Here is a 144179-nt window from a genome sequence, read left to right on the forward strand (position 1 = left end):
AATAGATAGGTAGATAGATAAATAAAATAGAGTCAGAAAACTTTAGGCTGGTGTGTGTGACATCAGTGGCATGGAAATTATTTATTTGGGATGGAATTGAAGATTACTTTGCAAGGCACAGTGTGATTATGGGGAGCCAGCATGAGTAATCCTGTGTTTTAAATCTGAGTGAATTTATTTGAGGATATTACTAAGAAAAGGGCAGCAAGGTGAGCTTAGTGGTTAGAGTAACATCTTTACAGTGCCAGCGATCGGGACAGGGGTTCGAATCCCACCTGTCTGTAAGGAGTGTGTACGTTCTCCTCGTGCCTGCATGGGTTTTCTCTGAGAACTCCGGTTTCCTCCCATCATTTGAAATGTACCAGGGATGTAGGTGAATTGGGTGTAATTGGGTGGCACGGACTCATGGGCTGAAATGACCTGAAATGTGCAGGTCTAAATTTAAATTTTAAAAATGTAAATGTAAAATTGATTAAGGCAGGGCATTAGATATGGTTTAGTGGACTTTAACAAGGCTTTTGAGAAGGTCTCACATAGTAGGCTATTGCAGAAACTTACCACACACGGAATCCCAAAGTGTTTGGATCCAAAATTAGCTTGGTGTAGGGGGCAGGGGCAGTAATGAAGGTCTGTTTTTTGACTGGAAGTCTGTATCCAGTGATGTGTAACGGGGATTGGGGCTGAGGCCTCTTTGTTTGTCAGAGATGCAAATTGAGGACGAGAATGATTGTTGTCTGGCAAATAAAGTCGCTGATGGCACGAATATTGGCTGTGCTACTGGTGGTGAAGACGGTTGCCTAAGGATACAGCAGAACATAGATCAGCTGAGAACTTGGGCAGAACAGTGGCAAATGGAATTTAATCCAGACAAAGGTGAGATAATATGAATCATCTATTACTGGCTGGAAAAACACTGTAACACCAGGGAGCTTCAAAGTGTTGATTTGCAGGCTGCATGTTCACAGTGTTCTGTAAATGGACGATAGGGTAGTGAAGAAGCTTTCTGATCTTTAGAGCCAGATGTATTGACATCATCTTGCTGCTGTACAAAATAGGTGAAGCCTCATTTGGACAATTCTGGTCACCCCACAATTGAAAGGAGATGATAGTGCATGAAAATGTGCAGAAGAGATTCACCAAGAAACAGGAATGGGAGGGGGGAAGGGTTCATTACAAGGAGAGACTGGATAGGCTTGGGCTTTTATTCTTGGAACACAGAAGGTAATAGTACTTCATAGAGATATTTAAAATGATCAAAGGGCATAGTTTAAGTGATTGGTCAAAGTATTTTTTCCTCAGGTAGGGAAGTCTAATGCAAGAGCCTATACATTTATGGAGAGAGGGGGACCTGAGGTACACATTTTTCACAAAGAGGGTGGTGGGTATATATGGAATGAGCTGCCAGAGGAAGGGACAATTATAACGTTTAAATGATATTTGGACCAAAACATAAATCAGAAAGGTTTAGAGAGAAATTGGCTGAATGCAGATGAATGAGACTGTCCTGGGTGGTTAATTTGGTTAGCATAGACATTGGGTCAAAGGGCCTGTTTCCATGATGTCTCTCTCCAGACCCATGGTTATTAATGGAATTAAGGTATATGGGCAGTACAAGAAAGTGGCACTTCTTCACCATCCCTTCTCACATTTGTGAAGGGGGTGGTGGAGTTGGGGCAATGGGAGAATTGTTTCAACATAGTGGGAAGATGGTGGCCATCTTAGACTCACAGTGCAACTCCAACTTACTTGCAATCCAGGTGCACGTCTGTCAGAGGGCATGGCCGCACTGATGTATTGATATATGTAATGGATTCCAGCACCCGGTGTGCTCCAGGACCTCCTGCCCCTGCCCACCATGGCATGATGTTTGTCCTTACATTTCCAGCCAAGACACAGATGGCTCGGATCAGACTAAGCTGCCTTCAAGCAGTAGTCCATGTGTCTCTGAGATGGTCATGTGAGGAGGAGGTAGTGACTGATGGCCCAGACATTTCTTTCGTTCATTTAATTTACTCTCTGATGTGATGGATTATATCATATTTTAAAATGTATATAGATATATTTTTGAAGGAGATAGATTGTGGGGGATTAATGTAGGTCACGAACACAAACACTTCACAAAACAGATCTCATTTAAAATGCAAGAGCTTTGCTCAAATCAGACACTTTGGGCCCAGTGCCTTTGTCAGGACAATGAAAACTGCTTTGCTAGAGGTTTTCATAAGGAGGTGCAAATAGAAGAACCAGAGCACAAGACTTCACAAGTAGATGTTAATTGGACCTGCTGTGGAGTAATGGATTATTGTTTTGGAGGCAACAGATGAACGGGCTCAGACGTTGTGTCCAGTGCCGCAATCTGTCTGGTTGCAGCTTGCTGTTTTAAGAAGATCATGTGGTTTTGCAAGCAGAGAAAGAGAGGAGACCTGACAGGCTTTCTCTGAGAGAGAGAGAGAGAGAGAGAGAGAGAGAGAGAGAGAACAGTTTCTGCAGCCATGGCAAGCTGACAGCTTGTTGAAACCCCATTTTGAAGATTGGTTGTCAGTTCTGAGTTCAGCTTGTTCAAAGCCCTTGTGGTCCATACAAGAGGAGATGGCTGGCTGTACAATGTTTCATCTGAGATAAGGGAAACAGAAAAGGAACTCTGTGGTGACATGCAGAAGAAGACATTATCATTTGGAAAACACCAATGGAGTAAGTTGCTTTGGCAAGACACTGAAGTGGCTGATCAGAGGGAATCAGCTTGTGTGAGTACAAGGAGCAACAAATCTCTCTCTGAACCCAACAAGAACCTTCCTGAACGATAACCATTAACCTTTAAGCACTGGAGCTTGGTGAAAATTCATAAATGCCTGATACCAGTGAACTTGGAGGCGTGAGAAATGAGATTGGACAGTGAATAAAAGAACTTTTCTGAACTTATACACATTATATACACATGCACTTAAAATTAGAAGGGGTTTAAGTTAGGTTACGTTATCGTAATAAGTTCAAGTTTGATCCTGTTTTTATGTTTAAAGAAAGTTAAAAATTATTCTTTAAGTAACCATTTGTCTTGGTGAATGTCTATTGCTGCTGGGTTTTGGAGTCCTCTGGGCCCGTCACATTGATTAATGACCTTCCTTCCCACAGACTACCCAAGGGATGCATTTGTGTCAGCAAGCATGGTGACCAGTACCAGAGGAAAGCAGCCTCAAGGTGGTGCACAAGTCCCAGAATGGGGACTGATGCATTGCACTTCAAGAGCGTCCTCAAGAGCTGCCCAATCACATTGATGGAGGAGCTGTAACTCCTCACACAGAGAACATCTTTGGGGCGCAGTGCTGACCAAAGATCTTCCCCTGGGGTAGAGATTTATTTAATAGGACCTGCTCCAGTTATGCATATGGGGAACAGACCTCCCCTAGAGCAGGTGATTCATCTGCTCTGGACACTAATGTGCATCACCTGAGGAAAGACACATCAAAGCTTTTTTTGATGTTGGGGAACAAAGAGAGTTAAGGGGACAATGGTGAAAAAAACTGGGTGCAAAATATTAAGTCGCGTTTTGAAATACCCAGCCACAAAAATTTCAAACATCCTTCCCCAGCAGGAAGTCATGGATGAATATTCATTGCCTCAGCAGGGGGGAGCATCAGTTTCATCACACAATCTGTCGCCACTTGGTTTAATGCTCACTAAGATAAGTGTTACTTTTTATTAGAACAGAAATCATCTGAAATATTACTTGTAAAGCAACATGGATGTTCTCCATTGGGCCAGCACTTTAAAAGCAATGCTTGAGATGGCATAGCCATTACACTAAAAATGATCCCGGTCTCACGCATCCTCAACCTCATCACCTGCTTTAAGCCTCCACACCATCCATCCATCTCATCCCACTGGTGTCCAGGTCACCCACAGATATCTACACAGCCCAACCAGAAGCAGCACCTTGGTGTTTGTCCAAACAAAGGAATGCCAGCTGCTGTACGCAATGACAGCAGGGAATCTGTGAATCTGCCAGTGATCATTAGATTGTTCTCACCAAATGAACTATTTACTGTCTCGTGATCAAGATATCTCTGTGCTACCAAAGGTTGAATTTTCAATTTAGCAGTAGTCTGGGATGGTGAAGATTAGAGTATGTGATTAGAGGTTAGTGTAGTGGGTAGAACAATGATATTACAGCTCCAAAAACCAGGGTTTAAATCCGACGCTGTTTGGATCATTAAAAAAATGTAAAAAAAAAACACACGGCGGTGTTAAAGAAGAAAGCCTATGGGTGCTGGGGTCGAGTGCAATACACAAAGATGCTGGAGAAATTCATCAGGTCACGCAGCATTCTACAGGAAGTAAACAGCAGCCAACATTTCAGACCTGGGCCCTTCATAAAGGTGGCAGATGGATGCTGTGGGGCGTGCTGGGCTCCTCCAGCTCGTTTTTGTATTGCGCAGAATAATGGAGAGAGTAGTCTCGAGAAGGAGGCTAGGGTTTGGGGTGGATTTTCACTCTGTGTCTTCATGGGGACCCTCTGCTTCACCTACACACTTAGGTCTCTGGAGCCGGATTTTAACAAGTAACTTTCAGACTCAAAGATACGAGACAAGGAGGGGAAAATAACATCAAGATGAGCTCCAAATATTAACAGCTTGTCATCTTCTTCTGAATTTACAAATAACACAATTTAAAGCCCATAGGCTCGGGACTGTGACAGACTCTAGCTCATGGATATGATTATACTGCTCTTTCTTCACCTCGTTTCTAAATAATTCCATATGATATATATATATATATATATATATATATATATGTATCTTCTTTGGCTTGGCTTCGCGGACGAAGATTTATGGAGGGGTAAGTTCCACGTCAGCTGCAGGCTCGTTTCTGGCTGACAAGTCCGATGCGGGACAGGCAGACACGGTTGCAGCGGTTGCAGGGGAAAATTGGTTGGTTGGGGTTGGGTGTTGGGTTTTTCCTCCTTTGTCTTTTGTCAATGAGGTGGGCTCTGCGGTCTTCTTCAAAGGAGGTTGCTGCCCGCCGAACTGTGAGGCGCCAAGATGCACGGTTTGAGGCGATATCATCCCACTGGCGGTGGTCAATGTGGCAGGCACCAAGAGATTTCTTTAGGCAATCCTTGTACCTCTTCTTTGGTGCACCTCTGTCGCAGTGTCCAGTGGAGAGCTCGCCATATAACACGACCTTGGGAAGACGATGGTCCTCCGTTCAGGAGACGTGACCTACCCAGCACAGTTGGATCTTCAGCAGCGTAGATTCGATGCTGTCGGCCTCTGCCATCTTGAGTTCTTCAATGTTAGGGATGAAGTCGCTCCAATGAATGTTGAGGATGGAGCAGAGACAACGCTGGTGGAAGCATTCTAGGAGCCGTAGGTGATGCCGGTAGAGGACCCATGATTCGGAGCCGAACAGGAGTGTGGGTATGACAACGGCTCTGTATACGCTAATCTTTGTGAGGTTTTTCAGTTGGTTGTTTTTCCAGACTCTTTTGTGTAGTCTTCCAAAGGCGCTATTTGCCTTGGCGAGTCTGTTGTCTATCTCGTTGTCGATCCTTGCATCCGATGAAATGGTGCAGCCGAGATAGGTAAACTGGTTGACCGTTTTGAGTTTTGTGTGCCAGATGGAGATGCTGGTAGTCATGGTGGGGAGCTGGCTGATGGAGGACCTCAGTTTTCTTCAGGCTGACTTCCAGGCCAAACATTTTGGCAGTTTCCGCAAAACAGGACGTCAAGCTCTGAAGAGCTGGCTCTGAATGGGCAACTAAAGCGGCATCGTCTGCAAAGAGTAGTTCACGGACAAGTTGCTCTTGTGTCTTTGTGTGAGCTTGCAGGTGCCTCAGCTTGAAGAGACTGCCATCCGTGTGGTACCGGATGTAAACAGCGTCTTCATTGTTGAGGTCTTTCATGGCTTGTTTCAGCATCATGCTGAAGAAGATTGAAAAGAGGGTTGGTGCGAGAACGCAGCCTTGCTTCACGCCATTGTTAATGGAGAAGGGTTCAGAGAGCTCATTGCTGTATCTGATCCGACCTTGTTGGTTTTCATGCAGTTGGATAACCATGTTGAGGAACTTTGGGGGGGATCCGAGGCACTCTAGTATTTGCCAAAGTCCTTTCCTGCTCACGGTGTCAAAGGCTTTGGTGAGGTCAACAATATATGTGTATGTGTTTATTTAAATTTAAAGATATAGCATGTTAACAGGCTCTTCTAGACCTCAAGCCCCATGCAGCTCAATTACACCCATGGCCAATTAACGTACTAACCCTGTATTTCTTTGGAAAGTGGGAGGAAAGTGGAGAACCTGGAGGAAACCCGCACAGATGCAGGGAGAACATTCAAACTCCTTACAGACAGCAACAGATTTGAACCTGTGTCACTGGTGCTGTAATAGTGTTGTGCAAACTGCTACACCAGTAGTTCTCAACCTTCGTCTTTCCACTCACGTCCCAATTTAAGTATCCTCTATGCAATCGATGCTTTGCAATTAGTAAGGGATTGCTTAACGTGGTCTGTGGGTGAAAAGAAAAAGGTTGAAAACCACTGTTTTAATCATCCCTAAATGGCTCGTTATGTGCACTGTTTCAACGCTCCAAAGGAAATGGGCCAATGACAATTTTTTTCAAACAAAATACTTCAGTAACAATTGGGTCTAGAGCAATCATTCTCAACCTCTCCTTTCCACCCACACACCACTTTAAACAATCTCTTACTAATCACAGAGCACTGATGGCATGGGGATTACTTAAAGTGGTATGTGAGTTGGAAGGGAAGGTTGAGAACCACTGTGCTACGCTTTCCAATGTTGTATTGCAGCCATTCCATCAAATGACACACTGTCCCATTTACAAGAGAACAGGGGAGAAAACATATTAATTCTGATAAATTTCCTAATGTAAAAAAAAGAGTTAATTTAGAGTGTGTGATGGAACAGTGTACGGGAGATTCATTCTGTCTAACCCTGGGAGTGTGTGATGATGACCGTGTGCAGGGCATTGAGGAAAGCAGAGGAACAGAGGGGAAAAAAAAAAGTGGATTCTTAATGCACAGTTCTATTAATGGTTATTTTCATTTGCCAGCTTACCACAGGAATATTTGTTATTAATGCAGATAATCATGTTTATTTAAACTATGCAGAGGTTGAAATGTCGAAATATGAGGTGGTCATTCAGACCTTCGAATTTCCACAGACAAGGGATCAAAACTGCACACACAAGAGCAGTGGCAATCATCAAGGATCCACACCATCCAGCACATGCTCTGTTCTCATTGTGACCATCAGGAAAGAGGTAGAGATACCTCAAGACTCATACAACCAGGTTCAGGAACAGCTGCTACCCCTGCACCATCAGACTCCTCAATGACCAATTCAATCAGGGACTTATTTAAGGACTCTTACTTGTGCATGTTATTGATTTTTCTCTCTCTTTATTGCACAGTCAGATTGTTTACCTTTATTTGTTTACATATACGTTGAGTACAGTTTTATGCACTACCGATAAGTGCTAATTCTTCTTCACCCACAGGAAAAAGAATCTATGTGATGTCATAGAACCATAGAACACTACAGCTTAGAAACAGGCACCTTTGGCCCTTCTAGTCTGTACCAAACCATTGTTTTTGCCTAGTCCCACTGACCTGCATTCACCACATAGCCCTCCATACCTCTCCCATCCATGTACCTGTCCAAATTCTCCTTAAATGTTAAAAATGAGCCCACATTCACCAATTCAGTTGGCAGCTCAATCCATACTCCCATCTCATGTTCCCCCTTAATCTTTTCCCTTTTCACCTTTAAACCATGTCCTCTGGTTTATTTCTCACCTAAACTCAGTGGAAAAAAAGCCTATCTACATTTTAAATTTTAAATACCTCTATCAATACTTCCCTCATTCTTCTATACTCCAGGGAATAAAGTCCCAATCTGTTTAGGTTATACTCCCTGTAACTCAATCCCTGAAGTCCTGGCAATATTCTAGTAAATCTTCTCTGCATTCTTTCTATATTATTGATATCTTTCCTGTAATTAGGTGACCAAAACTGCACACAATACTCCAAATATGGCCTCACCAATATCTTATACAACTTTACCGTAACATCCCAACTCCTGCACTCAATGCTTTGATTTATGTAGGCCAATATGCCAAAAGTTCACTTTACAACCCTATCCACCTGTGACACCACTTTCAGGGCATTATGTATCTGAGTTCTACTGCACTCCTCAGTGCCCGACCATTTACTGTGCATGTTATTGCTTGGTTTGTCCTTCCAAAATGCAACTCCTCACACTTGTCTGCATTAAATTCTATCTGCCATTTTCAGCCCATTTTTCCAGCTGGACCAGATCCCTCATGCATGTACTCTGATAGTAAATCTGAATTCTGAACTCCAGGTCTGGTCTCACCAAGAACCCTTGCAACAGGACATCCTGATCCCTCTCCTCTGCTCCCTTCCAAGCCACTTGCTGAGTCTGAGATTGTTTACAACAACCGATGGACAATGACACTCAGGTCTCATTGCACCTACCCTATCAGAATTCAGGTCATAATCTTGTCTCCCTGCTTTTGGATCTGAATTGGATCACTTATCCACCATAAACTTCATCTGCTGCACAATTGCCCACTCTCCTAATCTTTTGGAATCGTATCAGGATCTCCTGCCAGTTCACATTCTTCTCTTCCTTTGTAATACAACCTAGAAATGGTGTACTGAGTTCCTTGACTTGGAATATTGAAATATATTGTAATTTGCAGGAAATCAAGCTCTGATCCATCCTGCACCCCATTTGTTACATCACCTCATGTTTCTGGAGAGTAGCTTTAAGATAGTGATGAGATGGTGTAATGACACTGCCTTCTACTGCTTCTAAAACAAAGGGATTTTTCAATAAACTTGCAAAATTCAAACAAAAAGTACCATTTCTCAACTTCCATACAATATGCAGAGTCTGTGTTTATCACCACCCTCCCCCCTTACCCTTACCCGATTGAAAAATAAACAGTCAATTAAATTGTACAGATACAAATTCTGGTGGTGTCATAGACCCCTACACAACTCCAGGAGAAAAACAACAACCAGGATGGCGAAATAAAAAAGGCTAAAGAAAAAAATTAAAAGGAAAAAACACGTTGCCTGCAACATGTCCCATTTTCTTGGTCACTTCTGTTTCCTTACTGGGACGGATTGCTACCGTACCCTTATTTTGAAGGGGGGGAAGAACTAATCAATTTGTGCACCAATATATTTCAAGTAAGGTTTCCAAACTCTAATGAATGTGTTGTGTTTCTTCCTTACATTATTTAGTACAACACTGATTATCTGAAATGATCAGGACGGGGCCCATTTTGGATAAATGGTCTTTTTTTTTGAAGAACCAGTCATTTTTTAAAAAAACAGCCCAGTAGCAACAGCAAATCACTTGTAACCTAACAGTGTTTAAACAACAACAAACAACAAGGAAAGGATTTTTAAGCATTAAAATAATCTTTAATTCTCACCAAAAAAAATGCTGGCCACCGCCGATCACTGGCACTGGCTCCACTGAGGTCCTGCTCATGCCAGAAGCCCGAGGGTCCCACTCCTGCTGGGAGCCGGAGGTCCGCTGCCACCAGGAGCCTGAGGCCTGCTGCTGCCGGCGACAGGGGCCCAAGGGCCGCTGCTGCCTGGGCTGGAAGCCTGAGGTCCCCGGTCAGTTCGGATCTGAAATAAATTTGGATAAATGAGGATTTCGGAGAACCCAATTTAGGATAATTCGAGTTATACTGTACGTGATTTTCCCCGGAGAATCTAACTCTGCATTTCCATATTCCATCATGTGGTATGTATTTGGGAGCTGTACACTTCCTCACTTCCGCCAAGGTGACCTTCATGAATTAAATTTAGTATTTAAGTACAGTCTAAACTGTACTTCCCCAATATCTCTCAGAAGGTACAACTCCGGATCCTGTAGAAAATCCACTTTTGTAATTTGTTTCCAAATGTGCCCCAGATCTTCCCAGAAGGGTGTCACCTTAGTACATGGCCAGGTGGAGCAGACAAAGGTTCCAACGTCCACACCACACCTAAAGCACATTTCTGAAATTTCTGGCTTTGACTTGTGTAATTTTTGTCGTGTGAAGTACAACTGGTCCAAGAAATTGCACTGCACCAACCTGTATCTGACATTGATTACTCCAGTCACACTGTCCAGACACAGGTCTTGCCACCACTCTTTATTGATTGTTGTGCCCAAGTCCGACTCCTATCTCTCCCTCATTCTGTGTAAGCCCAGCTTCTGGCCCTCACTTTGGAATATGTAATACATCTTAAATGTACATACATTTCCCTTTCGAATTAGAATCTCCATGTTGCTACATTTAGGTCATAGATGGTCCTAAGTTTCTAATTAAGTTTTTATTGAGAACTTATCCAGTGGTTTTGGTTCGAAGTGGTGACCATTTTTTTTCACCCACATTTTCTGCTCGACTCACTGAGATCCTCCAGGAGATTGTTCTTAGCTTCAGCTTCTAGCATCTGCTGTCTACAGCCTCTTCTCTTCCCTTGGACAGAGAATTCCACAGATTTACAACTGTTTAGGCATTTTGATACAGCAGTGAATCTGTGGAATTCTCTGCACAAATGAAGTGGAAGAGACTGACTCGGCGAGGTTGGCATAGCGGTTAGTGCACCCCATTACAGCGTCAGCGATCGGGACTGGGGTTCCAATCCCGAGCTGTCTGTAACCAGTTTGTACATTCTCCATGTGTTTGGGTGGGTTTTCCCCCGGGGCTCCGGTTTTCTTCCATCATTCAAAATGCACCGGGGGTGGGGGGTTGTGGGTGGCACAGGCTTGTGGGCTAAAGTGGCCTGCTACTGTACTGCATGTCTAAATTAAATAGTAGAGGAATTAAGGGTTATGGGGAGAAGGTGGGTGAGTGGAGGTGAGTCCAGAGTCTGATCCATCATGAAATTATTGAATAATGCAGCAGGCTCGACATGCCTGAAGATCTACTCCTGCTTCTAATGCCCATGCTCTTATGTGAAGTCAGAAAAAACTGCTTATTTCATCTCTGTTTCCTGCAGCAACTCGGGCCCATTCAAAGCATTTAATTATCTTTTATCCCTTACATTTAATTTTACCCATTCCTTCTTTTGTCAGTCCTTCTCAAGTGTTTTGAAAGTTCAAATACATCACATCCTCTGGTTCTCCATTATCTTCCCTGCCAGTAACATACTTGAAAAAAAACTCCACTAGATTTATTAAACACAAATTCCTTTCATAAGTTCATAAGACTGGGAAAGATTGATGAATGGTACCCTGTAACCTTGGGTCTCTTGTTAATGAAATTGAGTAAATTATTCCAGAATATTTATACAAATTTATTTTATGCATATATGTGATTATCACATGTTGTGTGAGCAATGTATTGAATGTGCATGTGTGTCCATCAAGGTCTGTTTCATTGAGTAATATGTGTACTGTCAAACGACAATCAACATGATAACCCCACACTGACTTCCCCATTCATGTTTCTGAAGATTCTAATACATCCACTATGATTTTTTTTTTCTCTTATTTTACCAAGAATGACAATTGAGTCATTAATATGCAAGTTCCTGTTTATTCCCTTCCTCTTTTTTTGAAATATTGGGGATCTTTGAATCCTCTGGCTTGTTAGAAATGCTCCAATGCCTTAAGATTTTTGGAAGACGGTGTACTCTGGGATATAAATTGATAGATTTTTGAATATATTACTCTGTAGCCGACTGCTACAAAGAAGCACACACACTCGCAGTGTGGGAGGTTAAGCTCTGAGATCTATTGAGACTGGAAAGGCTCCTTTTAAACAGTTGGAGTTCCCGCCGTTTGTTTGCTTGGCTGACATCAGTCGAATGAATAACAATAGCAGGCGGGAACATTCTTGCATGTGAATACCCTTCTTCCCCAGCCTGTTATTGGTCTGTTAGCTGGGCAGCTTGGCCAGCATCCTTTTAGGGCTTTTCAACCACACCAGTTCGCTGTGTTTAGGGACGTGTTATTGTGTGTAATGCTGGCTCAATCTCTGCGGTGGTGGGCCGCCACAACTCCTCATTTTTCCCAGTACTAGTTATTTACTAACATTGATTTCTTCAGATGTATCTTCTCTCCTAACCCTTGAATCCTTTGAGAAGTCATTTGTATCTTTTCTTCTTTGTAGCCAATTTTATTTTCTCCTCACCACAGTGACAAACATTACTCTTCAGTAACTGCAGTGATTATCTTTCTATGTAGTTGCCTGAAGAGCTTGGAATGTCCTTGTTTCTGACTCATTCATCGAAAATGATACATGACAAAATTGAAGAGAATTTTCCAAGGTTTATTAGATCTTATGGGTTTGATATACAATTAAAATATACTTAATACCATACCATACCAAAGAATAGGTACAAGGACTGCCTAAAGAAAACTCTTGGTGCCTGCCACATTGACCACCGCCAGTGGGCTGATATCACCTCAAACCGTGCATTTTGGCGCCTCACAGTTCGGCGGGCAGCAACCTCCTTTGAAGAAGACCGCAGAGCCCACCTCACTGACAAAAGACAAAGGAGGAAAAACCCAACACCCAACCCCAACCAACCAATTTTCCCTTGCAACCGCTGCAACCGTGTCTGCCTGTCCCACATCGGACATGTCAGCCACAAACGAGCCTGCAGCTGACGTGGACTTTACCCCTCGATAAATCTTCATCCGCGAAGCCAAGACAAAGAATACCATACCTGAGATGACACTTAATATGTTATTTGACAAGATGCTTGAAATGGTCAAGGAAGTCTCAGGTCTATTCCAAGATCTTCTCAGAACTCTGTCTTATCTCGCCACCTGGCCTGGCCTCATAGGCTGTAATCACGGAAACACTCAAAAGAATGCAAAATGAACAGACTGGCAGTCCAAGAATACAAGCAAATTTAAGTCATTTTTACCCTTTCATTAACCTCATATTTATGGAAACTTTGTCAATAAGTTTTTTTTAATGTTCATTGCAAGTATACTTTCATACTCTGTCTTCAGTCCTCCGCTGAATTCCAGTGTACTCCCAACTCCCAGTGTTGTTTCGGTTCCTGGCAATTTTATATGTCACCTCTTCAGATCCTACACTTCTGCAATAATCTTTGAAAGCAATGGTTTAGTCACCATTCTGATTTATTTTTGTGCCAGGCAGAAATGAATAATCCTATATTCTTTAAACAATATCCATTGCCTATCCAACATCAATCTATCAGCAAAGTTCAGGAATTCCTGTTTCTTCTGCTTCACTTCTCCATTTCAACAAGAATTCTATTATTTGCTCTATCCTAAGGCACAACACAACGGGTCCTCACACATTGCACGACACCCAGCCTTGGGTAGCCTGTCGTCGAATTCGTTCACATACGGGGCCAAGTCACTGTGCGATGAACTTTAAAATGTTGATTGGAATTGAGGTGCCAATTACTCCAGTAAAATTACATCATTTTTCATACAAGGAGCGATGGATTGGTGATAACAGTTCATCATAGTCAATTTCACTGCTTGCTTGTAGATGGATTTCAAGTTTATTCATTTTTATATGGAAGGCCGTCAGAAATTAATAATGATGTTATTACGACACAAACTTCATTTTTTCTTTATCCAGAAGCTGGAAAAAAATGGTGGTCTATTATTTGTTGAAAGTATTAATGATAATGTTAATGTTGTAGAGAAAGAATTCTTTTTGAAAGGGCTGGTCATTTTTTTTTTAACTTTAGTAAATTATATTGATTAGAAAGAAATGAGCCAGGAAAGGAGTAAATGGAATTCAATCCTGCCTGAATTATGTAAATTGTTCTGTTCACTGGTTGTTCTCATAGATTTAATGCTCACACATTAAAGGGATCTTGTTTAAAGATTTTATCCAGAAAAAGTCTGACTACGAATACAATCATAGGAAACAAAATAGTTAATACTTTGCCAAATGCAAATTAAAAAATGACATTGCATTTGGCGGACACTTAGAATGCAGTTAGCACAACACTCTTCCAGCACCAGTGACCCGAGTTCAAATCCAGCGCTGTCTGTGAGGAGTGTGCAGTTTCCTCACATGGCTGCATGGGTTTATTCTGGGTGCTCCCATTTCCTCCCACATTTCAAAATCTATGGGGGTTTATAGGTTAATTGGTGTGTTTAAGCAGTACAGGCTCTTGGGCCGGAAGAGGAGGTTACCATGGTGTATGTCTAAAAGTAAATATCATGCCTAGGTTAATATCATGCCCAGTGCCCCCATTGCGCTAAACTCTGCCTTTCCAGACTGGGACTGTAGAGTCACCTTCATGTCCACAGATGAACTACGCAAATACGTGTCTTTTTCGAACCGAAGGAAGACCAATACATTACATAATATATAACATAAGCATTCCCTTCTTTTCACTAATTAATGACGTGAATTGACACGGAATTTTCAAGCATGAGTTGAGTGTGGATCATGTCGGGTCATGTTTAGTGAGCACATAATATCCCTGAAAAAAATTGTTCTGTTTCCAGAAGCTTTTGGTTTTTGGAATAACGGATAAAAAGATAAGTAACTGTACTGAGCTCTTCCACCAGCTTGTCTTTCACTATTGAAACAATCTACGTGTTGATAATAATGAGTTTATTACACATTGTGCAATGAATATATTCACCAAAATTTTTACCGGCTGCAGCCGAATGGATTTTTTGTAAAAATTAACTGCAAAAAAACTGCAAATATTGAAATTAATAACAAAAGGAATTATTTCCATGCATACAGAAGATTGTATACAAAATATATACCTGTATCTGCTTTTAGACAATAGATATAGGAGTAGGCTATTCAGCCCTTCAGTCCAGCACCACCATTCACTTTGATCATGGCTGATCATCCACAATCAATTCCCTGTTCCTACCTTCTCCCCATATCCCCCAACGCTTTAAGAGCTCTAACTAACCTTTTCTTGAAAGCATCCAGAGAATTGGCTTCCATTACCATCTAAGGCAGAATATTCCACAGATCCACAACTCCCTGGGTGAAAAGGTTTTTCCTCAACTCCATTCTAAATGACCTACCCCTTATTCTTAAAATGTGGCCTCTGGTTCTGGACTCCCCCAGCATCGGGAACATGTTTCCAATCCCTTAATAATCTCATATGTTTCAATCAGATCCCCTCTCAACCTTCTAATTTCCAGTGCATACAAGCCCAGTCGCTCCAATCTTTCAACACACCACAGTTCCACCATCCCAGGAATTAACCTCATCAACTTAAGCTGCACTCCCTCAATAGCAAGAATGTCCTTCCTCAAATTTGGAGACCAAAACTGCAGCCAATGCTCCTGGTGTGGTCTCATAGGGCCCAGTACATCTGCAGAAGGACGTCTTTGCTCCTATATTTAACTCCCCTTGTTATGGTCCAATGTGCCATTAGTTTTCTTCACTGCCAGCTGCATCTGCATGCAGTGACTGATGAACAAGGACAAGGACCTAGATCTTGTTGTACTTCCCCTTTTCTTAACTTGACACCATTCAGATTGTAAGAGCCATAGGCTCAGTATTTACCAGTTGCAGGCATTGGGATGTCCGCTGGAGTGTGTAGGCCTCTTTTTCTGTTTCACATGTGCTAGGGCTGGTACCATTATGGAGCTGGAGTGTGGCGGAACACACACAGTTGGCTCATCCCAGAGGTGACGGTGGCCACTGGGGGGAGCAGCAAATCGGCCAGAGCACATATGTCATGGAGCATAATGATCCATGAGCATGCTTAAAATGAGGATCTTCCGCCAGCCAGGCAGTTTGGAAACCAGGAGCCAAGGGTGAGTTAGGGGTCAACAGTTATGCTGATGGTATAGCTATAACTTCGCAACAAAACAGGAAATAATAAGTTACTTTATATAGACCGCTAAAGAGAACGTTATAGGGCCATTATAATGGAAAGTTGCTTGTTAAGGTAAACCCGTATTCGACAGGCATTAGACCTTTTGTGTTTAAAATTAAAGATAGTTTGAGAAAATTCAACTGGATCATTACTGATTTATATTTATACAAGAAACATGTTGCAGAAAACCCCTAACTTAGCTTACAACCAACTCTATATGGAAAAGGAATGAAATTGCTAAACAGATAGTAACCTGCCTTCCTGTTCTTCCCACCAAAGTGGATAACCTCACATTAAACTTCATCTGCCCGCTCACACAACCTGTCCAAGTCACCCTTCATTCTCATAACATCCTTCTCACATTTCACACGACCACCCAGCTTCGTGTCAACTGCAAATTTACTAATGTTTTTTTTAATCCCTTCACCTAAATCATTAATGTGTATTCTAAATAGCTGCAGTCCCAGCACCGAGCCTTTCGGTACCCCACTAGTTACTCCCTGCCATTCTGAAAGGGACGCGTTAATCCCTACTCTTTGTTTCCTGTCTGCTAACCATTTTTCTATCCAGGCCAGTACCCTGCCCCCACTACTCACATGGCATTCTGCATATATTCATCTGCATATGCATTCCAAATAAGATGCATAAAACATGAACAAACATTTGCAATGTACATACTGAGTATGCACTTTAAAACATAACACACGTATGTTAATGGGCACATGTGTTTCTGTATGTATGTAAAAATGTATGTATCAGTGCAAATCAGTGCATTTATATAAACACCTTACAACAATAAATAAAAATATTGTACAACAAGTCAAAGTAAGGTCTACATTTCATTGATTATTCGGGAATCTGATGGCACCGGGAAAAAACTGTCCTTGTGTCACTGAGTGCCCATCTTTAGGCTCCTGTATCTTTTCCCCGATGGTAGCAGAGTGAAGAGAGCATGGCCTGGGTGGTGGGGGTCCTTGACAATAGAGGCTGGTTTCTTAGGACAACACCTCTTGTAGATGTCTAGCGCCCGTGATGTCACAGGCTGAGCTGCGTTTGAGTGCAAACCAAAAATGTGCTGGTCACACAGCATCCAATGGAAGTACAGGGTAACTAACAATTTCGAGCCTGAGCCCTTCGTCAGGTCTAAGAAAAAAGACACGTATGCCAGCACTTGAATAAAATGGTGGGGGGAGTGGGGTGGAGGGAAAGAGAGGAAGCAGGAATGGGCAGGTGGAGGTTCACAGGCTAACAGGTAAGAGGTGAGAATGTAGAAGAGGATAAAGCTGAGAAGGGGAGAGAGCAGAGGGTAGCTCGGATAGGGATGGGGAGCTGGAGGAAAGGAGACAGAGGGACGGGGAGAGAGAGAGAGAGAGAGAGAGACGGGGAATGGGATTAACAGAAATTAAAGAAGTTCATGTTAATGCTGTCCAGTTGGAATATAAGATGATTTTCTTCTTATTTGCAGGTGGCCTCAGTTTGGCAGTACTTATGAGCATTGGCCGACTTGCTGCTCCCCCCAGCTGCCACCGTAGACTCTGGGCCGAGCCAACCGCATAGGTGCTACCACGCTTCAGCTCCATAATGGTACTAATCCTAGCGCATGTGCAGAGAGAAGAAGAGGCCTAAGCACCCCAGCGGACAGAGTCAGAGCGACATTGACATGTGGAATTAAAACTGATTGGCAACTGGAAGATCCTTCCCGTTGCACTGGACAGAGTGAAATTGCTCAACAAAATGATCTTCCAGTCTGCTCACAGCAGCGGAAGCCACAATGGGAGTATTGGATGCAGTAGATGACCCCAGCAGATTCACAGGTAAAGTGCTGCTTCACTTAATACGACGATTTGGGCCTCACTGAGTTTCTCCAGCACTTTGGTGTAAAAAGTGAATTAAATTATTTTCAGCTTCTATCCAAGTGGAGTTTGATGCAAAGTGGAGTCAATTTGCTGATGAACTGTCTGATGCTGTTCAGAAACAATGGAACTATTCACCACTTGTTCTTGGCAGACAGACCTGCAAGAAGAGTGGTCAGCAAGGAGGCAGATTGAGATATGTACCTGGCCTCCTGTTGTATTTCACTGTTCATCAGACTGCAGACATAATCTAATTAAATCAAAATCGATATGTCTGATCTGAAGTAATAATCAGATGGAAGGTTTTAAATTTTAAAAATTTTAAATATAGACACACAGCACAGTAGATTCAAGATTCAAGATTCAATTTATTGTCATGTAATAAAACAGTGTTATATTACACAGAATTGCTTTTTCCTGCTGTAAGGCAGACAGATACACCATTGGCAAAAATTTCCTGAAGCACCTCTTAAAGTCAGAGAGAGAGAAGCAAAAGAGGATCCCCTCAGAATCACTGAGTGTCCGTGAATTCACCTCCAGCGTTCCCACAGCCCGCACAACCACACAGACTCCAGTCTAAACCATTGGTGACCCGAGCTCCAGATCTGAACCTCCAACACGATCAGGAATCCTTCAGCACCTTTAGCACCTGATACCTGGTACCCTTTGGGATTCACTAGAGGTGTCCTATACTGACGACTGGCCCTGCCTCCTGGCCCCTTCTCCCCGGGGGCTCGTAAATAACCCTGGTGTCCTGCCTAAACCCTGAACCTTCTGAAGTCTGTTCATAAAGATAATAAAAGTGTTAGTTCTCACACTAGTCGAGTGTGGGCTTTTATCTACACTACACCCTTCAGCCAGTTTCAAGTCAATCTCCAGCAGTCTGCATCCTCTGTGGTTTCCTTGCCTTGAGTTACCAGCAGTCCACCACATGCATGGGTCTTTCAGCCTCAAAGCCCCTCACTGATCCGCCGCTATGGTCACCATCCTGTGAGTCATCTCCTATACTCCTTCTCAGAGAGGTGGTTTCTCCATTTTCTGGTGCCCTGTGCCAGCTTTCCACTCCCCTGGAGTCTGCAGAGCCCCTGGTCATGGGATTTTAAAATATAACTACCATCAGCTCCTTAAATGGGCCATTCAAAGCCTGTGTGGAGCTGATGGCAGTTGACTGGGCGGTTGGACCTCACGGGAGCACTGTATCTATGCTCCTCACTCCCCAAGGGTCCACACCAGTGGAAGCTCTGCCATTACAGTGGCTCTGGTAGCGCTGCCATTTTCAAATCTTTTGGCCCACGAGTCTGTGCTGCCCAATTACACCCAATTAACCTACAACCCCCAGTACATGTTGAATGGTGGAGATCCCAGGGAAAACCCATGCAGACACGGGGAGAACCTACCAACTCCAACTCCTTACAGACAGTTCTGATCACTGGTGCTGTAACAGCATTGAGCTAACTGTGTATTGAAAAGTGATTTTTAAAAAAATATCGTGTAGTGAAACTCCATGGAGTTACACAGCAGAGATCAAGCCATTTGGTCCAACTCATTCATGCCGACCAAGTTAGTATTCTGGGCCAGTCCCATTTGCGTTTGGTCTAAAACTGTCCAAGCCCTAACTATCTTTATATCAATATGAATGTCATCTGAATGGGATAATTGTTCCAACTTCTATAGCTCAATCCAGATACGGACAACTGTCTGAGTGACTATACGCCACACAGGTCCTTCTAAAGTCTCATCCCATGCATGTTAAAATCATGCCCTCTAATTCTAAAATCATCTGCCCCAGGGGAAGAAAAAAACAGTGAGCATTTACTATGTCCGTGTCATTCGTGAGGTCACCCCCTCAGCCTCCAATGCTACATGGATTAATGATCTCACAGCTAATACGTCCCCAAGAAAGTAGAGCAGAAATTCTGTTTAAGTCTGCAGATGGGAGAATCTGGAGCCAATGTCCTGATGAAGGGTCCCAGCCGAGAACGGTGACTGCTCTTCTTCTCCCACTGACTCACTGAGTTCCTCCGACAGATTATGTTTCGTATGAAGCTAGTGTTCAAAATTTTAATAATGCCAATCACAATGACATGGAGCATAGATTGGCTGCAGTAAGAATAGAATTTGATTGTAGCTGTGGCAGACGTTTCAGGACAAGAAAGAAAATTTTTATCATAGCGAAATTCTTTGCTAGTTGGCAGCAATACAGGATCAAAATTTGCAATATATTGCTTTTTAAATAGGTTAATATAGAAAGTGAGGTAGTGCCTGTGGCTTATTATCCATTCAGACATCAGATGGCGGAGGGGGAAGAAGCTGTTTCAGTCCCGACGGGCATTTGCCTTAAGGCTCCTGTACCTCCTTCCTGATGGTAGCAGTGAGAAGAGGGCATGGCCTTACAGAGTCTATTCTCATGAGAAAGAAAGACTGAAGGAGAACAATGAACTATCAGGGGCTAACTGAAGAAGAAGGAAATGGTGCTGAAGAATTAATTGGCAAATAATCAAGTTTCAAGGTTCCTTTTATTGTCATATAATAATATATTGAACATGGAACATACCTACCAAAAGGCAGAAGAGTCGCCATTAGTATCACCCGGCGTCACTTGCAGAAAGGACAGCAAGTAAGAGATGAAGCAAAGAAAGTCCCTTTAGTCATTGAGTGTCCATGGATTCGCTTCCAACTTTCCTGCAGATTCTGCAGCCGCGCAGACTCCAGTTCGATTCATCAGCCACCCCAGCTCTGGATCCAAGCCTCCCCTGCAACGAGGAGATCTTCAGTGCCCAAGGCCTTCCGGGAGAACTCGGTGCCCTCTTGAACCCCAGCGCCAATACCTGGTTCCTCTGTGTGGGTCCCTAGTCACTGAGCCCCTTGCTGGTCACTGCCCTGCAGGATTATCTCCCAGGCTTCTATTTCTCAGTGGGGGTGCACTCTTCCCATTCCTGGTGCCCTGCCCTGATCTGCTGATCACCTGGAGTCCGCAACCCCTTGAGGCCACTGCTGAGTACAGGCGCGGTTGCAGGATTTCCCTTACAAATGCCGGCGACTCCTTTAACAGGACATTTAAAGCATGTGCGGAGCTGCTGGCAATGGGAACGGGCAGTTGAAACCTTCGGAGGAGCGCTGAGCCTCTGCTCTCCATTCTCCTGGGTTCGCACCAGCAAAGACAGCAACTCTGGCATCGCTACAACAGCAATATAATCTCATTTCATATGTACACCATTGATTAAAAATGCATTAGAAAGCAATGCAGTTGCCTATCTGAATATCAACATAGATTAATTGATTAAACAGATAAAGAAATGGAAGACCTCGTATTTTCCCTCCTGAAATACGATTCCATTTTAAATACATGATTCAATTGGAAATAGCTTCCCACTTGAAATCTCATTGCAACAGAACAGGGTTGTAATGGTGGAAGGTGTGTGGAATATAATTCAGGTTTATGTTTATTTTAAAGAAAAAAAACACCAAAAATTACAAACAGCCGATGCAGATACAAATGAGAAGAGAAAAGAGCTGACAATCTTATTGAGGCAAGAAGATGAACACAGTGTTGGACGGACTCAGCAGGTCAGGTTGCATCCATCGAAGGCAATACATGGTCAACATTTCAGGCTGGAACCTTTGTCAGGGAATTTGTTGCCTTCCAAGTATGCTGCCTGACACTCTGAGCTCCTCTTTTTCTTACTGTGTGGGTCCAGTTTTCCAGCATCTGCTGTCTCTCCTGTTCACCAGGAGCCAAGTGAAATGCACAGCAGTGTCTGATCAAAGGAGAATTTGAAATTAGAATTGTTTATGACCAGTAGGGCTTTAATTTAAAAGGTAGGATGTTCAAGTCGGAATAGTTCTGACATTCTGACTGTTGCAAACTGCTGTGTGTATATATTTATCTCTCTGGGCCCACCCATAGCCAAGTGTACCTGCGGCCCCTCCCGCAGGCTCCTGAATAAAGGAGACTGTCCCTCAGTCCCTCTGATGTGCCTTCATTCGATGGCAAATAAAGGCCCATAAGTGTTATTCAACTTCAGACTTTAGAGTCATTGATAATGCATATCTGGCTCAAACTTCTTGTGGCACGGTTGGCCTAGCAGATTAGCACGATGCCTTTACAGTGCCAGCAATCGGGACTGGGGTTTGAACCCCCATGCTGCTTGTAAGGGGTTTATATGTTCTCCCCTTGTCTGCATGGGTTTTCCCTGGGGGGCTCCAGTTTCCTCTCACTGTTCGAAACGTACGGGGGTTGTAGGTCGATTGGGCAGCACAGCCTTGAGGGCCAAAAATTACCATGCCGTATGTCTAAATTTACATTAAAAAAAATAAAATAAATATTTTATAACCAGCAGTAAATCAATTAGTAGCCTGTTGTAAACATGGGTACACAGAGACAGATGCAGGCCCTCCACTCTTGGGGCCACGTTCTGGTTCTGCTATAACTCAGGTGTAATGGAGCTTTGTGACGCCATGGGACTGGTTATGTGACTCCTTCTGCTCGAAACAGATGGGGCTTGCTTTGATGATAAAATAAGATTGCAAAATAATTTTTCAAAACAAAATTGATTCTGCTGCTAAACGAAGATTGAGCATATGGCAGAGCACAAAGATGAACATTGCAATGAAAGCAAGAACTTAATATCATTTCATTTTGATTTCTTTTTTAATTTGGAGATGCAGCTCAATAACTGGGTCTTCCGGCCCATGACCCCCTGCTGCTCAAATACACCCATTTAACCAATTAACCTACTAGCCCCATAAATCTTTATAACTTGGGAGAAAACCGGAACAGCCAGAGGAAACCCATCCCAACACAGGGATAAAGTACAGACTCCTTACAGACAGCAATGGATTCAAACCCAGGTCACCATTGACCCCATCCTTGACTACATTTATAGCATGTGGGTTATACAGCCAAGAATAATATTTCTTTTGACATCTATAATCATGCAAAAGAAGTGGTGACCAAGGATAATATTTCTTCTGACATCCATAATTATGCAAAAGAAGTGGTGACTAGCTACTTTTTTGAACTGTTGTAGCCCTTTCCAGCAACACATGAGATATTAAGTGTGAGGTGATGCATTTTGGAAGGTTAAATCAGAAGGCTGAGTACAGGATTAATTGTTGGATACATGATAGTGCAAAGGAACAGAAGGTCCAGGTCCATACATCTCCCAAGGTTGCCACACAGGTTGATAAAATAGTTAAGAAGGCCTATGGGATGCTGGGCTTCATTAGTCGGTGGATTGAATTCAAGAGTAAAGAGTTCATGTTCCAACTCCACAAATCTCTGGTGAGATGGTCACCCCATTATAGGAAGGATGCGAAAGCTATGGAGAGGGTGCAGAGGAGAGATACAGGATTAGGATGTTGCCTAGATTGGAAAATAAGTCTTATGAGGCAATGTTAGTAGAGCTGGGACTTTTCCCTTTGGAACACAGAAGAATGAGAGGAGACTTAAAAGAAGTCTACAGGATTCTGAGAGGGTGAACAGCCAGTGCCTTTTTCCAAGGGCAGGAATAGCTAACATCAAAGGACATCTGTATAAAGTTTAGGGGAGACATCACAGGTATGTGTTTTTTAAATAAACACAGAGAGTTGTGGGTGCCTGAAATATTTTGCCAGGGTTAGTGGTGAAGGCTGAAACATTAGGGACATTTGAGAGACTCTTAGACAGGCACGTGGATGAATGAAAAATAAAGGGTATGAGGTAGGAAGGGTTTAGTATTTTTTGGTAAGAATATATAGGTTGGCACAACATTGAGGGCCAAAGGGCCTGTACTGTGCTGTAGTGTTCTATGTTCTCTATCCTTGCCAAATAAGGCACAGGACAATCCCAAGAGATTCTATAGGTGCGTTCGGAGCTAAAGAGTAATTTGGGAGAGATTCAAACCCCTTAAGAATCAGTGTGGTCATCTGCTTGTAGAAGCAAGAAATAAGGACAAGGTCATAAATGAATATTTTTCATCAGTATTTACCATGAAAAAGGTGGTGGGAACAAAGGAAATCAGGGAAGAGAACAGAGCCTAGAGTCTTGAAGTCTTGAGGTGCCTAAAGGTGGGTCTGAAAATGTTTCTTCTCAAACCTGGTGGGAAATGAGGGAAGAATTCACTGACATTCGCCTGACAGACATTCTTTGACTTACTTAATCACTGAAGAGGTGCCAGAAAATCCAAGAGTAGATAATCTGATACCTTCATTTAGCCAGGCTTCAAGGACAAATCATTAGATATGTTTACCTCTTGGACGTAAAGCTGGTTGCTCTCTCCAATTCAGGGCCATTGATGCAGACCAGGGACTAAGATCTTTTCCTCTTCGGGAAGTCTATGGTCCTGCTGACACAGCCTTGTGGAACCCTGGATCAGAGCTCTGTGCAACTTGGAGGAGGGAATTTGTAGTTGGTGATGTTCGCGTGCACACCCTGTCCTTTTCTTACAACATTTTCCATGAAGATGCCAGATGGTAAATCAACCATGAGGGCCATTAATGGAAGGAATGAATATTAAGGGGAATACTAATTAACTGAGCTTCATTGAATTGGATGGTGTCCAGTTTCTTGACTTTTCTTCAAGATGCACTCGTCCATACAGATGAATATTCTGTTATATCCTTGACAAATGCCATTTAGATAGCAATTAATATCTTGGGATTCAGGCACCCTGGATATTGAATGTCTGACCTTTTCTTGCACTGAAGTATTGCCAGTTTTGTGCCGCTAGGATTCCGTCAGTGGTGTTTCCAGCATGGTGATGCATGCCAAATCCATTCTATTGGAGATGGTCATTGCCTGGCACTTCAAGATTCAAAGTTCCTTTACTGTCAGGCCCACAAAATGCACAGACTCTGTTTTTCTTTGTTGTATTTGTAAATATACACAAAGAGGAATCACAAGTTGTGGTGATATATTTCCTCCATTCTATATATTTATACTGAATATGTGGAGCTGGCCCACACACTGATGACTCATACCCTATGATTCCTCCCCCCATGGTCCTGGGCCATAAAGGTCGAGCCACCTCTCCCTTCCTGCCATTCCTATACCTGGATCCGGGCCAGCAAAGTTCTTTTGTTTATTAAAGCCTATTGTTCCCTCAGCCTAGTCTTGGTGGTTACTGATAGTGCCCTACACTAGTCCTACACCCTAAGATGAGAGGGGGAAGCAAAGGGAGTCCCATGAGAGACATCAAGTGTCTATATATCACTCCACCTCCTCCAATGCTGCTGCCTCCTGCGCCCCTGTAACCTGCATAGCCATGCGGCCTCCTGTACATTCCAGTGCTGATTCTGAGCTCCAGGCATCCGCGTCTCTCCCCTCAGCCCCTGGTTCCGAACACTTGATCCAATCAGGAAGCTGTCGGCACCTGAGCCCCTTAGGGAGCCCTGTTGGCCATCGGCACCAACACGGATCCTGGTCCTGTTACTCAGTTCTTTGTGAAGTCTTTACAAAATACTGATTCAGTTGCACCCACAGCATTGAGACCAGATCTGGGCACAGCATTCTTGGAATGATGGGGTCGTGTCTGTGACGTTGCAGAAGAGATTCTCTAAAACTATTCTAAGAAAGAGGGACAGCAGATATAGTGACACCACAGAAATTGGGATTTTTCTCCTTGTTGAGAAATTTAAATTACAAAGGCTGTAAATAGACTACTTGTAAACTAAACTTTCCCATTGGCAGAAAGGTCAAGGAATATAAAATAAAGTTAAGTTGTGAATGATCCTGAGGAGTTTTCTTTTAACCCAGTGAGTGGTTGAGGTCTGTATTACAATGCTGACAGGAGTATCGGAGATTGATTCATGTCCATAAAAGGAGCAGGCTAGGACTCTAAAATTAGAAAAAGTTGCAGATCATATGGAGAGGGAAGATGAATCATAGCAATCTAGATAACTTGGGCATAGAAGCAATGAGAACATGACAGACTGAAAAGACTCCTTCCATGTTATGAACAGCCAGTGAATCTGGGTACTATTTGTGACACATTTTCCATCTATTGGCCATTTCTAAACATTGTTTAGGTCTTGTTGTCTATCAACCCAGCAGGGTGGCACCGTTAGTGTAGAAGTGAGTGCCAGTGACCCAGGTTGGATTCTGTCGATAAGGAGTTTGTATGTTCTCCCAGTGACTGTGTAGGTTTCCTTCCAAACTCCAAAAGGTACATGGGGGGGGGGGTGGGGGGTAATTGGTCACATGGGTGTATCTAGGCAGTGCCAGCTTGTGGGCCAGAAGGTCCAGTTACAGCACTCAGTGCTGCATCTCTCTGAGGAAAATCTGACGAGCTGTGATGGGAAACATCGTGCAAATATCTGACCACGGACCTTGTGATCGAGAAAAAGATCAATTATAAAGTCGACTTAGCCTTCAATATGGCCTTGAGCAACTCCTAAGGTTACATCCTGGACTGATGGCCAAACTTCATTTTTTTGATGCCACATATGACTCCAACCATTTTTCCTTTAATGCTCCTTAGGAAGAGCGACACCTTAATTTTGATCTCAGTGCTCTCCAGCCGGATGGCATTAACATCAACATCTCCAGTTTCTGCTTGCCCACTCCCCGTTCTTCCCTCTATCTCCTTTCCTCCAGCTCTCCATCCCTTCCCACTCCATTGACAGGGCCACCCCCCTTCCCTTGTTTGCAAATGTGCCCTCCCTGCCTCATCCACCTATTAACTCCTGCCTGTGAGACCGTGCTCCTCCTTTGCCCCACCATTTAGTTCAGGCACCTGGCCATATTTTGTCATACTGGATGAAGGACTCAAGCTCGAAACGTTGGTTATGTATCTTTATCTTTGCTATATAGAGTACACTATGACCCGTTGAATGCCTCCAGCATTGTGCTTTACATTTTTCCTTTGGTTCTCACAGACTTCAGTTTCGCTGATTCCCTGATGCCACAGAGAAACACACAAAATGCTGGAGGAACTCAACAGGGCTGGTAGCATCCAAAAAGGCAGTAAGTCATTAAACAAGAACATCCACAGATGGTGGGGTCAAGTCCAATTCACAAATATGGCGGAGAAGCCCAGCAGGTCACACAACATCCATAAGAAGTAAAGAGTAACTATGGGACTGGGCCCCTTGTCACAGCATTTCTCTACCACGTTTATATATCAAATAGTTGTTCTTTCATTTTGAATTCCAGTCGAAGGGTTTTCATTTCCTAATGCTGACTTTGCCTTTCCAAAGACGCTGCCTGACCTGCTGAGTTTGTGTTCATCCAGTTTTCTGCAGTCTCTTTTGATGCTGAACTTGGACACATGCTGAAATCAAGGGTAGCTACTCTCACCTCTGAATTTCAGCTCTTTAGTCCATGTTTAGGCCAAGTTGTGATGAGATCTATAGCCAAATGTTCTCAGCAAAAATTGCATTGAGCATTGATGAGCAAGCAAATTTAACTTTGCATATTTGTTGTCATTTGTACATGAATGACAATACACTATATATACTGGTATCTACTTACATAGAACATAAAACATAACACTAGAGCACAGTACTGGCCCTTCAGCCCACGATATTGTGTCAACCTATGTAAACAAAATAAATCTAATCCCTCCCAACCTCAACCCTGTTCATTTTCTATTTGTTGGGTCAGCATCAGTATCAAAACTGTATTGGAACAGGTTATGCAACAGAGCAGCCATATCTGGAGAGCTGATCTTCAGGAGCCAGATGGGATGTTGTCCGATTGCTACAGTTGCTAAAGATGGAGTTAATGGAACTGGTTGGACTTTGATGTTTCATGTGGAAGAGACCACAAAAGAAGGTTCAGTTGTATCAACCCACTTGACATTGCATGAAGATGCTTCTGAATTGCTTCAGTTATTGGCTCCACCAATCTTGAAGTGATGGCAATTTCATACTTCAATATTTCCTTAAGTCAAAGAAGGAGGCCATCTAGGCATTGAGAGCTGGTCTTTGGAACCTTCCTGTCCTTTGGCTAATGAGAACATAGATTATTATAGCATGGTGGAGGCCCTTCAGCCCTTGAAGTTGTGTAAACTTGGATAAGTGTTCTCCACAATAATCTAATTGTTCCCAACCTCACACCCATAACCCTTTGTTTTACTTACATCCATGTGCCTGTCTAAGAGTCTTTTGAATGTCCCTATTGTACTATCATCCCTGGAAATGCATTCCAGGCACCCACCACTCTCTGCGTGAAAAAAAAAACTACCTCTTACATCCCCCCTAAACTTTCTTCCATTCACCTTTCAGATTTATTGTCAGAGAACATACATGACATCATATACAACCCTGAGATTCCTTTTTCCTGCAGGCACAGCAGAATTACCACTAATTGGTAGTGCAATAAACTGTACACAAAGAACTGTAAACAGATAATGAATGTAAACAAACTAACTATCCAATGCAGAGAGCACAAAAAGATAATCAATAAAGTGCAAAATTAAGAGTCTTTAAATAAGCCTCTGATTGAGTTTGTTGTTGAGGGGTCTGATGGTGGAGGGGTAGCAGCTGTTCTTGAACCTGGTGGTGTGAGTCTTGTGGAATTTATATCTCTTTTCTGATGGTAGCAGTGAGAACAGAGCATGTTCTGAGAGGTAATGGTCTTTGGTGATCACTGTTGCTCTCCGACGGCAGTGTTCCCTGCAGATGTACTCAATAGTGGGGATGGTTTTGCCTGTGATGTCCCAGGATGTGTCAACTACCTTTTGCAGGGCTTTATGGTCAGAGGTATTGGTATCCCCATACATGCAGCTGGTCAGTACACTTTCCATCACACCTCTGCAGACATATGCCAGGGTTTCAGGTGTCATACCAAATCTCCACAAATTCCTGAGGAAGTAGAGGTGCTGACGTGCTTTCACAATACCATTGGTGTGTTGGGTCCAGAAAAGAATCTCCACAATAGTGACTCCCAAGAACTTAAATTTTCTCACCCTCTCCACCTCTGATCCCCCAATGATCACTGGATTGTAAACCTATGGCTTTCCTTTCCTGAAGTCAACAAACAGCTCCTTAGTTTAAACAGATATATTCTGGTATTTGTTATTGTCACTGAAGTAAAAGACTGGCTGTCCACTCTACCTCAACCCCTCATAATTTTGTACACCTCTTAATTCATCTCTAATCCTTCCTTCAAAATGTTTGGCCTGGAAGTCAGCCTGAAGAAAACTGAGGTCCTCCATCAGCCAGATCCCCACCATGACTACCAGCCACCCCCACATCTCCATCGGGCACACAAAAATCAAAACGGTCAACCAGTTTACCTATCTCGGCTGCACCATTTCATCGGATGCAAGGATCAACAATGAGATAGACAATAGACTCGCCAAGGCAAATAGCGCTTTTGGAAGACTACACAAAAGAGTCTGGAAAAACAACCAACTGAAAAACCTCACAAAGATTAGCATATACAGAGCCGTTGTCATACCCACACTCCTGTTCGGCTCTGAATCATGGGTCCTCTACCGGCATCACCTACGGCTCCTAGAATGCTTCCACCAGCGTTGTCTCTGCTCCACCCTCAACACTCACTGGAGCGACTTCATCTCCAGCATCGAAGTATTCGAGATGGCAGAGGCCGACAGCATCGAATCCACGTTGCTGAAGATCCAACTGCGCTGGGTAGGTCAAGTCTCCAGAATGGAGGACCATCTCCTTCCCAAGATCGTGTTATATGGCGAGCTCTCCACTGGCCACCGAGACAGAGGTGCTCCAAAGAAGAGGTACAAGGACTGTCTAAAGAAATCTATTGGTGCCTGCCACATTGACCACCGCCAGTGGGCTGATATTGCCTCCAACCGTGCATCTTGGCGCCTCACAGTTCGGCGGGCAGCAACCTCCTTTGAAGAAGACTGCAGAGCCCACCTCACTGACAAAAGACAAAGGAGGAAAAACCCAACACCCAACCCCAACCCACCAATTTCCCCTTGCAACCGCTGCAACACTGTCTGCCTGTCCCGCATCGGACTTGTCAGCCACAAACGAGCCTGCAGCTGACGTGGACATTACCCCTCCATAAATCTTTGTCCGCGAAGCCAAGCCAAAGAAAAGAATCCTTCCTTCAGTTGTTCATCACCATTCATGGTGGAAAGTGTCACGACCGCACATATTTCATCAGATCAGTTTGTTGAGAAATATCACATGGCTCTGTTCGCTGCATGCTCAACACCCATGTGCAACCCAGGCTGCAATGCAGCACTGCTTCTACTGGCTATCATCCCCAATGATGCCCATGTTAGACTTACCCCAACACTTTGGATATGTCCCATTTAGTTTAACATTGCCAAGCAACACAGGGATGGAAATTCTTAATGTAAACAAAAATCCTCAAATATCACTCCTCCCAACCTTGTCACAGGGAGACACCTCGATAGTAGAAAGATTGTTTTGATTTAGGTCAAATAAGTTTGTTTCCTTAGTTGCTTTCTCACCACCCATCGTGGATCCAGTTTGGCAGCTAATTATGTTTTGAACTTGGCAGTTCAGACAACTGTGTGAGAAAGTCTGCCTTTGAAGAAGGAAATTAAAGTTTATCGCCCCATGTGTGTGTTGGCGGGTGATCAAACAGCGCCTGTCCTTTATCTACCATCATTACTGCTTCATGTAGTGAACTTCAACTTTGTTTCACTCACTCTTGCTATTTCCTCACAGCAATAAATTCATCTTTGTTGCCAGTGCAGTGTTTCAAGAATCTTCTCTGTGATGTTGTTCGGCAAGGCAAGTAACAAGGATGGAGCATCAGGCCAAACATTTTTTTTCATCTTCCCAGTGCTTTCCCCAACCAGCCTTCGCATTGTGTGAGCACTGATTCATTGGCTGAGGAAGGATAGGAGATGGTGACCAACCTGACCATGAGACCACACAATGTCGTCACACCTGACTTGCCAGGGGGAGAGCCTCAAAAAACATTAAATGGATCATTTGCAGATTATTGTTTATTTTAAGGTATGAAGTTTAGAACTAACACAACAATTAGACTAGGAGGGATGAAGGGGCCCATTTTGTGCTGTAATATTCTACGGTTCTAATGCAGTGGCTTTCAACCTTTATCTTTCCACTCACACACCACTTTAAGTATTCCCTATGCCATAGGTGCTCTGTGATTAGTAAGTGATTGCTTAAGGTAGGATGTGGGTGGAAAGAAAAAAATTTGAAAACCACTGTTTTAATCGTACCTTATTGACTCGCTATGTGCACGGTTTCATAGCGCCAGAGGAAATGGGCCAATAGCAATTTTTCCCAAGCAAAATATTTCAGTAACAATTGGGTCTAGAGCAGTGATTCTCAACCTTCCCTTCTCACTTACATGCCACCTTATGCAACCCCTTACTAATCACAGATGGCACAGGGATTACTTAAAGTGGTATGTGAGTGGGAAGAAAAAAGTTGAGCACCACTGTTCTAATGTAATGTCCTATGGATTAGAAGTTTTATTTTTTCAAATACAAAGTTCAAATTAATTGTCAAAGTACATATCTGTACATGACATCACACGGAACTCTAAGATTCTTTTTCCTGCAGGCGAGGCAGAACTTGTACATATTGGTAGTGTAAACTGTACTCAAGAAAAATATACATATACAAAAGAGAGAGACATAAATAGAGAAAGAAATGTAAACAAACTGACTGTGCAACACAAAGCAAAACATAACGTGCAAATTAAGGGTCCTTAAAATAGTCCCTGATTGAGTTTGTTGTTGAGGGGTCTGATGGTGGAGGGGGAGCAGCTGTTCCTGAACCATGTGGTGCGGGTCCTGTTTCCTAATGGCCTCAGCAAGAACAGAGGACATCCTGGGCAGTGTGGATCCTTGATAATTGCTGCTACTCTGTGAGGAGCAGGCATTTAAAACCTAAATTATGTTATTTTTGGTTAAATTAACTTGTTGTTCTGGATATCGCGAATGAAGTATTGAAATTTACCATGATATTGAAGTTGAAATTTTCAGGGTAATTGAAATCCCAATATCTCAAAACATTTGTAAGTGGAATGCGCAATTATTATCGATCATATTCATTAAGTCCAGAGGAAATATAGAGTCAGACCAGGAGACAAGCTGGCTGGAGGGGAGAAAGGAGGTTGCAGAAGAAGACAGGAAGTTGTTAATTTGTTGTTCTGGGATTGTCTTCGTCAATTGCTTGCGTGACGAACAGCAATGAAAGTGTATTAATGAATGTGTTGGAGAAGCTCAGCAGTTCACACAGCATCCCCTGCCCAGTTTCTGCAGCATATTTGTGTATTGCACTCAAACCCCTGCAAATGCAGACTTCCTTGTTTCAATGTATGAATGAGTTCAGGACTTGACAAGTAATTAACACTGAAAAACTTCATAAAGACATCAACCACTTTCACAACAGGTATGTATGTCAATCCAAATTTGTGTGAGATGGTGAATTTTGATGCAATGGACCAGGAGGAAGCCGCCTCCTTGGAGATACCTAAATGGAGTCAGAAACCAAAAGAAAATCATGAAAATAGCATATGGATACATCTCAGCATTGTATGGAAAGTGCTCTGTTCAAGATTACAGGAGATGGTGAATGGAGGGACTCTATGCCCATGTCCAGTTGCTTAGGAATGGCAGCCAACACACAGAAGGACCAATCTCATCCTAGAAGCACTCTCTTTTCCCTCCTCCAACTCAGGGAGAGGGTTTAACAGTTGTAAAGCTTGCTCCAATAGGCTTGAGGGCAGTTTCTTCCCCGCAGCCATCAGGCTCCTGAATGAACCCCATACCATTGCTATCATACTGCCCTTGTTTGATGCTCATTGATCTTCCTTTTCATTTGTAATCCTACACTCTGTAAATTGTGTTCTTTATACAGGTGTATGAATGTTAGAACTAGCCTCTCAGTCTGATTGCAGAACAACCTTTTTCACTGTGCTAGGCGTTTAGTAACAAATAAACTTAAAACATTAAAAAATGTAACATGTAGATTCACAAAGTTAAAAAAGCAGAGAAAAAAGGCACTTAGCCTCTGTGTTGCTCCCTCACTTCCTTCATCGAAAGCAATGACCACTTACGCTGCCACAGAGCATTGGCTGCTTCAAAGTATCGCTAAACACATCTACGTGACGGCAGCAACATCGGTCCATCACTTTATGCAACATGAAAATATCTGGCCCAGGGTCAAACTTGTCACTCCAGCACACTGTCTGATCACATGCTCTCACCCATGGTGGATGTGTGCGCGTGCATGTGCGTCTGCATGGGTATGTGTGTGGGTGCGTCTGCGTGGGTGCGTGTGTGTGCATGTGTGGGCATGGATGTGTGTGTACATCTCTGTGTCTGTGTGTGCGTCTACGTTCGTATGTGTGCGCGCGTGTGTCTGTGCGTGGGTGGGTGTGTGCGTGCATGCCTGTGTGTATAAATGCTTAAGCTTAACATTGGCCAAACCCCCATATAGAGTAAAACCCCTAGTATGCAGCACCTATCAGGATTGGTAGGTGCCAGATGAGTGTATTTGCTGATTGCTTGAAATTATGTGTTGCATACTTGGTGAACTAACTGTTAGAGGGGCCAATTTTAAACTTCCTTTTTTTTTAACCTGTTTGGCTGTGATTTTTGTTTTGCCGGTTACTTGAGAATGCCAGTTCATTGAATTCTGTATAATGGGGATTGTGCTGTACAAAATCATGAGTGGAATAGATTAAATGAAAGAGTAGGGGGAAATTCGTAACCAGAGGGCTAAGGTTGAAGGTAAGAGTGGAGAGATTTAACAAGAACCTGAGTGGCTACTTTATTTCAGCAGGGGGTTGTGGGAGAATGGAATGGACTGCTGGGGGAGGTGGTTGAGGCAAGTACTTTTGCAAAGTTTAAGAAGCACATGGATGAAACATGGATAGGTTGGGTTTAGAGGGATATGGGCTAAATGCAGGCAGCTGGGACTAATGTGGGTGGTACATTTTGATTGGCGTTGGCAGGTTAGGGCAAAGGGCCTGTTTCTAAGACTCTAATTATAACCCTGGCAGGACTGCCAGAGCTGATACAGCAGCATTACTGCCACTGGTGCAGACCTGGGAGAGCAGAGGGCAGAGGCACAATGTGGCTCCAAATGGACAACCGCCTTGTTCTAATGCCGCCAGCTCGGTACAGACTTTAAACAGTCTGTTAAAGGAGCCAAAGTGACTGAAAGCAAGATCCTGTAGCCACAGAGGTCTGTGCCCAAGATGGTGGTACCTGTGCTTGGCCGTGGCCATGAGGAGATATGGACTCCATGTTCACAGTGGTCCAGAAATGGATAGAATACCCTGCGATTGAGAAGGAGAAGCATGGCAGATGACTCAATAGGATGGTGACCACTGCAGCGGCCAGCAAAGACTCAGTGGCTGAAGGACCCACAGAGGCAGTGGACGACTTGCGGCTAGGGAACTAGCATTGGCTGCAGGCTCCAGCAAACTGGCTCATCAGAACCAGGTATCAGAGCCAGGATTTGAGAAGGTGCTGAGGGCAAGAAGTGCTCGCAAAGGCGCTTGGAGATTTGGATCTGGAGCCCGAGGAATCGAACAGGAGTCTGTGTGGTTGCAGAGGCCACAGGATGGCTGGAGGCGAATCCACGGACACTCGGCAACACTGAGGGAACTCTCTTTTGCTTATCTCTTGTACTGGAAGGCTGACTAAAATGGCAACGCTGACTTCTGCCTGACAGAAGGCAATTTAGTGCAATATTACGTTTTTATGGCCCCGATCAGCGGCCCCGGCCCCGGTCCGGGCGAAGGGTAGACGGCGGCGGCCTCGATCCGGGCAGGAGCAAGGGGGAGACGGCGGCCCCGGCCTCGGTCGAGTGGGGCAGGGGGAGGCCCCGATCTGGGCAGAGAGTGGGAGGCGGCGGCCCCAGTCCAGGCACAGGGTGAGCTGCGGCGGCCTCGGCCCCGGTCCGGGCAGTATGGACCGACCTAGGAGGGGAGGCAGGCCCCTCCAGCCCGGGTAAGAAACCTGCATAGGAGAAGGCCACTCCGATATAAAACCTACGACCCAAGGACCTCGCTGCCACGTCCCAGCTTGCTTGGCCACGGCACACGAACCATGGGTGTAAAGGGTGGGGCCAGTACTGCGCGCACTGCACTCCACCTAAAAGCTCCTTTGCGCAGGCCCGAGGACAGGTCCACGTCCTCCCCCTCCACGTCCTCCCCCTCCATGTCCTCCCCCTCCACGTCCTCCCCCTCCACGTCCTCCCCCTCCACGTCCTTCCCCTCCACGTCCTCTCCCTCCACGCCTTCCCCCTCAAAAGATGCTCACAAACTCAAGCTAGCATGCTGGAACATCAGAACCATGCTAGACAAGGCTGACAGCCACCGACCTGAACGTCGGTCTGCCCTCATTGCACATGAACTCCTCAGACTTGACATCGACATAGCCGCTCTCAGTGAAGTCCGCCTGGCAGATGTAGGCAGCCTCCAAGAACGCGGCGCGGGCTACACACTCTACTGGTCTGGCAAGCCTTCGGATGAACGACGCCTATCTGGTGTAGGCTTCATGGTCAAGAGCTTCATTGCCTCCAAACTCGAAAACCTTCCGACAGGCCTCTCGGACCGAATCATGTCCATGCGACTCCCCCTTCAGAACAAGCGTCACATCACCCTCATCAGTGTCTATGCTCCAACCCTCCAGGCGGAACCAGCAGAAAAGGACAAGTTCTACACCGACCTGCGCAACCTCATCCAACGCACCCCTACAGCCGACAAGGTTGTCATCCTGGGTGACTTCAACGCTCGTGTCGGCAAAGACTCAGAAACCTGGCCAGGAATCCTGGGCAAGCATGGCGTCGGCAAGTGCAACGACAATGGGCGCCTCCTGTTGGAGCTCTGCGCAGAACAGCGGCTTGTCATTACAAACACCCTTTTTCAGCAGAGGGACAGCCTTAAGACCACCTGGATGCATCCCCGATCCAAACACTGGCACCTCCTGGACTACATCCTGGTGCGAGAAAGTGACAAACGAGATGTGCTCCACACCAGGGTCATGCCTAGCGCGGAATGCCACACTGACCACCGGCTGGTTCGCTGCAAGCTCAACCTTCACTTCAAACCAAAGCCCAGGAACAATAAAGCCCCCAGAAAGAGGTTCAATGTTGGAAACCTGCAGTCAGACGAAGCGAGAAGAAACTTCCAGGCAAACCTCAAAGCAAAGCTCGACGATGCAATCCGCCTCACGGACCCGTCCCCTGAAACCCTCTGGGATCAGTTGAAGACTACCATACTGCAATCCACTGAAGAGGTACTGGGCTTCTCCTCCAGGAAAAACAAGGACTGGTTTGACGAAAACAGCCAGGAAATCCAGGAGCTGCTGGCAAAGAAGCGAGCTGCCCACCAGGCTCACCTTACAAAGCCGTCCTGTCCAGAGAAGAAACAAGCCTTCTGTCGCGCATGCAGCCATCTTCAGCGCAAACTCCGGGAGATCCAAAATGAGTGGTGGACTAGCCTCGCCAAACGAACCCAGCTCAGCGCGGACATTGGCGACTTCAGGGGTTTCTACGAGGCTCTAAAGGCTGTGTACGGCCCCTCACCCCAAGTCCAAAGCCCGCTGCGCAGCTCAGACGGCAAAGTCCTCCTCAGCGACAAGATCTCCATCCTCAACCGATGGTCAGAACACTTCCAATCTCTTTTCAGTGCCAACCGCTCAGTCCAAGATTCCGCCCTGCTCCAGCTCCCTCAACAGCCCCTAAGGCTAGAGCTGGATGAGGTTCCCACCCTGGATGAGACATATAAGGCAATCGAACAACTGAAAAGTGGCAAAGCAGCAGGTATGGATGGAATCCCCCCAGAAGTCTGGAAGGCTGGCGGCAAAACTCTGCATGCCAAACTGCATGAGTTTTTCAAGCTTTGTTGGGACCAAGGTAAACTGCCTCAGGATCTTCGTGATGCCACCATCATCACCCTGTACAAAAACAAAGGCGAGAAATCAGACTGCTCAAACTACAGGGGAATCACGTTGCTCTCCATTGCAGGCAAAATCTTCGCTAGGATTCTACTAAATAGAATAATACCTAGTGTCGCCGAGAATATTCTCCCAGAATCACAGTGCGGCTTTCGCGCAAACAGAGGAACTACTGACATGGTCTTTGCCCTCAGACAGCTCCAAGAAAAATGCAGAGAACAAAACAAAGGACTCTACATTACCTTTGTTGACCTCACCAAAGCCTTCGACACCGTGAGCAGGAAAGGGCTTTGGCAAATACTAGAGCGCATCGGATGTCCCCCAAAGTTCCTCAACATGATTATCCAACTGCACGAAAACCAACAAGGTCAGGTCAGATACAGCAATGAGCTCTCTGAACCCTTCTCCATTAACAATGGCGTGAAGCAAGGCTGTGTTCTGGCACCAACCCTCTTTTCAATCTTCTTCAGCATGATGCTGAACCAAGCCATGAAAGACCCCAACAATGAAGACGCTGTTTACATCCGGTACCGCACGGATGGCAGTCTCTTCAATCTGAGGCGCCTGCAAGCTCACACCAAGACACAAGAGAAACTTGTCCGTGAACTACTCTTTGCAGACGATGCCGCTTTAGTTGCCCATTCAGAGCCAGCTCTTCAGCGCTTGACGTCCTGCTTTGCGGAAACTGCCAAAATGTTTGGCCTGGAAGTCAGCCTGAAGAAAACTGAGGTCCTCCATCAGCCAGCTCCCCACCATGATTACCAGCCCCCCCACATCTCCATCGGGCACACAAAACTCAAAACGGTCAACCAGTTTACCTATCTCGGCTGCACCATTTCATCAGATGCAAGGATCGACAATGAGATAGACAACAGACTCGCCAAGGCAAATAGCGCCTTTGGAAGACTACACAAAAGAGTCTGGAAAAACAACCAACTGAAAAACCTCACAAAGATAAGCGTATACAGAGCCGTTGTCATACCCACACTCCTGTTCGGCTCCGAATCATGAGTCCTCTACCGGCACCACCTACGGCTCCTAGAACGCTTCCACCAGCGTTGTCTCCGCTCCATCCTCAACATCCATTGGAGCGCTTACATCCCTAACGTCGAAGTACTCGAGATGGCAGAGGTCGACAGCATCGAGTCCACGCTGCTGAAGATCCAGCTGCGCTGGATGGGTCACGTCTCCAGAATGGAGGACCATCGCCTTCCCAAGATCGTGTTATATGGCGAGCTCTCCACTGGCCACCGTGACAGAGGTGCACCAAAGAAAAGGTACAAGGACTGCCTAAAGAAATCTCTTGGTGCCTGCCACATTGACCACCGCCAGTGGGCTGATATCGCCTCAAACCGTGCATCTTGGCGCCTCACAGTTTGGCGGGCAGCAACCTCCTTTGAAGAAGACCGCAGAGCCTACCTCACTGACAAAAGGCAAAGGAGGAAAAACCCAACACCCAACCCCAACCCACCAATTTTCCCCTGCAACCGCTGCAATCGTGTCTGCCTGTCCCGCATCGGACTTGTCAGCCACAAACGAGCCTGCAGCTGACGTGGACTTTTTACCCCTTCCATAAATCTTCGTCCGCGAAGCCAAGCCAAAGAAGACGTTTTTATACTGTTATATGACAATGAAGGTATCTTGAATCATAACTCTGATAACAGATACGAGGCCTCAAACTGAGCAGCACCGTGGCTATGGGCCACGTGCCCTTTTATCACTGGCATCTTATGGCCAGAGTTTCTCCAAAATGCTCAGAAAATAATAATAATATGAATCAATGCAATTTTACAAAGAAAAATTGCATTAAACAAAAACAAAATGATTTTTCAGAAGGTAACTGCAGACAAAATGGAGGTAATGATTTGAAATTTCAGAAGGTGTCCAGTCAGAAGCCACTGGAAAGACTGCTTCACAAATGAATACCCACGGGTTGAGTAAACTGTATCCAAGTCATGTGTCGACAATTTCTGGTCCCAGAGATTCCATTTTGAGGGATGGGAACCATGTAGCAATTAAAACATTGTGCCACCTTGTGTGCCCTCTGAGACTCGGTGACTTCCATCACAGACAGAGTTAGGCCTCTTTTATCCCTGTTACCACCTGCGCCTGAACCTCATGTGGCTTCCTGTTTCTCTGTTGCATCTACACGCCTACATCTCAGGGTTGATTAAATAGAATTTTAAAATTTAGAGTTAAAGCAAGACAACAAGTCCTTCTGGCACCCTGTGCCAAGCCTGTGCCACTCAATTATACCTGTTGTGATCGAGTATACAGAAATGTTTTTGGGAGATAAACTGGGAAAGTGCAAATACTTTAAAACAGATCTTATTTGAAATACTGGAGACATAGTTTTGAAGAGTGCTCAGAGAGGTCACTGATGGGTTCTTGTTTACCTATAAGCAACAGATGAAAGAGCAGGCTAGTGCCCTATTGTCTACAGAAGTCTTGCTGTTGTGAGAGGTTCATGTGGTTTTGAAAGCAGAGAGAGTCAAACAGTCTGTCTCAGTCTCAGAGTGTGTGTGAGAGAGAGAGAGACCAGTGTCAGCCAACTGAAATAGGAAAGGCTGGAAAGAAGATCCAGTGTTCAAGATGGCCTAGTCAGCCCTTTGTGGTTCATGCAAGAGGAGAGGACTGACTGTCTAATGTTTCACTTGGAATAATCTGAAAGAAAGAGGTTATCATCTGGAGAACCCTGAAGGGGCAATTTTTGTCAGTAAGACACTGAGGAAGTACTTCAGTTGTGGATGTCCTGGAACAACACATCTCTCTCTGAAAACCTACAAGAACCTTCCTGAGCAGTAATCATTTACCTTTTGAACACCAAACCTTGGTGAACTTAATACATGTTAAATTCTGTGCACAGTATAAGAATTGCCTGCAACCAGTGAACTTGGAGGAATGAGAAGTGAGAATGAACTGTGAACCAAAGAACTTTTCTGAACTTACACACACATGCTTAGAATTAGAAGGGGGTTAAGTTAGGTTTAAGTAAGTTAATAATAGATAAGTTAAAGTTTGTTTCTATTTTAATGTTTAAAGATAATTAAAAGTGACTTTTGTTTAAGTAACCATTTTCTTGGTGAATATCTATTGCTGCTTGGTTTTGGGGTCCTCTGTCCTCTTAACACCTTACCCTACCAACCCTGAAAGTCTTTGCAATGTCCGAGCAAATCTGATCGCCTGGATGAAACCCATACAGTCACAGGGAGAATGTGCAAACTCTTTACTGTCAACAGCAGGTTTGAACCCAGGTTGAGGGAGCTATCATGGCATTACTCTAATCTACACAAATAGTGCCTCCCTGAATAAAATTGTTTCATTTTCATCTTTTATAGAATTCAACTCGTGCTACAATATACCTCAGCAATCCGTTGTGGGAGTTGACAGTTCCTGCATGACAGCTTCTGCCTTCTCTTCTGTTAGGGGCACTGGGCAAAGTGGTGGTAGACAAAAGTTAAAGAATTTCTTGTATGCCACATTCTAAATGTAGCATTACGTGGCAATAATGGAACCTTTACCTTCACCAGTGAGTTGCAGATTTCATTCAATTTTTTTCCAATAAACTTCCCTTTCCTTAAGTTCAATGTTCACTGTACATATAGAACCAGATGAACCAACGTTTCTCCAGAACAGGGCTTTGAGTAAAGTCAATGAGAGGGCATCTGCCATAGACCTGTTGCTGCTGTAGGCAAACTGGAATGGATTCATGTTGCTGGTCAGACAGGAGCTGTAATGCTACAACACCAGCCTCTCAAAACAATTCATCACCGTGAATGCATTGAGGAACAGAAGGATCTTTTTATTTTAAATTTTATTGAATTGTTTGCAACATTGAAGGAAAAATAATGAATAAAACATTAATCAAATATCTATAGCCAAGATGCAAAAAAAATTATATTTTTCTCCCCATCCCTTCCCTCCCAATAGTAAGGAAAGAAAAGAAACTCCTATCATTTAATATATAATCATATTAGCATAGACAATCATTAATTGCTCTTAAAAATTACTAATTAAGAGGAGTGGACAAGATGGTTGTAGAGCTCGTTGAAAGAACCAAAGACTTGTTGATCCAAACCAAGGCTATTATTAGCAAAAGACCGGAGCTCTTCACAGGTGGCCGACCAGTCCAGAATGATCCGACCTGGCTAGGGACACAACCCTTTAAGGCCCAGACAGTAGGCATGGCTTAGCTCTCAGCCAATCGCTGTAAGCACAGTCTAGATACAGTAACTATATACACTATGTACATTGGTGATAGATCTGTACTATCACAATGGTAGACAGAAAATTATCCATAAAATCCATATTTGGTTTCCAAATACTATTAAAAAATTCAACTCGATTTCTTAAACTATGCTTAATTTATCCAAAGGTATACAATTCCGCATCGCTCTCTACCATCTATTTAATAACACTTCTCTGTCATCTTTCCATGATATCGCTAGACATTTCTTTGCAGTTGCAATTGGAATACTTACAAATTTTTCTTGGCATTTGTTCAATTTCAATTTAATATCCTTTTCATAAATATCTCCAAGTAAAAATAGTCTTGGATTCTTTTGCATCTTTATCTTCATAATTTGCCCTAATAATAAACTCACTTCAATCCAAAACCTTTCCACTTTTTCACAAGGCCACACTGAATGCAAAAAAAGTTCCCATTTCTTTCGCACATCGAAAACACATTTGAATAATTAGGATCGAGTCCATTTAACTTACGTGGAGTATAATACAATTGATGAATAAAATTATATCTAACATATACTGTATCTGTAACACTTGCAACCAAATCTCCTCCTGAATTTCTATATTTAAATCTTTCTCCCACTGGATTTTTGATTTATATAAATCTTTTTGTCTTTACAGTTTCTTGTAATTTTACGTACATGTTAATAATAATTTTTTTATCAACAGATGTATCTGTTATTATATCTTCAAAGTGGCTTTGTTTAGGGAGGTTCATATCTGCTCCCAGTCTCTTTTTCAAACCTAAGAGAAAATCTTTTATTTTCTGTATACCTTTAGAGGAACAGAAGGATCTTGATGTTTTTGTTCTTGGATCCCTGAAGAGAACAGGACAGAGAAATAATGAGTTGAAGAAGTCATGATAATGAGCATGTTTGTTGTAATACACGTTGCACAATGTACACGTACAGAAACTCTGATTTGTTTATTTTAAAAAATACACCTGCTCTACACAAAGCCAAAGGATGCATCTAGTACATCAGTACTGCTGTCTTTATCGACAGCAGTTTGGCATTCAATGCCATCATCCCCTCAAAACTGATCAGCAAATTCCAAGATCCAGCGCTCAATCGCCGTGTAATTGGATCCTGGATTTCTTCATCTCCAGATCCCAATTAGTGAGGACAGGGTCGGCGTCAGAACAAGTCTAATCAGGGAGTGGAATGTGGGGGGGGAGGTTAGGGTAACTGAAGGGGAGCCCAATCTGATGTTCGAAAACATGCTCAGTTGGTGGGGGGTGGTGGTACCTACCTGCCATGAGTGTCCTCCGTGTGCCGCTGTCACATTTACCCTTCCCTCCGAAGTTACAGATGTGGAGGCTAGTGACGCTAGTGCTGTGGGTGTGGCATATCTTATTTGGGGGGGAAATGGCCGCAAATGCCCCCTCCCCCACCTTGATGCCGGCCGCGAGTTAGGATTATTAAGAATCTCCATCAGTACTGGAGCACCACAGGTCTGCATACTTTTCCCTTGCCCTACTCGCGTTACCCCTGTGACTGTGTGGCTCATTACGGCAACACGCCATTTACAAATTAGCTGACAATATGATGGTGGAGGGCAGTATAAAAAAGGGGGAGTTTACATATAGGAGGGAGATTGAAAACTTGGCTGAATAATATACAAACATCCTATCATGCAATGTGACTAATGATTTTAGGAAGGGAAAACCAGAGGTGTAAAATCCCGTTATCACAGGCGGATCAGAGGTGGAGACAGTGAGCAAATTTGAGTTCTGAGGAATCCCTCTGTTGGATGAATTTTCCTGGACCCAACACACCAATGTTAGTGTGAATAAGCACATCAGCATCTCTACTTCCTCAGGAATTTGTGAAGGTTCGGTATGATGTTGGAAATCTTCTACTGATGTGTAGTGAAAAATGTACAGACTGGCCGCATCATGGCTTAGTATAGGAACACCAATACCTCTTAATGGAAAGCTCTGCAAAAGGTAGTGGACGCAACCCAGTACATAACAGGCGAACCCCTTCCCACTTACAAGAACAGCGACAGGGAATGAAGCCATCAGAGGGCAGCAGCAATCATCGAAGACCCACACCACCCAGCACATGCTCTGTTCTTGTTGATGCCATCAGGAAAGAGGTACAGGGGCCACAAGACTCGCACCACCAGGTTCAGGAATAGCTGTGACCCTTCCACTACTGAACTCCTAAACAGTAAGCTCAATCAGAACCTCAAATAAGGACTCTTAATTTGTAGATTGTTTATTATTGAATATTTTTTCTGTATTACACAGTCAGTTTGTTCACATTTCTCTCTTTTATTTAAGTTTCTTTTTCTTGAGGACAGTTTACAGTTACCAATAAGTAGAAATTCTGCCAGGCCCACAGGAAAAAGAACCTCAGCATTGTATGAGATGTCATGTTGCTTCTCTTACAGTAAATCTGAATGTTGAACTTCCACAGGTTCTACTATTCACGTGGCTTTTCCTCGCCTTATTGCTATTTCACCATGTAACACCTCATGTGTTTCAGTGTTAAATCCCATCTTCATTGCTCTACCCATTTTACAAAGGCAACATCATCATTCTGAAGCAAAGGTTTTCCTCTTCACTTTCAGCCACACCATCAATCTTCATGTCATCTGCAAACTTAGCAATTATACCCCGTGTTCAAATCTAAATTGTTAATATATAAAGCAAACCTCAGGGGATCCTTTTGGTACACCACTGGCTATGAGGATTGGTCTTTGCTGTTTCCCACCGAGATTATTTCTGATCCAATTTTCTCTGGATCCCTTGGGCTTTTACAATCAGGACCAATCTCCCATGTGGGTCCTTGTTTCCTTTTTGAATATTTTATTTTTGATGTTTACTGCCTCAACAAACCATAAACAATCAACTTCATATGCAAATAGATACATAGAGCATGTGTTAATCCCAGCCCCTCACTTCCCTCTCTAGCTCCCTCCCTTATACAATTGATGAAGCAATCAATAAATGTATTAATACAGAATCAATTAACTACCCTTTCCCATAAAAAATACCACACACACACACACACACACACACACACACACACACACACACACACACACACACACACACACACACACACACACACACACACACACACACACACACAATGTTTGCACAATCTTATTTGCAAGTAGGGGAATCAATCAAACTGGGTGCCAATAGAACTCAAATAAGGCTTTCATATTTTAACAAGTGTGTCCTAATATTTCTTTATATTTGCAAATGATCTTCTCTGGGGGAATGCAACTCTGCATTTCCATATTCCATCTTGAGAAGGTTAACTGGGAGTCGAACTTCCTAGCTACAGCTCAAGTGACCTTCACCAAAGAAATTTGGTGTTTTTGTGGTTCCGTGTTAAAGGCCTTGCTGAAGTCCATGTGTACTTCATGAACTACACTACCTTCAGCAACACGCTTAGTGATCACTGAACATTTCCTTCAAATTTATCAGACAGGATCATACCTTAAAAAAACTATCCTGGTTTTCCTTCATTAATCTCTGCCTCTCCAAATGCAATACAACCTTGTACCTGAAGACTTTTATTACAATAATTGTTCTCACACTGATGTTGGACACAGGGATCTATAAATATGTAACTTATCCCTGCTACCTTAATGAATAGAGGGACCCATTCACTGCCCTGCAGACTACAACATCTCACTTGGGACTGGCAAAGATAGGGATGGTTCCTTTCAGGTGATTCAGCAATCTGCACCCTTGCCTCATGTCAAACCCCTTCATTAAAAAAATAGTTTAGTCTAACACTACAATAACAGACCCTTTCAGCCCATGAGCCCATGCTGCCCAATTACACCTACTGACCTACAATCCCCATGATGTTTTGAATGATGGGAGGAAACTGGAGCACCCGAGGAAACCCACGTAGACATGGGGAGAACGTATAAACTCCTTACAGACACCGCGAGATTCAAACCCTGGTTGCTGGCATTGTAGCAGTGTTGCACTAACGATGCCACCCTGACATTTGCATTCACTCCCCCTGCCTCCAAACACCCATCCACAAACCCCTCCTTCAATCACACCTTAAGCTCTATTTAGCCAAGAACACGGAGTTGTCAGTCCTGCAATTCCATCAACCTCAACCCTGTGGGAGCAACATTATTATTTTCCCATATGTTCATCAAATCCTAGTTCACTTGTTTTATCAGAAAACCCATTGCATCAAAATGCAAGCAATGCAGCCTTAGATTCCTGATTACTGTCTGATTGTTTTGCTTACAATATATATTTGGCTGTTCTTTACCATATACTGGCTTTCCTACTCTGCATCCCATTCCCCTGCTAAATTAATTTAAATCCTTCTGGAAGGCATGAGTACCATTTCTCCCTTTCCCGTCAAAACCTCTGCCAAATTCCTTGGAGTTCACTTAACTAGTGGACACACAACATCTCCTCCCTTGTCAGGAAGGTGCATCAGCGACTGAATTTCTTGAGAAGACAGCAACGAGCATGGCTACTGGCCACCATAATGTTAACCTTCTATAGAAGCTCTATCGAGATTGTCTTGGCCAGCTGCATCACAGTGCGGTGGGTTTGCTGTAGAGAAATGGATCGGAGGTTAATCCACAGGACAGAAAGAAAAGCAGAGAGGATCACTGGAGTTTCTCTCTCCCCATCAGCACAATCTACTGAGATCATTGTTTGAAAATCATTGTGCAAAATCATTGAGGTCCCTTTCCACCCTGCAAACAGAATCTTTCAGCTGCTCCCATTAGGGAAGAGATCTGCTCACACTAACCATCCAAAACTCTCACTTGTACGAAGCAATATATATATATATTTTTAAAATGGATAAAATACTTGTCCTGCATTTGTAATGTTTGTCTGTATGTGTGCTATGTCTGGTTGTGTGTCTGCATGTTTTGCATAGAGGACCGGAAATGCTGTTTCATTGGGTTGTACTTGAACAATCAGAAGACAATAAACTTGAATTAAATTGAAATTGTTGAACCCACTCCAGATTAGATGCAGCCTGACTCGCTTGTAAAAAAAATCACACCAAACACAGCCAGAGATCCTGATATCCAAAACCCACTCTCCTGCACCATCTCTTCAACCACACATTCGGTTGACTTCTCTTCCTAGTCCTATGGACTCCAGTCTGTGACATTGAAAAGAATCTGGTTATTATAATTCAGAAGTCCTGCTTCTTAATCTGTGAACTTACTTCCTAAATTTAAGATCGAGAACTTCATCCTTTTTGAACGGACGCGATTCGTTCCAATGTGGACCAGGACATCTGAAAGCTCCGCATCATTCCACGATATCCCTGACCACAGGCTCACTCTTGAGTCTCCCATGGAGTACCAACAATGTCATGATCCTGGCTGCTATCCCCAGAAGTACATTCACTCCCATTGATTCCCAACAAATGTTCTGGCCATTTTTAAAAAATATTTTTATTGATATTTCATAATTTAAAAAATGAACAATTATGAAGCGCACTACAAGTTCAGAAAAAAAGTTACAATAATGATCAAATGTACAAGTTCCAAAGCACACACAATATACTAAAATAGTACAGAACAAAAAAAAAGAAAAAAAAATTCAAAACCCTTCCCCTAAGCAAAGTTTTCGCTGCATCTAATGAAAGGACACATTGAGGGTCATGAGTTGGGGGGTAAATATAAAATGTTCAATAAATGACGTATATTAAAATAAGCATGATGATTTTTAATAAAAACCAGTCTGATCTTCAGGAATAATTAATGGTAATATATTCTCTAGTCTGTGGGCCAGCACTTTAGCCAAGATCCTCATATCGACATTCAGTAAAGAAATTGGTCCATAAGAAAAACATTCAAGTGAATCTTTCCCCCTTTTCACCATAAGAGAGATGCAAGATTCATTAAAATATATCCAAAGATTGCCCTGCTTAAATGAATCTTTAAGCACAGAACTTAAGTTTGGCACAAGCAATTCAGAAAGAGATTTTGAAAATTTCACAGGGTACCCATCAGGTCCTTGAGATTTACCTGACTCTAATGAGGAAATCACAAAGAGTTATACGATTATTTTGAGAAAGCATGGGAATATTTTAGTGGTCCAAAAATATCCATCATTTTAGATTATTTATCATAATTAGATTCATAAGTGTACAATCTCAAATAATATTCTTTAAATGTATCATTTATTTTAGAATGATCTGTGATAACAGTTCTGTCATCCATTTGAATTGTATCAATTTGTCTCTTAACAGCAATTCCTTACCAGATTTTTTGCCGTGAATGTAACATTGACTTTACTCTTCAGAAGCTGTTGTTCAAAGGGATAAGTAGAAAGAAGATCAAATTTAGTCTTACATTCAACTCTCATTTTATATAATTTGGGGTTTTTATTTTGAGCACATTGTAAATCAAATGGATTGATTAATTATCTAATTAATAATTTAACTAATAAAGATAGATTAGCTATTAATTAATTAGTTAGTTAATTGAGTAATTAATTAATCTTTCTTTATTAGTCTTCTTCTTTATACTAGCTGTATAAGAATTAATTTGCCCTCTAAGATTTTTTTTTAGTGTCCCATACAGTCAAGCTAGAACTTGTTGAAGAAGAATTTGTATTAAAGAAGAACTTAATTTGCTCTTACATAAATTTCAAAAAATCATTACCTGAAAGTAAAGTAGAATTAAAACGCCAATATCTTTTTGTAGAAGGAAAATCAGGAAAAATCATATACAAAGTGGTAGGAGCATGGTCAGATATCACCGTACCCTGATATTTACATGATTTGGTCAATGACATCAATTGATTAACTATTTTTAAAAAAAAATCAATCTGAGAGTAAGAGAAGTGGACATTAGAATGAAGGAGCACTCCCCTCCCTTCTACTGGGGGTTGATAAAAACACCAAATATCTGAAATACTGAATTACAGAAGCATATTTACTCCAAGTAGCAAATTTAGAAGATGAATGGTCAAGAAGAGGATATGTTTGATATGTGCAAACACTCTCTTAGGTTTAATTAGGCTGTTTAAACCTTTAACTCGAATAAGATTAACCATAACATTTTATTAATGTTATGAACAAAGTCAGACATAGACTGTCACCAACCTCCAAGCGGGCACCTTGAATTCGTGTGATAGCACAACTTGCACAAAACTTCAAGTCATAACAAGCTTGGAAACCCAACTCATTACGATTACCCTCACTCCCAAACACCCCAGCTCCGAAAGTTGCCCAAATAAGACAGCAACAGGGCTAAAAAATACATATTAAACCCCTTGTGCATCTGCTGAATATTTTAAATAGAGTCTGTTATTTAAAAAATAAATATTAATAATTTTTTCAGACAATGAAAAAACTCTGCAAAAGAATACAACCAAAAGTGAAAAAAGAGTTTTCAGTAACGATGCACAATGCATGTGCATGCATATTAAATTCACATCTCCCTTTTCCACAGTCAGCAATAAAAAAAAGCCTCAGCATTAAATTCACAAATACTTCAAAACAACAAACATTCAAATAATACCAATAGCGAGAAAAAAATAAATATAGAGACCAACAGAGCTTTGTAGACTCAGTAAAGCAAGTATCCAAAACCTATACATTTAGATTAAGATTTCCTGCACGTAAAATGGAGTATGCACATGACCATTATTTGAATGTTAACCCTATTAAACTAAGCACAAAACATTACTTGTGCTCTTAATAAATGAGTAACAAAGGTAGGAAATTAAAATCAGCATTAATAAGGTAGAATTCATATATTCCATTTAAATCTTTCATGTCCACCCAAAAAACAATTAAACTAAAATAGAAAAAATAAACACAGACTTACCAAATCATCTACCAGTCCAAAACAATGCCCCATCCATTAACAAAGAAGAAGAATACAACTAAACATCACCCGATGAAAACACTTCAGCTATCGAAAAATTTTAGGCACGAACCAATAGTTCATATGAGACTTGAAGTTGAAGGAGACTCATTCAAGCCTCTTCCACTGATTTCAAAAATTCCTTGTGACCATCGTCTAAAGTAATCCGAAGGTGAGCTAGATATAACAAAGCGGGCGTGTATTTCTTACACAGTTCAGCCATGGCATCTTTATATTCTCTTCTCATATTCATGAAGTCAGGACAAAAGTCTTCCACGAGTCTAAATTGTTGTACCTGATAATATAGATTTCTCCTCCGATGAGCCTCTCAAATTACACAATCTTTTATTTGATAATAATGAAACTGGAGTATTAGTGAACACAGGTGGTGTCCCGAAGTTGGCTTAGGAGCCAAGGAAAAATGTGCTCTGTCAAACTCATGCTTAGTCGAGAAAAACTCCCTTGCAAGCACTTCCAAGATTAGATCTGAAAAGAAGTCAGTCAGCTGGCCCGTTTCTGTAACTTCATCTATGCTCAAGATTTATATATTTTGGCATCTGCTTCTGCTCTACAAATCCACTACTACTTTCAAACGAAATTTGAAATTGTTGGCAGACAGTTCAGAACAAAGAGTTTCTAATTTGTCTACACGATCATTAACTGTGTCAAAATCTTCCTCCTCAGATCCCAGGGTTTCATCAATTGCTGATATCAACTGAGAAACATTTTCGAGGGCAGATTTCATTTCCCATTGACTCTCACTTACCGTTGTGATTATTTCCTGTGTGTTTGTTCAGAAATGGAGGCTGCTGTTTCTTCCCCTTTTTTGTTACCATTTGGCCTTTTTTTTGCAGTTCTAATACTCCTTGAGAACATTTCCAAATAATCAGCAATATTAATTAATAAAGGGGAAAGATATAAAGCACTTTGGTTGAAGCTTTAACGGTGCATGAATGGAAAAAGTTTAATATGAACAGGAGTGCCTAACTGCTGCCCCTATTTCACACCGTAGCCACCCAGAAGTTTCCATTTTTTTAAAGGGTTTTTCCTGACTACCTTTTCTCTTGCTGATGGCTACCTATCCTCACTCTGGCTGCATTCTCTTGAGAAAGTGGGTATTGTAAGGTAAAACATCATGAGATGGGAATGTGTAGGGAGTTACCCTGTACAGGGCAGTAACAAGAAGGGGAGGTGTCCTTGTACTCCTGTTAGGTAAAACATCATGAGATGGGAATGTACAGGGCTGTAACAAGATGTGAATGCATCCTTGTACTTACAAGATAAGAGAGACATTGATGGATTGAGAGGCAGGAAGCTAGCAGGGAAAGGATAGCAACAGTTTTAGTCATTGGACAAGTAATGATATGATGATGTTCTAAGCATGTATCCAAGGGTATAAAAAATCACCATTTTGCTGATAACGGCAGAATGCATTCTCCGACTAACATGGTTGGTCGCAAGTGTTACAATCCGGTAATAAAGAACAAAGAACCCTGATTTCGACTCAGCCTGGTGTTTGTCTCACTCATTCATGAACAAAGCAGACCTAACAGTATCCATCTCTGCTACTCAAGCCGTACGGATGCACCCTCATGCCTCAGGCTGGCAGTCAAGTGCTCAAACTCATCAGACTAGTGGCACTTCCTTCAGATGTGATGACAAAAGTTTCTTGTCCTACGCAGATGTTCAACTTCTTCTTCTTCTTTGGCTTGGCTTCGCGGACGAAGATTTATGGAGGGGGTAAAAGTCCACGTCAGCTGCAGGCTCGTTTGTGGCTGACAAGTCCGATGCGGGACAGGCAGACACGGTTGCAGCGGCTGCAGGGGAAAATTGGTGGGTTGGGGTTGGGTGTTGGGTTTTTCCTTCTTTGCCTTTTGTCAGTGAGGTGGGCTCTACGGTCTTCTTCAAAGGAGGTTGCTGCCCGCCAAATTGTGAGGTGCCAAGATGCACGGTTGGAGGCGATATCAGCCCACTGGCGGTGGTCAATGTGGCAGGCACCAAGAGATTTTTTTAGGCAGTCCTTGTACCTTTTCTTTGGTGCACCTCTGTCACGGTGGCCAGTGGAGAGCTCGCCATATAACACGATCTTGGGAAGGCGATGGTCCTCCATTCTGGAGACGTGACCCAGATGTTCAACTTACAGATGCACCAAACCTCTTACTTGCTGTAGACACACAGGTACATATGATACACCAACTACAATAGTATAGATTTCAGGATATTAGATTTACATACATGGCATCACAAGCAATGCTGAGATCCATTTTCCTATGGGCGAGGCAGAATGGACACTTATTGGTAGTGAAAAAAAACTGCACTTAATATACACATGTAAACAAACAGAACTGTAAATAGATAATGAATGTAAACAAACTGTGCAATGGAAAGAGAAAAATAAAATCAATAAAATGCAGAAGTAAGAATCCTTAAATGAGTCCCTGATGGAGTTTGTTGTTGAGGAGTCTGATGATGGAGGGGGAGCAGCTGTTCCTGAACCTGGTGGTGCGAGTCTTGTGGCACCAGCACCTCTTTCCTGATGGCAGCAGCAAGAACAGAGCGTGTGATGTGGATCCTGGATGATTGCTGCTGCTCTCCAATGGCAGCATTCCCCATAGATGTTCTTGATGGTGGGGCACGTTCTGCCTGTGACACCTTAAATTACCATGATTGTCAAGATAGAAAAATAAATAATAAATATCAAAAGGTTAGATGAGTGAGTATTCACTGTCGCAGTTAATGCAAGAACAAAGTGGTGTTTCAATAGTGCAGAAAACATCTCTTGGTGATCCTGCAGTAATTTATGATTAAGGTCAGGGTAGAACAGGGAGGTTCATGAGCATGACAGCTGTTGGAAATAAACTGTTCTTGAACCTAGAGGCGCCGGTCCTCAGCCTTCTGTATATTCTGCCTGAAGGTACCAGTGAAAAGAGGTTGAGGCCAGGGTGATGTGGATTGACTTCTTGAGGCAACGTCTCATTAGATGTCTTCAATGGATGGGAGGTTGATGCCTGTGATGGACTTGGCTAGTATTTTGCGTACCTGTTCACTCGGGTTTCCAAACGAGGCCACAATGCAACCAGTCAGTGCATTACCGCAATCCACCTGTTGAGGTTTGATAGAGTATTTGATGACACAGCATGTAGTACTGTTCAGGGGATCCGTGTTCTAACCTGAAAACAAATGCTTTGAATGCAGAATGTCATGAACTCTGTTACTATATGGGTTTCTGCTGGATGCCTTGGTTTGCTCCCAGATTCCATTGATCACCATATCATAAAACATAGAACACTACAGCAGAGTACAGGCCATTCAGTCCTTGATGTTGTGCTGACCCATATATTCCTTAAATAAAAATGACTAAATCCTTCCAACCCCTTGCATCCACGCACCTGTCTAAGAATCTCTCAAATGCCCTCTAATATTTCAGCCTCCACCACCATCCGCAGCAAGGCATTCCAATTACCCACAACTCTCTGTGCATAAAACTTACCCCTCATGTCTCTTTTAAACATCCCTCCCTTCTCTTTGTATTTATGTTCTCTGGTGTTTGCTGATCCTGCCCTGGGAAACAGGTTCTGGCTGTCCTCCCTATCTATGCCTCTCATAATCCTGTAGACCTCTATTAAGTCTATTCTCATCCTTCTATGATCCAAAGAGTAAAGTCCCAGCTCTGCTAACCTTGCCTCATAAGACTTATTTTCTAATCCATGTTACATCCTGGTAAATCTCCTCTGAACCCTCTCCATAACTTGCACATCCTTCCTATAATGAGGTGACCAGAATTGAACACAGTAATCTAAGAGTGGTCTCATCAGAGATTTGTAGAGTTGCAACAAGACCTTTTGGCTCTTATACTCAGTCCCCCTAGGGCCATCTGATCTATCCTATCAACCTATGCAGTGACCGTTAGGGATGTATGGATTTGGATCCAAAGGTTCTTCTGTTCATCCACACTCTTTAGTAACTGACCATTAACTTTGTACTCAGACTTCTGGTTCGTCTTTCCAAAATGCATCACCTCACACTTATCGGGATTGAACTCTATTTCTCTTTTCTGCCCAACTCTGCATCCTGTCTTTATCTTTTGTAGCTTTCGACAACCTTCTGCACCATCCACAACTCCTCTAACCTTCATATCATCCTCAAACTTATTGACTCATCCTTCCACTTCTTCATCTATGTAAGATGGTGTTTCACAGCCCAGGACAGCTCACCAAAGTCTGTAAGGCAAACCCAACTTTCGGCTGCTGAGTTGAACCAGCATTTTCTATTTACAAGGTGGTTAGGCAGGAGATCATTTTGAAATGGCATCATGACAGGGGAGAATATTCTAAGAATGCTTAGAATAGAACCAGGGATATCGGAGAAATCAATCAGATAGTTGTCCTTGAAATAGATGAGATTAATGAGCAAGTTAATAGAAGTACTCCAAATTGTGACATTGTTTGATGAGGCAGATAGGGAAGGTTTACTTTTATTGGCAGGAAAGATGGTAATCAAAGGGCAGGCAGACCAGAGAAATAAGGGTGAATGAGGAAACTTTGCCAAGCAGTGAGTTATCAGGTGCAGGAATGCATTGGGAAAGGAAGATTAGAGTCTGCTCAATAACATTTAAGGCCACATGAAATATGGATCTGTCAAGGGGAGGCTTCCAGTGAAAATGCAGAGAGGTGGTACTATATCAGAGCGCTGCTGATCAAAAAGCTGAACCGGATGTCCGTTGTAAAATCTAGTGGATTTTATTGCCCATTAAATACTGCAACAAGAGAAATGCCAGCTGCAAGGATGGACATGAATTAGATTGAGATCAAAGAGCCAGACAGAGTTCCTGCAACCTACGGCAGGGAAATCATTTAAAAGTTAGAGCCTCAGTAACAGCATCAAGGAAAGGCATGACGGTAGAAAGCATATTTCATTAAAGTAGTTGACTTAAATGGTTACTCTGCACTTCAATGTTGTTGGAGGATTAGTCTTCGAGAATAAAATAGAGCACAACAAGTAGAGGCATTGATACCAATTGGCCAAGAACAGATGATGTGTATTCCTTCATTTACAAAATAGAAACATTCCCAGAAAACCAGTGGTTTTCAAACTTCCTTTCCCCCCCAAACTCACATGCCGCTTTAAGTAATCCCGATGCCATCAGTGCTCTATGATTGGTAAGGGATTGTTTAAGGTGGGATGTAAGTGGGAAGGGAAGATTGACAACCATGGCTCCAGACCCAATTGTTACTGGAATATTTTGCTTGAGAAGAATTGTCATTGGCCCATTTCCTTTGGAGTTGTGAAACCGTGCACATAACAAGTCAATGAGGTACGATTAAAACAGTGGTTTTCAAATCTTTTTCTTTCCACTCCCAGACCACCACCTTAAGCAATTCCTGACTAATCTCAGAGCTCTGGTAGCATAGGGATTACTTAAGTGAGTGGAAAGGAAAAGGTTGAGAACTACTGACCGATGGCATACACATTGCTCAAGGTTTTGGGAGACAGTTTGAAAACCACAGATTAAAACAAACATAAATAAATCAAAAAGACTGAGTGAGATGCATTTTGGATATTTGGACCAATGAATTTTTGCAGATGGTGAATGTCATTCTAATCTTGTTAAATAGATTTTTACTTTACAGATATGCACCCTGGATAATGAATGACACCACACTAAAAAATTGTAAATAAAGTATTCATATAACAAGAAACACTGGGAACCAATTTTGTATTCATACGGTAGAAGGGTTTCTAAAGGGAATTGGGCAACACCTAAGGAGAAGGTGATTTTGATGAACATAACTTTTGTCGGTTGTCTGACTGGGTATATAACTGCAGCATCCCAACCAGGAATTCTTGTCTTGATTACCTTTTTTTATTCCTCGTTCTTCATAATTAGCCCTCACTCTAATGCAAATCTGTGCCAGCAGTTGCGATGTTCAGAATCCTAGTCAAGTTATTCTCTTGGGCATCTGATGCAGTGCTTCAAGGTGAATATGGAATGTTTGCTATCAGTCCTGATGGACTTCATTATGAATGAGTTCTCCTTTGATGAGGTTTCTCGCTCTCAGAAGAGCTATCCATTAATTAGGCTAATATGTTTGGAAATTTAACATGTACAGTTGTAGAGTTGTGGATGAGTGAACTGTACAGTTGTAGCATTGTGGATGAGTGAACTGTACAGTTGTAGAGTTGTGGATGAGTGAACTGTACAGTTGTAGCATTGTGGATGAATGAACTGTATAGTTGTGGCGTTGTGGATGAGTGAACTGTACAGTTGTAGAGTTGTGGATGAGTGAACTGTACAGTTGTAGCATTGTGGATGAATGAACTGTATAGTTGTGGCATTGTGGATGAGTGAACTGTACAGTTGTAGAGTTGTGGATGAATGAACTGTACAGTTGTAGCATTGTGGATGAATGAACTGTATAGTTGTGGCGTTGTGGATGAGTGAACTGTACAGTTGTAGAGTTGTGGATGAATGAACTGTACAGTTGTAGCATTGTGGATGAATGAACTGTATAGTTGTGGCATTGTGGATGAGTGAACTGTACAGTTGTAGAGTTGTGGATGAATGAACTGTACAGTTGTAGAGTTGTGGATGAGTGAACTGTACAGTTGTAGAGTTGTGGATGAATGAACTGTACAGTTGTAGCATTGTGGATGAATGAACTGTATAGTTGTGGCGTTGTGGATGAGTGAACTGTACAGTTGTAGAGTTGTGGATGAATGAACTGTACAGTTGTAGAGTTGTGGATGAGTGAACTGTACAGTTGTAGAGTTGTGGATGAGTGAACTGTACAGTTGTAGCATTGTGGATGAGTGAACTGTACAGTTGTAGCTTGGTGGATGAATGAACTAAACACTACTGTGCTGTAGTATTCTATGTTCTAAACTGAACAATATTGTGCCAATACTCATCAAATCAATGCATCGGGAGTCATTGCCTATTTTAGGAAGATTTGGGAGGCTACTCGCATACCCTCTGCTTTGAAAAAGAGCAACATCATGTTTCAGAAGCTCTATCACACTGTTGAGGAAGATAAGAAGTCAAGTGGCTTGATGTAAGTATATTTCAACTTGATGCTTCAATAATTGATCCTTATTTCTGAGTTTTGCTTCATTGTTACGAGTTTATAAAATTATGATGAACATAGGGTAGCCTGTCAGAATCTTTTTCCTAGGATAAAAATATCGCATACTGGAGAATATATGTTCAAGGTGAGCAGTGCAAAGGTATGCAGGGCAACATTTTTTCACACAGAGTATGGTAGGTGCATGAAGCAGGCTGGTGGTGAAAGTAAATGTGATCATAGTTCTGCACCTTCCACACCTTCTGTCTTGTACCCCATACCCACCTTCTGTTGTGCTACTCCTTCCCTGATAACACTGTGCATCTTCTGCATGGACATGTGAATATACCGGGAATAGAGGGGTATGTAAGATGTGCAAAGGCAGACTTATAGTTTAATTTGGATAAGGTGTTTGACACAGACATTGTAGGCCTGTGGCTGACAATGCTAATTGGCCATCGCATTCCCTTGCTGACGTGTCTGTCCATGGCCTCATGCACTGTCAGACAGAGACCTCCCACAAATTAGAGGAACAACATCTTCCAACTGGGCACCCTCCAAGTGGAGGGCATTAATATCAACTTCTCTGGTTTTCGTTAACCACCCCCTCCCCTCCTTCCCCCCGTGGCCTTCCACATGCTCTGTCTGTCCCATCCCTAGTCTCCTTTCACACAGACCAGATAAATACTTACCTCTCCTCGTATTATATCCAAATTAACAGATTCGATTGGTCTAGATTCCCCTCCCAGCCGGCACTGTCAGACATCTGAAATTTGCTGAAATTTCCTGCTTCTGGCTCACGCCTGAAATGTCGGCAATCTACTTTTCCTTTTTATGGATGTGGAAAAGACCGGCTGACTTCCTCCAGCATTTCAGTGCATTTTTCCAACAATCACAGCATCTGCAGAATTTCATGTTTCAATTTCTGTGCCGTTTTATCTGCTACGTTCCTGTGCTGTGCTATTCATACTCTTCAGCTCACAATGTCCTGCCAACCTATGTAAACCTACTCCACCTCACACCCACAACTGTCTATGTATCATCCATGTGCCAATCACCATGTTTTGAAGGTGCCTATGATACCTGCCGCCACAATCTCTCAGTGCTGAAGGTCAGAATTGGCAGTGTCTGGCAGCTGCTCTGCTGCACCCATGAGCCACCCTTCATGGCGGCATAACCTGCAGCTCAGTTGTTAACAATGTGGTGTTTCAAAGCAAAGGCAAGAGGTTCCTGCTCCTGCTCGCAGACCTGAGCATTACTCCTCAGTTGTCTCACTGGATGAGATCGAATTGATGCTTTGGTTCCACCCTCAGATGGGTGTAAATAGCTTTGTCATTTTTGTAGGGAGTCCTGAATGCACAGTTATGGCCACACCCCCAAAAGTGCACATTCCAGTCAATATGACATTGATGTTTATAGGAAGAAACTGATTGGTATCTCCCTCTATACAAGTGACACCTCCTCTGTCATAATTAATTGTGTCCAATGTACTGTGAGATAGCCTAGGGTTATGAGTATCATGCTTACGTAAATCTTTGATTAAAATAATCTTGAGAGTGCAAATTTCCAATAGGTGGCATCAGAGATATAGCTTTTATTTCAGCTCTTCATCCTTGTGGACTTGAACACTGGCTGGATGTGAATCTGTAATGCGGTTATTTTTTTGGGAAGGGTGGGGGTTGTGGATTTCAGGTTGGAGGTAGAACTGGGCAGTGCAGACTACACATGCCCACACCTCCTCCCTCACCACATTTCGCGGCCCCAAACAGTTCTTCCAAGTGAAGCAACACTTAAATTGTGAATCTGCAGGGGTCATTTACTGGTCATCCGGTGACCCCAATGCGACCTTGACATCAGAGAGACTGAACACAGACTGGGAGACTGGTTTGTTGAACATCTTCACTCTATCCTCTACAATAATAGCCACTCATTTCAATTCCACACAACATTCCCACTCAGGCAGATTCACACCATGTCTATCCATAGACTCATGCATGGCCAAATTGGAGGAGCAACATCTTATATTCCGTCTGGTCAATCTCCGCCAACTTCTCCAATTTCCGTTAAATACCTTCTCTGAGTTTACGGGCACATAGTTGACTCGGGGGGGGGGGGGGTGGGACCTCTCTTTTGCTTCTATGACAGTAAGTCAGACTGTAAGAGGCAATTCCCGCTGGTGGCGCATCTGTCTGCCTTGCAGCAGGCAAAAATAAATTTCATGCAGTATGACATTGTTTTGTTACGATGATAATCAATGTAATCTTAAATCTTGAGTCACTCTCTTTCCCTAACCCTCTGCTTCCTTCCTTCCCCCTCCATTTAGAAAGTGACCCTCTCTGTGTAGTATTTCTCAGTATTTTTTCTCTTCTATCTTCTCAGCTGTATCCATCTCTGACCTATGCACCTCCCACTGCTCTTCTTCCTTCTGTCCTCTCCTTCCCCTCCCCCTCCTTTCACCATTTTATTCAGATCCCTGTTTGTTTTTGATAACACTGGATGGAGGGCCCAGGCCTGAAAGTTGGGTACTCTTTCCTCTCTATGAATGCTGTGTGACCTGCTGACTTTCTCCAGCATGCTTGTGAGTTGTATTGAAGCAGTAATTTGACTGATGCTCTTTCCATGGACACAAGGTCAGGGCCTCAGCACTCCGTCCTGTCAAGATGTTAGATTCACCGTCCTAGATTCTCAAGCACAATAACTGAGTGAATCTGCTTTGGCAACACAGCTTTGACCCATCTGAAGTGATGGGACCACTGTAAACATTTAGGAGGAACTACTCTTCTCAAGGTATGCTGGCAAATGTGGAGAAAGAAATCTTCTTATACAGCAAAAACATGCAGAGGATGGAAATCAGAAATTAACAGTGATGTTGAGCTACAGGGAAAGAATGAGCAGGCTGGAACTTTATTCCTTAGAGTGCACAGGGATGAGAGGTGTGATCTCATAGGGGTGTACAAATCATGAAACGAATGGATCAGATGAATGCTGGGAGCCTTTTGCTCAGAGATGGGAAGCAGAGGATACAGCTTAAGATGAAATGGGAAGATTTAACAGGAACCTAAGGGGTAACCAATTTTACGAAGAAAGTGGTTGGTATATGGAATGCTGAGAGAGGAGGTGGTTTAAACAGGTACTATTGAAAGACCCCAACAATGAAGACGCTGTTTACATCCGGTACCGCACGGATGGCAGTCTCTTCAATCTGAGGCGCCTGCAAGCTCACACCAAGACACAAGAGAAACTTGTCCGTGAACTACTCTTTGCAGATGATGCCGCTTTAGTTGCCCATTCAGAGCCAGCTCTTCAGCGCTTGACGTCCTGCTTTGCGGAAACTGCCAAAATGTTTGGCCTGGAAGTCAGCCTGAAGAAAACTGAGGTCCTCCATCAGCCAGCTCCCCACCATGATTACCAGCCCCCCCACATCTCCATCGGGCACACAAAACTCAAAACGGTCAACCAGTTTACCTATCTCGGCTGCACCATTTCATCAGATGCAAGGATCGACAATGAGATAGACAACAGACTCGCCAAGGCAAATAGCGCCTTTGGAAGACTACACAAAAGAGTCTGGAAAAACAACCAACTGAAAAACCTCACAAAGATAAGCGTATACAGAGCCGTTGTCATACCCACACTCCTGTTCGGCTCCGAATCATGGGTCCTCTACCGGCACCACCTACGGCTCCTAGAACGCTTCCACCAGCGTTGTCTCCGCTCCATCCTCAACATCCATTGGAGCGCTCACACCCCTAACGTCGAGGTACTCGAGATGGCAGAGGTCGACAGCATCGAGTCCACGCTGCTGAAGATCCAGCTGCGCTGGATGGGTCACGTCTCCAGAATGGAGGACCATCGCCTTCCCAAGATCGTATTATATGGCGAGCTCTCCACTGGCCACCGTGACAGAGGTGCACCAAAGAAAAGGTACAAGGACTGCCTAAAGAAATCTCTTGGTGCCTGCCACATTGACCACCGCCAGTGGGCTGATAACGCCTCAAACCGTGCATCTTGGCGCCTCACAGTTTGGCGGGCAGCAGCCTCCTTTGAAGAAGACCGCAGAGCCCACCTCACTGACAAAAGGCAAAGGAGGAAAAACCCAACACCCAACCCCAACCAACCAATTTTCCCTTGCAACCGCTGCAATCGTGTCTGCCTGTCCCGCATCGGACTGGTCAGCCACAAACGAGCCTGCAGCTGACGTGGACTTTTTTTACCCCCTCCATAAATCTTCGTCCGCGAAGCCAAGCCAAAGAAAAGAAGAAAGATTGAAATGTTGAGAAAAACAATGGCATGGATAATTGGATAGGATGGGTTGACAGCCACATACAGGCAAGTGGGACTAGTGTGGGTGGGACATTTCAGTCAGCATGGGCAAGTTGAGCCAAAGGGTCTGTTTCCATCCCATATGTCTCTGACTCTATAACTGAACATTGAAAATACAGTACTCAGAAGGTCAGGTAGCATGAATGAAGAAAGAGTAAAGAAATGAAGAAAAATAAGTGTTTTAAGTACCTGAGACAGTTGAAATATAGTGTTGAATGTTTTTCGGGAGGGTATCTGGGCATCACTGACATGGCCAACATGTATTGACCAATTTGTCCTTGAAATGGTGGTGGTGAGCCACATTATTAATGTACTCCAGTCAGTGACGTTGCTTCAATGGGGCTGTTGGGCAGTGTTTCTGAATCTACAGCCACCAACAATGGCAAAATTGCAGATTAGATTTCCAAATTTGGATAGTGCAAGACGTGAGGGTTAATCTTCAGCAAAAGGTATTCTCATGCACCTCTCACACATTCGTATCTTGGTTGGGAAGTGCATGGTGCAGGAATAGCACTGCATGGTTAAGAACTGCAGTGGTAGGCTGTAGATAGTACAAGTTGGAGTCATTGCAGGCCAGAAGGGGAGGAATTGAATGGTGGGGTACAAGTTAAGCTGGTTAAATAGATCTGGATGATGTTGAGTATCCTGAACATTGCTGGTATTGCACTCAGCTAAACAAGTGAAAAACTATTCCACCACATTCTTGACATTCCTTGATAGCTGATGTCACCTCAGGTTTCCCATCTCCTGAATTAGGAAAGCTAAAAGAAGGTAGGAGAAAACTATGGCAAGCAGGGTGAAAACTAATCCAAAAGAGTTCTACAAATATGTTAATGGTAAGAGGAAAGTTAGAGACAAAATTGGTCCCTTAGAAAATCAGAGCGGAAAACTGTGTGTGGAGCCTAGAGAAATGGGGGAGATATTGAACAGTTTCTTTTCTTCGGTAACACCTTACAAAAGGTGTTGTTTTAAGGCTTTTGAAGAATATAAAGGTGGATAAGTCTGCGGGACCAGACGGGATCTTCCCCAGGACATTGAGAGAAGTGAAGGAGGAAATAGCAGAGGCTCTGGCGGTAATTTTCCAAATGTCATTAGATATGGGGATAGTGCCGGAGGATTGGCACATTGCGCATGTGGTTCCGTTATTTAAAAAGGGTTCAAGGAGGAAGCCTGGCAACTATCGGCCTGTAAGTTTGACGTCTTAGAGATAGTACTTATAAACATCTGGATAGACAGGGTCTGATCAGGAGCACTCAACATGGATTTGTGGGAGGAAGGTCATGTTTGACCAATCTGATTGAATTTTTTGAAGAGGTGACTAGGAATGTGGATGAGGGTAGCGCAGTGGATGTTGTCTATATGGACTTCAGTAAGGCCTTCGATAAGGTACCACATGGAAGGTTAGTTAGGAAGGTGCAGTCTTTAGGTATAAATTTTAAGATAGTCAAATGGATTGAACATTGGCTGAAAGGGAGAGGCCAGTGAGTGGTAGTGGATAATTGTCTGTCAGGTTGGAGGCCGGTGACCAGTGGTGTGCCTCAAGGATCTGTATTGGGCCCATTGTTGTTCGTTATATACATTAATGATCTAGATGATGGGGTGGTAAATTGGATTAGTAAATATGCAGACGATACTAAGATAGGTGGAATAGTGGATAATGAAGAAGGTTTTCAAGGATTGCAGAGGGATTTGGGCTGCTTAGAAAAGTGGGCTGAAAAATGGCAGATGGAATTTAATGCTGATAAGTGTGAGGTGCTTCATTTTGGTAAGAAGAATCAGAATAGGACATACGTGGTAAATGGGAGAGCATTGAGGAATACAGAAGAGCAGAAAGATTTAGGAGTGACGGTACATCATTCCCTGAAGGTAGAAACTCACGTGAATAGGGTGGTGAAGAAGGCTTTTAGTATGCTGGCCTTTATCAATCATTGCATGGAATATAGGAGTTGGGAGGTGATGCTGAGATTGTATAAGACGTTGGTGCGGCCTAATTTGGAGTTCTGTGTGCAGTTCTGGTCGCCTAATTATAGGAAGGATATAAACAGAGTGGAGAGAGTGCAGAGAAGGTTTACCAGAATGTTACCTGGGTTTAAGCATCTAGAGTATAGGGAGAGATTGGACAGATTAGGTCTTTATTCTTTGGAGCATAGAAGGTTGAGAGGGGATTTGATAGAAGTATTTAAGATTATGAAAGGGATAGACAGAGTGGATGTGGATAGACTATTTCCGTTAAGAGGAGGAAAGATTAAAACAAGAGGACATGAGTTAAGAATTAAGGGGCAGAGGTTTAGAGGTAACATGAGGGGGAATTTATTTACTCAGAGAGTGGTAGCCGTGTGGAATGATATTCCGGGAGAAATAGTGGCGGCGGAGTCAATTGTATTATTTAAGAAAAGGTTGGACAGGTATATGGATGAGAAGAAGATGGAGGGTTATGGGCATTGTGCAGGGAGGTGGGACTAGAAAGGGGTGTTTGGTTCGGTGCGGACTAGAAGGGCCTAATGGCCTGTTTCCGTGCTGTAATTGTTATGTTTTGTTATGTTATATAATCACAGTGGTGCATTTGTTTGTGGTCAAAGCTGACACCAGGCTGCTGGGGGCTTGGACCTCAGCGATGATATTACCATTGAGTACCAAGGGAGATGATTAGATTCTGTTATAGATGGCTAATGCTGGTGTTTTCATGCCACTTGTTTGCCTGTGCCTAAATAAAGACTAGATTGTGCCACATGGAGTACTTCAGATACTAAGGTGATTCTATAATTGAACATTATGCCAGAGTACTATAGAACATTACACTCCAGAAACAGGCCCCTTTGGCCCTTCTAGTCTGTGCTGAACCATTTTTTTTGCCTAGTGCCACTGATCTACATAGCCCTCCTTATTTTTCCCATTCATGTACCTGTCCAAATTCTTCTTAAATGTTAAAATTGAGGCTGCATTCACCACTTAAGCAGGCAGCTCATATCACACTCAAACTAAAAACTTAGATGTATACAAAAAATGGATGGAACTTAAAACTAAATTTGATATTTTTTCAACATACCCTGTCGAATGCCAACTTGTGAAATATAAAAGTCAATTTTACATTCATGGTGATAAATCTGGTAGGTTTTTGGCCAACCAATTGAGAGGATTTGGTGCTAAACATCACATCATAAAAGTTTGTAAAGATAGTGGTATAATGAGTTCAGATCATTTGGGGATAAATAATACATTTAAAAGATTTTACTCCAAACTATATTTTTCAAAATGTACAAATGACTGTAATTTGATGACAAATTTCTTAGATCAATTGAATATTGCCAAGATTTCTTCAGATAATCAAATAAGACTGGATGAATCTATCTCATGAGAGGAAATAGTCATTGTTATTGCCTCATTACAATCCGGAAAGACCCCAGGACCCAATGTGTTCCCAGTGGAATTTTTCAAATTATTTTATCAATGGCTCACACCTTACCTAAAGGTGGTGTTTGCTGATTTGTTTATACAGGGTAAACTCCCAGACTCATTTAATGAGGCTTGCATATCTTTAATTGTGAACAAAGGTAAAGATACAACCAAATGTTCCTCCCATAGACCCATCTCCCTATTGAATGTCAATGCTAAAATTATGGTTAAAATTTTACCTTAATATGAGGGAAAACATTTTACATTCAGTTATATCTGAAGATCAAATGGGGATTATTAAAAAGCAATATTCATATTTTAATATACATCACTTAATGAATATTATGTATTTTCCTTCTGGGAAAACTCCTGAGTATATTCTTTCATTGGATGCTGAAAAAGCTTTTGATCAGATAGAGTGGACATATCTGTTTGCAACCCTTAAAAAATTTAATTTTTTTCTGATTTTATTACATCAAATAAATTGTTCTATTCATGGCCCTCTGTTACAATTCCTACTAATTTACAAAAATCCCAGCCTTTTAATCTGCAATGTGGCACTCATCAAGGAGTGATCTTGGGGATATGGTGGAAAGGGACTGAAAATAAAGTCTCCCTTTATGCAGATTGTCTCTTACTTTACATTTCAGATCAGTCACCTCCCTCCCCCATATGATATCATTATTTTCACAATTTAGTCAATTCCCTAGATATAAATTGAATGTGCATAAAAGTGAACTTCTTCCATTGAATATTTCTGTATCAATGTGTGGTGGTTCTCCTTTTAAGGTTGTTGAAAGCCAATTTACCTCTCTTGGTATTATAATTACAAAGAATCATAAACATCTTTTTAAGGAGAATTATCTTGCTATGCTTAAACAAGTGAAACATGCCTTGAACCAACAGTCACCTTTGTCTACATTTCTACTTGGATGTAAAAGTTCTATTAAACTGAATATTTTGCTTAAATTTTTATCAATCTGTTCCAATATTTGTTCCTAAATCATGTTTTGACTTACTTGACTCAGCTATATTGTCTTACACATGGAAGGGTAAACATCCTCGCATTAATAAAGTTCTGGTTCAGAGATCTAAGACAGATGATGGAATGACTCTGTCTAACTTTAGATTCTACTATTGGGCAGTCAAATACGAAGTTCTATGTTTTGATCCTTCTTTCATAATCATTCTGACTGCCTATTATGTGTATCAATGGAGCTGAATTCCCAAATACCCCTCCCCCCCACCAAATTTTTCTAATTCAGTGGTTATTGGTTCTTCACTTCCAATTTCAACAAGTTAATAAATAACCTAATTGTTGAATATTCTATGAGAATTTGGGCACAATTTAGAAAACATTTTGCATTTCATAATTTTTTACTCTCAAGCCCCTATTGTATCCAATCACTTTTTTCAGCCCTCTTTATATGATGATATTATTCAGAGAAGGTACAGAGTGGATATTCACAGGTTTAAGGATCTGTTCACTGATGGAAATTTTACATAATTTGATTAGCTTTCTGCTAAATTTAACTTGCCCAAATCTCTAATTTTCAGATATTTGTAAGTCCAGCATTTGCTTGAATAACAAATATCTAATTTTCCAAGAGAGTCTGAATCAAATTTTGTAGATGAGCTTTTCAGCTTATTTGCTTCTTGTAAAGGTTTAAAATCTATAATTTATGAGATATTGTTATGTTTAAAATCAGACTTTGTTAGTTAAAATCAAAATTGCTTTGGAACAGAATTTAAATTTGACTATGTCAGATGTGGATTGGGACATAATCCTTTAGTTGGTTAATAGCTCTTCATTATGTGCTCAACATTGTCCATTACAATTCAAAGTGGTAAATAGGGCACATATGTCTAAGGCTAAATTGACTCGTTTTTATTCCGATATGACTCGTTGGTGTGACAGGTGTAAGAGCAGAAAAGCATAATTAATTCATATGTTCTGGACTTGTCCTAGTGTAGAAAAGTAATGGAGGGAGGTTTTCTGCACCTAGTAAAAAAAAATTAATATAGATTTAACACCGAATCAGTACAATGAATCTTCTTTGTCTCTGGTTCGGAGTCGCACTATGTCTTTTGGTGAGGATTGCAATTTTACTGAAATGGAAGGCTGCCGCCCGCCTACTCATGATCAGTGGTTGCGGGACATCATGTCCAATTTGAACATGGAAAAGATTCATTACTCAATGAATAATTCAGCTGTAAGATTCCAAGCGGTATGGGACTCCTTTATGACTCACTATCTTACTTTATAATTTTACTCCAATATAATTAAATTGTCTGACTTCTATCTTTTGCATGTTCTTTATATATTTTTTTCTACTATCATTTATATTTTAATATAAATCTTGTACAACATCAGACAATGCGGTTAGGTAAGGAGTTTGAGTTTTCTCCTCTTCTATTTTCTTCCTTTCTTTGCATTATTATTATTTTTTTACATACAAATCTAAATAATATTTAGAATATGATTTATAGATGTAATTTACAATTTATGTATATTGGTGTTATACAGATTATTGAATTGTACCCTTTTTTGTTTGTATAGGATCTTTATTAAAATCAAGAAAAATAATTTGAAAGGAAAGAACCAACCCAATCACTTTGGATACTGTTGAGGGGATGACCTATGAGGGAAAAGCAGGAACAGCAACATCAGCAGCACTATGACTGGCTCTGAGGCGGAGTAGGAAAGGTTGAGATCAGGTAGAGTGATACGGTTGGGGCCTTAATGTTCAATGAGAGGGGTGCAAGCAGAAAGTGCTGTGGTCGCAAACGATACTCAGGATGCCTCCCAGTTGCAATTAATTTTGCAAGAAAATCTAGGTCAGTTGGGAAGGTGGACCAATGTCTAGCCAATGGAATTTAACTTTGACAGTGTGAGATGCATGGACAGGAAGGGCTTAAAAGGATATGGGCCAAATGTAGGGGAATGGGACAAACCTAGAATGCCAACTTGGCAAGGATAGATGAATTGGACAGAAGGGCCTGTGCTGTGCTGTAAAGCTCTCTGAATTGTATTTGACATGGAGCATTAACTCTCTCCAGGGATGCTGCCTGACCTGTTGAATTCATCCAAATTCCTCTCAGATTTCCAGCAGCTTTTTTGCTCTTTGGACTCTTCAAATTCCTTGCACTGCAAATAGCCGGGGAGTATGTTCTGTCTGGACTGCATTCACTGCACTGTGTGTAGCCAGATTCCTTCCATTTCCAAACTCCCCATTCAATCTCAAACCCCATTCAGCCTGCAAACAGATAAAGGGTTATTGAAACATTCAGGTGTTACTGAACATGCTTATCAAATTTTATTCTGAGTTGTATCTGACCAGATAAGGTAAGTTTCGACTGATCATCGTGTCACTTCCATTATTGAGGAATCAGCCTGAATTATGGCATTAGCATGAAGCCATTAAGTCTGAGAGGCATGGAGCATGGCCTAGCTTGGCCATTCCAAACAACATGCCCTTTTGCTTTCATTCCTCTTGCCTCCATTAGGCCCCAGACCCTTCCAAATCCCTCCTATTCATATAATCATCCATGTTTCTTAAAGTAAGCTAATGTCCTTGCCTGTATCACTTCCTCTGGCAGCTTATCCCATATTCCCACCCCCTTCTACATGAAGAACTGTCACATCATGTCCCATCTGAATCCCACCCACTCACCACTTTAGGAAACAGAGTGCCTCAACCAATAAAGGCAAACATCCCAGGTGTTCCCTTCACTGCTCTGTCAACGTGTGTTGCAGTTCTGAAGAGCTATGCACCTGAACCCCTAGGTCCTTCTGCTTCATAACAGTCTTAAGGGCATGTCTGATAACAGCCTAGGCCCCACCCTGGTTTGATTTACCCAAAAGCAGCGCCTGGCACTTCTCCAAGTTGAACTACATCCGTCATTCCTTAGTTCAGTTCCCATCCTGATTCCAATCCTGTTGCAAACCCAGGTAACCTTCTTCACTGTCCACCATAGCACACATTTCCATGTTGTAAAGCATCCTGACCCAACACATTAACTGATCATTTGTACCAACAGATGGTAGAGTGACCTAGTTCCTTTGGCAGCTCCTGATTCCACATTATTTTTAAAATTTAGACTACAGCATAGTAACTCCCTTTCGGCCCATGAGACTGTGCTACACAATTTCACCTAATTGACCTACAATCCCCAGTACATTTCAAACAATGGGAGGAAACTGGAGCCCCAGGGAAAACTCATGCAGATGTAAAGAGAACATACAAATTCCTTACGGACAGCACAGGATCAAACCCAAGTCCTGATCGCTGGCGCTGTAACAGCACTGCGCTAAGCGCTATGCCAACTGTGCTGCTCTATTGGAATAAAAGCCACAATTATAGATTCATGTTATATGGAACAGACTTGCCCATCCTGAACAAGTTGGCAATATGGACGGGTCCCTTTTGCCTGCTTTTGTTCCTGCTGAACCCTTCCTATCCATATATCTGTTCATGTCATATCAGTGTAAAATTTGTTCATACCTCAAGCTTCCTCTGGCAGCTCATTCCCTCTTATGCCATTCCCCTCACACTTTAAACCTATGCCCTCTTGTCCTAGAACGGACCACCTGGGTTAAAAGACTGCCTGTGTCCGTCATGATATTAAATGCCTCTACATGGTGACACCACAGCCTCCTGTGATCCAAGGAATAAAGACATAACCTATCCAGTTCTTACCTGAAACGATATCATTGCCTGATGCAAATGGAGTTTCAAACTCCACCACAAGGCCTTTGGCTCATTCCAGTTTCTATTGTCACGCAAAAATATAACATACATGACATACTTAAAGTTTTGCCTTCTGTAAAGCGAACAAACGGATGCCCATTAGCATTGGCCGGCACCCCAACAAGAGAAAGAGAACCAAAGAGAGTCCCTTCAAAGACACTGAGTATCTGTGGATTCGTCTTCAGTGCTCCTGCAGCCTTTGTAGCCGCACACACTCCTGTTCAAACCATCGGCAAACGGGGCTGCAGATCCAAACCTCTGATATAATCAGGATGCCTTAAGTACCCCCTTTTTTGAGTCCTGGTTCCAATACCTGCATCCCAAGAGCCATTCTTCAGCACCCTGCAGCCGTGTGGGTCATTCTTCTGCAAGTTCACCCACAGCCTGCACCTTACATGGGTCCTTCAGCTGCTGTTGTCCACACGAGCACTCAGAGAACAAGGACATATGAAAATATGAGCAAGAATAGGGCTGTAGAGCTCGTCGAAAGAACCAAAGACTTGTTGATCCAAGCCAAGGCTTTTATTAGCAAAAGACAGGAGCTCTTCACAGGTGGCCGACCAGTCCGAATGATCCGACCTGGCTAGGGACACAACCCTTTAAGGCCCAGACAATAGGCATGGCTTAGCTCACAGCCAATCGCTGTAAGCACAGTCTAGATACAGTAACTATATACACTATGTACATTGGTGATAGATCTGTACTATCACAAGGACAGTTGACTCTTCGAGCATGTTCCTGCCAAGCCTAGACTGGTGATGCTCTATTTATCATTCAATCTGAACATGGCTGATCCAGTCAAACTCATTTTCTGAGACACATCCCCATATATCTCTCAATTCCCTTTCAAATGCATCTACCTCGGTTTAAATACATCTGGTGATCTGGTCTCCCTAACTCTCTCAAGAGTATTCCAGGGATTCACTGCCAACCAGCAAGAAGAAATTTCTACGTACCTTGTGAAGTGCCATTTGATGAAGTAGACAAAGACGATGTGGTCAAACAATAATCATGGCTTTTATTAGCAGAAACTCATGGTACAATAATGAAAGACAATAGGTGCAGACACAGTTATACCCAAGGTGGGTGTCCTTAACAGTAGAAATAATGCACAGCCAATGTTAGTACAGCAAGGCTCGCCAGAGGGGAGACAGGAAGCTTAGCAGACATTCTCCACACCTTGGTTTTAAATAACTGGCCCCTCATCTTGCAGCTCCATCCCCCTTGTCTGAGACTTCCCAGGTAGAGTACTTGCATCCTGATGTGAATGAATGAGTGTCAGAGGCAATTCTCTCCAGAAGGCTCAAAATCCATTGAAGCTAAACAGTGCATTCAATTGACTAATGTAGGTCCAGGCCAGGATTATGGCTGCTCTGATCCATACTGGTTTTCTTCACACATGTTCACCAGTCAGTGATCTTTCCTGCATGCCTCTGGACTAACATTATGTACCAAGGAAAACAGTAAAAATCCTGACAGTACACCACACAATTAAAGCAATAAATTCTTGAAATTGGATTCTGACTTTGTGCCGACAGTTAATTTGCACAGGAGTAAATTTCTGCAGCAGGAGATGAATGGATGGTCATATACCTCATTGGAGGTCAGACAGAGGATACTGTTCTTTATCTGCAGTGCACACTTACTCATTGAGAACTACATTTGGCTACATCTCTTCTGTGGTGAATTTTTATTTGAGCTGATATGAGTTAATTTTGATGATGATCTGCTCTGGGGTGAAGATTTCAGCTCAAGAAGAGTAACAGAGGAGGCTATCTGTAGACGGTGGTGAAGGAGGAAGTGGATGGTAAAGGAATGGAAGGAGAACACTGAGGAACAAAGCTTGGAACCTGTGGAGGGGTGAGGAAAGGAGAGAAATGTGGCAAAGTATCATGAGAGGGTGAAACAGGAGAATAATGGTGATGTAGAGTGATTTCTCTGGGATATGGGTTGTTGTCTATGCTTAATTTCCTTTGTTAAAGGTCCCGGGTTCAAACCCCAGACAACTCCCCATAAAATGTTACGAGTCCAGAGGACCCCAAAACTCAGCAGCAATAGATATGCACCTCAACATAGGGTAACTTAAACAAAAGTGGCTTTTAATTATCTTTGAACATGAAAACAGAATCAAACTTTTAAATATCTCTATTGACTCACTTAGCCTACTTAACCCTCTTCTAATTCAAAGTGCACGTGCATATGTGTGTGTAGGTTCAGCAAAGTTCTTTGGTTCACAGTTCAGTGTCACTGGTTGCAGGCAATTCTTGTACTGTGCATAGAAGTTAACATTAATAAAGTTCACCAGGCTTTGGTGCTTAACGGGTAAATGGTTACCACTCAGAAAGGTTCTTCTTGGTTTTCAGAGAGAGAGAGAGTTTTTCTTGTTCCAGGACATCCACAACTGATTCCTTTTTAATCAGCCACTCCAGTCTCTTGCTGACGAAACTTGCCCCCTTCAGGGTTCTCCAGATGATAACCTCTTTCCTTCAGGCTGCCACAGAATTCCTTTCTGTTTCACCTCTTCCAAGGGAAACTCCGGACAGCCAGTCCTCTCCTTTGACTAGGCCATCTACCAAAGCTTGCCAGCTTGTCCTCCAGAACTGATGTCTGTGCCTCCCCCTCTCTTTCTGTCTCTCATTCCTTCTAACTCTGAGAGCCAAGTCTGTTTTTACTCCTCTCTGCTTGCAAAGATCACATGACCTTACAGACAGTAAGTTCTATTTTCCAGACAGAGCTGCTACTGCATGATGTTACATTTGTTGCCTTCTGCAAACAACACTCCATTATTGAAATCTCCAAGCACTCTGCAAAGGCAACTGCAAAACCTTTGTGTTTTAAAGTATTTGTGTGTGACCTGCTCCAACAAACCTTTCCCAATTTATCTCCCAAAACGCATCTGCATACTCTGTCACAGTAGCGAGCCAACTTATGTATATGGCCATAAGCATACATTACAGACACCACCAGAGGTTGGATCTCTGGTGCTGTGGACAGAACAGTTCTATCCGCTGCATCACCGTGCTACCTCATTTAATTTTTCCTGCAATCTTTGAAAACCCTCTTCTCTGGCCACAACGCCTTCAATCTTTGCATCAACTGCAAACTTGCTGATCCAATTTATTATATCATCATCCAGGCCACTGATATAGATGACAAAAACAATAGTCCCAGCACTGATCCCTGATACTTGTTACCTCTATATATTGATTTAGAAAATTTTCCTGAACACATTTGATAAACTCCAATCCCATCCAGCCCTTTTACAGTATCGGAGTTCCAGTCAATATGTGGGAAGTTAAAATCTCCTACTACCACAACTTTGTTTCCTGCCGCTGACTATCTCTCTACAGAGTTGCTCCTCCAATTCTCGCTGACAATTGGGCCATCTATAATACAACCCCATGAGTGCGTCGTACATTTCTGGTTGCTTAGTGCCACCCATATGGACTCAGTGGACATGCCCTCTCATCTGACCTCTCTGAGCACAGCTGTGATATTTTTCCTGACAAGCAATGTCACTCTTTTGCCTTACATTCCTCCCGCTTTATCGTGTCTGAAACAGTGGAGTCCCAGAACACTGAGCTGCCAGTCCTGCCCCTCCTGCAACTGTTTCACTAATGGCCCCAGTGTCATAATTCCACATGTCAATCCATTGCTGCAAGTTCATCTGCCTTTCCTACAATACTCCTTGCATGGAAATAGCAGCACAGGAGAACATTTCCGCCATGTACAATCCAATAAGAGAGCGAAATGGAAATATGCAATGTAAACAAGCACCTACACTCCTAAACCAGAAGCAACTGCATGATAACAGATAGCATGGTATGTTCAAAGGAGGGTTGGATCATCTTCTACCCTGTCCAGCTGCCAGTGGCAAGCACAGCCTCCTTAACATAGACATGGTCATCCAGGCCCATCCATTCCCTGATGGCTGGATTCCTTTGCATCTCATACTCCAGAAAGAGATGAGGAACAGGTTGTGAGGTTTCACGATAGGGGCAGGCAGAAGATGTGAGCCATGAGATTTTTTTTTTAATTGGCATACAGCATGCTAGCGAGCCCTTTCGGCTCACAAAGTTGTGCCGTCCAATTTATACCCAATTAACCTGCATTCCTTGGTACATTTTGTAGGGTGGGAGGAAACCGGAGTGCCCAAGGAAAACATACACAGACACGGGGAGAATGTACAAACCCCTTACAGAGAGCGCGGGATTCGCAATCGCTGGCGCTGTAAAGGCATTGCGTCAACTATTATGACAACTGTGGAAACTTGCAACAGAGTGATATTTGTGAATGTTGTTGAAGGATATTGTTGGGTGGGAGGTTAGATATGACTTATGATGCATTGATCAGAATGTATACTTATCAAAGCAGCTGCTTGGATCTTCATCCACTGGTGTTGACCATGAGTTAGATCATTGAATGTTTTGCAGCAGAGAACTTGGGTTCACTGAGCTCACATCTTGCCATTCACTGTAAAAGTTCTCTGCTCCCAGATCTGTTCCCACATTCCCACTCTTGTAGGTATCTGGATAAACTCCTGGATTCCTGCATATTGATTACATCCCATTGCCTCACACCTCCTCTGATGGAGCATACTGCACGTGGTTGGAAAATCTGGAAGCTATCGATTCATATATGGTGACAAATTTCTACGCTTGCCACTTTGCCAAAACCTCTCCAAAAGCGACCAAGCTCATGAGAGAACTCCCCTTCTGGAGGGGCTAAACACAAAAGTCTGCGGGTACTGGGATTGAATGCAACACACAAAGGTGCTGGAGAAACTCAGCAGGTCACACAGCATTCGCAGGAAGTACCGGATAACCAATGGCTGGAACCTGGGCCCTTCATAGGAATAAAAACATGAAGATAAAGGTAGGGGTGGGAGGAGAAGAGGGAAGATGGGGATGGGGGAGTAGCACAGGCTGACAGTTAAGAGATGATAGGTGTATTCAGGTGGGAGGGTGGTAGGAAAGTGATGAGGAGAGGGCAAAATCCTAGGAAGGGTAGTTCCCTGAAATGGGCATGGAGCTGAAGGGAAGGAAACAGAGGGGTAGGGGATGGGGGTGGGGTGGGGGGGGAGACCATTAATGGTAATTGACCATCAATGGTAATATTAATACAATCTGGTATAAGGTTTTGTTGGTCTATATTGAGAGTGGCCTCGGTTTCCAGTACATTAGTCTGCCCAGGGCTTCAGCTTTTTTCTCTTCTACCTTCTTACTTGTTTCTACCTCCCGGTTAGCTTGTACTCCTTCCCCTATTTCATCCTCCCTCCTCTTCTCTCCTCCACCTTCCCCACCCCAGACCTACCTCACTCCCGCCATCTTTTCATTGAGGAGCGTGCCTTTTGCTTCTTTTCTCATTCCTGACGAAGGACCCAGGCCCAAAACGTTGGCTACTGTTTACTTCCCGTGGATGCTCGATGACTTGAACTTCTCCTGCACGTTGGTGCGTTGCACGTCAGGAGGTGCTTGCGTTTATCGGGTTGCTCAGCTTTTGGTCAGCATTTGTGATACTGGACCTACTGCAAGGAAACTCAGCCAGGTGCAGGCTGCAATCATATGGCACGAACTGGCTTGTATTGGAGACAAGAAGCAGGGACTCTCTATCTCCCACACATTGTGATGTACGAGAGAGTTCTTTTCTGTAAGCTTTTGACTGTATATTCAGAATACTTTGGATGTTCCCAACATTGCAATTAGCTTACATTGCACAGAATAGGTTCTTTGTAGCTCAGACACTGACTGGAGTAACCAAATGGTCATCATGCAAGGCCAAACACACATCCTGGAAGCCATGAACCCCATTCTGTGTTCCCAGATGGCTGATGCACAATCACACCAACCATGAATAAAATTGCACTGCTAATAATCATAAAGGGAATTTGTGGCCCCATCCAAAAAACCCACCCTTCACCCATCGAGAACCTGACTTTCCTGTGGGTGACATTTTCCCATTGCTTGCAACTTACTTGCCCTCCATCTCTTTCCCTGTGGATCTCTGCAATGATCAGTCTGTCTTGCCGGCTCTGTTTTGAAAAGCTATTTGAGGCAACAACTAGTTGTGCCTTGAAGAATCGGAGGTCTGAGAGGTTGAATGAAAATTTAAAATAAACCTGCTATTGCTGGAAATCTGAAATAAAGCGAGAAACAGCAGGTCAGGTGGGACTTATGGAGAGAGACACAGAGTTAATGTATCAGGACCATGGCTCAATGTATTGACACAGTTTTCCTTTCAAAAATTGCACCTTAACCGCTGAATATACTCTGCATTCTCTGTTTTTATTACAATTTATGGGCATCTCTCAATGCAAGTCTCTCTTGTCAGCAATTATTGTTGACTGGCAAAATGACAAGTTCACTGATAAAACTTTACACGTTAGTATATATCCCAAAGTCTGGATAATTGTACCAGAAACAAAGCTTGAAAAAGCCTCAAACTTTCACTGTTGTTGGGCAAATAAAAGTAATAACCCTGAACCTTTACAGGGCTGTGCGGTAAACACATGCTGCAGGGCCGACCTTATGAAATTCACACCTTGCTCTGATAGGGGAAACTGACAATTAATCAATGTACAGCCAGCTACCATGAGCAGCAATGTGATCGATGCACCTCAGTATTGATTGAGGAGCACATATCAGTGTACAAGGTTGGCTTGCAGGATCTCCACGTCTGGATCGAGATGGCAGATGAGGACTCATTTGGAATGCAGAAAATTATCCAGAGTAGGAGGAGCTGGTAAGAGCCAGGCTGATGTACTGCTTGCAGCCAAAAATTTATCCCAAGTGCAATCAACATGTCTGTCACATAAATGGTCGAAAGTAATTAGTAGGTAATCAAAGGCCCGGCAGGCTTGCCGTCCTAATTATTGATGCTCTTGCAGAATTATTGTAATTCCTGCCTTCGCTACAGATGGCTGAGTGTTTATTCTATGAATAGGCTTCTTCAATAAAAATCTAATTAAACAACATAAATTAAATTTTTTGAACTGCGACTTGCCAACACAAGATTCAGAGGAACTACCCTTATGTAAGTCTGAACAGTAACAATGCATGCTGGGGAGAGTAGTTTCTTTCGGAAGCACCTTCTACTCTCCCTGTTGCTGTAAAGTGCATTTGAAATGTAATTTTTACGATGCAGTGTGGTAGAAGACCCTTCCGACCCATGGAACCCGGGCCACCCAATTAACCTCCCAACCCCTTTAGTTTGGAGATTGGGAAGAAACAAGAAGATCCGGAGGAAACCTACACGGGTCACGGAGAGAACGTACAAACTCCTTACAGACCGTGCCAAATTCGAACTCAGTCGTTGTAATTGGGTTGCCCTAACTATTACAATAAATGTGAAGTTGGGGACATTGAAGACCTTGATGGATTGATATACGTTACAAAAAAATCCGTGTGTTCAAGAAACGAGGAAACCAATCAAACCAAGAAACAAAGTTGAAAGGGAAATGGATTTCAGAGAAATCAGAAATATTTCTCTGTCCAATTGAACTTTCTTTACTCAGCTCTGGCAAATCTTGATGCCAATTTCATCCCCTTCTCTCTCCACATATATGGGCTGATATTAATGCCTGCATGAAAGAGCTGAAGCCTTTGGTGAATGAAATGTTCAGGCTTCAGCTGCCCTCAAGATGAAGATTTGAAGCTTGGTTTTCATGTATTTTGTTTGAATGAATTCTGAGGCATTGAACATTACCACTGACCCTGTTCCTGAAGAAAAATAACTCAAGTGAATCTCTGCTGGAGCTCGGTGCCACACTTGAGTGTGAATTGTCTTGTATCCCTACTACTGGGGTGCCTTGATGCTTACACACTCTGACTTTGCACCAAAGATGATCAGACCACCAGCCGTCAGCTTTGTGATTGGCTTCAATGAAATAGAATGCTCCATTAATTTTTAGGCAGTCACAGTGAAGCAGCCCATTGAGACATAGAGCGATAGAATGTGAAACAGGCCCTTTGAAACAATTTGCTCACACTGACAAACTAGTCCTACCTGCCTGCATTTGGCCCATATCCTTCAAAACTAGCCATTCACAACCCTATTGTTGTCTGCGGCCCCCTTCGGACTCTGCTAAATGTTCACAGGCCCTCTTTCCTGTGAAGCAGTCAAGTTTAGTTGGCTTCTTCTACACTTCTCTCCTACCGACTATATAAAAAAAACATTAAAAATTTGTTTTATGATTTCAGTCCGCGGCCCCCAGGAGGGCCGTACCACCCCTGTGGAGAATGGCTGCTCTGAACCCATCCTATCCCAGTATCCCTATGATAGGTTTCTTAAACATTGCAGTAGCCCCTGCCTCAACTACCTCTCCAGCAGCCCATCACCCTCTGTGTGTATATAAAAAAAAATTACCCCTCATTTTCCTGTTGAATCTCTCTCCTTTCACCCTAAACCCATGTCCTCTGGTTACCTAAAGTTCTGTGTGTTTACCCGATCTATTCCTCTCATGATTTTGTATGTGAGATCACCCCCCCCCCCCCACAATCCTCCTGAGCTCCAAGGCTACTCTACTCGGCACATTCTCCAGTTTGATAACATCCTTCCTACAGCACGGTGACCAGGATGGGACAGAATACTCTACTGTGCTGCCTCCTAGATTCCTGCTCAATCCTAAACTCCGATCCTACTTCCATGGTGCTTGCATGCTCTCCCTGCGACTGCGTGGGTTTGTTTCGGGTTCTCTCCTTTCCAACCCCCAACCTTCACCCAAGGATGGTTTAATTGCCTGCAGTATATTGTCCCGAGCTTATTGAAGAAGGGAGATACCTCCCCAGTTGTATGGGGAGGAATAAAAATGTGGCTAATGCAGTCTCAGTGGGATGAAGAGCCCCTTTCTGCACTACACGACTTTGATAATGATTTTTCCTTACAAGATGAATGGTTGAAAAGAACATCGAAAGCTCAAGAGAGAAGATTCATCAGTGTTTTTTTTTAATCCATTCTCTTCAATCGTTGCTTGTTTATTTTAAACTTGGAACTAAGTAGATTGATTGTTAAAATTTCACTTTGGGAATGAACCTGGCCCAGTTCATTAACATTAATACCACACGATGTCTGTGACTGTTGAACTGAAAATGTTTGTCACAATATAGGAGGCTAAAATATTTTGGTTGAAAATAAGTCTTAAGTAGGGGATCAGTGAAGGCTAGGTGCATTTATTTTCTCCCTCTTTCAGGTCACTCACCCAAGCAGTTTCGTTCACAGACCCATTTCTAGGGACTTATGCAGCCAATGAACTTTACATACAGTGCTTAGTGTATCCAATTGTAGCCTCCTTGGTTGTCCATGCATTGATTCCATGCATGAGCTAATCTGTGCCAAAGGGCACTCATCTTACACAGAATTCTGCAATGACACCAGTAAATCAAGCAAGTTTTCCTGACAAATGGTCCTTTAAGAAATACTTCACCAACTCAGTGATTGCTTTTTTCAATAAAAAGTTGTCAGCCACTTTTTTGTTAATGCGTTTTAGATTTCAATTTACTCCATTATTCAACTCTTCCAATGCGATCTTCTGTCAGAAAAAAAATCATCACAATTTTCCTTGCAACAAACTAATCTTAAATTCAGTTTCAGAGCAGCAGTTGGCATTGAATTCGCTTGTAACATCACCCATGTTTTTTTTTTTCATTTTCTTTCCTTCAGTGAAGTTTCTTTCTGTCTATTCTGTCTAGGTTCTGTTAACTCAGAATCCATCTTCACTACATCACCTTTTCAACCTCTGCACTGTTTTACACACCTGCCCTTTCAACTCTTGACAGTTTGTTTCCTGTTTATTGTTGGTCAGTTTTATTTTCTGTTCTGAATATTTTTGATGTTCTTTTTCCATCAGGTGCACAGGAGGAAGCTGCCATCAGCCCCTTCCTGGTGATGACCTGAATCTTTGATTGTGTCATTAGTGTGACGGCGTCTCACATTCCTGGCCATTTCTCCTGATTCTTGCTGCCTCTGGCTGAGCCACGTTCCAAGGGAAAACATTCCCAACCTCTGCGGTTGGCGTAGTGATTAGCGCAATGTTGTGACATCGCCACTGACCACGATTGGGGAATCGAATGCTGCACTGTCTGGAAGGAGTTTGTTCGTTCTCCACATCTGTGTAGGTTTTCCCCAGGTGCTCTGCTTTCCACCTAATTGGTCAGCAAGGGCTTGAGGGCCAGAACAGCCTATTACATAGAAACATAGAAACATAGAAGATAGGAGCAGGAGTAGGTCATTCGACCCTTCGAGCCTGCTCCGCCATTCAACGAGATCATGGCTGATCTTAAAGTTCAGTACCCCGTCCCCGTCTTCTTCCGTAACATTTAATACCCTTATACTGAAGAAATATATCTAATTCCCTCTTAAATAGATTTAATGAACCTGCCTCCACTGCCCTCTGTGGCAATGAATTCATCAGATTCACCACCCTCTGGGTAAAGAAATTCCTCCTCATCTCGGTCCTAAATGGTTTGCTTATTATCCTCAAACCATGGCCCCGGGTTCTGGATTTTCCCATCATTGGAAACATCCCATCTGCATCCATTCTGTCCAGTCCTGCCAGAATTTTATATGTCTCTATGAGATCCCCTCTCAATCTTCTAAACTCCAGCGAGTACAATCCCAATTTGTGCAATCTTTCCTCATAAGTCATTCCTGCCATTCCAGGTATCAGCCTGGTGAATCGCCTCTGCACTCCCTCCATTGCAAGAACATCCTTCCTTAGATAAGGTGACCAAAACTGCACACAATACTCCAGGTGGGGTCTCACCAAGGCTCTGTACAGCTGCAGTAAGGTACCTTATTCCTATACTCAAACCCTCTTGATATGAAGGCCAACATACCATTTGCCTTTTTAACCACCTGCTGTACCTGCATGCTCGCCTTCAGAAACTGATGTACAAGTACCCCTAGGTCTCTCTGCACTTCCCCATCTCTTAATCTATTGCTATTCAAATAGTAATCTGCCCTCCGGTTTGTATTACCAAAGTGGATAACCTCACATTTATCCACATTGTAGTGCATTTGCCATGTATCTGCCCAGTCCCTCAATTTATCCAAATAACACTGGAGCTTCCTGACCCCCTCTTCTATGCACACAACCCCTCCTTGCTTAGTGTCATCTGCAAATTTGGAGATATTACATCCAATCCCCTTATCCAGATCATTTATGTAAATTGTGAACAGCTGGAGTCCCAGTACAGATCCCCTGAGCACCCCACTGGTCACCGCCTGCCACTCAGAAAATGAGCCATTTATCCCAACTCTCTGTCTTCTACCTGCCAGCCAGTTCTCAATCCACATCAATACTTTGCCCCCAATCCCATGAGCCTTGATTTTGGAAGCCAGTCGTTTATGCGGGACCTTATCGAAGGCCTTTTGGAAGTCCAGGTACACCACATCCACTGGCTCTCCCCCATCTATTTTACCTGTCACCATCTCAAAGAATTCCAATAGATTTGTCAAGCACGATTTACCTTTTGTAAATTACCATACTGTATGTCTATATTTTGGTTAATTTAATTTTTTTTTTCATTTCTTGGATTTCTCTGTTCTGCCACCAAATCTTCTCTGTGATTTCGGGATGTGTTGGCCCAACTATTGTATCTAATCTCTTTTCAGCTCATGCTTCCATTATTTCTGGAGTTAAACGAGAAAATCTGCAGCTGCTGGGGTCAAATGCAATTGCACAAACGTGTTGGAGGAACCCAGCAGGTCACACATCCACAGGGAGGAAAGGGTAACTAATGTGTAGAGCCCTGCCTCATGTACAAGCAAAAAGGTTGGGCGGAGTGGGGAGCAGGAGAGCCGAGGAGAGATGATGGAGAAGGAGAGGTACACAGCTAACAGGTAGGTGGATGCAGGTAGAAGGGTGGAAAGGCGAGCAAGCTGAGAAGTGAATAGGGGAGGGATAGCTCTCTTAATGGAGAAGGAAGGGAAGGTGTCAGACTAATAGGGTATAAATATGAATTAATACTTGTGGTGTGGGGGTTCTGACGGATGGAGACACTCAGGGGAGGGGGTTAACAGAAATTTGAAGTTGGAGCCTGCCTATTTTTGCATATACCTGATAAAGGGCCCAAGCCCGAACCATTGGCTACCGGCCCCCATTTTGACAGCATTTCACAGGAGCACAAATCCTTTCTGGCTTCATCATTGTATGGTACAGTAACTGATCGCAGAAATGCTGAGTCATCTGGTGGTCTATGTACAGTCAGATGACAATAAACTTGAACTTGAAAAGCTGCAGTTACTCGTGACCAAGAAATTTTGTTTGGTCATCTCTCATATTTCCCCACACCTTGATGAAGGCCTCAAGCCTGAAACATTGCTGATGTATCTTTGCTACATAAAGACACTGTTTGACCTGGTGAGTTTCTCTAGCATTTGTGTGTTTTTTCACCTAACCACGGTGTCAACAGAATCCTGTGTTTTACCAAGAAATTCCCAAAGGTCACTTGAAATTGTGAGGGATCATGTTGCTAATACACTTCCAACTGAGAGGTAATGGGCAGCAGGATAATGTTCCTACCCCATAGTTTCATTCACCCAAATTTCAACCTCACCTGTGTTTCTTCCTGCAGCCCCAGATGTATGACTGATAGGATAATTATTACAGCAAAGGTGTCGGCAGGTGTTAAATTTTATGCATACAGACATACGACATAGTAACAGACCTTTATGGCCCATGCTACTCAAATACACCAATTAACGTTTAACCCCTGTATGCATTTTTTTGTGTGAATGAGCTGCAAAACACGAGCTGGCTGATTCAACAAGAGGTTTTTGGCATTCATTGCAAAGAGGTTGGAGTTTAAGAATAGGGAGGTTTCATTACAGTTGCGTCGAGTGTTAGTGAAGCTATCCATATCCAGTTTTGGTCCTCTTACCAAACGCGTAGTAGTATTGGAAGCAGCCCAAAGGAGATTCACCAGGCTAATTCCCCAGATGACGGGATGATCCTACCAACATTTGTCCAATTAAACCAGATAGGTCTGTATTCCTTGGAGTTTAGAAGAATGAGGGATAACCTTATTCAAGCATATAAGGACCTCAGGGGGATTGACAGGACAGGTTAGATGCTAAGATGCTCTCACCAGTGGGAGAATCACGAGAATGGAAATATGGCGACAAAAGAAGGGATTGGTCTGTTGTGCATAGAAACGATCTTCTCACTGCCACTTCTGGATGGAATGCACAGAGCCTGAAAATCGGTCAAGAACAGTTTCTTTCCAGTGATTATCAGACTCCAGGATTTCCCATTCTCGCACTAATCCTGGGTTGTCTGCCTTGTTGTAAGTCTCTTTGTTGCATTAGGATTACTGTGAATATTTATTATCTAGCCTATATATTTATGTCTTTTTAAATTCAATTCAATTTATTGACTCTGAGAGCTTTGTTTTGTTCTGCTTCAGCTTAGTAGGAATTTCAGGCATCTGTACATTGTACCATAAACTCATTACCAATGATCAATTTTTTTTTGTCTCAGGGGGCAGTGAATCTTTGAAATTCTCTACCCCCAAGGCTGGTGGAAGCCAGATCATGAGATATAGTTAAGGCAGTGAAAGGTAATATTTGAAATGAGCCAACATCGATCAGCCATTTGAATGGTGGAACACGTGACCTCCTCCTGCTCCTATATTCTTGGACTTGATGGGCATGTTCAAAGAGTGAGAAATTACTGGGTGATAAGTGGGGGGATGGGAAAGTCTGAGCCTTAATGTCTGGCCTCCTCCTCCGCCTGTTAAAAATCTGAAATGAGGAGTCCTCCTTTTGCAGAGCTCAGATTTCTGACACATCAGACTGATTCCCTCCCACGTCTCTCATAAGCAGCCCATCAAGTTAATTGGCTGCAGGAAGTTGGTGCTTGTGAGTAAGTGGGAGGTGAAATCCGCAGGGAGTTGACGGGAATCTAGAGAGGATAAAATGGGTTCAGGCAGTATTAGTGTAACAAGAATTTAGTGCTCAATAGCTGACTTTGATTCAAAGGGTCTGTTTCCATAAGACCATAAAAAAAAACATAGGAATGGAATTAGACCTTTGGCCCATCAAGTCTGATTTACTATCTTTTTCAACTACATTCTCCTCTGTGCTCCAAGAAATGCTTGATTCCCTTTCTGATCAAAAATGTATCTACCAGTGCTTTAACTATCCCAGTGACTTGACCTCCCCAGCCCTCTGTGGCAACAATTTCCACAAATTCACCTCCCTCTCGGTGTAGAAATTCCCTCATCTCTTTTTTTAAATGGACATTTTTGTATTGTGAGGCTTTGGCCTGTGGTCCCAGACTCCCCAACTGTAGCAAATATAATCTCCACATCCACTCTATCGAGGCCTTTCAGTGTTCAATAGGATTCAATGAGATACCACCCCCCCACCATTCTTCTAAACTCCAGCGTGTACAATCCTAGAGCCATCAAATGCTCCTCATATGTATACCCTTTCCCTCCAGGGACCACCCTTCCAAAGACTCAATGACACTATAAATGCAGACAGTGAAGGCTGAAGCTGAAGTCTCAGTGCAGGAAGCGATTAAAACTGGCAAAAATGTACGTGAATAAACAAGGTTGATTATGTATTTCTGATCTTTTTTATTTATTGTCTCTTTTAATTTGGTTAAGTGTAGGTTTATAGTTGCTTATTTTTGCAGTTTTTTTTTGTAAAGAGGCAGCAATTAAGAACTTTGGTGCATATGTACTTTGTGTAATGTATATGACCATAATCAAGGTTATTGTCATCGCTGCAAGCCCCAACTGGAGACAGCTGCATTACACAGCTCAAAGCAGCTGATATTAACTTTATCTTTAATTACTCATGAGTGCACCTTTATATAATCTGAAAATTTGGGTTGAAGCCACATCAAAGTTTTAAATTTCAGTTAGTTCATTGCAACAGTAATTTGATTTTAATTTAGACATACAGTGCAATAATAGGCCTATCCGGCCCACGAGCCCATGCTGCCAAAATACCTTAATCAACCCAAACCCCGCGTATATTTTGAAAGGTGGGTGAAATCTTAACATTTGGAGGAAACCTACGCAGACATGGGGAGAACATAAAACTCCTTACAGCCAGTGCCAGATTTGAACCTAGGTCGCTGACGCATTTAGTGCTCAATAGTTGACTTATGCTAACCATTACTAATCGTATTAGCCGTCTGGCACTATAATAACTGCTTCACTAAGCATGCTGTCCTAAGACAAAAGTAAAATGGCGTGAATGAATTGTAAAACAAAAATTGTGTGTGTATGTGTGTACACTGTGGTTTGGAGAAATACGGTTTTGTCTAGTTGTACATATGCAGTCAGATGGTAATAAACTTGAGTGAAACACCAAAGTCTGCAGATGCTGTGATTGTAGTTAAAAACTCACCAAGATGCTAGATGAACTCAGGTGGTCTTTAGAACATCTACAGGAGACAAAGATATATTGCCGACATTTCGGGCCTGAGCCCTTCTTCAAGGAATAAACAGAATGACCCAGAAGCAGAAAATCTCAGAAAGTCTTAGAATTTAGACAATGAGGAGGAATCCAGACCAACAAAAGGTGTTAATTGGACCTGTTCTGCGTACCCATGATGAGCTCTGACTTCATTGACTTTGCTGAATCCAATTAACACCTTTTGTTGGTCTGGATTCCTCCCCATGGTTTGAATTCTGAGACTTTCTGAGATTTCCTGCTTCTGGCTCATCCTTCTTATTCCTTGAAGAAGGAAAGCCTCAGACCCGAAATATCAGCCATATAACTTTGTCTCCTATAGACACAAAATGACTGTGTAAGTTCCTCCAACATTGAACTTGGAGCTGGTAATGAGAGAAACTTAAGGGAACAGTTGTCCTGACATCATGCTCAAGGAGCGATCTGTTGTAGGTATATATCAGTAACAATGTGAGAATGGACGACCACCACTCAGTGCTGAAGTGAACTCCCTCCTTCTCACTGAAGATGTACTCTCTGGTGGAGCATCCACCGAGCTAAATCAAAACGTTTCAGAACAAAAATAAATCAACAGTTCTAAAAAGCGCATCCTACTACCACACCTGTAATCTCAGGGCAAAAAAATTCCTCACTTCACCTGATGTAGTTCAATGACAAAGTGCAGAATATTATTACACTTTAAACTGGGTTGATAAATGATACTCAGGTCTGTGCCCAAGCTAAACACTTACACGAATATGGAGTGCCCATATCCCACTTGCTGAGACAGGTGTAGATGTTATAGAGAGCCATCAAATTAAACAGTCAGTATGTCCAAGTTGACTATCAAGTTCCAATCTATACTTCCATTTCCCAACTCTAGGGCTGCAGTGTATGCCTTGGGAATTTAAACACTCATCTAGAAACTTTTTAAATATTGTGAAAGTACCTGACTCCTTTATCCTCCCAGACAATTTGTTCCACCTTCAGACTTGTGGGTGACAAAATCCTTAATCAGATCATCTTCTCAAATCTAAATTCTCATCTCTACCCTTTGTTCCAGGACACCTCTATCATGCAGAAATCATTCTTACTATCTTCCCTTCCAATGCCTTTCAGAACGGAGTATGTTCATAAGATCACCCCTCAGCCTCCTCCCCTCCAAGAACTTTTCTCATTATTTATTACTGAATATTTATGCTTTTGTATTTGCAGTGTGGTGCTACCACTATGTATGTAGCTGGCCTGCTCCCTGTGCGAACACGTTAAGGTAACTAAATTGTACTATCAATCAACCTCAATCAGACAGAGAATCGTGATTAATAATCTTTAATCACCTTAAAGTGTCAGCACAGCTTGAAATGTTGCTGTCCCGGTTCGAAGGCAGGTACTGAGGGAGGGGTTTGAGTGTAACGGCCTTTATGGGGATATCTGGGAGGGAGGAGTCACAGGTTCAAGGGGTGGGCCAGCCCATACAGTACATACAAATATCTATAAACATAGTGGTAGCATCACACACAGTCAGTTTATTTCTAGTTCTTTTTTTTATTTTGAGTACAGTTTCCACCAGTATGACCTGCAAAAAAGGACTTCAGGGTCCTATGTGATGTTATGTACTCTGACAATAAATTTGGACAGCCCAGATTACCAGTCTACCATAAGGGAGACATTCTGTCCCAAACAACATCATGATGAACTTCCATTTCACTCTCTCCATTCCAATCATATCCTTCCAATAGTGTGGTGTTCAGGGCAGCACATGACATTCCAGCTATGACCCAAATAGTGCTCTATAAAACTTGAATCAAGGCTCTCTGTTCTTCAGTTCTATCCCCCAACTATTATTTTTTTAGATATGCAGCACGGCCACAGGCCCTTCCAACCTATGAGCCCAAGCCACCCAATTGCACTCATGTTACACTCATGTGTCCAATTAACGTCCTAACCTTGTGCATCTTTGGAATGTGGGAAGAAACTGGAATACCAGGAGGAAATCCACACAGACACGGGGGAGAACGAACAGACTTCTAGCAGTCAGCGGTATATTCAACCTCAGGTCTCAGCCCCAGCAATAACATCATGCTAACTGCTGTGCTAAACGTGGAGCCTTATGAAGGCATGACTTTTCACCAGACTGTAGTGCCACCTTCAGAAATACTTGCCCTCGTACACAAAGGTCCCTTTGTTCTTCAATATTCCCCAGACCTCCATCTGTCAGAATCCCCACACCACAAGTATTAATTCATATTTATATCCTATTGGTCTGACGCCTACCCTTCCTTCTCCATTAAGAAAGCTATCCCTCCCCTATTCACTTCTCAGCTTGCTCGTTTTTCCACCCTTCTACCTCCCAGCGGGGACCCTTCTACCTCCCGGCGGCGGGGACGTGAGGGCAACGGGGACGTGGGGACGGCAGGGACATGGGGGCGGCGGGGACGTGGGGGAAGTGGGGATGTGGGGGAGGCGGGGATGTGGGGGCGGCAGGGACGTGGGGGCAGTGGGAGGAGAGGGGGGGAGAATGGGAAGTCGGAGACACAGGGAGATGGGTGATGGTGAGGAAAGGAGAGGGGGGGAGACTGGGAAGTCGGAGAGACAGGGAGACGGGTGACTGTGAGGAAAGGAGGGGGGGGAGACTGGGAAGTCAGAGAGACAGGGAGATGGGTGACTGTGAGGAAAGGAGAGGGGGGAGACTGGGAAGTCGGAGAGACAGGGAGATGGGTGACAGTGAGGAAAGGAGAGGGGGGAGACTGGGAAGTCGGAGAGACAGGGAGATGGGTGACTGTGAGGAAAGGAGAGGGGGGAAGACAGGGAAGTTGGAGAGACAGGGAGATGGGTGACTGTGAGGAAAGGAGAAGGGGGAGACTTGGAAGTTGGAGAGAAAGGGAGATAGGTGACTGTGAGGAAAGGGTGTAGAGAGACAGGGACACGGGAGGGACAGGGACACGGCAGGGATGAGGAAAGGGGGTGAGATAGGGACACGGGAAGGACAGGGACACGGGAGGGATGAGGAAAGGGGGTGAGGCAGGGACACGGGAGGTACAGAGACACGGGAGGGGTGAGGAAAGTGGGTGAGACAGGGACACGGGTGAATTGAGGAAAGGGGGTGAGTGAGGGACACGGGTGAGTTGAGGAAAGGGGGTGTGTCAAAGATATGGGTGAGTTGAGGAAAGGGGGTGAGTCAGGGACACGGGTGAGTTGAGGAAAGGGTTGAGTCAGGGACGGGTGAGTTGAGGAAAGGGGGTGAGTCAGGGACACGGGTGAGTTGAGGAAAGGGGGTGAGTCAGGGATGGGTGAGTTGAGGAAAGGGGATATGTCAGGGACACGGTTGAGTTGAGATAAGGGGGTGAGTCAGGGACACGGGTTTGTTGGGGGAAGGTCAGGGAGTCAGGGACAAGGGTGACTGTGAGGAAATGGGGTGGGAGAGACTGGGAAATGGGTGACTGTCAGGAAAGGGGGTTGAGAGACAGGGAAATGGGTGACTGTGAGGAAAGGGGGTGGAGAGAAAGGGAAATGGATGACTGTGAGGAAAGGGGGTGGAGAGAAAGGGAAATGGGTGACTGTGAGGAAAGGGGGTGGAGAGACAGGGAAATGGGTGATTGTGAGGAAAGGGGGGTGGAGAGACGGAGAGATGGGTGACTGAGAGGAAAGGGGGTAGAGAGACAGAGAAATGGCTGACTGTGAGGAATGGGGTGGGAGAGACTGGGAAATGGGTGACTGTCAGGTAAGGGGGTTGAGAGACAGGGAAATGGGTGACTGTGAGGAAAGGGGGTGGAGAGAAAGGGAAATGGATGACTGTGAGGAAAGGGGGTGGAGAGACAGGGAAATGAGTGACTGTGAGGAAAGGGGATGGAGGAACAGTTAAATGGGTGACTGTGAGTTAAAGGGATGGAGAGACAGGGAAATGGGTGACTGTGAAAAAAGGGGGTGGAGAGTCAGGGAAATGGGTGACTGTGAGAAAAGGGGGTGGAGAGAAAGGGAAATGGGTGACTGTGAGGAAAGGCGGAGAGAAAGGGAAATGGGTGACTGTGAGGAAAGGGGGTGGAGAGAAAGGGAAATGGATGACTGTGTGGAAAGGGGGTGGAGAGACAGGGAAATGGATGACTGTGAGGAAAGGGGGTGGAGAGACAGGGAAATGAGAGACTGAGGAAAGGGGGTGGAGAGACAGTTAAATGGGTGACTGTGAGGAAAAGGGGTGGAGAGATAGGGAAATGGATGACTGTGAGAAAAGGGGGTGGAGAGATAGGTAAGTGGGTGAGTGCGAGGAAAGGGGAGGAGAGACAGGGAAGTTGGTGACTGTGAGGAAAGGGGGTGGAGAGAAAGGAAAATGGATGACTGTGTGGAAAGGGGATGGAGAGACAGGGAAATGGATGACTGTGAGGAAAGGGGGTGGAGAGACAGGGAAATGAGAGACTGTGAGGAAAGGGGGTGGAGAGACAGTTAAATGGGTGACTGTGAGGAAAATGGGTGGAGAGATAGGGAAGTGTGTGAGTGTGTTAAAAGGGGGTGGTGAGACAGGGAAGTGGGTGAGTGCGAGGAAAGGGGTTGGAGAGACCGGGAAGTGGGTGACTGTGAGGAAAGGGGATGGAGAGACAGGGAAATGGGTGACTGTGTTAAAAGGGGGTGGCGAGACAGGGAAGTGGGTGAGTGCGAGGAAAGGGGGTGGAGAGACCGGGAAATGGGTGACTGTGAGGAAAGGGGATGGAGAGACAGGGAAATGCGTGACTGTGAAGAAAGGGGAGGAGAGACAGGGAAATGGGTGACTGTGAGAAAAGGGGGTGGAGAGACAGGGAAGTGTGTGAGTGTGTTAAAAGGGCGTGGTGAGACAGGGAAGTGGGTGAGTGCGAGGAAAGGGGTTGGAGAGACCGGGAAGTGGGTGACTGTGAGGAAAGAGGGTGGAAAGACAGGGAAGTGGGTGAGTGCGAGGAAAGGGGAGGAGAGACAGGGAGTTGGTGACTGTGAGGAAAGGGTGTGGAGAGAAAGGGACATGGGAGGGACAGGGACACGGGAGGGACAAGGACACGGGAGGGACAGAGACACGGGAGGGATGAGGAAAGGGTAAGTTGAGGAAAGGGGGTGAGTCAGGGACACGGATGAGTTGAGGAAAGGGGGGTGAGTCAGGGATGGGTGAGTTGAGGAAAGGGGATATGTCAGGGACACGGTTGAGTTGAGATAAGGGGGTGAGTCAGGGACAAAGGTTTGTTGAGGAAAGGTCGGGGAGTCAGGGACACGGGTGACTGTGAGGAAATGGGGTGGAGAGACAGGGAAATAGGTGATTGTGAGGAAAGGGGGGTGGAGAGACGGAGAAATGGCTGACTGTGAGGAATGGGGTGGGAGAGACTGGGAAATGGGTGACTGTCAGGAAAGGGGGTTGAGAGACAGGGAAATGGGTGACTGTGAGGAAAGGGGGTGGAGAGAAAGGGAAATGGATGACTGTGAGGAAAGGGGGTGGAGAGACAGGGAAATGAGTGACTGTGAGGAAAGGGGATGGAGGAACAGTTAAATGGGTGACTGTGAGTTAAAGGGGTGGAGACACAGGGAAATGGGTGACTGTGAAAAAAGGGGGTGGAGAGTCAGGGAAATGGGTGACTGTGAGAAAAGGGGGTGGAGAGAAAGGGAAATGGGTGACTGTGAGGAAAGGGGGTGGAGAGACAGGGAAATGGGTGATTGTGAGGAAAGGGGGGTGGAGAGACGGAGAGATGGGTGACTGAGAGGAAAGGGGGTAGAGAGACAGGGAAATGGCTGACTGTGAGGAATGGGGTGGGAGAGACTGGGAAATGGGTGACTGTCAGGAAAGGGGGTTGAGAGACAGGGAAATGGGTGACTGTGAGGAAAGGGGGTGGAGAGAAAGGGAAATGGATGACTGTGAGGAAAGGTGGTGGAGAGACAGGGAAATGAGTGACTGTGAGGAAAGGTGATGGAGGAACAGTTAAATGGGTGACTGTGAGTTAAAGGGATGGAGAGACAGGGAAATGGGTGACTGTGAAAAAAGGGGGTGGAGAGTCAGGGAAATGGGTGACTGTGAGAAAAGGGGGTGGAGAGAAAGGGAAATGGGTGACTGTGAGGAAAGGCGGAGAGAAAGGGAAATGGGTGACTGTGAGGAAAGGGGGTGGAGAGACAGGGAAATGGGTGACTGTGCAGAAAGGTGATGGAGTAACAGGGAAATGGGTGACTGTGAGGAAAGGGGTTGGAGAGACAGGGAAATGGGTGACTGAGGACAGGGAGTGGAGAGACAGGGAAATGGGTGACTGTGAGGAAAGGGGGTGTAGAGACAGGGAAATGGGAGAGGCAGGGAAATAGTGGAGACAGGGAAATGGGAGAGACAGTGAAATGGGAGAGACAGGGAAATGGGAGAGACAGGGAAATGGGAGAGAGGGAAATGGGAGAGACAGGGAAATTGGAGAGACAGGGAAATGGGAGAGACAGGGAAATGGGAGACTGTGAGGAAAGGGAGTGGAGAAACAGGGAAGTGGGACACTGTGTGGAAAGTGGGTGGAGAGATAAGGAAGTGGGTTACTGTGGGAAAATGGGTGACTGTGAGGTAAGGGGGCCGAGAGACAGGGAAATGGGTGACTGTGAGAAAAGGGGGTGGAGAGACAGGGAAGTGTGTGAGTGTGTTAAAAGGGGGTGGCGAGACAGGGAAGTGGGTGAGTGCGAGGAAAGGGGGTGGAGAGAACGGGAAATGGGTGACTGTGAGGAAAGGGGATGGAGAGACAGGGAAATGCGTGACTGTGAAGAAAGGGGGTGGAGAGACAGGGAAATGGGTGACTGTGAGAAAAGTGGGTGGAGAGACAGGGAAGTGTGTGAGTGTGTTAAAAGGGGGTGGCGAGACAGGGAAGTGGGTGAGTGCGAGGCAAGGGGTTGGAGAGACAGGGAAGTGGGTGAGTGTGTGAAAAGGGGGTGGCGAGAAAGGGAAGTGGGTGAGTGCGAGGAAAGTGGGTGGCGAGACTGGGAATTGGGTGAGTGTGAGGAAAGGGGGTGGCGAGACAGGGAAGTGGGTTACTGTAAGGAAAGGGGGTGGAAAGACAGGGAAATGGGTGACTTTGAGGAAAGGGGTGGAAAGACAGGGAAATTGGTGACTGTGAGAAAAGGGGTGGAGAGACAGGGAAGTTGGTGAGTGTGAGGAAAGGGGTTGGAGAGACAGAGAAGTGGGTGAGTGTGTGAAAAGGGGGTGGCGAGACTGGGAAGTTGGTGTGTGTGATGAAAGGGGGTGGTGAGACAGGGAAGTGGGTGACTGTGAGGAAAGGGTGTGGACGACTCTGAGGAAAGGGGGTGGCGAGACAGGGAAGTGGGTGACTGTAAGGAAAGGGGGTGGAAAGACAGGGAAATGGGTGACTGTGAGGAAAGGGGTGGAGAGACAGGGAAGTGGGTGACTGTGAGGAAAGAGGGTGGAGAGAGAGTGAAGTGGGTGACTGTGAGGAAAGGCGTGGAGAGACAGGGAAGTGGGTGACTGTGAGAAAAGTGGGTGTAGAAACAGGGAAGTGGGTGACTGTGGGGAAATGGGTGACTGTGAGGAAAGGGGATGGAGAGACAAGAAAATGGGTGATTGTGAGGAAAGGGGGTGGAGAGACAGGGAAATGAGTGACTGTGAGGAAAGGGGATGGAGAGACAGTTAAATGGGTGACTGTGAGTTAAAGGTGTGGAGAGACAGGGAAATGGGTGACTGTGAAGAAAGGGGTTGGAGAGTCAGGGAAATGGGTGACTGTGAGAAAAGGGGGTGGAGAGAAAGGGAAATGGGTGTCTGTGAGGAAAGGCGGAGAGATAGGGAAATGGGTGACTGTGAGGAAAGGGGTTGGAGAGTCAGGGAAATGGGTGACTGTGAGAAAAGGGGGTGGAGAGAAAGGGAAATGGGTGTCTGTGAGGAAAGGCGGAGAGATAGGGAAATGGGTGACTGTGAGGAAAGGGGGTGGAGAGACAGGGAAATGGGTGAGACAGGGAAATGGGAGAGACAGGGAAATGGGAGAGACAGGGAAATGGGAGAGACAGGGAAATGGGAGAGACAGGGAAATGGGAGACAGGGAAATGGGAGAGACAGGGAAATGGGAGAGACAGGGAAATGGGAGAGACAGGGAATTGGGAGAGACAGGGAAATGGGAGACTGTGAGGAAAGGGGGTGGAGAAACATGGAAGTGGGACACTGTGGGTGGAGAGATAGGGACGTGGGTGGGTCAGGGGCGTGGAAGGGACAGGGGTGTGGGAGGGACTGGGGCATGGGAGGGACAGGGGCGTGGGAGGGTCAGGGTTGTGGGTGGGACAGGGGCGTGGGAGGGACAGGGGCGTGGGAGTGACAGGGGCGTGGGAGGTACAGGGGCGTGGGAGGGTCAGGGGTGTGGGTGGGACAGGGACGTGGGAGGGACAGGGGCGTGGGAGAGCCAGGGGCGTGGAAGGGACAGGGGCATGGGAAGGACAGTGACATGGGCAACTGTGAGGAAAAGGGGGGACAGGGGCATAGGAGACTGTGAGGAAAAGGGGGGGAGAGAGACAGGGGCATGGGAGACTGTGAGGAAAAGGCAGAGGGGGGGAGAGAAGGGCCATGGGAGACTGTGAGGAAGAATGGGGGGATAGAAGGGCCATGGGAGACTGTGAGGAAGAATGGGGGGAGATACAGGGCCATGGGAGACTGTGAGGAAAAGGGTGGGAGAGACAGGGCCATGGGAGACTGTGAGGAAAAGACGGGGAGAGACAGGGCCATGGGAGACTGTGAGGAAAAGGCAGGGAGAGACAGGGCCATGGGAGACTGTGAGGAAATGTGGGGAAGAGACAGGGGCATGGGAGACTTGTGAGGAAAAGGGGCGGAGAGACAGGGGCATGGGAGACTTGTGAGGAAAAGGGGCGGAGAGACAGGGGCATGGGAGACTGTGAGGAAAAGTGGGGAGAGACAGGGGCATGGGAGAATGTGAGGAAAAGGGGGGGAGAGACAGGGCCATGGGAGACTATGAGGAAAAGTGGGGGGAGAGACAGGGCCTTGGGACACTGTGGGGAAAAGGGCGGGAGAGACAGGGCCATGGGAGACTGTGAGGAAAAGTGGGGGAGAGACAGGTCCATGGGAGTCTGTGAGGAAAAGTGGGGGGTGAGACAGGGTCATGGGAGACTGTGAGGAAAAGGGGGGGAGAGACAGGTCCATGGGAGTCTGTGAGGAAAAGTGGGGGGTGAGACAGGGTCATGGGAGACTGTGAGGAAAAGGTGGGGGGAGAGACAGGGCCATGGGTGACTGTGAAGAAAGGGCGGGAGAGACAGGGCCATGGGTGACTGTGAGGAAAAGTGGGGGAGAGACACGGCCATGGGTGACTGTGAGGAAAGGGGGGGAGAGACAGGGCCATGGGTGACTGTGAGGAAAGTGGGGGGAGAGACAGGGAAATGTGGTAGACAGGGAAATGGGTGACTGTAAGGAAAGGGGTCGAGGCAGCGAAATGGGTGACTGTGAGGAAAAGGGGGTAGAGACAGGGAAATGGGAGAAACAGAGATATGGGTAACTGTGAGGAAGGGGGGAAACAGGGAAGTGGGAGAGACAGGGAAATGGCTGACTGTGAGGAAAGTTGGGGGGGGTTAAAGACAGGTAGTGCAGAGAACCCCTGTGGCTGTTCCCCTCAAGAAGAATACTTGTTTGGATACTGTGGAGGTGGATGATCTACAGGGATTGTCATGGATGTTGGGTCTCTGGCGCCAGGGGCTGGACCCTTGGCTCAGAAGAGAAGCAGATAGGAGGTTTGCTGAATGAGATTGTGTATCCTGGTTTGTATGTTACCTCCCAGGGTTAAGGATGTCTCTGATTGAGTCCACAGCATTCTGGAGGGTGAGCAGCCAGAGAACATGGTCCACGTGTGGACCAATTACATAGTTAGAAGTGGGGTTGAGTTCCTGTAAAGGGATTACATAGAGTTAGGGAAGAAGTTGAAAAGCCACACCTCGAGGGTGGCAATCTCAGGATTTAAGTCTGCGCCACACACTAGTGAGGGTAGAAATAGGAAGTTGTGGAGGATGAATGTGTGGCTCAGGGGCTGGTGCAGGTGTTTAGATTTCTGGATCATTGGGATCTCTTCTGGGGCAAGTCAGACCTGTACAAAAGGGTCGGGCTGCACTTGAACTGGAGGAGGACCAATGTCCTGGTGGGTAGGTTTGCTAGAGCTGTTGGGGAGGGTTTAAACTAGTTTGGTGATGGGGTGGGGGGTGATGGGGTAGGAACCATAATGAAAGTATGGAGTGTAAGGAGAAACACCACCTAGATTGTAGGGAACAGAAATATAAATGAGGGAGGGAGGAAGGTAAATAGGTAGTTGGTAACAAAAGGGAATATGTGGAGGACAGTCCCTCAACGGCATACATTTTAATGCAAGGAGCAATGTAAATGCGGAGGATGAGCTTAAGGCATGGATGGCCACATGGAAATATAATATTGTGGCCATCAGTTGCAGGAAGGGCTTGTTTGGCAGTTAAATATTCCAGGATTCTATTCTTTTAGACATAACAGAACAGGGTGGGGGGTAAAAGCTGGAGGAGTTGCATTGCTTTACATTACAGCAGTGCTGTGGGAGGATGGTTTAGAGGGATCGTGCAGGGAGGCTATTTGGGTAGAATTGAGGAATGTCAGGGGCATGAAAACATTAATGGGAGTGTATTATAGACCATCAAATTGGCTGAGGGAATTAGAGGAACAAATTTGTGAGGAGATTGCATAAATGTGTAATAAACATAAGGTGGTAGTTGTGGGAGATTTTAACTTTCCAAACATTAACTGGGAAGCCCATAGAGTAAGAGGGCTGGATGGGTGGGAGTGTGTCAAATGTGTTCAGGAAAGTTCTCTTCTTCAATATGTAGAAGAATTGACTGAAAGAGACAGTATTGGATCTCCTATTAGGGATCGAGATAGATCAGGTGAGAGAAGTTTGTGTTGGGGAACACTTTGGGTCTAGTGATCACAATACTATTAGTTTTATGCTAGTGATGGAAAAGAATAGAGGTGGGCCAAAGGTTGAGACTCTTGATTGGAAGAGAGTAAATTTCAAGGGGATGGGGAAAAATTTGGAGGGTGTGGATTGGGATTCATTACTTTCAGGGAAGAATGTAGCTGATAAATGGAGGATATTCAAAGGAGAAGTTCTGAGAGCACAGAGTCGGTCTGTCCCCGTGAGGATTAAAGGAAAGGTTAGAAACTGTAGGGAGCCTTGATTTTCAAAATATATTGGGAACTTGGTTTGGAGGAAGTGGGATGTGTACAACAGGTAGACACAGCAGGGAGTGGATGAGCTGCTTGAGGAATATAAGGAGTGTATTAAAAAAAATTCTTAAAGAAATTAGAATGACTAAAAGGAGATATGAAGCTGCTTTGGCAGGAAAGGAAAAAATAAATCCAAAGGGTTTCTATAGGTATATAAAAATAAAAGAATAGTGAGGGATAAAATTGGACCCCTTGAAGATGAGGGGGGTAGGTTCTGAGAAGTCAGAGGAGATGGGAGAATTTTTTTTTTCTTCAGTATTCAGTAAGGAAAAGAATATTGAGCCAGATGAAGGGAAGAAATATGGTAGGGAGCTCATGGATAATATAAGGATTAATGACCAGGTAGTGTTGGCTATATTGAAAAAGATCATGATCTTGATCTCCAGGTCCTGACAAAATATTCCCTAGGACCCTGAGGGAGGTTAGTGAACAAATAGTCGGGGCGTTGACAGAAAGATTTAAAATGTTATTGGTCACGGGGGAAGTGTTGGAAGACTGGAGGGTGGCTCCTGTTGATCTTCTGTTTAAAAAAGGATCTAAAAGTAGACCTGGTAATTATAGGCCTGTAAGTCTAATGTTTGTGGTGGGTAAATTAATGGAAGATGTTCTTAGAGATGGTATATACAATCTGGAAAGATAGGAATTGATTTGGAGTAGTCAGCTTGGTTTCGTATGTGGTAGATCATGTCAAACAAATCTTGTAGAGTTTTTCGAGGAGGTTACTAAAAAGGTTGAAGGGAAGGTAGTGGATGTTGTTTATTTGAACTTTAGTAGAGCTTTTGATAAGGTTTCCCATAAGAGGTTAGTAAGAAAAATGGAAGCATTGGGTATTGAAGTGGTGAAATGGATTCAACAATGGTTAATGAGAGATGCCAGAGAGTAGTGGTGGAAAATTGTTTGTTGAATTGGAGGCCAGTAACGAGTCGAGTGCCTCAGGGATCGGTACTGGGTTCACTGCTGTTTGTCATGTATATTAACATTCTAGATGATAGGGTAGCAAATTGAATTAATAAATTTGCAGATGATACAAAGGTTGGTGGTGTTGTGGACAGTGAGGAAGATTATCAAAGCTTACAGGGTGATTATAGGACAGTTAGAAGAGTGGGCTGAAAGATGGCAGATGGAGTTTAATACTGATAAGCGTGAGGTGCTACATTTTGGTAGAACTAATCAAAATAGGACATGCACGTTAAATGGTAGACAATTGAGGAGTGCAGTGGAACAAAGCGATTTGGGAGTCATGGTACATAATTCTCTGAAAGTTGAATCACATGTGCATAGGGTAGTGAAGAAGGAATTTAGTATGTAGGCTTTCTTAAATCAGTATTGAATACAGGATTTGGGATGCTATGTTGAAATTGTATAAGGCATTGGTGAGGCCAAATTTGGAATATTGTACAGTTTTGGTCACCAAATTACAGGAAGGATATAAACAGTATAGAGAGAGTGCAGAGAAGGTTTATGAGAATGTTGACTAGGTTTCAGGGTTTGAGTTACATTGAACGGTTGAGCAGGCTCAGACTTTATTCCTTGGAGCGTAGAAGATTGAGGAAGGTATTTAAAATTATAAGGGGGACGGATAGAGTCAATGTGGACAGGCTTTTTCCACTGAGAGTGGGGGAGATTCAAACAAGAGGGCATGGATTGAGAGTAAAAGGTGGAAAAGTTTAAGGGAAACATAAGGGGGAATTTCTTCATGCAGAGGGTGGTGGGGGTATGGAATGAGCTTCCAACAGTGGTGGTAGAAACTATATTAATATTCAAGGATAGGTTGGATAGTTGTATGGACGCAAGAGGTGTGGAGGGTTATGGGCCAAATGTGGGTCAGTAGGACGAGGTGGGAGATTATATTTGGCATGGACTAGTAGGTCCAAACTGGCCTGTTTCTCTGCTGTAAATGGTTATATCATGTGTTTCTTCAAATTTATTAGAAGAATCCAATGCAGCACTTCTAATTTTCTCTAAATTCAAACAGGGCATGGTTTGAGAGGAGGAGTGAGGTCCTTTCATCTCAACTTCCCGAGCCATTAGGATAGTGAAAGCGATCATCTGACAAGCAGAAGCTGGACAGTGACCTACATCTGCTCCTAAGTGAGGGATTTGGTTGTAAATCAATTGCAAGAATGACTGAAAGAGGATCAAAGACATCTTTCCAAATCTTCTAAAACCAGACAGGACCAAAATGTATGGGTCAATGTTGCCACTTGTGAATTACACCTGTCACAGATTGGATTAAAGCTAGGAAAAATGCAGAGAAGCTCGTCTTTAGATGAATGCACCCTGTGTACTACCTGTAAAAGTTAAAACCCTGTATTTTGTGTTTTTTGTTAATTTTATGACTACCCCTTAAGAAAGATTGTGGTTTGTAGTGTTACCATAGTTACTATGACATCATGCATTGTAATATCTGAACTTACTGAGTTTCGTTTCTCATTCTTGTGGTTCGTGGAGAACAATGGAAAGATTTGTGACCTTGAAATACTTTAAATTTGTTTTAATCATATTTTATCTTGTGTTAATCATTTCCTATCATCTGATATCGTTATGTCTTTAAATATAATTGAGTGCTTTGTTAATTAATCATTATGAAAATCTTGATGTGAAGTTGTGCAAAATATTATAATTTATATCAACGAATTCAAGCTACTTAAAGCTGCAATTACGAAGTTTGATTTATTGGAATATTAAGATAATAGTTCAGAATATTGATGCTTACATTTCTTTGAAGACAAAGTGTAATTGTGAAATAACAGAAAATGGAAGGTGTCATCTGCACTTACCTTAAATTGAATAACGGCGAGCTGAGCGCACTTTGACTAGTTCAAAAATCCTTTCCCACCTCTCTGCAGAAAAAGTCTGTGGAAGCTCCTGCTCCCATGCCCTTTTGAATTTATCAGTCAAGACTGTTTGCAATTTTCATAACATATCCTATAATTGCTATTAAATCCTTCTGGGAGGGGTTCAAAGAAATAATAGCATCCACTATATATGACTGATGCTGCAGGGGAAATAAAATATTTTTTAAAAAAGTCTAATTTGAAAAGATCTAAAAGGATGCGAATTAGGCAGACCATATTTGTTTTGAAAGTTACTCAAAGAATGGAAGACAAACAAATTTCAAACAAAGAACCCTTAGCCTTCCTAAAAAGAAAAAGCTTGGTCATTCAAAGATGGTTGAAAAAAAAAATTAGATAGAATAAAACCAGAGAGAGTATTTTTTTTCCATTAAAGAACCTCCGGAACTTAATCCATAATGTGTTTGGGTATAAGATTGGTCATCATTTATTAACTTGGGAAGTGCAAAAAGAGAAAAACTATCAAACATCTCTACCGATTTCAATCCCAGATTTACCCTTGACATTCATGTTGATCAGAATAAAAAATCCAGAATATGGAATATTAATTGCCCAACAGTAAAATCAGAAGTTAGGTTGAGCCAGCCCCCATCCTTTTTTTCAGTTTCAGTAATTGAGCTTTATTTAACCTTGCATTCTTATTCTGCCAAATTTAGGAAGATATCTTGGATTCAATAATATCAAAATTGGATTTTGGAATAAAAACTGGAATGGCTTGAAACAAATATAAAAGTTTAGGAAAAATCATCTTGATTGCATTAATGCAACATATTAATGATAATGGGGACCAAACAGAGAGGGATTGTTTCACATGATCAATCAGTGCAAAGAAACTTTAATTATTTTAGGAATTTAACACCCAAGATAGACAAAATAATAATTAACAACCATAAACAGTATATGCTCATAAACAGGTACCTGAATATTCAGGGGAAATAATTCATTCTTGTGAAGATTTAACTTATAGCCGTAAAAAAATGAATTGTTACAGCAAAGATATCGAAGGAATAGACTTATCTTGGCCTGAAACATATTACAACAAATCATCTGCATATAAAGATACTTTATGAATGCTACCTCCCCCCCATATCATTAGAATGTCAAAATGCAATTGCGAAGGGTTCAAGTATGTTTTAAATGTTGCAATAGTTCCAGTCTCAACCAACTCCCCCCTCATCAGTGTGGGTTAACAAGAACACTTGACCCATTTTGTGGAAGTCAGTCCCATTAAAAAGTTTTGTCATTACTCGCTGTTAGTATTCTCCAGTATTACATTAATTGCAAGAATTAATTTCCTCTTGGTAATTTCCATTCTTCTGTTCAGGTGAAGAGGTGCATGTGACAAATTGACGGTGTTTTAACAAGCAAAGTTTTTTAGGTTTTTTTTTCTAGCGTACTGCTATGTTCATGCCAAGTGAGATAATGTTGGTTTCTAATTCTTTCTCTAGAGGCAAAGATTCCTGCTTTCACTACTTGAAAGGACATTATAAATCCATATTTGGAGAGTACTTAACATTTCACCGAGTAAGGGACTTTCTTGCCTCATTCCCTATGCTGCCAGCAGGTTCAAAACAGCTGAGCGTATGAAATAGAGCAACAACTTACCATCTATTTTTCCCCCCATACCTCTTACCATTCACTCAAAGTACAATTTTTCCACATTTGGATATTTTTCTGCTTTCTAGAAATCTCATCCACTGTTGTACGGGCAAAAAATATTTCTAGCACAGTATCCAAGTAAACATGAAATTCAGGAGCAGGATGGCATTTTTATTATGTATGTATGAATTAATCGCATGGGTGCTGTCACATGATAATTTCATCTTTTGCAGATGGATGAATGCACATTCTATTTTACTAAATCTCAGTCACATCCATTGAATATTAAGTAAGTAATGAACAGTCCAGGATGTCTATTTATAGTCATCCCAATCTTTATTATTCACCACAAGATGTCAAAAACAATCAAGCTGGCTCCTCTCTGCTAATCATCAATTCACATGATTTCACCAGCGTGTAGTCTAAAAGATTATCGCTCTGCCCCATGTTTGCAGGGACCACTGCTTAGAATTCTTCTTCCTGATCCTCAGAATGATGGAATGCTCCACCTCCTCACTTGGTTAAGCCTTCCACCAGATTGCCGTGTCGTTGAAATTTGCTTCTGAAGAATTGTCAGGAAGGTGCTTCCTCTTTGTAGTTCGGTGAATGTTTTCCTGAAACTGCTGCTTCCTTTCTGCACTGACCACTGAGAAATGAGGCAAAGAGCAGAGACCGTGATGCTCATGGTCCCGTCACAGACAGGGGATGGTGGGATGTGTGTCCTGAGTGGCCACTGCCAGCTGATCCTCCTAACCCGTGTTCTCCGTAGAGACCCGCATGCCACTCACTCATTGATCTGCAGAGTATATCTCCACAGTTGGGGGAATGAAAGTATGACCACATTTATTCCTCATTCTTTGAGTCTGTGATGATGGAAGCAATTTGTATGTCGTAGTGGGTCTTAGAAAAGCTCGGCATCCTAGTTTGGGGTCTTTGATCCATACCTGCATGATGAGTTACTGCAGGGTTTGTTCCTGGTTGACCGAATGATGGTCACATGTTGCACAGTATCGGTTCCATTTACAGCTGGTAAAGGCAAGAGATGAATCTTAGTGATGTCATGCTGTCTGAATGGCAAAGAGAAGATGACAGCCACATTGTCCAGGAATGAGCAGTTCAATGACCTAACAGTTGTCATTCCAACCACAATGTTTCAACTGCCTGTTAATAAGCACAAAACTGACTTTTGTCAGTGCGAAATAAACATTCTCACTGGATGTCACAAGAAACTTGTATTTGAACTTGCACCTAACTCAGTGTGGTGTGGTGCAGTTTCTAGGCCAACTCTTGCCATTACCATGCTGTTGCCAGAGATACATGTAGTATGAGCAAAATACAGTATAACTCCAAATATCTAAAATGATTGGGAACGGGCCCATTTTGGATAAATTATATATATTTTTTGGAGAACTGGTCTTTAAAAAAAAAAGCCTTTTAGCAACAGCAAATCACTTGTAACAGTGTTTAAACAGCAACAAACAACAAGGGAGGTCTTTTTAAGCATTTAAAATAAAGTTTAATTCTCTCCCAAAAAACACTGGCTGTCTATCCCAGACAGTCCCCCACTGATGCCGCGCTCATGATGGGAGCCCAAGGGTCCTGCTCTTATCCCAAGTCAGTTTGGCTCTGAAAATATTTTGGATAAATGAAGATTTTAGAGAATTTGATTTTGGATAATCTGAGTCATACTGTGCTTCAAACTATTCATTTTATTGATGCTCATTGGGTGACGTATTAGACACTGAGAGCCAATTTGAAGTATTGTATTCAGTTTTGATACTGTGCTGCAGGTAAGATGTTCAATGCACTAGGGAGGATTTAATTTGAGCAATAAAACCATCATCCATTGGGTTCTTGGGTTAAAGTTAGGGTGAGTGATTCATGTTGCTTTACTGAAGGCTGATCATTCAGGGTCTCGTGAAACAATACATTGCAAAGGAAAATGCAACCAATCTGTCCAATCAGAGTGCCTGCATGTAGGACATGAAGCCATCAGAATAAGCATTATCTTGTCTGCATTAAGGAATTTGTAACACTGCATTTGATAATCAAATAAATGCCAGCATTATGGAAAATAAATTGAAAAGGAAGAGAGTTGTGATCAATAAGCCACAAATGCTCACAGATGCAGTCGTCATGTGAAAGGGAGTGCAAAGAAAATGTGGTGGGAATCTAATCTGATTCCACTAACTGAGGTGAATATGACTGCTAGGTGATGCATAAGATGGATCTATGTTGTTTCCTGGGTTCTGTATCATGGTGGGGGGGCGGGGGGGAGGTCTTCAATCAAAATAGAATAAGGAGTCAGAATAAACAAAGCAAAGCCAATACAAATGATTATTCAAAGGAACTTTAATGAATTCTGGTGCCATCATCATTAATTATTACATTATTTTCAATTTGGCCATTCAAGGAATTAGATTTACACCAAATATCAATCAAATGAGAGAATGAAGGTTTTGCAGCAGTATTTAAGAAGATTTAAATTAATATGGTATGATGAATGAGAGGTCTTAAAGCAGCAGGGAATATTACAGGACCTCAGGCATATCTTGATTGAAACCTTTGATAATCTGACACTGGATGAGTCTTTTAATCATTACCTGTGCTCGTGTGAAGAGACCAGTTAAAATGATTAATTATCTTGTTTCTGTTCATATCAATTGAATCCAGTGAGTTTCACACTTATTCAATCATTCCAAAGTTTTCTTTGGAGAAAAGGTAGAACAAGGAATAAGACCTCGTGTTTAAAGTATTTTCTTTGCATGCATTTTTAAACACATTGTGGTGAGGGAGACTGTTGTAGCTAGCGTTCTGCTTCAGCTACAAGTGGTTCCACAGGGTAAAACACACTCTGTTATACATTACAGACTTTCAGAACGGGCCCAGTATAGGTTAGATATGTTCCAAAAGTTCTTTCACACAGCACTTTCAGACATTCCTAGATCAGACGAATGGTCTTCCCTTGCCTAGTTCAATGTCCTCACCCAGAGCTGAGGATCGTGGTTTGCACAATGCGATGCCAGTGCCAATGACCTGGGTTCAAATACAAAATCACTAGTTAGGATTTTGCACGTTCTCCCCGTAACCATGTGGGTTCCCTCTGCATACTCCAGTTTTGTCCCATGTTCCAACGATGTACGAGAATTGTCAGTTAATTTCACATGGGTGTACTGTATTTGGGTAGCTTAGGCTCATGAATCACAAGTTCCTGTTACTGAGCTGTATTTTTTTAAAATAAATAAAATTTGCCATTGATGAACTTCCCAATTATTAAACTCTAAATATTATCACTACCACTGGTAATTATTATGGTTAAAGTTGGTTTAGATGCAGGATTAAGCTGTATTTTCACTGTCTTGTCATATTGGTCCAAACAGGGAACAATGGGGCGAGATACCAATTAAAATGAAATGCGTCCTTGCAGGAATTATTGTGAGTGCTGTTGGGAATAGTTCAACTTCATTTGTCAGGGGAACAAAGTAGATGTACTGTTGAGGAAAGTGGTAATCAAATATGAAAGGAAAACTAAATCAGTCCAATAGGCACAGCCTACAAAGGATTAAGACAAATGGGAGGAGTGCAAGGATAAACTGACCAGTAATGGCGGCTGACTCTCTGATGCTCTGGTTGGAGGTTCTCAAGTGTTCAGAGACCAAGACAGAGGTAGAGACGACTGAGCCAACTCCAGACAAGCCTGCAGCAACTCCTCCTTCTGCAGGTGAGAAAGATGATTGTGAAGGAGGAACTCTAAGAATGAAGAGCTGGCAAGCCTTGCTATTTCACTGAGTCCTCCAAGATCACTTTCTGATCCAAAGTCTGATCAGTCAAGCAGGATGAAATGCATTCACTCTTTTTTTTCTGGAGGGTTCACTGGGGGAGCTCTGTGATTCACAGTGATAAGGAAGGTGATGGGTCAGTAACCTTCTCAAAAACAGACATACTGAGGATCAGTCAATCCTTTTATGCCACACTGTATGACATTAAAGCCACAGACATTGACCTTCCAAAACTCCCTCTCTATCATGACAGGAAGTGGTAGAATCTGGACCCTGATAGATTATTATAATTATTCAGACTCCATCCACCCCCTTGATTAAGCCATTGCTTCAAGGAATTGTTTTACCAGATAAGTTGTGTTGTATGTAGCTCTATGGTATTGGGTGGGTCCAGATTGCTGGGAAACAGGATGTCAGACTCCTTGAGGGTAGGTATCATCACCCTCATCTAAAAGCAGAAGGGTGTGGGGTAGGGGTGGTGGGTGGAAGAAGGACATCAAGAATTGGAGACCCATTTTATTGTTGAAGGTTGACCACAAAATCCTGTCCAAGGGCATCACCATTTGGGTCAAATCTTTCCTGGGACAGGTGATGCATCCAAATCTGTACTGTTTCAGACTGCAAAATCTTTGAAACCTCACGATGCTTAAAGTTACCATTACCTACATGCAGAACAGGAGAGCAGACGTCTGCCTGGTGAGCATGGACTGGGGAAGACATTCAGGCAGACATTATGTATGTACAAGATGGACATGCTCTCCAAAATGGGCTTTGGGAGGTGAATCCAGAATTCGATTAAACTGTTCCACATGAACATCTGTACTGGAGTTCAAATCAATGGGTGGGAAACAAAAGGCTTCCCCATCAACTCTGGAATCAAGCAGGGTTGCCTGCTCTCATCTTATTTATGTGCTCCATAGAGCCCTTTCCTGAATTCTTCAGGGAGGTAAGGCCGGAGAGGAATGACAGACAATGGGCTCTAAACTTCTCTGTACATGGGCAATGTCGCCGTCTTCTGTTCAGACACGATTGGTCCACAGACTGATCAACATCTGTGGCCAATTTGAGTCTGCATAGGTGCCAATGTTAACTGGTACAAGAGTGAGGCACTGCTCCAGCTTCACAGTCAGATCTGACTTCGTGAAGGTGTTGGGGATTTGGTTTGGAGGGGCTGAGGTGAGCAACAAAAATAGGTTGGAGCGGACTGCAAATGTCCACCAGAAATTAAGGCCATCGCAGCGACGCTTCCTCCCAATAATCAAGAACCTGGTCATCAAGTGCAAGGAGCTTTCACTTCAGATGGGTGAGGCATAAGTGTGATCCATCCCATGCACCTCCACCCTGGCAGACACCAGAGCTGTCTTCAGCTGGGGATCCAGAATGGAATGGATCCCACAGAAGCAATGTACTTGACAATAAGGGCAAGAGTGCTCCCAATCTAGGTCTCATCCTGATGATCGATGCCTGCATCAGGCTGTGTGGAACCAAGGTATGAGTGCACTAAGTGTCCCAGGCTTTGTTAAGGATGGGCCTGGCACTGTTGCAACACATTGCCTCAATCAAATGGGCGTTGCCGGACTTTGAAAAATTTCTTCCAGTCAAACACCTTTGACAACAAGGCCGTCAGGAAATGGTCAACATAATATGTCCTGCAGACACTGAGAGATGAGGGCTCAATGGATACCATGGGGTGGTTCCCTAAGCAGTTTTTTCAGGCCAACAGGTGGAATGCCTCCCCACCAGAACTCAGTAACAAGCACCAAGATGCAGCTTTGGCAGGTGATGAAACGAAGCCTCTCAGTCAGATGCTCCCTGTACGAGCAGAATATCACCTCAACACATGTGGTCCCTGAGAGTGCGTGGAGAGTGTCCTTGTCACGGTTCATCCCCTCTGTGTAAAATAACAGAGGACTTGGTTCAGTTCAAGATTATTTATCATTCCATTGTACCAGTACAACCTGACGAACAGGGGAGAACAGTGCAAAACCTACATGCAGACATTGCATACATACAGATATACACATATTATGCACACAGACATACATGCATAAATTAAAACATATTATTAATAAATAGTAGCGCCACGGAGAGTTGTTTTAGCAGTCGTTCAGCAGTCACACTGCCTAAGGGAAGAAGCAATTCCTCAGCCTGGTGATTCTAAATTTAAATTTAGACCTACAGCATAGCAACAGGCCATTTCAGCCCATGAGTTTGTGCCTCCCAATTTACACCCCATTAACTTACCTCCCCCCACCCCCCCCACTCCGGCTCATTTCGAACAGTGGAAGGAAACTGGAGTCCCCGGGGAAATCTCACGCAGACACGGGCACAATGTACAAACTCCTTACAGACGGTGTAGATTCGAAACCCAGTCCTGATTGCTCGTGCTGTAAGGTGTTGCGCAAATTCTGGCTCTGATACTCCAGTATATATTTTTTTCCTGATGGGGGTAGCAGGAAGGTGCTGTGCGTGGGGATGTAGGAGTCCTCCCTAATTTTATCTTTAAACAACGACCCCTGTAAATCATTTCAGTGGGGGTGGGGGAGAGAGACCCCAGTGATCCTTTCTGTTGATTTTATGTTCCTGATCAGCAACAGTATTACACTATGATGTAGCCACCAGGAGCTCCTGCAGAAAGATGACAGGATGGTGGCCGGCAGCTGTGTCCACCTCCGCTTTCTAAGGAAGTGCAGTTGCTGTTGCCCTTCTTGACAAGTGAGGAGATGAGGAGATGTTGTGTGTCCAGGATAGGTCACTTGTGAAGTGAAATGCAAGGAACTAAGTGGTCATCACTCTCTCTCCACTACAGAGTTGATGGTGTGTAGTGAAGGGTGTTCGTTCCTGGCCCTCCTGAAGTCCACCGTCGTCTCCTTCGCCTTGTCCACCTTAAAACTCGGGTTGTTACTCTCGTATCACTTCTGGAGAATTTCCACCTCTTCGTTGTTGCTGATGAGGCCAACTACTGTTGTGTCAGCTGCAAATTTGTTCACTCGGTTGAAGCTGGATCTGGTGTCAGTCAGGTGAACAGGAATGGGCTGAGCACACTGCTCTGAAGTTACAGAGCTAGGTGACGGTGCCGAGCTGAAGTCAATAAGCAGCAGCTCATTCTCTCGGAGAGTCCGAATCTAGTGGAAGGACATCCTCAGTGGAGTGGTTTTGATGGTAGGTAAATTCAAATGGTTTCAGTGACTCTGCTTTGATGCTTTCCATCATTGGATTCTCGAAGCATTTCATAATGGTCGAGGTCAGTGCCACAGGGCAGGAGTTGTTGAGGCCTGTTACTGTTGCCCTCTTTGGAACTGTGTTAGTGTTGTCAGGAGGGTGCCACAGAGACTGCACTCCCAGAGAAGACTAAAGTGGACATGTTAACTTTCTATGGGACCTCTATCGAGAGTGCTCTGGCCAATTGCATCATAGTGTAGTATGGTTGCTCCAAAGAATTGGTTCGGAGATCAATCCACAGAACTATAAGAGAGTCAAATGAGATCACTTGGATCTCCCTTCACCCCATTGACCTGATCTCCCAGAATTGATGTCCGAAGAGGACGCATAAAATTGTTGAGGACCCCTTCCATCCCACAGACAGCAACTTCCAACTACTCCCATCAGGGAAGAGATACCGGAGAATCAGAGCCAGCACCACCAGACGGAGGAACAGCTTCTTCCCACGAGCAGTGAGAAAGTTGAACAGCCAAAGGACCTGCTCCCACTCCCCATCCGTGATTCTAATATTTACTAATTAATACTTATTTATATACATATGGTTGTCCTGTCTATGGATTGTTTGTCTGTGTGTGTGTGTGTGTGTGTGTGTGTGTGTGTGTGTGTGTGTGTGTGTGTGTGTGTGTGTGTGTGTGTGTGTGTGTGTGTGTGTGTGTGTTATGTCTGGTTGTGCGTCTGCATGTTTTGCTCTGAGGACTGGAGAACGCTGTTTTGTTGGGTTATACTCATGCAATCAGGTGAGAGTGAACTTAAAAATGACAGTGATCTTTAGGGTATGTGCGCAGATGGAGTCACAGATAGATGTGCCACAGGGTCACGAGTGTATGAGGAATCCTTGCGGTCACCAGTTTTGAAGATTGAGGTGGTGTTATCCCAATCCACTTTGATTGAAATCTGCAGGTCAGGAAGTCAAGGATCATTCAACAAAAATACACAAGAAATTTTACAGAGTCCATTCTTTTCTTTCCTTCTCCTTCCATCAACTTAGGTAATGTTTGTCCCCGGTAGGTTTTCGCTATTGTATTTAATGTAAGGCTCCCATACTTGTTCGAATATTTCAATATTATTTCTTAAACTATATGTTATTTTTTCTAATGGAATACATTTATTCATTTCTATATACCATTGTTGTATTTTCAAATTATCTTCCATTTTCCAGGTTGACATAATACATTTTTTTGCTACGGCTAGGGCTATCTTAACAAATCTTTTTTGTGCATCCTCCAAATCAATTCCAAATTCTTTGTTTTTTATGTTACTTAGGTGTATTTTTGTTGAATGACAACATTGTCTGACTGAATTAATGCAACCTAGATTGTATACCTAAAATGGATGAGAGGTGGGGGGGTGGGGGGGTGGCTTGGGAGGAGGGAGGGGGGGGGAGAAAAAGTCACTGTAAATGTGTGAAAAAGAAAAAGTGTATATCATGGCTATTGTGATTTATGGTGTGAAAAATAAAAAATAAAAAAAAAAGGAAGTCAAGGATCTTGTTAAAGAGGGGTTGCTAAGACATGTATCCAGGAGTTTTGAAATGAGATTGTTTTATGGCATTGAACATGATGCTGCCATCAATAAATAGGAATGACCTGGGTGTACCAATTGTCCAGGTGCTCAAGACTGAGTATAGGGCCATGTGAAAGGATCTGCCATGCATCTGATTGGACAGTAGTAGTTAGACATTGGCTGAGAGGTAGGTGTTAATATGAAGCATGGCAATCCTCTCAAAACATGGTGATGATGGTATCAGACCATTGGCCAGTGGTCATTAAGAAACTCAGCAGGCCAAACAGCATTTATTGCAAGTAAAGGGTAAACAATGTTTTGGGACTGAACACTTCATCGAATATGAGCAAAAATCAGGCAGGTGCCTGAGGAAAAAGGTGGGAGAAGGGGAGAGGAGGGAGCAAGGGGCAGGCGAAGGAGCACGGGCCAGAGATATGAGGTAGATATAGGTTGGTTAGAAGAACAAAAATCTGAGAACTGATTTGGGGAGGGGGTATTTCTCTGAATGGAGAGGGAAGGGAAGAGGTGGAGAGCTGGAGACAGAAAGATAAGGAAAGAGAGAGACTCAGGGAGTGGCTTAACAGATATTGGAGTTGATGTTAATGCCATATAGTGGGAGAGAGCCCAGATGGAACCCCTCCCCCGAGAGTCTCTCTTTTTCTCAATTGCAGCTGTTAAGACAGGTGGCATCAAATCAGTAACCTCCTCCTCAAAGCAAGCTTAGAATGCTTTGAGCTCATCAAGTTCTCACTCAAGAAGTCTACCCAACTTTGCTCTGTCGCGCATAGTCATGTGCTGGCTTGCTACGATCAACAGGCACACTCAGTCTGGGACTCCAGCTTGCTCTGTTATTGCATCTTTACATCTATGATAGCCTTATGATGGTCATTCGGGGATGTCGTGGATAGATCAGTGTCACCTTATTTGTACCCTTCAGACTTGGACTTGAACAATGAGTGAATTTCCTGATACAAGCTGTTACCAGATTTATTGTCAGACATCACATACACACCTGAGATTCCCTTTTCCTATGGGGGCAGCAGAATTACCACTAATTGGCAGTGCAAAAAATAAACAGTTCACAGCGTAAACATGTAAACAGATAATGAATGTAAACAAACTGTGCAATATAGAGAGAACAAAGAAAATCAATAAAGTGCATAAGTAAGTCCCTGATTGAGCTTGTTGTTGAGGGGTCTGATGGTGGACGGGTAGCAATTGTTTCTGAACCTGGTGGTATGAGTCTTGCGGCACCGATACCTCTTTCCTGATGGCAGCAGCAAGAACAGAGCGTGTGCTGGGTGCTGAGGATCTTTGATGATTGCTGTTGCCCTCCGATAGCAGGGTTCCCTGTAGATGTTCTCAATAATGGGGAGGATTTTGTCTGTGATGTCCTGGGCTGTGCCCACTACCTTTTGTGGGGCTTTACGTTCAGGGATATTGGTGTCCCCATACCAGACCATGATGCAGCAGGTCAGCACATATCTGTACAAATTTAACAGAGTTTCTGGTGTCATAACAAACCTCCATAAACTCCTGAGGAAGTAGAGACTCCGACGTGCTTTCTTCACAATGCCATTAGTGTGTTGGGTCCAGGAAAGATCCTCCAAGAACCTAAATTTGCTCACCCTCTCCACCTCCAATTCCCCCAGTGATCACTGGATTGTAAACCTCTGGCCTTCCTTTCCTGCAGTCAACAATCAGCTCCTTAGTTTTGGTGACATTAGGTGCGAGGTTGTTGTAGCTGCACCATTCTGCCAAGTTTTCAATCTCCATCCTGTACGCTTACTCATCCCCTTCCTTTAGACAGCCCACTACCCTGGTATTGTTAGCAGATTTGTAGATGGTGTTATTGTTGTACCGATCCACACAGTTGTAGGTGTAAAGTGAGTAGAGCAGAGGGGTAAAAACACAGCCCTGTGGTGTTCCAGTTTGATGGAGATTGTGGAGGAGAATTTCTTACTAAACTTCATTGATTGTGGTTGGAGGTGAGGAAATCCAGGATCCAATTACACAGTGGGGTGTTAGCTCTTCATCTGGGAGACACTCGCATTGTCTTGATTGTGGATGATGTCTGTGGTGAAGTAATATGCTCACAGTTTGGCTGCTGAGTACTTTGATGTTAGCCAGTTTACTGCCTCAGAATTGTCATGAAGGATCTTATCTAATACTCAGGGCAGCATGGTATAACCTTTTGTACTTGATCTGCATGCTTCAGCTCCTTCTTATCACCAGGGAGCATGAGCACAGGCTGAAGGCCTGCTTTAACATAGACTGGGTTGGGGGATGAAGGGGAGGTGTCCTTGATGGTGCCGTAGCAGTAGTCAAGGGTGTTTGTGCCTTTGGTAGGACAGGTGACGTTTTAGTCGCATGGCTTGAAGTTCTCCTGGTTGATGTGCATGACTATGATGAACAAGTCTTTGGGATAAATATGTCCCTGGAAATATGCTAGAGAAACTCAGCAGGTCACGCAGTGACCATAGTAAGTAAAAGGTGACCAACGTTTCATGCCTGGGAATCTGGAAAAGAGACGGGCACCTGAATGCAAAGTTGGGGGGAGGAGGAGAGGAGGGAGTAAGGGGTTGGGGGAGGAGCACAAGCTAATAGATAAGAGGACCTAGGTGGATACAAGAGGAAGGGTAATTAGAAAGATAGGGGATAAGATGAGAGAGGGTTAAGAAGGGTGCCTTTCTGATAGGACACTCCATTTCACGGCAAATGATAAAGTTCATTGAGCACTAACTTCGCGTGTACCTGTGCGGTGGAATGTGATCTGCTGTCAAGATAGCTGAGGTGAACTCCCTGTGCAGGCAGAAGGAATGACATTTCACCATTTAATATTCAAGGTCTGGGGAGCAGGACCTCACCATGGCCAGCACATCCAGGAACCATTAGATGGTGTCAGGTTTTGATTAAAGGGTAGTCAAGTATATTAACGGGTTGTTTGCTGGTTTAACTTCCACAGATCTGTATCAGCAGCGGGGAATGTGTAGTCTATTCACTTACACCATACAATTGTGAACTGTCTACATTTCCACAGTGCCTGGGAACTCTGGACAGATTTAAGACCGTAAGATATAGGACCATTTGGCCCATCAATTCTGCTCTGCTCTTCCATCCTGAGCTGATCCATTCTCCCACTCAGCCCCACTACCTTGCCTTCTCCCCATAACTATGCTATCCTGACAAATGTTTTTTTTTCTTTTGTAAGAATTTTTATTGAGTTTATCATGCAAGTACAGAACAGAAAGTTACTTAACAATTGATTTGTATATGAATAAGCACGCACAAAACCCCCTCCAAAAAGTAGATAAAACTACATCAATAATTGCTTATAAAACCTCAAAAACATTTGATTGAAATGATCCATGCGACCAGGTGGAACCTATTTGTTGAAATAACATATAAATTAAATGGAAAAAATCTACAATTAACTCTAATCTATGCCCTTCCCTCCAATCAAGGTCACCTTATATAATTAATAAAAATAATCAATAATGTGAAACCACGACCCCCCCCCCCCCCCCCCCCGGAGAACAGGCCACTGGGACATACAGTAATTGATTATTCTTCCGATTAATTATCTCTCTCTCTCTCGTATCTAGGAATGGGCCACACAACCTCATAAACTGGAACTTTCTGTCTTTAATATTGCATGTAATGTTATTTGTTTCTATTTTAATTCAGACAGACAGCACAGTTATAGGCTCTTCCAGCCCACAAGCTTGTGCCACTCAAATACACCCAATTAACCAATGACCCCAGTAGGTTTATGAAGGCCTCAACCTTTAACCTTCTCATATGCTGGTCCCTTCATTCAAGGAATGATTCATGCCTTTAACTGCAATATTAATCAGCTTCCGTGTTTAACATTGATGCATAAAATATAACTCAGAATTGTAAGAATGTTACAAAAATTGCCAGCATTTGCAAGAATTTTAATTAACTAATGAAATAGCAGGAAATGGTTTAAACATAGGGGAAAAATTGGCTCAATTAGATTGTTGTTTATTATACGGTGTCAAATTAATCACTTCTCAATTTGCATGCAGTACTTTAGGGAATATGGTTTTCCTTCACCATTTTTACCATCTTCTTCTTGCTGCATTTTGTGACTTTTCCAGATGTTTCTATACCTCTTCCTCTGCCCTCTCTCAGCTTATCAGAAATGTAAGTGTTGCAATTTTTGGAGGTCTAATTTGATCCACAGGGTGAATGGTAGGGATTTGAGTAGTGTAGATGTGCCGAGGGAACTGGGACTAACACTGAAAGTGGAATCACAGATAGATAAGGTGGACACAAAGGCCTTTGGCACATTGGCTTCCATCAAAGTACTGAGTACATAAGTTGGAAGGTTATGATGCTGTTGTAAAAGATGCTGATGGGGCCTGATTTGGACTATTGTGTTCAGTTTTGGTCACTGTGCTGAAGAAGGATGTTGTCAAGTTGAGGAAGGTGCAGGGAAGATTTACAAGGATTTTGCCAGAACTCGGGAACCCGAGTTAGAGGGAAAGGTTGAGCAGGCTGGAGCTTTATTCCTTGCAACACAGGAGGATGAAAGGCAATCTCATAGAGGTGTACAAAATCAAGAGAGAAATAGATCAAGAGAATGCAGCAAGTCTTTCACCCAAAGTAGGCGAATTGGTAACCAGAGGACATCGGTTGAAGGTGGGGGGGGTGATTTAACAGGAACCCGGGGGGTAGCCATTTTATGCAGAGGGTAGTGGGTGAATGGAATGGCTGATGGAGGAGGTGGTTGAGGTGGTCCTATTTGTGATGTTTAATAAAAACAATTGGATGGTAAATGGATATAGTGATATAGGGCAAATGGAGCCAGTGTGAGTGGAACATTTTTGTTGGTGTGGGCAGGTTGGGCTGTAGGGCCAGTTTCCATGCTGTATGACATGACGTTAATCCCCTTTTGGGGAGGGAACAATTATAATTATATGATGCACCAAGGGAAACATCTGTCCATGTCCAAAACTGTGTTTGGCATAAAGGTAGGTTCTCCACTCTCCCAATTGCTGGTCCACTTCTCTGCGGCTCCTGTAGGCTGTTCAGGGCCAAAGGTTCCAAACTCACCAAATCCTGCCTTCCCATTCTATTTTTCTCTCAGATCAATCATGCTTTCTTTTGGAATTAAAGTGCTTTAAGAATTGAATATCAGATGTAAACAGAGCATGAGATGGCCATGTTGAACTATATGAATATAAATATTAACGGAATACATAACCAAATCAAAAGGAAGAGGCTATTAAATTTACTGAAAAAAGAAAAAAAATAGATATAGCTTTCATGTAGGAAATACATCTAACTGAAGTGGAACACAATAAATTAAGGAAAGACTGGGTAGGGCACATAATGGCAGCATCATATAACTCAAAAGCCAGAGGTGTAGCTATATTAATCAATAAAAATGTACCAATCAAAATAGAGGAGGAAATAATAGATCCAGCAGGGAGATATAACATAACATAACATAACAATTGCAGCACGGAAACAGGCCATTAGGCCCTTCTAGTCTGCACCGAACCAAACACCCCTTTCTAGTCCCACCTCCCTGCACAATGCCCATAACCCTCCATCTTCTTCTCTAATACCTGTCCAACCTTTTCTTAAATAATACAATTGACTCCGCCGCCACTATTTCTCTCGGAAGATCATTCCACACGGCTACCACTCTCTGAGTAAAGAAGTTCCCCCTCATGTTACCTCTAAACCTCTGCCCCTTAATTCTTAACTCATGTCCTCTTGTTTTAATCTTTCCTCCTCTTAACGGAAATAGTCTATCCACATCCACTCTGTCTATCCCTTTCATAATCTTAAATACTTCTATCAAATCCCCTCTCAACCTTCTACGCTCCAAAGAATAAAGACCTAATCTGTCTAATCTCTCCCTATACTCTAGATGCTTAAACCCAGGTAACATTCTGGTAAACCTTCTCTGCACTCTCTCCACTCTGTTTATATCCTTCCTATAATTAGGCGACCAGAACTGCACACAGAACTCCAAATTAGGCCGCACCAACGTCTTATACAATCTCAACATCACCTCCCAACTCCTATATTCCATGCAATGATTGATAAAGGCCAGCATACTAAAAGCCTTCTTCACCACCCTATTCACGTGAGTTTCTACCTTCAGGGAACGATGTACCGTTACTCCTAAATCTTTCTGCTCTTCTGTATTCATCAATGCTCTCCCATTTACCACGTATGCCCTATTCTGATTCTTCTTACCAAAATGAAGCACCTCACACTTATCAGCATTAAATTCCATCTGCCATTTTTCAGCCCACTTTTCTAAGCAGCCCAAATCCCTCTGTAATCCTTGAAAACCTTCTTCATTATCCACTATTCCACCTATCTTAGTATCGTCTGCATATTTACTAATCCAATTCACCACCCCATCATCTAGATCATTAATGTATATAACGAACAACAATGGGCCCAATGCAGATCCTTGAGGCACACCACTGGTCACCGGCCTCCAACCTGACAGACAATTATCCACTACCACTCTCTGGCCTCTCCCTTTCAGCCAATGTTCAATCCATTTGACTATCTCAAAATTTATACCTAAAGACTGCACCTTCCTAATTAACCTTCCATGTGGTACCTTATCGAAGGCCTTACTGAAGTCCATATAGACAACATCCACTGCGCTACCCTCATCCACATTCCTAGTCACCTCTTCAAAAAAATTCAATCAGATTGGTCAAACATGACCTTCCTCCCACAAATCCATGTTGAGTGCTCCTGATCAGACACTGTCTATTCAGATGTTTATAAGTTCTATCTCTAAGAATTTTCTCCATTAATTTACCTACCACAGACGTCAAACTTACAGGCCGATAGTTGCCAGGCTTCCTCCTTGAACCCTTTTTAAATAACAGAACCACATGCGCAATGCGCCAATCCTCCAGCACTATCCCCATATCTATTGACATTTGGAAAATTACCGCCAGAGCCTCTGCTATTTCCTCCTTCACTTCTCTCAATGTCCTGGGGAAGATCCCGTCTGGTCCCGGAGACTTATCCACCTTTATATTCTTCAAAAGCCTTAAAACTACACCTTTTGTAATCTCTATATTCCCCATATTTACCCAATTTGCTTTTTTTATCTCACATCTCCCAATATCCTTCTCCTTAGTGAATACCGAAGAAAAGAAACTGTTCAATATCTCCCCCATTTCTCTAGGCTCCACACACAGTTTTGTAATGATAAGATGTCAGATATATTCAGAGCTCTGGAATTTGGTCAATATATATGCACCTAATGAAGAGAATCAAAAATTTATGCAAGATATTTTTTTGAAGATTGTAGATACGCAGGGGAATATATTGATAGGAGGGGACTTTAACCTTAATTTGGATTCAAAGATGGATAAAACTGAACAAAAGACTAGCAGAAAGAACAAAGTAACCAAATTTATGGTGAAATCAATGCAGGAAATGCAACGTTTGGATATATGGAGGAGACAACACCCAAAGGTGAAGGAATACTCATATTATTCGAGTAGACATAAAACAGACTCAAGGATTGACCTATTCCTGTTGTCAGCCCATATCGAAGGGAGAGTTAGGAAAATGGAATGTAAAGCCAGATTGTTATCCGATCACTCACCCCTGTTATTAGCAATAGAACTGGAGGACATCCCACCAAAAACATACAGATGGAAATTAAACTCCATGCTACTTAAAAGACAGGATTTTAGAGAATTTATTGAGCGCCAAATTAAAATGTATTTTGAAATAAATACGGAATCAGTGAAAAACGCATAAAATACTAGCCTGGCAACTTAAAACAGAACAAGCTAAAAGAACTGTATTGACATCAAGGAAAAAGGACAAACAAATCACATATAACCCAACCGAGATCAATGAAAATTTTAAGAAATTCTATGAGCAATTATACCAAACTGAGAACGAAGGAAAGGAAGACAAACTAGATGAATTTCTAGCTAAAAGTGAACTACCAAAATTGCAAGAAGAGGAGCAAAACAAATTGATAAAACCATTTGAAATAGAGGAGATACAAGATATATTAATAAAGCTACTGAACAATTAAATGCCTGGGGAGGACGGATTCCCAGTAGATTTCTATAAAACATTTAAAGAGTTACTAATTCCTCCTCTCCTGGAAGTAATGAACCAGACTGAAGAAACACAAAACTTGCCAGATTCATGTAAAACAACAATAATTACAGTAATACCAAAGACGGGGAAATTAACACCAGCATCGTATAGACCAATATCTCTACTTAACTCAGATTATAAGATAATAGCAAAACTATTAGCAAACAGATTGGCCGACTGTGTACCAAAAAGAGAAAAACTAGATCAAACTGGATTTATTAAGAAAAGTCGAACAACAGACAATGTTTGTAAGTTCATTAACTTAATCCATGCAGTACAAGGAAATAAGATGCCAACAGTGGCTGTTGCTTTAGATGCAGAGAAAGCCTTTGACAGGGTAGAATGGAATTATTTATTCAAAGTATTACAGAAGTCCAACCTACCAGAGAAATATATTAATTGGATTAAAGCATTATATAAAGGGCGAAGGTGACAGTAAATGGATATATATCAAACCAATTTAAATTAAGTAGGTAAACTAGGCAAGGATGTCCACTATCTCCTTCACTGTTCATTTTAGCAACAGAACCACTGGCAGAACTGATAAGAACAGAAAACAAAATAAAAGGGATAAAAATAAAAGAGACAGAATATAAAATCAGTCTATTTGCAGATGACATCATAGTATACTTAACAGAACCAGAATTATTAATAAAAGAATTACATAAGAAATTAAAGGAATATGGAGAAATATCGGGGTACAAGATCAACGCAAATAAAAGTGAAGCGATGCCAATGAATAATGCGGATTTCACAAAGTTTAAAAAAGAATCACCATTTAAATGGCAAACACAAGCAATCCAATATCTAGGTATTAGACTAGATAATAATCTAGGCCATCCATACAAATTAAATTATCACCCATTAATGAAGAAACTACAAGATGATTTAGAACATTGGAAAGATTTACCACTAACACTGATAGGAAGAGTAAATTGCATTAAAATTAATATCTTCCCAAGGATACAATACCTATTTCAATCATTACCAATTTCCTTAACAGAGAAATTCTTCTATGAGCTAAAGAAAACAATAAGGAAATTCTTAAGGAAAGGGGGTAAACCGAGGATAGCACTAGATAAATTAACAGAATGGTTCAAACAAGGTGGTTTAAAGCTACCAAACTTTAAGAATTACTATAGAGCAGCACAATTAAGTTACATATCAGATTTTTATCAAACAAGGGAAAAACCAGATTGGACCAGGATAGAGCTAGATAAAATAGGGGAGAAGGTACCAGAACATATACTTTATAAGTGGGATGAAAAACTGGTGCAATATAGAAGTTCAACAGTACTGCACCATCTCCTAAACATTTGGAAGAAAATTCACGTAGAAAGGAAAAAAACAAATGACCAACTACCAAAATTACTATTTATGCAAAATCAACTAATCCCTTTCACAATAGATAACCTTTCCTTTAGAGAATGGGAGAGAAAAGAGATTAAAAGAATAGAAAATTGTTTTTTGGGAAATAATTTATTATCATTTGAACAAATTAAGTACAATGTTTGCATACCATCAACTGAAAGCCTACTTAAAGGATAAATTGGGAAGCAGACTGAGATTACCAGAAGGAAGCAGCTTTAAATATGTGATTACAGACACAATGATAATTAAAAGATTTATAACAAACATGAACATCAAGCTGCAAGAGAAAGAAAATGATGAAATAAGCTGTAAACCCAAACAAAAGTTGGAATAAGATCTAAACATAAAGAGAAAAAATGAAATATGGGAAAAGCTATGCACCAGAACTATGAGAAATACAATAAACATGAGGTTACACATGATACAGTATAATTGGTTACACAGGCTATATATTATGCCCCAAAAGTTAAATAAATGGGTCCCAACAGTATCAGATAGATATTTTCGCTGTAAGAAGGAAATGGGAACAACAGTACATGCAATTTGGGCATGTGAGAAAGTGGAAAAGTTTTGGGAAGATCTAAATCAGGTATTAAATAAAATCACAAAAAGCAACGTAGCAAAAAATCCAGAGATCTTTCTTCTAAGTTATATAAGAAGTAAAGAATTAGGCCTCAAACTGGATGAAGCGCAAAAAAGATTTATTATGATAGCCTTAGCCGTAGCAAAAAAATGTATAATGTTAACTTGGAAATCAGAGCCTGAGAGTACAGCAATGGAACATGGAAATGAATAAATGTATTCCATTGGAAAAAATAATATATAATTTAAAAAATAAAGTCACATTATTTGAACAAATTTGGGAACCTCCACCCCCTAAAAAGATAGAATGAGAAGAAGATGAAATGAACTGATCCAGTGTGTAACAGTAGATGACACAATTATCTTGTTTACTTTAATTGTGTGATGACATTGTTTAATGGTTTTATTGTATTGTATATATTGAATGTTTAATGGGTTTGGAGGGGGTGGGAAGGAGGGAGTGAAGGGAGGGTAGATAAAGGGGAGAAAATGACACTGTGTATATTCAAGAGGAAAATGCTTGTGTGTATTTTGATTAATATGGTTCATAGTGTGAAAAATAAATAAAAAAATTAAAAAAATTAAAATTGAATATCAAGGTGGAAACAGCCTTTCACTGATTTTTTTTGTGGATTATTCTCTGTTCCTGTCTCTTAAGAGTGATAAAGTGTAAACTCTTGTCTCCAGATGGAAGTACCTGTTGCCACCAAAACCCAGGTAATTGCCTGGTTCCAAAATTCCATTTATGGAGGGAAAAATTTCACAGTACCCAAAAAGATATCCTGCGTGGAACTCACTTCCATCTCGAAAGAAATGGTGATCTAAAGGAACGGATCTCCCCCTCTCACAGTTCAAAGTTTGCTCAACTGAAATGAAAAGTTGTAGAATCTAAACACTGGGAATTTTCTGACAGGAAAAATTATTCTGCCTTTTGAAAGATTCATTTTTATCTCTGTAAAGCTTTTGGAATTTGCCCTTAAGCATTTCTTCAAAAAATTTTGAAAAACATTTATGATGCGCTGCTGGAAGGTAAATTATTCCTCGCTACATATGAATGGATAGCACATATGAATTTCTGAATTAGTTGTGTTGCACACTCTCACTCCACGTACTGGAAACTGCAAGCCAATATATATCAGCCAGAAATGTATCATATTTTGGAAAGGTTGGGCTTTCAAACAAAATTGCATTGAAATGGGATTTTTTGGTTTATTTTAATAGTTTCATTCATGTTTTAAATAAAATGTAATGTTGAAATATTTCCATTTTAAATAGAGATTTTAAATAGTATTTGAACTGAATGTGTCAGAAAAATCAGGTTTGGTGAATCTTGACAATTTGAGAAATTAGATTGAATGATTGCAGGGATCCAATGACCAGATCAGATCTTGTGCTCTGCGTGTATATAATTGTCAGAATATTTGATAGAGGTACTGTTATGAGTCCAGAGGACCCAAAAACACAGCTGCAATAGATATGCACCACGGCAAAGGGTTACTTAAACAAAAGTTGCTTTTAATTATCTTTGAACATGAAAATAGATTCAAACTTAAACTTATCTCTATTGACTCACTTAGCCTACTTAACTCCCTTCTAATTCTAAGCGCACATGTGTGAGTAAGCTCAGCAAAGTTCTTTGGTTCACAGTCCAATCTCACTGGCTGCAGGCAATTCTTGTACTGTGCACCCAAGTTAACATTAACAAAGTTCACCAGAATTTGGTGCTTAACTGATAAATGATTACCACTCAGAAGGTTTCTTGTTGGTTTTCAGAGAGAGAGTTTTTCTTGTTCCAGGATATCCACAACTGATTCCTTTTTAATCAGCCACTCCAGTGTCTTGCTGACGAAACTTTCCCCCTTCAGGGTTCTCCAGATGATAACCTCTTTCTTTCAGGTCACCACAGAGTTCTGTTTTGTTTCTCCTCTTCCAAGGGAAACACTGGACAGCCAGTCCTCTCCTTTGACCGGCAATCTTCCAAAGCTTGCCAGCTTTTCCCTCTGGAACCGATGTCTGTGTCTCTCCTCCCTCTCCCTCACTCTAAGATCAAAGCCTCTTTTTTTTTCTACTCTCTGCCTGCAAAGATCACATGACCTTCCAGACAGTATGTTCTCTTTTCCAGTCAAAGCTGTCACTACCTGTTGTTCCATTTGTTGCCTTTTGCAAATAACAGTCCATCATGAGTCTCTTGCAAAATCTCCTGCAAACATTCTGTGTCTTAAGGTGTTTGTGTGTGACCTGCTCTAACAAACCTTTCCCAATTTATCTTCCAAACACTTCTATATACTCTGTCACTCTTCTCATGAATTCTCATAAAGCTGAATACTGAGGGTTAATGCAGTTATGGCATTTTCAATATCTAATGCAAGATTATAGCACTAAAATCAGTTTTCTTTTCCATAATGGACCGAAAATGTTTATTTTTAAGCCTGTTTTAAAGGTAAATCATACATTGAAAGGAGGAATATCATGCAAACACCTCAGACATTAATTCACTAGTCTTCTCAACAATTACCTTTATCCCCTTCATCTTTATTTTGTTTGCCTACTTTATTGAAAGCCGTTAGGATAATGCCACTCCTAAATGTTTATTGCATTATTTTCCTTTATAATTTAAAAGTCTTTCACATGTCATTCCCGTGCAAGGATTGCAGATATGGTACCAGAGAATCACAATTCTGGAATTAGACTGTGAAGAGTGGTACTTTGAACTGTCACAGAGCTATCTTAAGCTTCCATCTTTGATATTCACTGCCATAATATATATTCTAAAATTGTCAAAATATTTTAATTCCAGTAATTTGAACAAGGAGTGAGAATTGCCCGATGAAAGCGAAAATGTATTTAAAAAAAAAAGTCCTTGCAGCTCTTTGGTGTCAATGTCACACCCAGCTGGAAATGTGAATGATGTTGAAATAAGCAGCTTTAACACTGTGCAATCTGTGTACCAAAAGCAGGCAAATCAGTCAGTATTTTTAATCACGAGAGAGAAGAGCTGTACATCAAATTCAGAGCCTCAGAGAGCAATAAAAATGCTAATTAAAAGTTCTTCTTCATCTTGGAATATTAAGATGATAAGATAATGATCGTCTGGAATGGACCTCAATGTGTTTGAGTTTTTTTAAACACTAGACCTTCAGAAAGAAATGTTAGCCTTGTTGGGGGAAAATAGAAGTTCACCAGTACTAAGCTTTGAGTGTCAACTCCTGAAGAAGTTAAAAAGCCTCGTACTATGTTTTACCATGTTAGTTAACATTTCCTTGGGGTTATGAGGTTGAGGGAGATGTCATTGGGGCACTGGAGATGCAGTCTACTAATGTAATGAGATAGACTTAGGATATGAGCTGTATAGTCGTATTCCACACACATAATCACCACTCTTCTCTAATATCACTTTGGATCTAATTGACAAACTTCAAAAGATGGTCCACAATTTTAATTCAAGGCAGCTTTTAGACTTGTGGCAGAATGAGAGGCGATCCAAGCCACCACAGCAGATGGGATATATGGAGGATTTCATCTTCTGCAGCTCATGAACAAGCCAGCAGTCCGCTTTCTTTCCTGGACAGAAAGTGAGTAATTAAACACTGATAAAACTAGATGCTCACTAAGACTAAGATAAATGTGGGCCAAGGAGGAATCTTGTGCTCGAGTCAGTGTGAGATCATAAGGGAAGGTACTTCGAGCAAAGGACATCTAAATCTGCCACTGTACCCGAGAAGAGGCCTCCCCTTTCCAACTTCAATTGATAGCTGCTTCTCCTCTTCCTCATTTGGTTGTCACCAAGTGAGAAGGATGAAATGACTTCCCCCTCCCAGGCGGAAGTCACAGTTGTTGGATTTAAGGAGGGCCCTACAATCCTTGGGTGGATGGTGTGGCCAGGTCTTCCCATGGACAGCGTTGGGATCTTCTACTCATTGCTAGAAGGCTGACATTTGATTGGACTCTCTTGTATAAACCAAACAGTACAATTAATTTAGACATACAGCATGGTAATAGGCCATTCCATCCCATGAGGCCAGACCCCAAATACACAATTAACTGACAATCCCTGTACTTTTTGAAGGGTGGGTGGAAACTGAAGCATCCAGAAGAAACCAATGCAGACAAGGGGAGCATGTACAAATTCCTCACAGCCAGCAGTAGATTCGAACCTGGGTTGCTCGCACAGTAATCAAAATTGTGCTAACCTGTAAGCTAACTGTGTCTATAGTATTCGTCACAATTCCTGCTTTCAGCAAATACCTTCAAAGGCACAACTTGTTCTAAAATTGCATAATCTTTTATTGCCTTTTTATTTTATGCTGAATAAATCTTCACCAAAGGCTAACATAATATCTTCCATTTCCAAAGAGACCAGATTCACTGCTTGGTAATACTAGGATTCTGTACATTTTATGAAATATTTCCTTAATGTAATAAATGCCATCCAGCCTAAAAACATCTTCTCTAACTTTTTGAAAGATCCTTGTTCCTAACCTACAATCTTTGAAATATTCCTATTTCAAATACATATCTAATTTCCCTTTTCAATATTATTAGCAAGATCAGTGCCCATCACCATCTGAGACCATGAAATCCCGACCACAAATATCATTACCTTCTGACATTTTACCCCCCCCCCCCATTGTCTTGTCTTTTTTTCACCTATCATCTCAAACCTGTTTCAAGTTAACATCTCTCTTGTCAGCAAACATTTCCTCCCTGCGCTATGAACACATTTCATGATTTTGCATACTGCTTTGCTATGTCACGTACTTCACTTTGGGAAGATCAGTCTCCGATTGTGTGCACTTGATGTAACTGAAGTGCTCAATCCCTGCAAGAGTTTTTAGTGAGAATCTCTTGAATCCTCACCAATCCCTTGCAAACTCTCTAAAAGGGTGGTTCTTAGAATTAAATGCAATTGGATACTTGAGCTGAGTCCTAACCAAGGTTCAGCAACCTTTACTCAGATGAATATAGAGTGCTCGACTTTGAGAAAAATAGATGTATCTTAATGTGAGCAAAATAGCCGAGTGTAAATGTAATTCTACCTCAACCTACAGGGTAGCTTTTGTGGCTTCAAGTGCTCTTGAATTGATTGACTTTCTAGGTTATTTTAAAGAGTGTTCAATTGCTTGCAGTGATTCAGGTGTACTCAGGTTTAACCAGTCATAGCTATACACTCTGTGTAACTTATTCAATGGGTTCATGATCACCTTTATAGGTAACAGCTTTTTGTAAGTTCCAAAATTATTTAAAATTTCTTAGCTGTCATCGTGGTATCAATCCAGGCCGATGAATGATAGCCTAGTGATGTGGTGGCGGTAACACAAATGCCATTTAAATCCAAGCAAAACCTTTCATTGTTGTATTCTATTCGCAAAGGTTCGTTATAATTCATTTACCTAACAGTTCAGTCCACACACCTAAACTCTAAACCATCGTTTACAATCTTTTTGTCTGATTCATAAAGAAGGAGTGTGACCTTGAACTGCTAAACCATCCAAAAGTTGTAATTGTTCATAAGCATCAATACCTCCAAAAGACTGAAATTATGTAAAATTGACAGAATGGATTCATGTCCCTGCTGGTTGACTGTCCTGAACTGGGGAGGGAGCTGTGGAACAGTCACCTTTATTTAGGGGTCAGTGTGAGGGGCCACCGGTATAATCAGCCAATTGGCGTTCCCAGACAGGTAAATATAAAAACAATGATTTACCACATCATTAATCTAGGGTTGATGTGATAACTTGCCCCACTGTTGCAGACCAGAGCAATGCACATTACCAACCTAATTATGTGAAAAAGAGAGACAAGACTGGGAGGAAGCAGTCCTCCAGACTTGACAAGTTCATCAGTGAACACAATAATACTGTTCACGACCTTTATGAAAACCATTCAATCACCAGAAATCTGCCAAAAGAAAGTCCTGTAAGCACTCAGCAGGTCAGGCAGCATCTGATTGTCAAAATTCAGCTTGAAATATCTCTCCACAGATGCTACCTGAACTGCCAAAGGTTTCCACCATCTTCTGATTTCAGACTTCCAGCAGCGAGAGGTTTTAGTTTCTGTTTCCAATCGGAGGCTGTATCTCTTCCACTTTCCATTATGAAGATAAAAATTATAAGATTTTCTTTCCTTGTGAACTGTTACTATTCTCAATCACCAAAAGCTTTGCACAGGTTGACGGATAAGAGGACAGGTCTAATAACAAAAATCACCTCAGTTTTATGCAAAGTATCTATGGGAAATGTTTGAGAAATAATGACTTGGAAACATTGTCAAGCATTTCCTTCAGTCACTGGCCATGGTTAATCTGAATGCAAAAGATAAACCGATGGCTTCATAATTAAACATGTGGCAATTTAGTATAAATTGCACCACACTGCCAATCATTGCTTGAATCTATATAAAATAAACCAGTGTTGCTATTAATTAGGCATGGTGGCACAGTTAGCTTAACGGTTAGCACAACACTATTACAGAGCCAGTGACCCAGGTTCAAATCCAACACTGTCTATAAGAAGTGTGTATATTCTCCCCGTGACCTGTGTGGGTATCCTTTGGGTGCACTGGTTTCTTCCCACCCTCCAAAAATATAAGGCGTTGCAGGTTATTAGATGTAATTAGGTGACACGGGTTTTAATCGCCAGAATCGGCTTCTTTCGTGATGTAAATAAATAAAAAAATCAGAAAATAAAATATCTCCAATTGGAATTTGGCTACTCCATTTGCATGGAGTTGTGGTGATAATTAAAATGACTTACAAGGAACCATTGTAAAAAAAATCACATTTCCAGAATGGTCTCAGATTTTCACCCAATAATTTGACAGGATCTTTTGCCATCCAGCAAGCAAGTTTCCCGTCTTTCTTGAAGAATGGCACTTTCAGCACTTACTCCGTCAAAGCAGATTATGTGCATATATCCATAATGGGTTGTAAATCCACAACAGTTTGACTCAGAGGGATGAATGCCATTAACTCTACCTGTATGACCATCTAAATGGCATCAATAGCAACTTCGTCAATTTCCATTAGCACCATATCCTTTTCTCTCTTTCCCTATCCCTCTGTTCCCCTTCCTCCAGATCCCTAGCCCCTTTCCTTCTCCTATAAGAGAGCTATCCTTGACCCTCTGTTCACTCTCGGATCACTTTCTCAGCTTCGTTCTTTAAGGGTGGCATGGTTAAGTTAACAATTAATGCAACACTGAAACAGCACCAGTGACCAGGGTTCGAATCCTGCACTATCTATAAGGAGTTTGTACGTTCTCTCCATACCTATGTGGGTTCCCTCTGGGTGCTCTGGTTTTCTCCTTCCTATCAAAATGATCAGGGGCTGTAGGTCAATTGGGTGTAATTGGGCAACATGGGCAGAAAGAGCCTGTTACCATACTGTATGTTTACATTTAAAATTTTCTATTCTACCTCCAACTGTTAACCTGTGCTCCTCCCCTTCCCTGTCCTCCCTCCTTTCCTCTGTTCCTCCCCTGTCCCTCCATCTTTTTATTCAGGTGTATACCTGTTTTTCCATATTCTTTAAAATTTAGACATACAGCACGGTAACACGCCATTTCAGCCCACAAGTCAGTGGTGCCCAATTTACACCCAATTAACCTACACCCCCAGTACGTTTCAAATTGAAAACCCACTCAAGACACAGGGAGAATGCACAAACTTCTTACAGCCACTGAGGGAACTCCTTAAACCAGCCGGGACTCAGGCCCAAAATGCTGACTGTCCTTTACTTTCTATGGATGCTGCGTGACTGCTGGGTTTCTCCAGCACATTTGCATTCCGTGGTACAGACTAAATTGGTAAACAGCATGAAAGCAAAGTGAGAACTTGTATTGAGATTTAAATTTTCACAGTCTTAAAATGCTTCTCAGCTAATAAATTAATATGCAGCTTGGTGCTGAATGCTCACAGCCCTACTTTGCGAATCAGACCGGAAGATTGTTAATACTGCATTAATGACTTACCAAGAGTTCTTGACTTAGTGTTCAGGAGGGTGGAATTGAATTACAGGTGAACATGGCTGCTATTCTATCTGTGGCAAAGTTCTATGAAGAACCGAGATGGAGGAAAAGTATTCGTATGTTTTCATTTCTGTTATTTTTGCTGAATCACGGTGCCCACACATAGCTCAAATGTTGAAATATATCAATGATTAAATAGCCAAATTCTGCTCCTATATCATATTTCTTATGGTCTAATTGATGTTTACTGGTTCAAACTATATTAACATATTAAATTGGTACACAGTACTAATACCGGTTTATTAACTGCTTATGAGGATATCGATAAACAAACTGGTACACAGAATATTAGTGGATATTAAGTGGATTCACAGTATATCAGTATGCATTGTACTGGTTGAATGTACAGGATATCAAGATTTGTTCACCTGCTTCAGTAAATCTTAAACTGGTTCACAGTACATCAGTGCGCATTAAGCTAGTTCACCAGATATCAATGAGGACTACACTGGAATACATTCCCCTCTGTTGTTTCTGAGCCAGTAGCATCTGTGAAATCAGCTTCCTCTGTGCCTCAACACAAATTAATTTTTTTACAGACCAGTGTCCTACTGGTGGCAAATTTCAGGTGGTGTTATCGTGATCTCATTTTGGTAAAACAATGGTTGTGCGTGTGAAATTCCTGCACAGAAATGACCATAAGATGGTGTAAGCTGTAAAATGCTGCTTCGCTCCACAACACTGTGATCTTTAAATTCACATTAACAATCTTTGAGCATTGCTTTGACTAATGACTAATCATGTGACTCAATTGGAAGTGGAAAAGTATAGCCGCAAGGAAAGGCTGGATAGACTCCGCCTCATTCTGAGTCAACCTGGAGAGATTTGGTTAGCTCAGCAGAGGGATCATGGATTTAAGGTCATTAGTAGAAGGTTTAGAGGGGAGTTTACAGCTGGTGAATGGTCAATGTCAGGGATGTGCATGCAGAGAAAAGTGACGGCATTAGGTTAGCGGTTAGCTTAATGCTTTACAGCACCAGTGATCCAGGCATGAATTCGGTCCTCTCTATAAGGAGTTTGTAGGTTCTCCCTGTGTGTTTTCTCCAGGTCCTTCAGTTTCCTCCCACCCTCCAAAATGTATGGGGATGGGAAGTTAATTGGCTATAATTGGGTGGCACAGGTTTCATGGATCAGAAGGGCTTTCTTCCATGCTGTATTGTATTTTTAAAAAAATCATATTTAAGCTGTACTGCTAGAAGGAAGACAACCAGGGCTGTGCCCCTGGTGCTGACCGTGGGAAGTGGAAACAAGGGCAGTACAGTTGGTGTAGCAGTTAGAGAGGCACCTTTACAGAGCCAGCTATTGGGACCGGAATTAGATTTAAATCCCACGCTGTCTGTAAGGAGTTTGTACGTTCTATGTTTATAGATTAATAGGTTGTAAATTGGCCAGCACGGATTCATGGGGCCGTATTGGCCTGCTACAGTGCTGTGTCTAAATTTTTTTTTAAAAGGTGGAAATGCTTATCAGGTCAGACAGCATCCGTGGGAAAAAATAAACAAGGGAACATTAGGAACTTTTTCATGCAGAAAATGGTGAGAGCGAGGAACGAGCTGCCAGTTGATGCGAATGCAGGCTCGATTTTAACATTTAATAAAAATCTGGTATTTTGGTGCTAAGTGGCCCGTGGTTCGATGGTTCTGTTAATGCTTATCAGAAAAGAAAATTGCCGGTCATTAGTTTTTTTAATTGCAGATAAGCAAACAAAGGGATGAGTATCTGCAACAAGGTGAGTTCAAATGAGTTAACGTGGCAGCTCAAAGCAGATGGTACTTTATTTGCCATATAGTCATCAGGAGTACCAAGTTCCTTGGAAGTAGAATCTCATTTGGTCCCTTAACACCAACTCCATAGCCAAAAAAGCCCAGCAGTCCCTCTACTTTCAGCTGGGGAAAGTTCATCTCCCACCCTCCGTTCTCACTATGTTCAACAGAGGATGTGTCGAGAGCATCCTGAGCAGTTTTATCACCGCCTGGTTTGCAAAATGTACCACCTCAGACTGCAAGACCCTGCAGAGGATAGTGGAGTTAGCAGAGAAGATCATGGGGGGGTCTTCTTCCTACCATGACGGACATCTACAACACTCGATGCACGCAGAAGGCAAATAACATTGTAAAGGACTCCAGACACCACTTTTGTCAAATTTTCTCCTATCTGCCACCTGGTGGTGAGAGAAACTTTGGATCTTTTGATTTTTGGCTGGCAAGGTTAGCGTAGCAGTTAGCAGATTGCTGTTACAGTGCCAGCGTCCAGGAATGCGAATTTGGCGCTGTCTGTAAGGAATTTGTCTGCATGGGTTTCCACCGGGTGCTCTGGTTTCTTCTCATGTTTTAAAGACATATGGGATTAGTACATTAATTGGACACATGGGTGTATTTGGATGACGTCAGCTCATAGAGAAAAGAAACAGTTCAGAAGGGCCTGACACCATGCTGTATCTCAAAATTAAAATTACATTTAAAAGTAAATTCAATTAAATTCTTGGTGTACAACACCCCTCAACAATCATGAAGAGAAGCAAGGGTAAAGTTGTGAGAACTGAACCAATAAATAGTGCTTTTATCAATTGACTCCTTAGCAAATATCCTTTCAAATCGTTAATGAGAAGTTAACTCTGATCAAAGTGAGAGGTCAAGATAATCACCAGCTGTTCGACACTCTGCTTGGCACAGTTCTGCTTTTCTCAGTTCAGAGAAGACGGAAGAAACTGTGGCCCATTACAAATCCTGATATTTGTGTTGACCTCAAGAAGCATGTGAGTGGATGAAATGTGAGTGTGGGATCCTTGTTTTAGCCATTTGTTCTCTCTCTGCACTACATCTCAGATTGAATTCTCTTTAGTGAGCCCTGGTCCAATACACAGGATCACTGGTGAACTCAAAGCACATTCCCAAGAGGCTCAATTTCTGTTAAGTCTGTCCTGCTAGTGAGATGTGAAATCCCCAGAGAAGGTGATGGAGAATCTGGGATGTTGACTAAACAGCATGATGTTGGACAAGTTCCCAGGTATCAGTGAGGATGACCTTCCTGGATATGCCACAGAGTTTGATACTCATGTTGATGCCAGCTGCTCTGTCTTGTATCATTTGTACACACTGATATGAAGAGGTAGCTTTTATATGCGATGTCATTTTATTGAACAACTATTAATGGTCAACTGTATACTCTATTGAGCTACTTTCAAGCCCAATCATTGCTTTGGCTACTTTCCCAGTTGATAAGATCATGTTGTAACTCCAGGCAATCTTCCTCATTGTCCATAATTCCACCAATTTACAAATATAAGCAACAGTGGACCTAGCACCAATCCCTATGCATACCACTGGTCATAGGACTTCAGTCTGAGTAAAAACATTCCACTACCACCCTCTATCTCCCACCAATTCTGTATCCAATTGTCCCATGCGATCTGATCTTCCAAACGTGCCTAACTTGCTAAACTTCATGCAGACAACGTTTACTGCCCGGCCTTCATCAACCTTCTGGGTCAACTCTTCAAAGAGGGACATGAGCACACAGGTGCAATGCTATACTAACTATCCCCAATCAGTCCTTGCCTTTGCAAATGCAGTTGGATCCGGGACTCTCAGTATCCCTCCAGTAATTTAAAAAAATCTAACCATTAATAATGATAATCATAAAACCAGTTACTAGTTGAAAATTATCCAGTTAACTGATGTCTTTTAAGGCAGGAAATCTGCCATCTTACATTGTCTGAGACCTTCCAACTCCTAATGACTCTCTCCTGATATTGTCCCATTATTTCAGATATTACTGCAGCATTTGGCCAAACTGATGATGTTGGCAGATCCCACCTTGAAAGGACATGAATTCATCAGACATTTTTTTAATGACATCTGGTAATTTCATGATTAACATTAGTAAAACATACTATTTTTGAAGTTCCAGATTATTTAATTCTGGTTTGTTCGTTCAAACTGTAATTTAGAGCCACAGCACAGTAACAGGCCCTTCCAGCCCTCAAGTCCGAGCTGCCCAAATAAACCATTGTGTCCGATTAACCTACAACCCCATACATCTTTGGAACATGAGAAGAAACCCATGGATCCTGAGGAAACCCACAAAGACCCACGGAGAAGGTATAAGCTCTGGGCCTGATGGGATACACACTAGGATGCTGAAGTAAGGTATGATACTGTAGGGATCCTGGCTGTAATCTTCTAAATAGTCACAGTCTGGAAGGTTGATAGCTGGCATAAAACCAGTTTCTGCAGACCAGTCAATTTGACCTTGTTGGTGGGAAAACATCCAGAAACAATAATTAGGGGAAGAATTAGCAGATGTTTAGAAACATTTGGATTGATTGGAGAAAGCCAATGCCAGGGTGGATTTGGTCACAACAAATATTCTTTGCGAATTTTAAATTTAGACATACAGCATGGTAACAGGCCCTTCCGGCCCACGAGCCCGTGCCACCCAAATGACCTACAACCCCCGGTCAATTTTGAACGATGGGAGGAAACTGGAGTCCCTAGGCAAAACCCATGGGGAGAACGTATAAATTCCTTACAGGCAGTGCGGGGATACAAACCCACTCACAATCGCTAGCGCTGTAATAGCATTGCACTAACTGCTATTCTAACCATGGATGGAGCTTTATGATGAAGCAACTAAGGGGCTCAACCAGGGAAATGAAATGGGTGTTGTCTTTCAAATGGCTGTTGAAAATGGCTTGTGGTGAAGACAGAGAAGCATGCTTGGCATTGTCTTTAAAGCGACAGTGATCGGGATTGGGTTCAAATCCTGTGCTGTCTGTAAGGAGTTTGTTCGTTTTCCAAATATATTCATGAGGTCTTCTCTGGGCCTTCCAGTTTCCCGCCACCATTCAAAACATACCAGGGGTTGTAGGCTAATGGGGTGTAAATTGGGTGGCACAGACGTGGGCCAAAATGGCCTGTTATCGTGCTGAATGTCTCAATTTTTATAAAAATTAGAAGGCTTTTGAACAAAGTGCTGTTGTGTTAAGAATTGAGAGTTGATGAAGTAACAGCAAACCAATAGCAGAGGTGAAAAGTTAATTTTCACACTGGAGGGAATTGTACAGTGGGGCTTCTCAGTGTCAGTAATGTGAATGATGCTTTTCTTAACATATATTCATGACTTGGATGTGTGCAGTGCACAATTTCCAAATTTGTGAATGACACAGAACTTGGAGGTGTAGTGAACTGTGAAAAAAGAGAGTAATAGAATTCATGATGGTGCAGACATGCTGAAGGAACAGGCAGATGAAATTTAATGCATGGAAATGAGCTTTCACGTTTCAGTGGGAAGAGGGAGAGGCAATATAAACAAAAGAGCAGAATTCTAAATGAGCTATGGGAAGAGAGATCTGAGACGCGAGTGTGCGCCGTCTGTTTAAAATGCCAAGGCAAGTTGAGAAACTGGTTAAAACAAGGGAACTTTATAAGCGTTGAGAGGGAGTACAGTAGTAAGGAAGTCACGATGAACCTTTAGGAAACAGGCACTCAGCCTCAACTTGAGTGTTGGGTTTAATTTCAGGACATACTTTAGGACAGATGTGAAGGTTTTGGAAAGGCTGAGGATGTTTACCAAAGTGATTCCATGGCTGAGGGAATTCCGTTCTGTGGATAGATTGGAGGCACCGAAGCTGAGAATGAACCTGATAGAGGCATTTGAAATTATGAAATTACTCGACAGCACAAATCTGTTCTCATCAGTGGAAGGGCCAAGAACCAGGGGAGATGAAATGACGGAAATTTGCAAGGAAAAGCAATGCAGATCCAAGGACAATTTTCTTTGCGCAGCAGGTGGTTGTGATTGGTAGGTATCCAAATGATAGCTGGAAGCCTGATTCAATTCTGGCATTTAAAGGGGATCTGGTAAGTATCTGATGGGGAAACGCATATAATGGAGCTGGATGAAGGGAACCTGCTCAATTGCTCTCATAATGAGCTAGTAAGGACTCTGATGAAAGAATGTTCCATTTCTGTTCTATAATTCTATTCCCATTGTTGGAAAAACTGGCAGAAACTGTATGCATTACTCAAGATGGATTCCTGTCACTTTTCCATGAATTTTATGTTGGATTCTTGCAATAATCCTGCCAAGATTCCTGCCTTTGTTCTTCTTCAGTCTTTGCTTGATTCTCCCATTCACTCATACTCAATCGTTATCAGCTTAGAAATTACCATGCTCATCTCCATACCTCAAACCTGTTCAAAAATATACCTCTTAAGTTCTTTATGGATGAGCGTTCCAATCGCTGACCTCCATCTTGAGACTTCCAGTTCGAAACTGAGGCTCTTTGTTACCTTAGGCATATAGACCAAACATTATTTTTAGAAGATAAACAGTTCCACATATTCACAGAGTGTTCATCCATCTTTCCCTTTGATGCAAAGTTTGACCCATTTATTATAAATGAGTTAGTATCTCTGTTAATTAATTGGATGGTATGTAAAGAATGAATTCAACGCTCATCCACGAATGGCAGTAGTAATATCTTGATTCATATTATCCCTGACCCTATGAACTGAAAAGGTCCAAAATGTACAACTGGTGTGGCAGGCTGCACCAAAGGAAAACACAGACACAAAACTGTTTGGGGCAACACAGCTTTATTCCACTCACTTAAAGATCTTGTTGCCTGCTAGCTGTGCTCACAGTGATCCTGGGGTAGAGAGAGAGAGAGCACATAGTCAGGACCACGGCATTATACGATGGGCCCTCTGGGCCCACCTGGTGGTCGGATGTCATTAGGCCGGGAGTTGTTCCTTTAGTCCACCTGTTGGCTGAATGATGTACCGCAGCGTATCATCACATTCACCCCCTTTAAAAAAAGTCCTGGTATTGCTCACGTCCAGGTGTACCATTGGTTTCCATATCCTCTGGGGCCTCCTAGGGAGGGTGTGTGGTTTGGGCTGGGGGGGTGGTCATTTGGCTGGGTGTTGTGGGCATACTGAGTGGGTTGTGGATCCACAAGGGGGTGGCATCCTTCCTCCGGGGTGTGGCTGGGGGAATGTGGGTGCTTGGAGGGGTGATGACGGTACATCGCTTGGGTCGGGCTGTGGTTCTTATGGTTCTTCCTCTTCTTCTTTGGCCAGTTCATCTTCAGCTGGCGCCAGGACCCTCATGAAGATGGATTCCTCCCTCCCGTCAGGGAACATCACAAACGCGTAGTTCTGGTTCACGTGGATCAGCTCTCCCCTCTCGACTAGTGGGTCCATCTTAGGCCATGTTTCTTGAGCAGCACCGGGCCCGAGGTTGGGGTCACCTCCAAGCTTGTGGTCAATTTACTTGTGAAAGAGAAAAATCTGTCATGTGGGGTCATGTTCATAGCAGTAAACAATAACGAGCGTATCGCATGTAACGCTTCTGGTAACACTTCCTGGCTGACCTGGGGAAGAACAGGGCTATCCTGCCACCCATTTACAAGTCGCCCACTGTCTCCTGCAGACCCAAGCATAATGGCCTCTTTTTCTACATTTCGAGCAGTCTGCGTCTCTTGCCAGGCAGCGTGCCTGGGGGTGAGGGTTTTGGCCGCAGAACTGGCATCTGTGGATCACATCCAGCTGAGCCGCCGTTGCTGCAGCTATTGTCGTCTCCACATTATCAGCCCGATCTTGGCAGGGTGTCAGCGAATCCAGCAGGGTTGGAGTGGGGTGCTTGGCGCTGTGGTCGGGAAGGTATTCCCCAAGGTTGTTTCTAGTTGTCTCCATCGCCTCTGCCACCAACACAGCCTCTTCCAGGGGCACCATGCTTTGTTCTAACAGCCGCTGGTGGATTTCGTTTGACCAGACCCCTGCCACCAGAATGTCCTTCATCAGGTCGGATGTCATTAGGCTGGGTGCCATGTCTGTTGCCCGAGTGATGTACTGCAGCATATCATCATAACTGGAATTTTCACAGTGAAGGAATCTTTGTTCGACCTTGACAGATTGAACAGAAATAGTAGATGTGGAGTGGAAGAGCAAACTAATCCATTCCTGAAAGCTTCCGTGAGCTTTTCTTGCCAAAAAATGGACTCAAGGAGAATGAACAGGCCAGGTACTACATCTTGTTTGCCAAAACATTGGTTATCTATCTTTATCTTTGATACATAAAGTACACTGTTTTTCCAGCATTGTGTTTTTACAATTGGTATGAGTAGAGCATTGGCTAATTGGCAGAAAGCAGAGAGTCAGAATATCGGGATCATATTCTGGTTGGCTACAAATTGCTGGTGGTGTTCTACAAGGGTCGCGTCTTTTTATGTTGTAGAACAATGATTTAGATGATGGAGTGAATGGCTTTGTGGCCGAGTTTGCAGATGATACAAAGGTAGGGGGAGGAGCATGTAGTGTGGAGGAAACAGGGAGGCAGCAGAAGGACTGGGACAGATTAGGAAATTATCGGAAAGTGTGTGGTCATGCACTTCGGTGGAAGAAATAAAGTGTCAGTCTTTTTTCAAAATAGGGAGAAATTTGAGAATTCCCAAATGCAAAGGGACCTAGGAAACCTCGTGCAGGATAACCTGAATGTAAACTTGCAGGATGAGTCGGTGATGAAGAAGGCAAATGCAATGCTGGTGTTCATTCCAAGAGGAATAGAATATAAGAGCAGGGATGTGATGTTGAGGTTCTATAAGGTACTGGTGAGACCAGACTTGGAGCAGTTTTGGGCTCCTCATTTAAGGAAGGATGAGCTGATTTTAAAGAAGGTTCAGAGAAGGTTCTCAATGATGTTTCTCCAAATGAAAGGCTAATTATATGATAAACATTTGATGGTTCTTGGCCTGTGCTCATTGGAATTTAGAATTATTAAAAGTTGTTGATTGGAATGCTGAAAGGCATGGGCAGAGTGAATGTAAAAAGGTTGTTTCCCATGATGGGAGAATCTAAGACATGAGGGCATAACTTTATGAACCAGTTAAGAACAGAGAGGTGGAGAAATTTCTTCAGCCAGGGGTGGTAAACCTGCAGAATTTGTTGCCACAGGTGGTGTTGGGGGCCAAGTAATTTGGTGCATTTAAGGCAGAGGTTCTTGATTAGCCAAGGCACCAAACGTCAATAGGAGAAGGAAGAGAGTGGAGCTGAGATGTGCTCAGCTCCTGATTATATTGATGGCCTATTTCTGATCCTATGGTCTAAAGCACAAAGGTCGACATTTCAGCCCTCTAACAAGGAAGGGATCACTATCAGGCATCGTATCTGATCCCTAAATTGATTTAGTTTGAATTCAAGATTACATTTGTCCATGCTTTGATGTATTTATTCTGTATGACACTCCTTTTTCAATTGAGCTAATGCTAAATCTCAGAAGCAGTTTAACAATATCATTGTTTATTTTTGTCCCTCTTTGGTTTTTTTGTCACCTTGACTTTCTTTTTGGGCACTGGTGTAATCACAAATATCTTTCTGACATTTTCTTGGCCTTTCTGAGTCAATTTATTATAATTCGCACCTTACCAGCCAAGTACAGATTTCAGATTATCTGAACACTGTAATGACTAGTTCCTGCAACTTATGGTCGTGCCTACTAATTTCCTGAGAGAACATTCTATTCTACTCACATAATCCAGTTTGTATCGCAGCAATCATAAGGTTTTACCTCCATGATTAATTATGATTACAATTTTCCTGTCAAACCAATGCCAAAGTGGGAGTTTGACCTGCTTTGTTTTCTTCAGAACTCTGCTTTCAATTCCAGTATAGAGACTATGCAAAAAAACAATACAATAAGCATCAAACTTTAAAGTACCTGTATTCATATTTAAACAATGGATGAAGTGATTTTGTGAAAATGAAATCTCCTTAACATTTTTTGATTTATTCATCTGTCACTCATTTTGACAAATGAAGCAGAGGATGGCAAAAAAAAATGGAAACATAAACCTGGAATGTGCCTGAATAATTCAGTTTGTGAAGGTTCTGAAGCCCAACCACATTCTGTAATGATCGCTCTTGCTCTAATCTAATTGAAGGCTTAATTTGGCTTGTTCCATCACTAAGTATACCAAGGCCTGTTTCATCAACTTGTGTGAGTCACTCATGGATGAGGTATTTGGTCTCAAATGCCAACCGTCACGCTCTTTTTTTTCAGATCCGCCGCTGTCTGTAATGAGTTTGTCTGTTCTCCCCATGGCTATGTGGGTTTTCTCTGGATGCTCCGGTTTCCTCCCACCTTTCTAACAATGTATGGGCGTTGTAGGTAAATCGGGGTACTTGGGCGGCATGAGCTGGAAGGACTTGTTACCATGCTGTTTGTCTAAAATGTAAAAATTAAAATTTAAAATTAAATTAAATAGTGTAATTTAAATTGATTGACACTAAAATCGGTCCAAGTGAATTTACAAAATACCTATCACAAATAAAACCCAGCAAATGTGGATCTGAGATTTATAACAGTGACAGGAAAATTTCTCGCGCTGTCTGTAGGGGGGTTTGAATGTTCTGCGTATCTGTGTGGGTTTTCCCCAGATGCCACCATTCAAAATGTACCAGTGAAGTGTAGGTTATTTGGGCAGGACAGGCTCAGGAGCCAAAATGGCCTGTAATCATGCTGTATGTCTAAATTTAAAATTTTGAAAATGTAAAGATCCCCCTTCACGCATAGTTCCATGGAAGTGGGCATACAGGTAGACAGGGTGTTGAGGAAGGTGCTTGTTTAATTGGGCCTTGGCATTGATTTGGGACAACACATAACAACTGCACAGAAGCTGGGTAAGATCATACTTGAACCATTGTCCACAATTCTGGGCAGTTAGCTCAAGAAAAGATATTAACCTGGAAAGATTCATGAGAATGTTCATTTGTTAACTATCATATGACTGATCATATATAACCCAACAAAGTAGCCTTTATCAGACCATGGACCACCATTCACACAAATATACACACACACTTGCATGGATGATGGTGTTGCTCAGTATGACAACAACAGTATCTACAATTTCTCAGACAATACCACTGTAGTGGGCTGTATAAAGAGACAATGAGATTGAAAACTTGGCTGTACTTAGGAATATACGGAGCTTCAGTATGAGATCGGCACACTTGGTGTAAAGTATGCTGACCAGCTGCATCATGGCCTAGTACCGCCAAGTAAAAAAAACCCTGCAAGAAGTAATGGGCACAGCACAGTCCCCATCATCAAGAAAATCTACAGGCAGCCCTGCTGTCAGAGAGCTGGAGCAACGCCACACAGGACAAACTCTGTTCTCGCTGCTGCCATCAGGAAAGAGGTATCAGTGCCACAAGATTTCCACCACCAGGTTCAGGAACAGCTGCTCCCCCTCCACTATCAGACTCCTCAACAACAAACTCAATCAGGGACTCATTTAAGGACTTTTCCTTCCATATTATTTATTACTGAATATTTTTTCCTGTATAACACAATCAATTTGTTTACATTTCTTTCTTTGTTTATATTTTTCACTTTTATATACCTATCTTTTCTTGAGTACACTACTGATAAGTAGAAATTCTGCATGGCCCACAGGAAGAAGATCCTCTTTTTTTTGTAATGTTGTAACAAAGCACAAGTATGCCGTGATGAATCAGCTCCGCTTGTTTATGTACGGTCATTAGGGCAGTCGTGACAAAGATGGCTACGCATATTTGTCTCTTCTGCTCCAGAACGGAAGTTGGCAGGTGCACTTACGGCAGTGTCACGCATGCGGCAGGATGGGCACACGGTCCGACTGCCGGCGTAATAAGCAAGCGCGCGCTTTGAATAAACACTCTGCTGTGACATGAGAGCTAACAGCTTGCGTCGCCAGTCTGTACAACCGCTCTCTCACAGTGCACAACAATGTCATATATGACAAAAAAATCTGAACTTTGAACTTATAATAAATCACAGCATATAAATCACATTAATAGATAAAATAGAAAATTAAATAAATAAATAAATAGAAATATATATTTATATATATATATATAATTTTTTTTTTGAATGATTTACTCAGTTACAATAACCAATCTCTCAGCCTGTGGGAAGAAGGCAAGAAACAGAATTTATTGTCAGGAACGTATCACAAGATCCATTGTTTTGTGGAAGCATTACAGATGCAAATATTGCTATAAGTTACATTTTTAAAGATAAATAAATTAGTGCAAAAGAAGAGAGATGTGAGGCAGTGTCTGTGATTCATTGTCCATTCAGAAATCTGATGGCAGAGGTGGAGAAACTGTTTTTGTACCAATCAGTGTTCATCTTCAGGCTCCTGTACCTCCTTCCTGATGGTAACAGTGTGAAGAAGTCATGGTCTGGGTGGTGAGGGACCTTGATGACTGAGACTGCTTTCTTAAGATGTCCTCAATGGAGTGAAAACTGATGACCATGATAGCACTAGCCAAGTTCACCACTCCCTGGTATCTTTTCCTATGCTGTGCATTGGCACCTCCATACTGGACAGAAATACAGCCAGTCAGAATACTCTCTATGGTACACCTGTAGAAATTTGCAAGGGTCTTTGGTGACATACCAAATCTCTTCCATCTCCTCACAACGTAAAGTGACTGGTGAGCCTGCTTCATGATTGCATCGACGTGGAGGCCCCACGATTGAACATCAGATATGTTGACAACCAGGAATTTGAAGCTCTTAACCCAGAAGCTATTCCCCAGCCTGGCCGTTCTGATTTTCATGCTCCTGTACCCCTTTCCTGATAGAGTGGATCAAATAAACTGTGTGCTGGTTGGAAAGGGCCCTCAATCATTCTTTGAGTCCTATTTAAGTTGACAATGGAGGAAACTGTAGTTGAGAATGGAGGAAACTGGGCTTGAATTATCAGGGCAGGTATTTTCTCCCTGAAACATCGAAGGCTGAGGAGAGACTTTATTGAAGTTTATAAAATCAATGAGAGGTACAGTGAAGATAAACAATCATAGTCTTTTTGCCAAAGCAGTGAGTTAATGTGGGAAAGTAAGATTGAAAAGGAACCTGAGGGGTATATTCTTCAGGTAAGTATTGTCGAAGCCGCTGTACAGGACAATCCTTGAAACTTAAAATTTTCACCTTAAACTCTGGGTCATCCTTTGACAGCAAAGTCTCAACACTGCCACCATTACCCCGCCAGCTCCGACGCAATCTTGTTAGTTATTTGTGAAGTCCATCGCTCCTCCACGGGGTCCATCCACCTGGTTTGGCTGCTGTCGGCTCTGCACAGGTTTTAAGTGGCCTGTCACAGGAGCCATTTAAAATATCCAAATAAAATTTAAAACCTTTAAATGACCATTTGTTATTAAAATAATGTGATTTACTTTTAATACCATCCACTGGTTAGCAGTACGTGTCAGATATTTGGGGGAGTTGGGGCATCTCATACAAAGGGTATTGCTCAAAAGTCAACATTTTAGGTGGAAATTCCAGGCTCGTCCTCTACAGATTCATCCTGTACAACAACATATATGGTATGTGAACTGAGCGAGTAGAGTACTGGTAGAGGTGGGCACAATTGTAATACTTATAAAGCAACAATAGGAATTGGATAGAGTGACATAGGATGAACACAAGCAAATGGGAAGAGCTGGTGGAGAAAACTTGGTTGGGATGGTCGAATTTGGGTTAAGGATGCTTTGGAATAGGAGTTTATTAGTGTTATGTCCACAACAGCAGAGATAGAAATTAGCCCAGACGGTGTTATATTTAAAATAATATTTTTAATTATTAATCAACAATTATATAGCACCTACTCTAACTAACTTATCTCAACTTAATTCAATTAATTTACAATTATCTAACTTAAACTCTAACTATGCACGAATATATCGGTGTGTGGAATGCCCCAGGCCACTACAATTCTGGGAAGGCAGTTCCAAGTTCAGTTTCGGAGGTTCAGTGACGACATGTGGGGTTGAAATCGATGCATCACACGGGCTTTAGGATCATTAAGACATGCAGGCCTTAGGATGGTGAGGCACACACGCTTTAGATGGGTCAAACACTTAGACTTCAGGATGGTTGAGTCACATGTCTTAAATGGAGAGATATGCATTTAGATGGAAGGAGAAGTTCATGAAGTGGGTGAAAGAGACCAGGGGTGACAGAAGGTTGATTAACTCGTGAAACCCCTTGCTCTGGTACTTCAGAGAAATGTTCTTTTTCAGATGAGGACCTTCTTCAGCAATTGGAACCCCTTTTTCGGAGTATTTCTTTTGCCAACAGAGAACCCTTTTCTCATCCCTCTATATTAATAGGAGGAACTCTGACAGTCTGTTCATAACCACACAATATTTCTCACTTCTACAAGGGAGGTTGAAGAGATGTTTCTCTTGCGCCGCCTTCTTAAAATGGCCTCTTGAACAAAATGTGTCCCATCTTTTCACAGAAGCTGGTCGCATGGCCTCTGCCCCTGGCTTCTCCTGGGCTGCTCCCCTTTACTTTCCAAATGTATCAACTTTTTGGAATGTGCTGTATTTGAAGCCCGCAGCTAGTTCACAGTCACGTTCCAAATCCTACAGGTCTTTGCTAAATCTATCTCCTAAAGGGACAGTCCCACATAATAAAATGATCCAAAGAGTGTTGAGAAAGTCACAGTTAGAAACATTACAATTCAGTCATACAGACGCAACTAACATGATGGTCTTTTCCTGTACTTTTAATACCCGGAAGATTTAGAGAGTTGTTACAGCAGAAACGACCTGGGTTTGAATCTGATGTTGACTCTACGGAGTTTGTACGCTCTTCCTGTGTCTGTGTGATCAATTATATTTTACATTCCAAAGGCATTCAGGTTTTATCTGTCATATGGGTACATTTGGGCAGCGAGGGCTTGTGGGTTGGAAGAGGCTGTTGCTTTGCGATATCTCTAAATTAAAAAAAACTAGAGCCGCCCTTTATAGTTGCAACAAGAGGATCTAGATATTTCTGATCACCCACAGAATGGGCCGAGTTTAATGTATCAAGTTTCATGATGAGGCTATATGGGGAAGTGAGTTGTGAGGATTACACAGAAGCTGCCAAGAGAATCCCATTAAATGAACATGCAAAAGTGTGACAGATGGAATATGATGTGAAGTTATCCACTTTGGGAACAGAAATAGAAAAGCAGAACATTTTAGAAATGGTGAGAGAATGGGAAATGTGGGTGATCAGGGATATCTAGATCCTCTTGTTCTGAAAGAGAGAACCAATTAAAGCAAAATTAAAAAGCCTGCTTCTCTGTGGCTGGTTTCATAATCATAAATTTTCAAAGCGCATTGCACCAAGATAGCTTGGAAGCACTGGCAACGTTGCAACATTGGGAGCAATTTCGGTTTCTGCCTCAAAGGAACTGCAGTGAAAGTTTGCTAACCAGATTCTTTTAAGGAAACATTGAATACACCAACCTCATATTCCTCAGAGTTTCAAAGAATGAGAGATGATCTCATAGAAATGTTGGCAGAAAATAAAAATGTGTTCTGCAGAATATACCGGAAACTAAAAGAAGGGGAGGAGAGGCAGGAGGACACAGCTGAGTGGAAAGGATTGGTTCTTTAGAACTGAGATGAAAGAAGTTCTTTCTGTCTGAAGGTTATGAATCTGGAAAGAGAGTTCTCAAGATGTTCACTCACTGACAATGTTCACGGTTGGGTTCAAAAGATATTGTACACCAGAGGAATGAAGGGCTATGTGAAGATAGGTGCCCACGGTTCCAGATTGTTACCCTAAAGATGGGTTTCTATGAGTTGAGACCCACCAATACAAATGGAGTCATTATCAATGTGCAAAATATATTGGTATTGTCAGTCCAGAGAATGTAGTTAATTTAAAACAATTGCTGTCAAAGGTTCAGAAGAAATTTACTGAAAGGCAGAGTCAACTCAAAAGGCTGAAAACATGTCTATTCCCCCTATTTCTTTGTTCTTGAGTCACAGAGAATTTGTAAAGAATGAAGGTTCTTAGACACTCAGGAAACTGGGTGACATCTGTGGGAAGCGAAACAGAGTTAAGGCTCCAGGCCAATTGCTTTTCCTAAGCACACAACGAGAAATCAAATGCAGTTTAAGGTGTGTCCGCAAACATTTCTCAGTCATTCTCCCTGCATCTCCGTGGGTTTCCTCTGGGCGTCCCAGTTTTCTTCCATCCTCCAAAACATAACGGGAGTGTGTTGGCTATTCGGTATATTTGGGGGTGGGGAGGGGAACATGCTTATTGGACCAGAAATGTGTGAAAATGTGCTTCTTCCGTTTGCTCCTCAGCTGCAGTTTTAAGAAGTCATCTCTTGTTCTGCATCCATCTCACCAGAAGAAATAATTTGACTTTTTCTAACCTTGTGAATGCTGGTGACATTTTAAACACTTTATCAAATCATCGCTCAGCGTTCAGTGTAGTGCCCGTGTAATTTAAGTAGATAGCCAGGTAGAGAGCAGACATGGCCCAAAGGAATCTACTGCTGAACACACTCTGCAGTGCCCCAAGTGCTGGAGGAGCGCAGCACGTCACCCAGCATCCATGATAAGCAATAGGCAGTTGGCAATTCTGGCCCGAACCCTTCGCCAGGAGTGTCAAAAACCAGGTAGATGCCCGAATCAGAAAGTAGGCAGGGGGAGGGGAAGGGAGAGGAGCAAAGGCTGGCTGGAGGCAGGTAGGAGGGACTGGAGGTGAGGTAATTGGGGGAGGAGGCAGAGAGGGCAATCCTCTTATCAGAGGGTAGTGGGAATAAAAGCTCTCATGACTGGAGGGAGAACAAACTCTTTTATTAGCTTATAACTAAGGATAGGATTCACAGTTCTTTTGGAATGGTTTTGGGTTTAAGTAGGAAACCTGAGGTTATATGTGACCAGATGGGGGTGGAGCCAGGAGGTGGGGCCAGCCATCAGTACAACACCCTACCAGTGAATCACAATTCACTGCATTCACCCCTTCCTGTAGAATGTAGAATCTGTGAATGAAGAACAAGTGGTTAAAAAAATACCATTATTTACAAATTTACAAATTTAAGTGGTCTGGGGGTCTGGAGATCCTGCTGGAATGCCTTAGCACCAGATGGCCTTGGACTCCTTGGTTTTCCTGGTCCCCTTCTGTGGGAGGAGAGGTGGGCTGGGTCTCCGGCTCGAAGGTGCAGGGGTTCTTCCTGTATCGGAATCCCCGAGGCCTTGACTGGGGGTTGTGAGAATGAGCTCTATGGCTCACAGGCACCTGAGGCAACAGACCCTCTGTTCTGGCTGTGCCAGGCCCCTGAAAGAGATAGTGTCCTCCCTGCCATCTGGGTACTCCACATCAGGGTACATGGGATTGGCGTGGAGCAGTTTCACCCTTTCTACTTGGGGGTCAGTCTTGCTTCTCCTCATGAGCTTCCTGAAAAGAACCGGACCAGGAGTGGTGAGCCAGATTGGGAGTGTAGTTCCCGATGCCGACCTTCTTTTGAAAGGTAGCAGGAGCTCATGAGGAGTAGCGTTGGTCGCAGTACATTGTAGTGAACTGATGGAATGATACACCATGGGGAGAAATTCCTGCCAGCAGGAGTCTGAAAGGCCTTTTGACTTCAGGGCCAGATTGATAGCTTTCCAGACAGTGGCGTTCCCATTTTCAACCTGCCCATTCCCCCAGGGGTTGTAGCTAGTAGTCTTGCTGAATGTGATGCCCCTCACCAGCAGGTACTGACATAGTGTGTCACTCATAAAGGATGAGACCCAGTCACTATAAATATAGCTGGGATACCCAAACAGAGTGAAAATGGAGTTAAGGGCTTTTATGACTAACAAAAAACACATGTCTGGGCATGGAATAGTAAATGGGAAATGGGAGTACTCATCAATAATAGACAGGAAGAAGGTGAACCCATTCGTAGAGGGGAAAGATCCGTTAAAATTGATGCTGAGCTGTTGAAAGGGCCTGGATGACTTGATCAGGTACACCTTTGCAGGTCAGTAGAAGTGAGGCTTGCACTCCACGCAGACCTGGCGAGATCTGTTCGTTTCCCTAATGTCTTCCATAGAGTAGGGAAGATTGCACCCCTTGACAAAGTAAGCTATGCAGGTGACCCCTGGATGGCAGAGATCATTATGCAGAGACCTCAGTTGGCTGGTGTGTGCAGAGGCACAACTTCCTCTGGATAAGGCATCTGGAGGATCATTATGGGCTTCTGGCCGATAGGCAATATCATAATTATAAGTGGAGAGTTCGATCATCCACCTAGCAACGTTGTCATTCTTGATTTTTTCCCCTCTTGACATTATTGAACATGAATGTGACCAAGCGCAAAGGGAGTCACGTGATAGAGTAGTGGCCAGTATGGGAATACCAGCCCTCTCCAGAAAAGAAGGAATAAAGTGAAGAAAATACAAAGTTCAAGAAATACAAAACATAACAAATAAAAGATAAAGTTGTAGAGAAAGGAGAGAAAATGGTACCCAAGGAGGAAAAAGTAAAAACAACAGAATAAAAAAAGAAAA

At 42.8% G+C, this 144179-nt stretch overlaps 1 long non-coding RNA gene across 1 annotated transcript; it reads left to right on the forward strand.

The window, feature by feature from the left end:
• The first annotated feature begins 55572 nt into the window (after positions 1 to 55572).
• LOC138741797 (uncharacterized) lies at positions 55573 to 97021 on the forward strand. The gene is made up of 4 exons (XR_011343765.1): positions 55573 to 55671; positions 65957 to 66114; positions 84768 to 84822; positions 96740 to 97021. It is a non-coding gene; the product is annotated as an uncharacterized lncRNA (long non-coding RNA).
• The last annotated feature ends 47158 nt before the right edge of the window (positions 97022 to 144179 follow it).

This window comes from Narcine bancroftii, chromosome 8 (assembly GCF_036971445.1).
Source record: "Narcine bancroftii isolate sNarBan1 chromosome 8, sNarBan1.hap1, whole genome shotgun sequence".
NCBI lineage: Eukaryota > Metazoa > Chordata > Chondrichthyes > Torpediniformes > Narcinidae > Narcine > Narcine bancroftii.